The following is a 129,672-nucleotide window of genomic DNA, read 5'->3' as shown; positions in this document are numbered from 1 at the left end:
TGCACTCCAAATGGGAATCAACTTGGTAGATTCTTGGGCTTCTAACAACTCTCTACCTTTGGCCCACTCTAAGACAGCCCTTCTTCGTTTTGGATCTTGCAACTCATCTCACCCGTACACTATTGGAGGTTCCCTCATTGTTTCCGTCGATTCTGTCAGGGATTTAGGTTTATTAATAGAACCTAATCTCAAGTTCACTAGACACATTAATCGGGTTGTTGCTCTTACTTCGTTCTAAGCAACTACTGAAATCTTTCAAATCCAACTCTCCCCAATTTTATATCTTCCTGTTTAAAACTTACGTTCTCCCTCTAGTGGAATACTGCTCTGTTGTATATTCTCCTCCCCCATCTTCGAAACTAGCCCTCAAACTTTAAACTCCTCTCAGATTCTTTTCGCGGAAAATTCTTCAACGCTGTAACACACCTTATCGCTCCTACTCTGATCGCCTCTCCCAGCTCGATCTATTTTCTATACGCCACCGTAGACTCAAAGCGCAACTTCTTCTCCTATATAACTTCATAATCGGCGCCTCATATTTCCCTAATCTTGAAACCCATGTCAGGTTAAGCTCCTCCTCTCGTCGCCCAATGTGTCTCATCTGTGTAAATCTTAATTGTACTAATTTCTTCTCAATTATTATACCTATATGGAATTCCATAACTTTACATGTCCCTCATTTCCTTTGCCCTTCAGAATTCAAGTCCCTTCTTGTGAATAACATTGCACGATTCTGATAATTTTTCTTTTATTCTCCTTCCACCTTGCCCAACTCCTATTTTATGATTCTCCTTCTTCACCCGGTTTCTTTTTCTCAGGTTTCGTCTCGTGAGGAACTTTACCTGACCTCCAGTGACTTTTACTGTAGAATTAAATAGTTAAATAAATATCAATATATGTCTGAAAAATTTTTTTTTCGTTTTTTTATTCTTCGCCATGTTCGATTCTGTCGGGAAATAAATTTTCAAGTTTCGAATCTCTCAAAAAGTCCAAATAATTGATAATCAGATTTGAATTATTAACTTTCGCGCCAAAACCGTTTAAAGGGACGTGCCTTTTCCTCCGAACGAAGGTCTCGACTGGATTGAGTATGAGAGGGGGAAGGGGGCTTGCATATGACAGAGGGCCTATTGTCTCTTGATTCCTTCCTTCTCCTAAAATTATTAATTTAGCTTCTTTTTTTTCCAGTTTTGTGGATGGTTTCCAGTTTTCTATAATTTTTTAGAATATTGAAATTATTAGTGTCTAATACTGGCTCATTTTTGAATAGATAATAAACGTAGTATTGGGTTTCTGAGAAATAGGTTTTATGATATTTTCTGTTTATAATGGAAAACGTGATAATTTACAGTACTAATCCGTGTCATTTTTATTTTTGACCTCTTTACAAGCAATGAGTTTATAGTTCCATAAATGTGTTGTTCTTAATTCTCGAGTGCTCACCACGAAGAGCTGTCATCAAGTCCGGTGCTTTGTCCGTAATGATTATTCCTTGGTGCATTCCACTTTTGTTTTAATTTGAATTCTGACTTGTTTTTGAAGACTCTTTTTAGGCTTCCAAAATAATACATTTCCCTTTGTTTCAGGGTATTTTGAAATGTCAGAAAACGGAAAAGATCCATTTCTGAAGCAAAGACTGGCTTTCGTAAAACTTCTTGTGGATTCCGATCCAGAAGAAACATGGCGTCTTTTTTGTCAGGCGCTTCCGGAAATCACCAATGAACAGCTAGATGCTTGGAGTCAATCGTCTCAGAAGTATAATATCAAGGAAACAATAAACAATGAACCACAAGACGTTCTAGCCACTGTCAGGTAAGTTGTTTTGTTTCGTACCGGCTGCTTATTAATTTTGATTATCGGATCATTCAAAAAAACAGTGTGAGCAAGCGCAGTTCAGCAAAAATACTTTCAGAGACAAGAAACTTTCTGTACATTTCGTACAAAAATAGTTAACAATTTTTCAGTGACACTGGCAGTGACTCCAATCAAAACTCTCACACGTTGACAACAATTGGTAGCGATATGCTAAAAAAAATTGCCGAACTAGTCGACATTAAGACTAAGTGAGTGAATACTAAGTTTCAAAACCTAGCATGTTTATTTCAGGAGAGCGCTGCAGTTTAAGTGTAAAAAATTGTTGAATTTTATTGATGAAAATTGGAAACCGAACAAAGTGCACATCCACTTGGATCATCATAAAGTTATATTTCCAACCCCTGAAAATAAGGATCTTGAATTTTACGAAAGAAAAAGAAAACTCCAAGAAGACGACCAGGAATCGAATTCATCGCACAAATGTTTTCTCCAGGAAACAGCCGACAAGTTCGAGCAGATTATCCAAGACCCGAAGACACAATTGAGAAAGCTGTTTATCACACGCAATAGTCAACGTGACCTGGCAGAAAAACAAGAAAAACTTCTGCATCTTATTTTCGAAAAAATTAAAAAACCGATCTACGTTGAATCTCTCAAGATCGAACTACCAAGCACGAATGCTCTGGAATCTATCTTGAAAAAAGTGAAAGTGGGAAGTCTGACCGAATTGGATTTGTTATATTTCTCAACAAACGGATCTGACGACTCTGCCTTGACGAATATTATTGAAAATCCACATTGGGTGCACTTTGTCGTGGAATTAATAGGTCTTAATTCACGACCTTGAGTATTAAGCCTGGTCCATTGCCAGATTTACACAATTTACTCAAAATATAATAAATAATAAAATGAACACTAACAACTGCGTGAAACGTGAACCGTGATCAACTATACTGAAACCAATACTATTCTGGACGTGCTCTCCTAAACTCAACCTGGTGACCTTACGATAACGATCTGCTCTACATTTTGTGCATATAAGGAAGAGGAAGCCGTCAGAAGTCGTCGTCTCTCGATCATTCACTCTCCGACGTTCTACCATGTCTGCCGAAAGACCCTTGGAAACTGGCTGTGTGGATCTCTACATGGAGTGCCGGCGGATGAAGCTCACAAGCTTGGATCAGGGAGGAGTCCAACACCTTCACCGCCAACTACGGCAGCTCTGGAGATGCCTAACTTCAAGGGCAAGAGAACTCTTTCTGGTATTCATGTTGATAAAGTTGTTAGTTTTCTCCTCTTTCTGTTACTCTCATATACTAAGTTTGACACGGGCCCACCGTCCCTCAAAGGTGTCATTTCATGGTGCATCGAGTGTAATTGAATAAAGTTGTTTATTATTTCTCTCTCTCTCTTACTGTTGACGCCAAACTCATCTGACTTGGGGTCCGCGCCCTATAAGTCAGAACATGGTGCATCGAACCGTGGTACACAACCCAGCGGTGGCGAAAACAGTGCTAAGAGTTTGAGTCTTAATATGCAAATACACGGCATCAGTAACAACTATCGGCACTTCCGATAAAGCAAGAGTCACCACAGGCTATTACATTCTCCACCACTGGGGGCACAAAATGGAATAGTACACAATCCACACAAAAAAGATACTATTGCTCTGGTCTTTTCGAGTAGAAGACGTGGCACTGAGCAATAACAAGTATCACAACTCTCACATCGGCATCAAATACTACCACTGAACCGAACCACATACAACACGTACTTACAGGTACCACTTATACTTCGCTATTCCTTCATACACCGAATAGCTTCAACTTCACATGCTCGTACCACACTACGGAACAAGTACGAGCTTGTAACTAGTGCTCATAATGCACACGACTAGTGCTCATAATGCACACGACTAGTGCCAATAAGGTACACGACTAGTGCTGAAAATGCACACGACTAGTGCTGAAAATGCACACGACTAGTGCTGAAAATGCACACGACTAGTGCTGAAAATGCACACGACTAGTGCTGAAAATGCACACGACTAGTGCTGAAAATGCACACGACTAGTGCTGATGAAGCACACGATAAGCGTTGTTTTTGTTTTGTTACTAACAACAAGTCCCTACACAAGTTCCGTAAACATATCGTATCGAGTAATCACAACTTCTCTCGATCACCACCAATACCACTATACCAAAAGTTCACATAAGAACCGCGAGACCAATTTGATCAACACAAGCATCCACGATACCCTCAAAACTAACGGTCTATCATTTCAGACTCGTCTAGGAATTCTTCGTGCTCCAGCCGTCGTGCACGCCGTAGCAACTCTTCGAAGAATGCCGGTGGAACTCGCAATAGATCAACTCGCTCCACCTCATCCACTGAATCTGTTACCAAACACCAAGTTCCTTGGACCAATCTTGGCCCTGCCAAAACAATATTCACTAAAAGAGCTAGCAAAACGGCTCAAATTATCAAGGATATACAACTCATCCTCACAGATCCTCAACAACCGGAGATAATATCTGTACTCCGAACAAGCTACAACAAGCTTAACGAGCAACTCATAAAGCTCAAAAAATCAGACAGCGAAGCAATATCGCTTGTTATGAAACACCCAGCGTTGTGCTCCAGTGCGGAAATACGTACCAGCAATGTTCTCGAACTTTGTGATCACATCAACGAACTCAACTATCCCACCTTGATCACAAGATGTAAAGCAATTCAGCAGTACATCGAAGTGATGTTGAAACAACTAGTTGGCAACCAACCGAGCCCGACTGAGAAACACTATCAACGCTCCACTACGAACAATACGGGACACCACTCATTCCCGTCATCTTACGAACCGAATGGTCCAATTTTGACTAAACCAAAGTCGTCAGAACCACACCACAGAATTTATATGAGTGATTCAACTCCACCCACTCTCCCAAACAACAACTACAACGCTAATCCTGCGATAACACTTGACGATATGGAAGCAATGTTACACCGATTCGGTGAAACCATACAAGCCGAGCTCACACAGACACTTAACACCGCTGTTAAAAGAATGGACAAAAAAGTTGACAAATACGCAGAAGCACAAAGTTTCCTCATCCAAACGGTTCAGGCAATGAGAAAAAATCTCGAAATTGTCCAGGACCAACTGGAACAACAACAACAGCAACTACGTGAGGAACACTCCCTAAAAACCATGGACCCCCAGTCCACACGCGAAACCCACCAATTATGTCCGACTAGCTCACATAACGGAAACAAATCTAAAGATGATGCCACATTATCCAACAAAGCACCGTCACCAGAATCTCCCAGTCCGTTAATTCAAAGTCCAAGTCCAACTCACTGTTCACCAATCAGCACCCAAGCAAGCTACCACACGGACTTAACCACAATTTTTAACACCCTCAAGCCATTCTCCGGCGACACAGATCACTATTCTCTGTTCATCACCAGATTCAATTCATTGGTCCACTCAAATCCGTCAATCAATACCATCTTGAAACAAAATATCCTAATATCCCTACTTGAAGGCGATTCAAAGGATCTTATAACGTCGGATGAGTTGTCGGAAAGCGCCTATGAGGATCTCCGCGCAAACTTAGAGCGGGTTTACAACAGAAAAACCGATCGACGCAAACAACTCATCGAGAACTACCGCAATCTTCCGTTCCACCAAACGGACTACATTCAAATGGACAAAGACGTGATGAAACACGTATGTCTTACCAACTCACTTCAAAAGTGTCAAGTCGCAGTAAACGACCCGTTCCTTATAGATACCTTTGTTGATAAGTTACCAGCCAGGATCATGAGATCCTTTATCAAAATGACTCGTCACTCCACTCCATCCTTCTTGGAGGCAGCCAACCTAGTACAAACTCTAATATCCGAGAATCGAGCAGTCGATGAGGCGGAGCAAAGAAAGAAAAACCGGACACAGGTTAACGAAATCTGCATGGCAGATATTAACAAACTCACAAAAGGCCAACCACATCGGCATTACGGTAACCAGAATAATCAGTTCGACAGTAACCGAAACAATGCACAAACGGAAGGAACTCCGAAACTATCAAAATGGAAGTCCGCGCCGTGTACGTTCTGTCACCAAGACCATCCGACAAACACTTGCACAATGAAGATAAAAGATAAAAGAGAGGCGATTATCAAACAAAATCGCTGCCTGAATTGTTTCCGACGAGACCACACCGTCACTAAATGTCCATCGAGCTACACGTGCACTACGTGCAGAAACAAACACCACTCTTCAATTTGTCCAGAAAGGGAAAAAGTTGACACATCAGTTAACTGCCTCACCACCAATGACAATACCAAGCAATTTTTTCGGTCAAATGGAATCGACATTTGAGCACGAACACTCCGAACCACTTCACGATCCGCACCACCAATCCACACAACAATCGTATATAAACGGACACCATAACCGTGCAATACCAAACAACATCACACCAGTTACTACTATTCTGTCTACACCAGATATCCCTCCGACAACCGAGGAAACGGCACACAATCCCGTACAGCATGATTCACAAACTAGAATCGACACAATCACAATCAATTTATCATCGGTTGCAAACACCGACACCACCCCAGAGACACCACATGTGGCTTTGGACTTACCCACCAGTGCTCAGAGCACCTCTTGCCGCCCCCCAGTGTCGCGGAATTAATAGGTCTTAATTCACGACCTAGCTAAATCACCAAAGCCACACAGGCTCTTACAAATAACAATCGTCTCCACTAGACTACAACTTTACACGAACAATTCATTAACCAATTCTACGTAACCTTCCAACTTCTCCTCCGGTCAACTCCAACTACAATCAGTCTACCGAATGAACGTGACCTTGGCCTACGACAATCTGACCTTTCGATAACCATCTGCCCCACATCTTTCTGCATATAAGGAAATGGAATCAACGGGAAACTTCACTCTTGCTTAAAAGAAGCCTCCTCAGCTCCCTTGCAAAGCCGTCGTCACAACTACTGCACCGTCGAAGACTTCTGTGGATTCGAAGAAGGAACACCGATGGATCTCAAGATTCCCTCCTTTGGTTAGTGTAATTGAATAAAGTTGTTTATTATTTCTCTCTCTCTCTTACTGTTGACGCCAAACTCATCTGACTTGGGGTCCGCGCCCTATAAGTCAGAACATGCATCGGTGGTTCAGTGGTAGAATGCTCGCCTGCCACGCGGGCGGCCCGGGTTCGATTCCCGGTCGATGCACCATGTTCTGACTTATAGGGCGCGGACCCCAAGTCAGATGAGTTTGGCGTCAACAGTAAGAGAGAGAGAGAAATAATAAACAACTTTATTCAATTACACTAACCAAAGGAGGGAATCTTGAGATCCATCGGTGTTCCTTCTTCGAATCCACAGAAGTCTTCGACGGTGCAGTAGTTGTGACGACGGCTTTGCAAGGGAGCTGAGGAGGCTTCTTTTAAGCAAGAGTGAAGTTTCCCGTTGATTCCATTTCCTTATATGCAGAAAGATGTGGGGCAGATGGTTATCGAAAGGTCAGATTGTCGTAGGCCAAGGTCACGTTCATTCGGTAGACTGATTGTAGTTGGAGTTGACCGGAGGAGAAGTTGGAAGGTTACGTAGAATTGGTTAATGAATTGTTCGTGTAAAGTTGTAGTCTAGTGGAGACGATTGTTATTTGTAAGAGCCTGTGTGGCTTTGGTGATTTAGCTAGGTCGTGAATTAAGACCTATTAATTCCGCGACATCCACATTGGGTGCACTTCAAAACATTTGATGTACTCGGTTGTGCTTCCAATACACGAATGCTGGCTTACAAAAATGTCCCGAGAATTGTTGTTCAAATCAAAGATGTCACACTGGATGATATACAGGAATACAAAAATGTTTGTTCAATCATCAAATATTATAAAACAGTTTGACACTTGTTTTTCAGGCGCTGTTAATGGGAACAGGTTATCTATGGCACCAGTTTCACGGACGGTTCGACGTGGAAGAAAAAGCCAAAGCACTGAAGCCTTATGAGAAACTGGGAGAAATCAACAGAACAAAAGGAATGTTTCTGCGTGAGGATGGAAAAAAACTCGAATTTGAACTAACAAAAATGTATCTATCATTTTCCTGTTCACGTTTCTAACAACGTTGCAGAACCAGATGCTAATTTTATTTTCTGCAAAGTTACCTTTTTCTTCCTGTTTCGCATCACGCTTTTAAAAATTCTGTCTCTGTCTATTTTGATCATTAAACTTCTTTTCACCATTAAAGTTATTTTTTCAATAGTTCTCATTAAGCTTCAAATTGCAACTTTGCATTTTTTATGCTAAGAAAATGTGTCACATGTCTGATGTAGAGTTGCTTCTATTGTCCCATAATAATTTGGATATATTTGTGGCCCTGCGCTTTTATCCCAATTGTTATTTTGTATCTGAATGAAGAATGCATTTTTTAATACGCTGTTTCAAATAATGCCATTAGGTGAGAATGAATCTTAATTCGAATGGTGGGTAGTCGTTGTGTTGTTAATATTAGTTGGCCAGAAATGAATTTAGAGTTTTTGGAGCCAAGTTTTAAAAATTGTAAAGTTGAAATTGTTTTCATTGAGTGCCGCTAAATGTATCATTGTGTCAGAGTTTGGATTATGAACAAGTTAGAACCACCACGCAATTTGAGAAATTCTTTGTATTACATTATAGTTTGTTAATCTGGTATAGGTTGGTCATAATTATAAAATATTTCCATTATTCATTTCAAAGTGCTGTTTTTAATGGTCAAATGCGTACAAGGAACATTGATGACTTTTCAATCAATGAATTAAAAAAAAGATTTATTGAAAGTAACCGGAAGTTTGTGAGACAAGAACACCACTTTACACGTGGCGGTTGAAAAATTTGATTATGAATAATAGAAGCAGTCGACTAATTTTTAGTGACAATCCAAGTTCCGCCGCCATACGGTAGAAGTGAAGCTGATACCTGTAAAAATGGAAAACAGTGGTAAAAAGTTGTATTCTCATTAAAAATCATGAAAATTGTTGTAATTCAGTGTTTTTATTTCTTTTTTGCTTTTTACCCTAGGGTCCTGTTTGATGCGAATGTTCATATTTCGAATAACTCTGTCATCATTAGTCATATAATCAATTGAAGACATCACACCGCCGCCGTTTAGAGCCTGCAAAATATTTTGTTAATAAAAAAAAGGAAAAATAGTGTGTTAATTACCTGATTGATAACTAATAACCCTCCGCTGCGGATTAATCGGATTGCGTGTTCGTAGTCATCGAGATAGTTTTCTCTTTTGAAGTCATCAAGGAATACAAAGTCAAATGTGTTAGGTTCATTGGTCGCAAGTCTTGGAAGTGATTTTTCTATACTCTCAGATGTTCTCATTTGGATTCTGGACATCTGAGTAGCTGTCAGTTTCCTTGCATGTTTCTGTCCAATTTTATCCCAAAACACCGCATATGCAGGATGCTCAAGAGCAACAACTATTCCACGAGAATCGACTCTTTCTGCAACTCCAAGTAATCCCAGGCCAGTGAACACTCCTAAAGTTGCCATAGTAAATGTTTTAGACTGATAATTAACAAACCAATCACAAGACATCGACTAGGCCTATAAAGTGACATTAGAGTTTGCACTAACTGAACAACTTCTGGAGTCACTGAACTGTGCCAAGAAATGTGTTGAGGTAGGGATGTCGCTGTTTGAGTGTCCTGAAATTCTCAATCATTAATGAATAAGCGCCGTAGAATGGGTTACTCTGAGAAGATCTTGAATTGAGTTGTCTATCATTGTAGAGTGACTGTAACAATACTGGAACAGTGGGTCAGAAGTTTCAAAGCTTTTCAGTTTGATGGAGCACCTCTGATCGGGTACTGAAAATTCATTGTGTAAGAATAATTTGTTTTGAGTAGTTTGATTACCACACGTATCATACTTGTGAACTTGCGGAGTGGAAGTCACTGCGATTTTCTCCATAATTGGTGGTCGTGTGAACTTTTTTGCCTGAAATTGGATCATGGATGTTGTTTTCATTTGAAAAACGCACTTTGATTATAAATGGGATTCCGGCCGTTGAGCTGAATACTAGTTGGGATTCACTAGGCGGTGTTGGATTTGTCATGGTAGTTGTGAATGGTTCTTCCGGAATCGGAAGGTCAGTGGGTACTGGCATTGGTGTGGTCCAAAATACTGATGTTGTGTATTCGGGAGTCACAGATGGTGTCACTTTTTTCCAAATGTTGTTTCGAATAATAGATGATGGCCGGATAAAATGTTCGGTTGAGCTAAAAAAAAATGTCATCAATAGGTATAACTAATGGAAGTGTCAAAACCTTATCAATGTCTCTGGTGTTTGCACGAATGGACGAGTTGTGGTAGGCCAAATTTGATACTGAGGTTTTGTGAATAACTTTGGCGGCTCGGTTACCGGGTGAGTTGTTGTGAATTGTGTTGTTGTAGTTGTGGGCATAGTTGTAGTAGTCGTAGATGGTGTAGTGGTACTGGTCGTCGTAGTAGTTGTGGTAGTTGGTGTTCTAGTGGTGGTCGGAGCAGTTGTGGTGGTATAGACGATAGTAGTTGTAGTCTTTGGGATGTTCGGAGAAAATGTGGCAAATCGCACTCTTTCAGTTGTTGTGAATCTGATGATATCTAAAATGAATAACATTGATTAATCACTAAATCTCCGGTATTTTACCGTCTTCAGTAGTCGAATCCTCTTCTGTAGTCGTGATTGGAGCTTTTGTTGTTTTTACAAACTTGATTATTGTTGGTTCAGTAGTAGTTGTGTAACGAAATCGAGGTCGGGGATCATAAGTCGTTGTTATTTCTGGAGGTGGAGTACTTGTTGTGAAATGTGGTGTTGTGTAAGGAAACGTGAAGACAGTTGGAAGCGGTCGTGGTGTGGGAAGTGTTGTTGATTCCGGCTTGTCGACTGGGATAATTTTTGGTCGAAATCTTTTTGGAGTCTTTGGGGCCTCTGAAAAAAAAACTGATGTTAAAATCAGTAGCAGTAAAGTTTTGTAACCAGTAGTTGTAGTTAAGTTGAACAGCTCTCTCAAATTAGACGCAATTTTCATTTTATCGTCATTTCCGATTGCAGATGTTAGATATTGTCCAATGTTATTGAACAAATCTTTTCCTGAACCTGATAGATTAAACAAAAAGTTACAATGTTATGGTAGAAGTACCAAATTCTAGAAACGAGTACTGGCTGTCTGGTTCGTTGAAATCCATTTTCTCATGAAACGCGGTCTGTTTTAGGGTCTCAAACATTGATCCAAGGTTTGCCTGGAACTTGTTTGAGCTGAACGTTGTTAAGTATTAGACAACTTACAAATGGTAGCCATATAAACCCATGTACATGTTTTGTAGATATAATAGTTAAAATAATTGGAATAAAAAGCCGCATTGTAGGGGCCGACTGATGAGTATGAGCCTGTTCTAGCCAACTGTGTGCAGTGTCTACCAAGATAGAAAAGAGCTTGTCAAAAAATGCTTCTCTATCCACCTATCGCGTCTCATCGTGTCTTCCACCCGCTTTGACAGCTCGTCGTTCTCCGTGACATGCGAAGAAAAACGGAAATGTGTTCGGTACGAGTGACCCGTGTCCACACGCGCAATGAAAAGCAAACGGTTCTCGGATTGGATCGCAAAACCAAAAAGTGAGGTTGTATGAAGTGAGATGAAGATTTAGGGATCAGGTTACAGCTTCTTGCACTTTTCCTGTGTACATAAGTGTTTTTGCATGTAGATCTTCATCTTGTCATACACAAAAATCTACACATCCGTAACCGGTCTTTTGGTTCCCGACAATAGAAAAATAATTAATCAGTGTGAAACCTGTTCAGAAGAAGAAGTTGATAAGATTTACTTCCGTTCAACATGACAATTATCACAGCTTTTTTGATGAATTCTTACACTTGTCATGATTTTGTGTGTGTGTGTGAGATATGATGAAAACATTTATTTACAAATTTGAAGAAAAGACCACTGGTGGATTTCAAAAACTGTGAAATAAGAAGCATTATATTTTTGACTCGATGAGTTTCTGAAAATATCATTTTTTGAGGTCCGCAGGTATCATTGACACTTGTTCATTTGAATTTGAAATCGGAATGAAAGACAAGTTATTTTCAGACGTATTAAGTTTCAAGTAGTTAATCTTTGATGGTTTCCGCCGCTCTATCAACTAGTTAATGACAATTACTTGTCACTGATAGGTGTTAACCAACAATCCATTTCGTTTCACATTTCTTCCGCTGATTCTCAATTTGCTTCGTCTACTAATATCCAGTGAAGGACAGAAAATTAGAGAAAACACACGGTGTGGTAGCCCATCAAGAAACAATTTTTGGCGGTGGTTCTCGCTGAGAAAAACCGGGGAAGCGCCACGCCCGTCCCCTCCCCGACGCCGTCTTCTTCTTCTCAGTTTTTGTCGTGAATCAGCCCAAACTCCCACCCCATTTTTTCGGTATAGACGTTTTGCGTTTTTGGGCGGCACGCAGACACTGCGCATTTCTCACTATATCCCCCCGAACGACCGACTTATTCTGTGGGAAAAAAGGCGATATATCCATCACTGTTTTCCGCTTCCAAAAACAAATTGGTTCATCAACGCTACTCTCCGACGATGAATTACGATCGTCGCTTCTCGCCCGGCGAGAATCCTGATTACTCGAATCGAACCATGAATTACCGTGATTCTCGATCACAGCAACTCACTCCACGTGGTGGTATCGATGCCAGAGCCAATGCGTATGGACGTGAATATCCACCACTTCGGTCGAGATCTCAAACTAACGTAGATCAAGATTACGGTGATCGCTTTTCTCAACCGGCTCCATTTTATGATAACAGAGGGCTTGATACTAAATCCAGGTATGTTTTTCTTGCTCACCTCTCAGAATTAGTGCTCGTTTTTCTGAATCTATAAATGTTGATTTTGCAGAAGCAAATCATTGGACAATCGTGAATTCCGTGGTTATGACGATGGATTATATAGAAATGAGTACCCAAATGACGGTGGAATTGTGATTCCTATCCGTCGTGACAATGGCCGTGATCAACCGTACGATTATCATTCTTCTCCACCAATGCGTCAAAGAGAAGTTGAGCCATACGGTTTCGATGATCGTCGTCTACCAGTGAGCCAAGAAGTTCACATTCCATACAATCGAGATGTCAGGGAGCCAATAAGAGAACCAATTCGAGAACCAATAAGAGAGCCTTTACCAAGAGACTTCCCACCAAGAAGATCATTCGATGGAAGAATGGGTGATAGTCCGAAATCATTCTCCTCTCGTTTCAAAGATCACTCTACCAGAGATCGTCGAGTTTTGGATTACGGTCGAAATGGGTTTGTAGATGATTTCGATAGAGAAGATTATGGAGCCGTTCAACCATACCGAGGACCACCTGGAGGAGCAGTTAGTGGAGCTGCTACAGGTGGTGGAGGATATCGATCAAGCAGTTATCACCGATCGCATCATGAATCCCATGGAGGAGGTGGTCACGAGTCTTCATTCGGAGGTGGAGCTACACGTGCAATCACTCACCAACCACAAGTATTCCATCCGGATATGAGACCAGCTAGACCAATTCAACATCATCGAGTACAATGTTGCTGTTTCAACTTTGTCTGGCCGCCATGGAGCTATGAGCAATCACCACCACCACAACAAATCTATAGAAATATCTAAACAATTTTTTCGAACCTTGACAATTATTGATGCCTTTATTAGTCGTCTAGGTTTCAATTGTGTTCTTTTTCTTTCTGTGATTTTGATGATTTATACTGACTGACTATAATTTTCCTCATTTCCTTCTAATTCTCATGTTCACCAATGCTGCCAATTGTTTTCAAATGTCTAAACTATCCAAGATAAAAAATGTTACCACAATGTTGCCCTAATTAATCAGACTGGGGTCATGATACTGTTTGATAAGAGGGAATTGTTGACGACGCGACAAATCTGCGTCTTCTAATTCCAATGGCCTTGTTTGTCCGCTTGCACGAAATCGATTCAGGGTTATCCCATTGATGTCTCTCAAATCAAGTTGTTAGAAGTTTACCCGTACAAACAAAATTAGAAGGAAGAAGAAATGAAAAGGAGAAAGAAGAAACATTTGAAGAAAATACATGATCATTTATCTTCATTCAAAAATATACATTAGAGCAAAATGTAAAACGTCTACCTTGTCAATATCCTATAATTGAGCATTTTGTTTTCACAGTTAAGTTTTCAAATAGTTATGGAAAGAATTTCATGCAAATTATGACAATAAAAAATTAATTTCATAGATGATAAGTAGCTTCGCGAGTTTTTTGTTGGGGATTTTGGTCGGCTTCGTAATCATAAAGGTAGTCAAACTGGCTTAGGGCGTTGCGGACATCTTCTCCTGCAAAAACTATATTTGAGATCTAGTTTATAGAAATGAACTAAATGGTAAATATCAATTGTACCGTTAATGCTTGGACTCCGGAGTTTCGCCCTGCTATTGCTTCTGGAGTCATTGGGTGTATAGTCGTATCTAAAATAATTTCTATTAATAATACACTCCGTAAGTTCAGTATCTCTTACTTAGAATTCTTGCTCATCCTTCTCGGACCAGCACCCATACCACCTTCAATGTTGATAGGGACATACACGACTTGACCATTTTCATTACTGTAGGCAACCGGCATATCGAAATCTTGTTGAGTTCCCGACATGGAGTTCTGGATTTCCAGCGGAGACAAAGGTCTGCTTGTTCCTTCATGATTTCCAGCTGTCGCATAGAGCGGAGCAGATACCGGGCGGTTGAGAGTAGAAGACTGTAAAAGTTGGTGGTTGCTTTGAGGATATTTTGAAAATGAGCTTACAGATGGATCCCTTGGTTCTGGCGAAGTGATTTTCTTGTTGTAAACCGAGCTGACAACAGGTTGTTGTGGGAACAAGTACGAGAATCCAGCATGTGGATGTTGTGCTTCTACTATTGGTGGATCTGCAAACCTCGCCCTTGGTGACAATGCACTCGATAACCTCCTCGATGGAATTTCAGAATCTTGTTTGATTATTGGAGACACTGGTGTCGGAGAAACCGCTCGATATGGTGTCCTAGATGCAGATGACGGTGGTCTTGCGGAAACCGGACGGAGTAAAGTTCCTGGGTCATCATCTCGAATTGCCAAGTCATGCACACTTCTGGATAAAGTCTTGACTTGCTGGATCGGGTGGTAGTGAACTTGTTCTTTCTGACTGTTATTTCCAAATCTCTTCAGTCCTCTTGGCGCCATCTCTGGAGAATCATTTTCAAACTCTTCTCTGCTGAAAATGAACGTCATTCTAATTTTCAAAATGTACTTTCACATACTTTTCTCTGAAAACCATTGCACTCTCACTCTTTGCTCTTCGCATAGCACCAAACGGTTCTCTCCGTTCAGTCGCATATCCGATTCTCGATGGTGGAAGTGGAGAGGATGGTTCTTAAGAAAAGTTTCGGTAAGTCGCATTACATTACTTCTTTTTCTCACCAGCATATGAACCATGTGATAGTGTTTGCGATCTTCTGTCATAAGTCAAGCGTGGACCAGCACCTCCTTCAAAGTAATAGTTACTTCCCGCCGCTCGTCCACCAGAACCGGCACCTTGCTTCCGGAATCTTTGTCGTTCAACATTCTTGGCCACAGATGTGATAGGCTGTAAAAATTATATCGCTTATTTAAAAAATTAATATTTTTGTCAACCAAAACTAATATTTATTATGGCAATTTTCTTTAAATCAAATAGAACTCTTACCACCATCTTAGAACTTGGGGTATGCCTTCGACTCCTTTCAGATATACTACTTCCATCAACTTCCGACGTTCCATAAATATGGTTGTGTTCAACACTCCCAGATCCCCCAACGTATTGGTTCAATGACTTCCATGCGTTCAATTCATCTATCAATGTGTCCATTCCGCCATAAGAGGAATTCGGGTAGCCAATGAGCTGGAACAAAATGTGTTTAAAAGAGGAGAACACATAACAGTAGTTAGCCTACTTTCTCCACAAAGTCGGGATTATACTGAGCTAATGAAACTTCCGATTTGACCAACGCTCTGTGAACAGGCGTTGGAGCACTTGCGATCAACTTGTTGAAAAGTCGGGCAACAAGAATCTGAAATCGTAGGTCATCACTCAAATGTATTCGTCTGTCGCAATGTTTACCTGTATGTGTAACTTTTTTGTATGCAGTCCATGTTTCAATTGTGCTACAAAAATGGAAAACCTTAGATAATCCCGATTTCTTGCTGCTAAAACAGTCAATGCCCTTAGAAGAATCACGAATCCCTGTGGTTGTTCAAGTAGGAGAAGGAGAATCTAAAGAAAACTATATTTTCATTTGTCAAACAACAAATAGGCAACCTCCAATGAGTAACATTTGGAGTCCAGCTGTGGCGAATGAATAGAATACATTATGGCATCCAATCCAGTTGAAGTTTCGAGAAATGACTTCCATGATGATTCCTATGCAAAGTGAAAACGTTAGTTGAACGCCATGGTCACCACCCTTCTCTACTTACAGATTTCTCCAATAAAAGTTTGATACTTTCAATACAGTCCGCTTCGGCAACTGCTGCTTTTCTCTTGCGATTAGCATTTGTGGAATTTCTATTCAACAGATATGATATTTTTGATCCGGAACCTTCAACACTGTTAACAATTCCTTGAAGTACAATAACCACTTTGCCAAGAAGTTCGATTCCATTTATTGGTTTTGATACAAACTCATGAGAGAAGTGTTGAGCCCTGGAAACAAAAAGATTCCAATGTCATGTCGGAAGCACACGTCAGACAGGAGCAAATATTGTGGCTCAGTCAGCTATCAGTGTGGTAGGCAAAACGGGAGGGCAACGTTTCTAGAACCGGTCATTGTTGTATTTACTTCTCAGTCGGAGTTAAATAATGGCCAAGAGGGTGCACAAAGTTATGCGGGAAGTTACAGAGGAATTGAATGAATTCTTCTTTTGAAACAAAAAAAAGATGGGTAATGTGTGTCATTAAAACTGGCTCTGAGTTTTTGAAAGAAAACTATAGTTATCAGTGCGTTTCAGGTTCATTAAAATATTTCGGAAAGAGCTTGATTTTTCAGACGATATGTTTAAAAATGTCCGTTTGTTGAACATCCATTATAATTATTGTACAAATTCAAAAAACAGGCACGTAGAAAAATGACTAATTATTCAGAAAACTATAAAAAATTAAAGAATTTCTCTGATTTTCAAAGAGACTTTCAAACAGATAAACAAAACTGAAAATTCTAGAAATCGGAATATGTTCCTCAATTTTTCCAATGGTTTTGAAAATTCTTCAGAACGCTTTTGTTTTTAAAATAAAATAGTTAATCGACTTACTTTATTGAGTCTGCAAGTATTTGGTCTTTTAGAGATAATAATACAAAACCTGCATCAGATAAAGAAATTCCGCTCCCTGAAACGTACTCTATAAAGAATTGAGGATTATTAATTGCATGCCAATCGTGTTTTCAATATTTACCTGATGGAGTCGAATCAGGATTCTGAATAAACCTCCGTAGTTGGTCGGCCAGTAAACGTGGCGAGTTGACATTACGATCCATTATTACTCAATCTTTTTACCGATGAACATGAGGGGGAGCCAAATGTGTCGAGTCAAGTTTGAGTGAGGAAGGGGGAAGGCTAAGTGGTGGTTAGCAATCAGGCGAGGTTTGTAGTGAATGCTGCTGCGGGGCGCGATGTGTGTGTGTGGTGGTGTGCCAGTTGAAAGCAAACAGTACGTCCGATGAAGGCTTGAAGACTCGCTGGGCTGCCGCTGCTGTTTCTGCGAGATTTCCTTCTTCTGCAAGCGTCTTCCCCTACCGGTGAGCGGAAAGAAGTCGAGAGTTTGCCAAGAAACACTGCGACACATCGTGAACGCAAACGAGAGGGTAAACACAATGGCGAGCGGAGGTTAAGCAACTTACTGACACACAGATCGGTACTAACAACCGGTAATGAGATGTTGAAAAATTCTTCATTTTTTTGTGATAAAAATGCTAGAGATGCGCATTGAAATTGAAACCTACTACCTTCGATATAAGGGCCGTAAAAAAGATATGCATCCTGCAAACTTGGATTTTAAAAACTTAAAAACTTTATCAAAAACACTTTTAGTGCTCTGTTGGTAAGGTGATCAGAGTGAAAGTTCAGTAAACCTACTTTGTTTTGTGTATGTTTTATTCCTCATTGTCAAATCACAACAATTCAGTATATAAACATTTATTGAAGTAAATGAATTATTATTAAGCTTTTTGTTGATATGAACTGTTATTCACAACATTCAAAATATGACAAAACAAAATGAATTAGGTGAACTGAGGTGTGTGCATAAACGAGTATCGATGATATCTTAAACTTTGTTTCAATTCATTTGTTGCTGGCAAACTGAACAAAAAGGAAGATGGCGTTGTGAAAAAAGAACAAGTGGGAATGAGAGCACCATTGGGGGTATCTTCCACTCATACTCGTGATTTTCAAACTAGAAAGTTTTACTGACGGCAGTAGAGAAGGTGATGGTGGGCAGAAGACAAAAGAAGAATGAGAGCAATATGAAATGCCAGCGGAACAAAAAGAATCTGGAAGGGAATAAGACACTATGATGTTTGAGAGGAGCGATTTAAGTAATGATGGGGGGAACTGTGTGACAACTGTGAGAAAACACGGCAACAATTTTAGGTTGGCAAGGGAAAATAGAGAATAGGAAATTAACTTGAAATTTTCAAAGAAATAAGTAATGAGAAGTGAAATGCAAATTCTTGTGTTGATTATATTTCTGTGGACCTCGTCGTTTCTTGAGTACAATTTAAAAGTTTTGGAACTTAAAGAGCTTCTTTGCATAGTGAAGAACACTCTTTAGCGTCCATATGTCATATATCCGTAGTAGCCAGCGGTATTGTACTGATTGTAATATGGGTAGTTTCCGTAACCAGCATATGTGTTGTAGTTGTATGGTACAATGGCTCCAGCTCCCTTGTCGTAGTAGTTTGGCATCATGTAGGCGCCGTGTTTAGCTGTCAAAGCATTCTCTTCCTCTTTCTGAAATTATCGTGTAGGTTATTATTCATTTTCTTTGAAACCACCCCATAACAATTTTCTCAATCTTCAAAGGCCTATTCCGATGAGGATGACCCAATTTTGCAACGAATTAACAAATATCTAGTGCCTGGCGGAGGTACATTTACTATTTTGTCGATTCTAATTGATGATACAACCGCAGATTGAAATACCAACAAACAAAGATGTTGTTTGATAATTAAGAATTGTTTCTTTTTTCTCCCTTTCCCAAATAGGATAATCTTCTTGACAGTTTTGCTACTTGCGACAAATAAATCTATATCGTCACAAAAATCTTCACAACAATTCTGAACTATGTTTCCGCACTATAGATTGTCAAAAGATTTCATAGTCATGCATGATGCCCCCTGATGCTTACGACAAAGCGTCTGTTTTCGGAAATTCGTAATAATTCGCCACAAACAGTTATAAATAAGCAAAAACGGATTGTAGTCGTCACTACCTCCGCGAGAAATTCAAGGACAACAGTTTTATACAGAAGGGTATTCCGAACATTCCATAGAAACCGAAAGATGCATCCGAGATAGATAAGGCATTCTTTGTTGCCGAATATTTGCCACCGGTATATTATTACCTTTACTGCCAAATATGCGAAGAAAAAGAAGATACTGGCAAGAACGATGCTGCCAATTCCGATCCATGAGACAATGTATGACCATCCGTAGTTGTGGCGAGATGTCAATTTGAGAACCTGAAAATTTAGATGATGATTATAGTCGAAGAAAATAAAATCCTTAAGTTTAAATATCAGAATGTGCACTTTCATATGATGAGAGCTATCGTCAGTTCAGTATTTCAACAGAAAAACGTGTTCCAACACTGTGTGGAATTCAACATAAAAATAAGTTTTATACTTATTATTTGCTAATTTCTTTTCAGAATTTGATGTGAAAAATTAAAGCCTGCCAAGCTTCTTGCTCGCAGTTAACTAGTCATTGGTTCAGCTGAATGGCATCAAGTAGTGAAACACTTGTGATTCAGAAGGTCTAGAATTTTCTCTATTACTCGAAATTATGATTTCAATGCAGCGCCTTCCTCATATCATGTCTCAAAATTCCTAGACCATTTCATATCTCTCAACTTTCTCGCTGTTCCCTTTCAAAAATTGAAATTCGAAAAAGTAGCCAGATGATTGTGTCCGGACTTTCACTCATCTTTCCAACACTTGATAGAAGTGTCGACATGATGCGAAAAAGAGAGTCCATCCTGCATTGTAAACATCCACATACTCAAGTGATTCTACGCTCATCGTGTCCTGGATGGCATGCCTACGTAATTTTCCCCCGTTTTTTTCATATTTCGCAAGAAAAGTGAATCAAACAAGACAATTCGAAAATTATTGCGTGATGCGACCAGAAAGTTTCAAGTGTTTTGGATTTGAACCACACTTATGTTTTCAATAAGAACAACATTTGGTCGTGCTATTTTTCAGAGTATGAAAAACTACTTACTGGCTCCCAAGATTGGTAGTATGGTTCAACATTAAGAGTGTATCTCTCACTGTAAGCAACGTAATGCCAGAGAAGCATAGCGATCGACATGGAAAGTGCTGAAACAAAGTTCCATTATTCAGATCAAAAGATCAATTGAGGGTTTCAATACCTGCCAAGATCATAAGAATTCCTGTGCCCATGATGAACTTTTTCGATCTGTTCCAGCATCCAATGAGTCCCATAATGAAGCTCAACACGACGAAAACAATACCTGAACAAATCAAAATGTGTATTAATGTCAATATTTGGTCAACTCGGATCGTGACACCTCGTTGTACTCTATTGTACAGGTTATTCTGATATTTACAACAAAAAGCTAATAAGAGGATATAATCGATGACTAATGCGTTGCCCAAATGTGTTTCTTGATAGGATAATACTAGAAGATTTGCACTAGATGCCCAACTATTCTAATATATGTATTGAAAAGAAATTACCAATGAGGTAACCGACGATGGTGGCCTTAGCGGCATAATGACGGTAGATTTCGTTATTCGAGAAATGTTCCTTTTTGGATTCAGGAACCATGAAATCATTATTCCATATGCAGATTGATCCAGCCTTGATGAAGCTTCCGATATCTGTAAAAAAAAGATTTTTGATCTCTCAATTCACTACTTCTATTCTAATTCTTGCCAATTCGTGACACCTTCGCCTTCGACAATCAATTTTATTGGTTTTGACCTTGGTTGTTTTCTAGCAACAAGTAACTGGTAACAAAATTGAGTCAACCCACACACACACACAAAGGCACTTCATTCACTTGTTTTGGTACGACATGACTGGTAAGGTCGCCAAAGACGATTAGCACTTTTTTGAGAAACTTCTTTTGTCGTATACATAGGATTATCCAAGGCTAACGACTAACAGCAATGGCAAAAGCAAACCTTGTGGAACGGTATCAGGGAAGCAGAGATTGAAAAGACCAAAGTTGCGGGAGAAGTAGATAATGTTGTGTCCCAATGCATTCTGTAGACGCAATCCCAATTCAGGCTCTCGTTTGAACGAATTGAGGATTTCTCTCCGATTCACCTGTAATAACGATTAGATCGTAAAACAGAAATGTTCTAAATGATGTTCTTCCAATCATGTTACATCCGTCGCATGAATCATGTTCCGTTCCCTAATACTTAATTTCTAATACGGACACAAACGATTTGATGTAGTTCGGTTCAACCATTCTAAAGTCCTCAAAGTCCTCAAAGTCACACAGTCGGCAGGAGACAAAAAACGTCTTCCTGTTGTATATCCTGGCGGTAGCAGCCATTTTATTGTTACTTGCCCTATTCTTTTGCGATGTGCGTTTCTGACCTTGTCCTTCTTCAAAATGCCTTTGCCCTCGCCTTCCCTCAACCTTCCTTAATGGGAGGTAAGGAGGAAGATGACCAATCAAGGAAATAAGAAGAGAGCAAAGAGACCAAAAAGGGTTACTGCCTTGGATGGCAATACAATCCGTCTCCTCTCAGAACCATCACTATTTCGTGTGCAAGGACCCCGCCAAGCCGGTTTCCCTTTTGAAGCTCTCGAGCATCGCACCGGTGTTGTGTTGTCAACAAATAAAAGTATTGAGGATGGGATAGATAGTGGGGCGGCAGATGCGAACAGGACAAAATCGGGAAGAGAAGTGAAGAGGAGCAAAAATGAGAAGAGCTTAGCTTCTTTTTTTTGTTTTTGTTTCTGAAGTGTGAATTGAAGTTTTTGTGATGTAACCGCGGTTTCGAGATGCGCGAAAAAGGGAAAGTGTTGTCTGTTTGTCAAAAAGCGAATTGAAAACAGACAATCCGAAAAGGAAAGAAAAAAGACGTTGAATTGTTGAATTCCAATTTAACGGACAAAAAAATGACGAAATGATTGAAAGTTACAGAACAGGAATTTGAGGAAGAAGAAAATGGAAACTGAAAAAAATATAGACAACTGTCAATCACAGTAACTGTATGAGAATGGAAAATGAAATTTATCCCAACTGTTTCAAAGAACCAAATTAGCGAACAATGGAAGATATTCAAAAAAAATAGATCAAAAAATGAATTTTAATCAAATTTGTAAAACTACTTCATTCTGAGTATTTTATTCTACTGTTGTTAATGCCTATGAATGAATCGAAAAAATATGATTTTTGAAAGACCTAATTAAAAACGTCTATTGAAGAAACTGCCTCCTGAATTCATCGATTTCGAAATTGACGGAATATTATCCGAGAGATGGCTACAAGACTGAATTCATAGATAAACCAGTTTAATCGAAAAATCTACTAGATTGAAACTGAGCAGGCATTTATTTCATAAATGCCAAAAATCAAAACAATGATTAAAACAGATTAGCAAACAGTATTAACTCTGCTTATCATGAACATTTTGTTATTTGGCCACATAAAAATGTAATTTCAAATAGTTCCACATTATCCAATTTGATAAATATCTACCTGAACTTCAATCCAGTTGTCAGTGACTACGGCAAAGACCACAAATGATAGCCCCACTATCGAAAAGACGGCGGCTGTCGAGAGGTATAACGGTGATGAAATTAGCATCGTGGGTCCTGAAAAAAAGTGAGGAATGACTGATAAGTTCTTGGCACAAATGAAAAACAGGGCATCAGGTATAGGAGGTCTACTCAAACGAACAACACCCATACGCACAGTCCGCAACGCGCGGAAGGACTGGGGCGGGGTCAGCGGCGCTCTCTATCTATTCTACCGCTCATACCATACCTCTCTACCTCTCTCGCACACTCGCAATATCGGACCGTACGCGGCCGGTAGCAAGATCGCATTCTTCTTCATCTTCTTCGTCTCACCGATGGCTGGACAGTACGCACGGATGCCTAAAACATACAAGGTCATCAGATATGACCCCTCGCTTTCTTCTATCCGTCCCCCTCTATTCTTCATCCACCTCTTCAGGCGGAGTAGGCTTGATGACCTAGGTTACTGCAATTTATCTCGACTATATCTCCGATGGTCCCCGCCTCCGTGATCTACTGATGATATGACCTTCTACAAAGTGATGGATTGCTCGGATAAAGGATGAAACCGCAAATTGTTGCAATATATTGGTTTTACTGAGAAGACACTAACTGATATGGAAGGGATCAAGGGTGTGGTTCACGGAAAAATAGAAAAATGCGGGACGTAAGAATCGGGAACAGGAAAATGCAAATTGCGTCAGGAAATCAGTCAGGAATGTTAACAATGGCAATAGAAGTACTTGTTTTAAGTGAAATGGACCATTTCGAAATACAAAATTGTTGTCATTGCCTGAAGACGTTAACTTAGAACATCAAACAGAACACAACTTCGAGAAATTTCTTGGGATACCATTTAAAAAGATGCCATTGCCCTAATAAAGGAAGAAAACAATTGACATCATGGTGGTACTAGCTTACTGAACAACACATTTTTCCCGACCTTCTTTTTGAGAACTGGTTTGGTATGAAATAAAAACTTAAAGGGAACACACAACCGAAAGAATAGATCCATAAAAGTGTAACGATTTTTTTGAGGAAAAGAATTAAAAGGACATTGTGAGGTCAGACAAGCCGTAAAATGAATGGCAGGTGTTAGCTGGGGCCGCCGGGGGTCACCACAGCTTTCTGAGATCGTGATTCATAGAAGCACTATTAAGCCTTTCCAATTCTTCATTTTTTATATTTCATATCTTTATACGTACTAGCTCTAAATCTAAATCTTGATCGATGAATAGAACGAGGTCATGTTTTTCTTCCGTAGAAAAATGACTGTATTTTTTTCAAACACTGTTTTCAACCACCTTTTCAATCGGCGCTTTGGAGATTTTATCTCAAATTATACAATTCTTCTGTTTTCTTCTGAATTGGTCGTAACTTTAAACTTTATCTTTATCACAATTTTCTCCGGCAGTAATTATCATTAGACCTCCGATAAAATAGGACGGTCCCTGGGACCAACCTAAATAACTGTGTTCACTAAAAATAAAACACGCATGACATTAATTTGAATGCCGCATGCACTACCTTATGCAACTGTAGACGGTATTTGTGTGCAACAAAGGTCGTGAGAACAATAAGTTTCCGTTTTTTCATTCACATGGGCTACCGTACTTTTTTAGTAAATGAATGACCTGTTCATGGCCTCCAACTTGCTCAATATTCACCTCCATGCTCCGATTAGTTTGGCCCACCGAATGTTTTATTTAAATTATTTGCCTCCCGCTTCACGTAATCAATTCTCACGGTGTCGGTGTCATTTAGTTTGGCATTTCGATGAAATCGAATACTGAAATGCAATTTTTTTTGATGTTTGAAATGTTTGTTGTGAAAGTCATAAACTTCGGTTTATAAATTCTAGCTCCGCTTACCAGCCAATTGTAATACCGATATCTGTATTTCAATAACTCCGAACTATTTTAAGCTTAAAAATTAGAAAATATCCCATTTTTCTAATTGCAATTAACTTTATGGTTCATTCTAAAAACAATTCAATCCCACACTGGTGTTACTGTAGAAAGTATGTTACGTGTGACCCCCAAATAATTAGACAACAAATATTGATTATGGACCATCTGATCCTACCTGCCTATGGCGAGACTGTTGCAACCTCGCTCTATGGAGACTACCGTTCCACCATTTTCCCACCACAACCGATATTTGGCGAAGTATTTTTGTGTGTGGTTTGCGCTTACCTCCACCTCTCACCATTTGCACCCACTCATCTTCGTCATTGTGCCGTCTTATTTCCACTTATCCCTCTTGGTTTCTTAACGGATTAATGCTAATTTTATTGTTTTTCTGGGTTCTCTTTCTCCGCCGACTTTCTTTCTTTACGTTAACACATTTGAATTTATTATCTGTTTTTCCGACTTTTTATGTTTTTACATTTTGCCATTTGACCACTTTTTAAGTTGGGCAATATATCCAATCGGTGTTTCTATATACACCAGAATGGACGTCATTCATTTCTTTTCTCTTGGTACATACCCAGATACGCTCTTTGAAATCAGCAATGAGTGTCGTGGTGTAATTGACGACCATTGGGAAAAGCCGACCCAGCTCTAGGAGTCCGGTCCGTTTTTCGAAAAATGTCCCGCATCTGGTGTGGTCTAACCGATGGAAGACAACGGAAGGCTACACACGCTCGCTCACCATCCTCCCATTCACCCCTCCTCTGACCACGCCACTCATACGCACACAGGCCGAATGGGCAACGTCTGGGGCAAGCAGTCAAAGAAGACGAAGAGGACGATGCATAATGTGTTAGAGGTTATTTTCTTTTCGGGTCCCCCCGTCTTCTCAGTCTCCCTCTGTCCGCTCGTTTGTCATTGATCGTGGATGGATCGTTTACTTGTGGTTAGGGTGTGTGCTTCGGGTAGTGGAACGAAAATGTTATGACGGCGTGTGCGCAACCCGACTCATAGAAGCTCGTTTTATATCTCAATTCGTTCATACATTTGGTCCCTTGAATATCTTAGTCCACTTCCTTTCCGTTTCATGTTAACTATGTCCTTATATTTCGTAATTCGTATTTTATTCCAAGAGACTTATTTTAATATTTTATAAATATTCAGGTGCAACATGTCCTACCTCGATCAAAGGAAACTACCGAAGGACACGAGGAGTTGTGTTGGAGGATTTCGATATGAAGGGCATAAAAAGCAGCTAAGACCGAGATATGCACAATCAGAAATTGGTGAACCCTTCATTCCAAAATTTTCTGCAATCGCCAGTGAGGTGAGAATATTTAGTTTTGTAGGCTTCAAAATGAAGACAACTATAACAAAGCACTATTGTCGTTGTTCACATCTGGGAATGTTTCCCATAACTTTGAAATTGATGAGTCAAAGTGAAAAATTTTGTAAAAAATTGAAACGAAAACCAGCACTGCTTCATTTTTGCTTAATATTAGTTACGGCTAGTGGTCATTCTCCAGTGTGGGAATGTGGTACAAAAGTTTTGAATGATTTTTTGTATCTATTGCATTTACACAAAGAACTACTCTAACTCTTATTATCTTGGTATGAGCAAGTAGGGTGAACTGCTGTCTTATCGGTTTTTCAAACGTTATGTTTGAACTCTTTATTAAGGACCATACTATCTTATCGAATAATACTCAAATCCTAAATAAACCTCTTATTGTCAATTTCAGGGTCAGAAAATTGCACCACCAAATGAAGATTGGGCAGACAACACTACAGTACTCACTGGTATGACAACTGATTCTTACACGATGGAAGAAAAAATGATTTACCAGGCACCAATGGGACGAGTGATGGGTCGAAGGTAATTTCTAATTTCTGTGACTTTTATATATCTTGAAATTTGAATTTCAGGTGCACTCGATTTGTTTGGCTGCTGGCTTCGTCACTTCTATGCATTATATCGGTGGTCAGCGCTCCGATAATGTCCTCGCTGCCAATTATCGCACCACAGTTTGGCTTCAGCATGCCGGCAATTCAATGTGACGTGAGTAGTTGGGAAACCAATTGAAGCGAATTAAAAAATGATGGATTGCAGGTCGATTGTGAAGGTCTCCTGTTCCTGATGGCAATCAAAACAATATTTTTGGTAATTGCAATTGGCGTTCTTTATTGGAGAAAAGCAATGGCTGACATGCCAAGGTTATACTTTGTACGTGCAGCACTAACCTTCTTGGTAATGTTCATCCTGTTTGCATTCTGGCTTTTCTACATTGTCAGAATAATGTTGGAAAGATACGACAACTACAAGTACATTGTAAGTTTTTCATTTTTCATTTTTGTTGTCTTCATTCTGCAAAACGCAACAAAATTTACTCATTGCGGTTTCAGGTTTCGTATTCCACCTCACTCTTGGATGCTCTTCTTTGGACACATTACCTCTCGGTTGTACTTTTGGAACTCCGACGTCTTCGATCTCAATTCATCGTTACAATAGTCCGTGATCCAGATGGTGAAATGCACACACTGAACATTGGAGCAGGATCCATTCAAGAAGCAGCAACAGAGATTCTTCGATTCTACACAACTAGATTCTCATCGTTCAACATTCATCTCGACAATGCTAGACAGACGGCAGTAGCCAAACAATCTGGAATGCAAGGTGGCACTGCTGGTTTCAAAATGTATAACATCGAGCAGTTTGGAGGACAAGAGACTGTCAGTGAAGTCAACACTCGTGCTTTGATGGAAGCAGCAGCTAGAAGACGGATTGGCGGATATAATGAAGTTATGCAAGAAGAAGTTGACTTTGAGAAGCGTGTGAAAAAGAGAAAGTGAGTTTTTAAAATGGTTACTTGAAACACCCTAGTTTACATTCTGAAAACTTTATCATAATTAATATTTATTCTAGGTACCGTCTGATGGCTGCTGCTGAAGATGCGTTCTCCCATGTCCAAAACACAGCTGAATCTACCGGAGTTCAGAAGACTGGGATCAACAACCAAATGGATTCCCTCACCGCTGCTCAGAACGTCTTCACCTGGATTGTCAGACCTCTCACAAAGTATTTGAAGACTACACGTCTTCAGTCGAGACATCCATCTGCAGAAGTCACCAGACATATCGAAAGATGTCTGACATTGAAGCTATCCCATCGGACGTTCCTCCAACGATTCTTCAGTGACAGACTACCTCACCGAGAGAATGTTGGGGAGTCAAAGTGGTCCGTGATTTGTGATGAATCCGTGAGCTCCGGTGTTCAACATGGAACGTACTTAGTGCTGAAATCGCATAATTCGGTGAGTAATTTCGCTGTTTGAAATCATGAGTTCTCATTTTGCAATTATGCTTATATTGAGTAAAGTTAACTACCCTTCACAAACTGTTTCTAGAATTTCCTAGAAACTTGGGTTATCAGTTTAATTTTGAAATAGGTTACAGTATCATCCAGAATAAGTAATTCACATTTAAATCTGATGAAATAGAAACAACGTCTTAATAACAATTCTTTTCTTTTTCAGGACGTCGATTATGGAGTACAACTCGTCTGCACCGTTTCTAGCATTCCGTTCTTCAATTTGACAGAGCAAGCCAAATCGGGCTCGGACAAATTTTCTCTCAAAATTAGCAACGAGTCGGTCGTCTAACCCACCCGTGAACTTTTTTACACACCGTTGATCGGTTTTTTTAAATATCAAGCGAAATGATACCTGTCTGTCCTTATTGTCATTTACTTCTATTCAGTGTTTTTTCTTTCTTTTCATGGTCTTTTCTCTTTAATTTTTGTCCCATACACCCTAATGTTACTGTATACGGGTTCCATCTGGCCGAGATGATCATGTTTGACATTTGACATCTCTATCACACTGCGTCACTTTCTTCGAGTATTTTTCCTTTCTAATGTCTTAAGTTTGACTTATGGTCTGTCGTTATTTTGCTGTAATCGTCAAATTTTTTATATTTATTTAGGTTGTTCTGATTTTTATATGGTAATGAATGTGATTATTTATTATGAGGAAAATACATCATGGAATTCAAATCATTGGGAGAGAAAGCATTTTGAGATCGAATAGAATATATTGTTTGTGAGGGAGAGTGACTTAGCATGTTGGTAGATGTACATTAGGATTTACCCGTAACACATCACTAGAGAACATGTCAAATCGAGAGTACACTATGAAAATGAGAAAATCAAAAAGATAAAATTGTGATGATAAAAAATGAAAATGAGAAATCAGACGAAAAGTTTTGGGAAGATGAGACTTCTCTTCTTTCTTCCAAATCTGCTGTTTGTTATTCTCTGACTATTGAAAAATGTGGAAATTCTGTCGTTGATGGTTGGGTCCATATCATAGACGATACCGTTTTCATCCATAAACTGGTTTGGAGAGAAGTTGTCGTTGATTTGTTTTTGCTGAAATTCAAAAAATTAACAAACTGAATTTGAGAACTATGGACTAACCCAATCATCTTCTCCGCGTAAATGAAGGATTGGACGGAAATCGGTATTTTGCATTCCTATCCGACGGCGTGTTAGCTTTTCGGATCTGTAGGCGTCAAGAAGACTCATTGATGAGACAACTGCGACAATCAGGTTGAAGAAGATAATCTGACGGAGAATCTGTGCCAACATTGTGATGATCGTTAACTTTTGAAGGTTGGGGGGACACTTCAAGAACTGGACGGCTGGCCGGGCCCAAATACGGAAGTGTAGAATTGAGGAGGAGGTGGAGATAATAGTTTACAACTGACATATGCGCCGGTTTAAATAGAAGATATGATATCAGAGAATTGAGAGAAAAAAACAAAAGACGAAATATAATTGGAGAGGGGCACACGACGACTTCTTCTTTCATACACTATCAGAAAGGGTGGTATCATACTGTCACACGAGGGGTATAGACGAGAAGACAGAGAAAAGAAGATGTTTAAACTTTGGGCTTTGTCATCAATCTCCCTCTACGAAACCCTATTACGATACAATACAGACCATTTGATCCGACAATGATGCAAATTGTATTCAAGCCTCGATTTTCAGCTTTCTTTTCAGTTTATTTCAGAGAATGGGAAGAAGATGGCAAGGAGTAAACAACGAGAACCTGTATTTTCTGTCTTTGGTCGAGGATTTTTCAGTGTCAAAATAATGGGACTTGTTATTTTAAAAAATTGATCAGTGACTTTGTCTATGAACTTTTAAAGTTCGAGACAAAAAACATTGAATAGTCGAACATGGAATAAACGTGATTTTCATAATATCACGTTTTAGTTGTGAACGCTATTTTTAGTTTCAAAATATATCAGTATTAAAAGAAGTATTTATTGCAGAAAAAAAATCTGAAAGTGTAATTGCCTAGATACCAGTTAATAGTTTGGTCAGAGATTAATATATCGGTTATCATTTTGTTTTCTTTGTAGAATTTTTCAGCAGCACCAATGCTAAAACTCCAAATGACACCACTGCAACTATCGTGATGCTGACAAGCCATAACGTACAGTAGAAGTCACATTCCGGCGGTCCCCACGTTTGTTTATTGATGGACCCATTGGTGTCTCCCAGAAATCGAAACTGCTCGGCGTCTATCGCCACTTGATGTAACACCATCCATGTGCAATCTTCAATCATGCCTGATGATGTATCACATTTCCAGCATTCGGGTGTCAACGCGCATTTTTCCACCCTGAAACGTACACATTGGGGAGACGTCACGATCGACCGTGTTTTCGTCGTCGCATCAAAAGATTGTCGTTCAAAAAATCATTCGATCGTTGACGACTTTTGAAGAAGAAGAAGAAAATGTAAGATGCGAATGTTCAATGAAACCAGAATTTGTACTTTCACACATTACAGTCCTTACTATCATATTCAAGACACAAACTTTGATAAGGATTTTTAAATGAGGGGGAATCCTAATCGTTCTTTGAGTTTTCTTACCATCTGATCAGATTTCTAGCTTCATTCTTCAGCAAAATGGCCATCGGGAAGTGAGGCATCAATGAACTGGTGGGGAAGTACGGACGATAGCCTGTAATCTTTTGTGTCAATTTAGTGATCGCCCAAAGAACGATCGGTTTCTACCAGAAGACGTGACTTTTCGACGCTTATCATGTGAAATGTATGTGACATCAAATTTGGACGACCTTCTGAACGGGCCGGCTTGCATCAGCTTTGTATTGAGAATTTCCACGTCATGGGTTAACCACAGAACATTTGAATAATGAGCGAGGATTTCCTGAAATCATAATAACGAAAATCAAGAACTTGGTTGCAGTCCACACGTGTGAACAATGTTTTTGGTCTCCAGTACACTTGTGACGTATTCCCGTTCTGATTAGCACTGTAGATCACTGTGCTAGTGACGTCTACGTTTGTAAAAAAGTGGTTTTGAACCCATTTGATCTTAAGGATGGCTGGTTCAAAAAGTTTTGTCATCATTGAATCATGCCTTATCGGGTATGATTCATTCCAATAAAAATGTATTCGATTCTCAGTTTTAGCTTGAGTGATATCATGTTTACTACTGTAGGTCAAAATATTTTTAATGAACAACTAATCATGAAATCATGAAGTGTTTGTCAAAACAATCACCTATAATTAGACACTATTCTAAATACAATCAACTTCTGAAAATTGTATAACAACTAACAATAATATTGCAAAAGTGTTATACTGTCAGGAAACATGTGATTTTGTTGATTAATGCTCGATTTCTTGAAAACCTGCGTTTAACTTATCATCTGTACTTCTAAATACATTTATGCTAAGAATTCTTTTTTGTTAGTATCAAATGTATATTTTCATTCATTCAGTGTATTTTGTAGATGTTCTAACATTGTTTCCTGAATATTTTCAGAAAATTACCTGCAGATAAAATGGAGTGTTGGCAGCTTTTCCATCCACACGGTTCTTGAAGTTCACCACTTCCACATTTCGGATACTGATCAATTGACTTTCTAGCGCTGTCTGAAAAAGCAATAACTTATGTTTCTTGATCTGCTAACTATACTTTGTACTTGTTCACAACACGTTCTTCCCAATGTTTTCAAACTTTTCACTGTCAAAACCCAACAAGGGTTTCAATTGCAGCGACGTATTAATCGTGGTATCATATGAAGTTTTCCCATTTCTCTCTATCCTTCACCACTCATCAACACACAACACGAAGAAAATTAACTGGGTTTGACGGTTTTCCCTGACAAAGAATGACCTCGACGTGATAAAAGTCGGGTGGAATAACAGATACTGAACGAACCCCATTGGCATGATCAAAGATAATCAACTTTGTCGTTGGGAAATTCCGATGGATGGAAGCAATTAGCACCAGAAGTCGATTCACGTCATTCATTGAAGCAGAAAGTCCAAACACGAGTTCATCGGACCTAAAAAATTTTTTTAATTTTTGATTGTCCAATAAAATGATGAATTGTTGTTATTGTCTACTACACTCACTTTCGTAGGAAGCGTTGTGACTATCAAATTATAATTCTAAAGATCACTCATATCAAAATCTGTGATCTCTGTCATTACCAAACATACGATATGCGTGCTTCCTCAATTGGGACGTGCAAGATCGTTTCCATTCTGTTGATATATTTAACGTTCACAGATTGATGTGACACTAGAGATACAAGAACTTCCCAAAAATAATTTTTCTCATGTGACCGGAAAAGTTGATAGATCAGAAGTTTAAATATTTGCAGGCGGTGTAGGCGACAAAAATTTGATACATTCTTAGATTGTGAAAAACTAAAGGAGACTATTTGGACGAATCAAAGTCGAAAGTTGAATTGGGAAATGAAACGTGAGAAAGGGATTTCTACAGTAAAAGATAACTAAAAACACACTCGAGAAGAAAGATTTTTTTAATTATTAATGGATCGATTGAATGAAATGCTTCTTTAAAAATATTACAATGCACAGTCTCCCAGACTCCGAGTAAGAACTGCAAAGAAATTTTTGATCTACCCTCATGTAACGAAAATTTTGAGAAATTAGCAGGTCTAAAACGTTATTACTTTAATTTTTAGCGTAAAGCTCAAGCTCGGAAGTAAGAAAATTTCAGTTTTAGAATTACTCTGAGAGCATTATCCAACCATTCAATCCAAAAAATTCTGGTTTCAGATACTTTTTCAAGTCGAAAAGGCAATTTTTCATTTTGATTTCGGAAAAATCTACGGGATTTTTTCATTTTTCAATATTATCCAACGAATGATAGCTCAAAACGTTCGCCTTAGATCTGTACACATTTCTGTAGGACGGTTTTTCAATTTGCTCATTAGTTTTCGAGAAATCTTTCAAATTCCGAATTTCTTTCAAATTTTTGTTATTTTCTCGAAAACTAATGAGCAAATTGAAAAACCGTCCTACAGAAATGTGTACAAATCTAAGGCGAACGTTTTGAGCTATCATTCGTTGGATAATATTGAAAAATGAAAAAATTCCGTAGATTTTTCCGAAATCAAAATGAAAAATTGACTTTTCGACTCGAAAAAGTATCTGAAACCAGAATTTTTTGGATTGAATGGTTGGATAATGCTCTCAGAGTAATTCTAAAACTGAAATTTTCTTACTTCCGAGCTTGAGCTTTACGCTAAAAATTAAAGTAATAACGTTTTAGACCTGCTAATTTCTCAAAATTTTCGTTACATGAGGGTAGATCAAAAATTTCTTTGCAGTTCTTACTCGGAGTCTGGGAGACTGTGCAATGTAGAAAAATTTGAAAAAAAGTAAAAGTTTAAAGAATTTCACGTCAAGATCTATCGAATGGAAAATTCCTAAGCTACGGATTAGAATCAACTATGCTTCAGCCGCTATTCAAAAAATGTTTGGACTCCCTAACAGAACAGTTGTATTTTTTTAGAAATAATTTATGACATGTATTCACTTTGGACTGTCAATAACGAAAATCAAGTACTTAAAAAATAATTATTATACTTTGAATTTGTTTGTAACATGAATGAATTCTTACTTTTCTCAGTTAGTAGTTCGATAAACCATGTTTTTTGTCGTAGTTAGCTGTCCCAGCCAAAACTCCTGGTAGCACCTCTCACTTTTATATTCTATGTTTTTTAGTTGGAGAAACTTAGAAACTTGCAGAAACCTTCACCATAACGACTTTTTTGTTTTTCGAGGTACGCGAGGTCAGTTGGCGTCCGTTGTCCAACAAGAAAAAAGATAGAGCAGGTGGCGACATCCCGTTGCCTCATCAATTTTTCAAAAGAAATTAAGGGTCTGCAAGGTCAGTTTGACTTTTCTGGGTTTCACTATTACTTTTTAAGATAGAGTTTTCATGACTAGTCGATTGATCTGTTTGAAATGTTATGCTCCTGTTATTCTCTTTTTGTTTTTTTGTAGTCTAAAAAATTCAAACCTTTTGCCGATATTTTCTGGAAATTCTGTTTTCACTTCTGGGCATGTTGCGAAACATTTTCCACATAGTCCTGAGTCATCGGGATGTGGATAACAATTCCTTGTTTTTCCTCCATCACAAATGCATTCTTCCAATTGCGAAACATTCAACCAGTACGGGTTCCCATAGGCTTGAAACTTCACAAACTCCAAAACTTCTTCGTAGTAAACCTAAAATTTGTTTTCGAGTTTCACACTCGGAGTTTGTATTTCAGTATTCGACTTTTAAATAATAAAATAAAAGATTCACTCACTGTTAAGCATGTAATGAGACAACCAATGCATACTATTTTGATAAATAGGGACTCCATAGCTCCATGGACAGCAACTTTTTCTCGTTTACTCGGCCAGCGTGAAATAAGAAGTGAAGAAGTAGCCACGGAGGATCCGTTCGTGCAAAAATCAATGCGCAACGACTACGATGAGCATATTCTCCGGAGAAAGAAAGGAGGAGGAAACGATGGGAGACGCAGAGAGCGTGTTCCTTCACTCTTGGGGCCATTCAAATAAGAAAAGAAGATCTTGTTCCCGTCCCTCGTTATCCGGTTATTTCGCATGAATTTCTTCTGTCGTTTGAGTGCATTGGACTCCTCATTCATCATTCTGGAGGTGCAGTTTTAACTTTTCGTTAGTTTCCCGATAGTCTTGTTGTATTTGCTGAAGTCATTGAGGTTCTCTGCATGTTTTTAAAAATTTATGTTGGAAATAGCTTGCGAGGGTTTTATTTATAAGTTTCACTCTTTATTCTGGGATTTGTTTTTTTTTTGATGAGTCACTTTCCAATATTTTGATGTTGATCTCGGAAACAAATGAATTTCAAATGTTATATTGTAGCTTTCAGCTTTTCACACTCTTCATCTTACTGCTAGCTTCCACAGTAAACAATTAACGGATCTTCCAGTTTTTATCCTACTCGAACATGTGTGAAGCTTCGCAGTTCTCCTGAAACTTCTCGAAAGTCGAAAGTTTTCTGTTTTTCATGGTCTTCTCTCTCCGACTTCTCTTTTTCCGCTTCTCTTGTTCCATTCCTTTTTCTGAGCAATTTATCACTCTTTTTAGTACTCATGGTGGTCAGTCCCTTTCGTTTTTTTTTTCTTCCCAGCTTTTCCGACCGCCACCATAGAAAACTTTCCCTATTCTAACGCTTTTGTTTTTTCTTTTCCTTTTTAGTTGGTTTTTTTCTTTTGAGAATCATGATTTGATTTCTCTCGCATCGGCTTTTTTTGGCTCCTTTCTGAATCATTGCGAAACATACAACATGAAACATCATCACGATTCTCCTTTTGCCGATTCTGGGCAACAAATGTTTTTATAATGATTCACTCAGACCAAAAATCAAGCAAAAATCAAAGAGGAATCGAGGAAAAACGTTTTGTATAAGTAAGCTCTTGAAAAGTGAAATAAATAAATAAAACGGTTTATTGGAAATTCTGAATGTGAGTAAAACTTCTGATGAGTAAAAATTTGTATGAATTAATGGAATCTCTAGTTAGTTGTCAAAAAGTTTCATTCAATCAGTTAGACTTTCTTAACCCATCTAAGAGAGTACGTTATTTTATTGAAGACCTATCTACTAATCAGTTAGCAAAGACACATTTCTTGGTAATGAGGACGAAAAAAACAGGAATGAAAATAGTACAACAAACATAAACTCAAAGTTACTCAACTTCATAAATTGGGTATCCTTTTCAAATTTAATTTGGAATCGCGTTAAGCAATGACTTTCCATAATAAGGCAGGTGTTGATCCAACTGTCTCCGTTTATAATTAATGAGATGACGTGACGCAACCAACATCAAATCTTCTCAGTAATCCTCACAGCCCATCACTAGTAACAGGTGGCGGACACCCGGAGAGATTTCAATGAAGGTTGCGACGAGAAGTCAATATTCGTGTTTCTCTCACAGTCCTGTTTATGGTCTCCCTTATCGCTCCATATATTCCATCAAATTGTACGGCTAGTGCGCGATCGGCTGGCCGGTCACCCGTTGCGGGTTGCTGCACACACCTATTTGAACAAGCACACACACATACACAAAACCTTCCTCTTCTCCATAGCCGAGCACAGCAATTTCTCTGCGCACTATTCGGGGCCTCGTTCTGTTTTTGCGGTCACAGCAGATCGTCTACAAACGACTGGCCCTCCCGAACAGTCGCATACTCTCCCGTCTGTTACCTTCTGCGTCTCGGATGAATCCGTTGTCTATAGACCACCCACAGCCAAACAAGGAAACCCTCTAGTTTCCCGGGCCACCAGCCCAGGTTGGCTCGCCCTTCACAGTCGATTATTTTCATGTTTGCCTATATTTTAACGTTCCCCTCCTTTTTTCACTTTCTTCGTTTCATTTTTTGTTCACTCAAATGTTGAATCGTGTAATAGAGACACTTTTGACACTATTGTTCGTTGTTTTCTCACGCTTTTCCACATCTTTTGTTGAAGAATACTTTCCACGTATCATTCTACTTTTGAACAGTCAACAATTCAGTTTTGATGTTATGTTTACAGTCAGTTGCCGCCTAAACCATTTATAAAATTTAACAAGACAAATCGCATTATGTTAATCAGACTAAATCACAGTGATATTGTTCTGCCCAATACCAATCGATATTTGATGTGGCTTTGAATGTGAAAAACAGAAATAATCTGTTTTTTGTTTTATTTTGTAGTTTGTTTGAAACAATAGTTGAAATCACTAACATTTGATAAAAAAAATTTGGAGCGTTACTTTTTGAGTCAAAAATCATTTTCTATTGATGACTCAAGTCAAAAAATAATTTATTTTTTAAAATTATTCAACTACTAAGAATATTTTCTAAGATTCACTCTGAACACTATAAGTTTGTCTCCCCATGATCTCTAGTCAATTTTGAAACGTTTCAAATTCATACCTTGTACCTCTTCCTCTCAAAAACTCGATCAAATCTCTTGACCTATATATTCGAGAATCTTACGGAATGCGAATCATTTTATCTGAAAATTTATATCGCCCTCTTGTCTCACTTCACCTCTATATACCTCCACGGTCATGTTCCCTCAACACCGTGTTGTTAGAAGATATGTAGATTGTATCGTTCCCGAGAAAAGGGGTCTTCACTGTTGTTCTCGCAACCCGTGGTATCTTCTGTAGATCTGTCTTGCATAGTTGAACCGCCTATATGCATACTTTTATCAGGCCACACTACCTTTATTCACTGGATAATTGAAGGTGTGTAAATCGACTATTCTGATGAGAGAGGCGTTTCAGAATACCTTATTCAACTCTTTCTCTTTTTTCAAACTAGTCGAATATTTTGCAAATCTGTAAATCACTTCATTTATATTTTCATGCAAAATTTTTTGTGTCATTCCTAATTATTTGTTAGTTTACAATTTGTTCTTCACACCTCCCCCGCTAGTAATTATCAATATGTGCTCAATGTGGAATTGGTCATTTGTTATCAGTTTTTTGAAACGCAAACAAACAGAGACACAACCTATGAGAACGGACAAGGAGTCGCAGCTCTCCAAACTTATTGTTTTAGTGTTATTTTCAAAGAGTGTCCTTCTCCAGAGCATCCTCTCGATCTTTTCTTCGGTTTTTTTTTTGGGTTTTTCGTTTGTATGTTTGTTTCAATTTTTGACCACTGCAGAAACATATCTTTTATCCTTCGTTCCCTATATCCTTCTATCTCTTTCTACACACCACTCGTTTGATGGCGATGTGTTCGTTTCATCAAGAAATGTCCGTCGTTTCTCAAAACTAATGCTTCATGATGTGTATGTGAGGATGACTTAGAACGGGAACCGAATTGTGATGAATGAAAGAGAGTTAGAGAGGAATAATCAAGTTCTACCCCTCATTTTATTTATAAATGAGTGACATGACCATGGTATGATTCATTACTGAAAATGGGCTGGGTTTAATATTTTCTCCCGAATTGTTCTTGATTTATACCTAGTTTTAAGTGGTAGAAGCAGTTGGTGTTGTATTTACAGATAGTTGTTTGAGCTGACCATTAGATCTGCCAGTTTACCTCCAAACAATTGCATTTTTTTGTGTATGCAAGGTCATTTTCCGGATGTGCCACCACAATCGCCATTGTGTCGGCGAACAACAAACCCTGGAGGTCTAGACTTTGCGCGTGGCAGCAATTTCTTTTTCGATTTCTTATTTCTTTTCCCCCATTTCCTTACATTTACCTTTCGGCCCTGTCTATTCATTCAAACTCTCTTGTTCCTTTGATGTCGTTCGTGTAGACGCTCATCCACACTCATTTTTTGTCGCTTCTTTTGGGTGTCGAGTTGTGAATTGAATCTTTCGCTTTTTCAATCTAAAACCCTCTCACTCAGCCGTTCTCCCGTTCGATACGTCGGTTGTCACCTGTTTGTTTTCGATGACCAAAACATTTCATTCGATACTATTCAAAGTGTTGATTCAGTCATCGTTTCAGTGTTGAAATCTAAAAATGTTTTTCGCTAAAATCTTCTAAATGTTTTCTGTTCATGAATATGCATGTCTAATAGTTCGTCTTGAAAGAAAAAGGGTAAATGTTTGTAGATGTGAGATATTTGCATGCAACGAGCCTCCACGTGTATCATTCACTCTTTCTGTCGTCAGTTCGGAGAAGACGCCTAATGTTCGGTGTCGCCGCTGATCATCCTGTTCAGACATGATTGTTCGGCAATGCTTATGTGGGAGGAAAGAAGGTCTCCCGTCATAGTCGGATAGTAGGCTGCTGGGCTTGAAAAGAGAATTATAACATAAATCGTTAGGGTAAACATCATCATGGAGAGAAGAAGCCGCTCCGCTAGACCTCACCAATTCGCTCTGTCTTTTCCCGAGTATTGTCGTTCAATTGATCGCTTTTTTCTGTGTTGTCCTTTCCTATTTTTTTGTCCTCAACCCATTTCCTCTCCCAGTACAGAGGCGTCAGTTGTCAACTTCTAACTTCCCCTCTGAGTCATAAAATATGCCAATATTTCGGGCCGATAAGCAGGGCGGGCGGAGTCCCAACATCGATTAGCACTACTGATAGTGTAACTGGGCATCGCTTTTTTATTCAATGATTCATAGAAGTTTACACTGTTCCATTACCCTTCAGAATCACATTCATTTGAAATTTTCTGCTCATCCGACTTTTTCTCTAAAAACTTTATTCAACTGAGACTTTTGTTCTCAAGAATCAGATGATTATGTTTTTTCATTTTCTTCCAGAATGCTGCTCCATTCATATTTTCATTTTCACGCAAGTCACAACACTCAGCCATATTTTTTTCCTTAAAAAATGCAGTCCAAATCTATTTATGAAGATTTTTTCCTGACCGATTCGACAGAAAATTTAGAATTCAAGATCAGAGCATCGAAAAAACTTATCATTAGTGACTTTTCCCGTCCGTTCCCACTAGTTCATTCGTTTATCACCACTTGACACCTAATTTATATATCTGATTGCCGAATTCATTTGAGAAAACGTTGCTTTCGACACTCTCAATATACCCTTTCACCCATTTTCACCGACCCATCAGACGGAGGCGATCGCAATCTCCGTTACAGCGTTATGTTCTGCATATCCATATCCGAAAAGTACACGCATCATACGGGTCATCTATACGCAACAACGAGGAAAAGGATAGGTGACAAATAGTTTCTTCGTTTTGTGTGTATGTGGCCAGTGTGTGTGTGTTTCTCTATGTATTTCTGTGTGAAAGGTGAAAAAGTCAGATGTGCTTAGAGTGAGAGAGAAAGAGAAGCGAGCGAATGAACGAGGAGGGTTGGGTTGGCGCGCGAATCAAGGACATCAATTCTTCATACCAATCCTTACACACACTCCGGGCCTCGAATCCTGCCGGTCGGGCGGCAACCTCTACCGCTGAGTGATTCTGACTACCTGACTGTCGCAGACGACGTTAGAAGGCGACGCGGACGGATGGGCCCCTCCATCATGTTCTTCTCCATGTTCGATGTTCACTTTCACCGTCGGATTCCTCGGACTGCCTGAACGTTTGCGCGATTTAACTCGACACCCTCTCTATGTCTCTGTATCCGTCCTCGATACGTCTAGTACCACATAACAGCCGCTTAGGAGGGAAGATTCTTTTCTTGTTGAGAACAACTGGACACCTTGTCCGTACTTTCCACTCTCTCACCAAAACCGCCTTCTCTTTGTTCATCTCCTTTTTTCCTCTACTCTCCACAGCACTTTTATTTAAAATCCAGTAATTTGTCGTCACTGAATCCAAATCCGTTACATTCCTTGACCTCGATTTTGTTCCGTTCCACATTGTTTCCTCTCCATTTTTGTCATTTCTCAGTTTTCTTTGTTTCAACCAACTTTAGAAGTTGGCAAAAAATGCGGAAACAAGCGATATGTCATGCCCAAAGTTTCATAAAATCCGTGACAAAAAGAAAAGTTGACACTTTGCTAGCATGTAGGACCAAATTATGATTTCGCAAACTTTGCGAGCGTTGACATATGTAAACAAAGTCTAGATTTTCTTGTTTGCGAGCATCTATTCCTGTGTATGGTAAATCTTCTTTTCCGAGTCGGCTCACAACAAGAAACGTTTCGATTGAAGGTGCAGGGTGTTCACACAAGTTTGTAACCATGCCCCTTTTTGGTTTTCTACAGTATACGTGATTTATGAGAAATTCAAAAAAAATGTTTATTAAATTTGAATTGTTCAAGTCGTATAGATGATTCATTGCTTTACATCTATTGTTTTTTGATTCTCCCCGCCTCCTCTTCCGTTCAAGACCGCCCCTTTCCAGAATTCTCTCTCGATTCTCATCATTGTTTTGGTTTACAGAAACATTTCCGATTTCAGTCGTTCTCTCTTTCCCGCTCGATCGGCGGTTTTTTCTCGCATCTGAAAAGCCTTCGATTTTTTTGTTCGGCGAAAAATCATTGTTTCTCAAATATATTCATATATTCATGAGAACGCAGAAGCCTTTTCCTTTTATTTCTCATAGTTTCTTGGTTTGTACGAAAACCGTACATTTTTTTGTATAGGAGAAGCCACAAAATGTTTATTAAATTTGATTTGTTTCTATCGTATATATGACTCATTTCTATTGTTTTATTTTCTTTTTTCCTCCCTTCCATCCGCATTCTCTTTTCTTTCTCCGCCTACTTTTCTTCCATGCTTTTATTTCAGTTCCTGCTCTTCCTATCTCTTTTTTCCATCATTTCATCAGTTACCATTCACACAAATCATTCTTTATTCCGTCCGTTTTTCTCTCTGAAATATGTTTTTCAAGTTTTCCTTTTCCAGATAATACGAAGTTAATCAATGGGTGACCTGCAGTATCTGCAGGTACAGCGGGCCGCCGTAGCCGATCCTGCGACGTTGGCGGCATGGGCCCAGAAAAAGTTATGTTGGGTACCAGACCAAAACGAAGGGTTCCTCTTTGGATCGATTAAGTGAGTCATCATTGTTTTGAACACGTGATCAACAAAATAAATTTTAAGAAAGGAATCTAACGATGAGTTCCTCGTGGAGCTCTGCGACACAGGCCGACAAGTAACGATTAGCAGAGATGATGTGCAGAAAGCGAATCCTCCAAAATTCGATAAGATTGAAGACATGTCAGAGCTTACATATTTGAATGAAGCCTCCGTGCTCAACAATTTAAAAGATCGTTACTACAGCAGTCTTATCTATGTGAGTCTCCTTTTCAGCAAGAATTTGACATGAACCACTGGATTTACAGACGTACTCCGGACTCTTCTGCGTCGTCATTAATCCATATAAGAAACTTCCTATTTACTCAGAAGACTTGATTGAGGAATTCAAGGGAAAGAAACGACATGAAATGCCACCACACATCTTTGCCATTGCCGATACAGCATACAGAAGCATGCTCCAAGGTAATCAAGCTTGATTTGATGTTTCGAAACTTAAACTAGTGGATTTCAGAGCGTGAAGACCAGTCTATTCTGTGTACAGGAGAATCAGGAGCCGGAAAGACAGAGAACACAAAGAAAGTTATCCAATATTTGGCTCACGTCGCTGGAGCAACCAGAAACAAGGGAATGAGTGCTGCAGTGGCTCAAACTATTGTCCAGAAAGTGAGTCAGGAGTTTTGAAAAAGTAATCTTTCGGCAGGGAAATTTCTCAACGGATATTCAAATGAACCAAGTGTTCTTTAAAAATAGGAATCATCAAAAAACGTTTTATTTTTAGCAGGATACTCGGAACCTGATCGTAAGTTTAATCATGTTATTGTTGTGACTTGTTGTCGTGACACTGTTGTGATTTTACTTTCATAACGCTCTGTTTCTTGACGTTCTCGTCTTTTTATTATTTCTGATGTATCAAATTCACCACACAAATCATGTCTTTCTCATTACCGTTCCAAAGCTAATATGTCAAAAAAAACTGTAACTAATCGTCTCAAACGTGCTCATTCATTTTATTAAACTCAAAATTATCACCCCTGTCGCTAAAGAAAATGGCTTCAATGACTGATTGATATCCCGAGCAAAACCATGCTTTCATCTAAAATGCTGTAGTCCTTATTTCTTGTTGTCTATTACAACCAAACCACTTGACAAAATGTGATGTGCTATTCACGAAATCCATATTTCCTTTCATAACCTTCAATATTTTAGGGAGAATTAGAAAATCAGCTCCTTCAAGCCAATCCAATCCTCGAAGCATTCGGTAACTCGAAGACAGTGAAAAATGACAACTCTTCTCGATTCGTAAGTTTTCCTCAAAATATTGTACAAGCCAAAACATTTTTATTTTGTAGGGAAAGTTCATCCGCATTAACTTCGACATGAGCGGATACATCAGTGGAGCCAACATTGAGTTCTACTTGCTCGAAAAGTCCAGAGTGCTTCGTCAATCACCAGATGAACGCAGTTTCCACATCTTCTATCAGATTCTCAGAGGATGCAGTGCCCAAGAGAAAAGTGGGTTGAGTCATAAAATCGAACATCAACAAGTTGTTCATTCGCGCGGGATAGTCAAACGGAATAGGATATAACAAACGTTTTATGTTTAATAGCGTCTTTGTGAATCATTTCTGATTCATCCTTCGTTTTTTGCTTTTCTTCGCAGCGATAGCTTCCGTAAAAGGGTTTGAATGGAAAAAACATTTTATAGGGAATTGTGAACAAATTTTGATTTCAGATGATTACCTCTTGGAGACAGTGGACAGCTACAGATTCTTGGTTAACCATGGAATTACTCTCCCGAATGTTGATGATGTCCAAGAATTCCACAGTACACTCAACTCCATGAAGATTATGGGATTCGCTGATGAAGAAGTTTCTTGTAAGCTTTATTTTTGATCCTGATCAAAACATTTTATCTTTCAGCAATTCTCCGTGTGGTCTCCGCAATTCTTCTTCTTGGAAATTTGGAGTTTACTCAAGAAAAGAAGAGTGATCAAGCGATGCTTCAAGACGACAGAGTCATTCAGAAAGTGTGTCATCTCCTCGGACTTCCAGTCATTGAGCTCCAGAAAGCTTTCTTGCGTCCACGTATCAAGGTTGGAAGAGAATTCGTCAACAAGGCTCAAAACCAAGAGCAAGCTGAGTTTGCCGTGGAAGCAATTGCTAAGGCTTGTTACGAGAGACTCTTCAAATGGCTTGTCAACAGAATCAACAAGTCTTTGGATAGAACTCACCGTCAAGGAGCTTCTTTCATTGGAATTCTTGATATTGCTGGTTTTGAAATCTTCACAACAAACTCCTTCGAACAATTCTGCATCAACTACACAAATGAGAAACTTCAACAGCTTTTCAACAACACTATGTTCATTTTGGAACAAGAGGAATATCAAAGAGAAGGAATCGAATGGGATTTCATCGACTTTGGACTTGACCTTCAGCCAACCATTGACCTTATTGAGAAACCAATGGGAGTTCTTGCTCTTCTCGATGAAGAATGTCTTTTCCCAAAAGCCAATGACAAAACTTTTGTTGAGAAACTGCAGAAGACTCATATCAAGCATCCAAAATTCATTCCAGCAGAGCTCCGTAACCGAACTGGTGACTTCGCTGTTGTCCATTACGCTGGCCGTGTCGACTACTCTGCTGATCAGTGGCTCATGAAAAATATGGATCCTCTCAATGAAAATGTTGTTGGATTAATGCAAAACTCTACTGATTCATTTGTTGCCGGAATCTGGAAGGATGCTGAATTTGCTGGAATCTGTGCTGCTGAAATGAATGAAACTGCTTTTGGAATGAGATCTCGCAAGGGAATGTTCCGTACTGTCTCTCAATTGCACAAGGAGCAGCTCACCAAGTTGATGACAACCCTTCGTAATACTTCACCTCATTTCGTCCGTTGTATTATTCCAAATCACGAGAAGAAGTCTGGAAAGATCAACTCAAATCTTGTCCTCGACCAATTGAGATGTAATGGAGTCCTCGAAGGAATCAGAATCTGTAGACAAGGTTTCCCTAACAGAGTCCCATTCCAAGAGTTCCGTCATCGTTATGAAATTCTGACACCGGACGTCATTCCAAAGAATTTCATTGATGGAAAGGAATCAGTTCGCAAGATGATCACTGCTTTGGACATTGACTCCAACCTGTACAGAATTGGACAGTCCAAAGTGTTTTTCCGAACCGGAGTACTTGCTCATCTCGAAGAGGAAAGAGATCTCAAGTTGACGGCTCTCATCCAAAATTTCCAAGCTCAGTGCAGAGGATTCCTTTCAAGACGTCTCTACACCAGAAGACAACAACAGTCAAGTGCAATCCGTATCATCCAAAGAAATGGTTTGGCTTATCTGAAACTCCGTAACTGGCAATGGTGGCGTTTATTCACTAAAGTCAAGCCACTTCTTCAAGTAACCCGTACTGATGATGAGATCCGTGCCAAAGACGACGAATTGCGTGCAACTAAAGAACGATTGCTCAAGATGGAACATGAGTTCCGCGAGAATGAGAAGAAATTGGATCAGGTTAGTATTTGATCACGAGATTCATCTCAAACAAATCATAAATATGTTCTCACGGTTTATGTTCAGGTGATTGTCGAGCGAGCTGTGATTCAAGAGCAACTCCAACAAGAGGCTGACAATAGTGCTGAGCTAGAAGATATCCGCGGTCGTCTTCAAACTCGCAACCAAGAACTTGAGTACATTGTCAACGATATGCGAGAGCGTCTGTCTGAGGAAGAACAGCAGAATGAGAAGAACAACGATGAAAGAAGAAAACAGATGGTAAGAATAAAAGAAAATTAGGACAGAATACTTGATAAAATGTTAAATTTCAGGAAACTGTCCGTGATTTGGAAGAGCAACTTGAACAAGAAGAGCAAGCAAGACAGAAACTCTTATTGGACAAAACCAGTGTTGACCAAAGACTCCGTACACTCGAAGAAAAATTCGTCGAGCTCCAAGATGCATATGACAAACTTCTCAAAGAGAAGAAACTTCTTGAAGAGAAAGTTGAATCTCTCACCAATCAACTTCTCGACCACGAAGAGAGAGCCAAACATGGAATCAAAGCCAAGGGACGTCTTGAGAACCAACTCCATGAGCTGGAACAAGACCTCAACCGTGAACGCCAATTCAAGTCAGAACTCGAACAACATAAGAGGAAACTGTTGGCTGAATTGGAAGACAGCAAGGATCATCTCGTGGAGAAGATGGGCAAAGTCGAGGAACTCAATAATCAGTTGATGAAACGTGATGAAGAACTTCAACATCAATTGACCCGTTATGATGAGGAATCTGCGAATGTTGCTTTGATGCAAAAGCAGATGAGAGACATGCAGACGACTATTGACGAACTCCGTGAAGATATTGAGACTGAAAGAAATGCTCGGAATAAGGCAGAGATGACAAGACGGTGAGTGAGATATTTACATATGGCGGGGTGATAAGTATACAAGAGAATATTTGCATTATTTTCTCACCTGACACTTAGGTAGAGATATTAGTTAAATGAAATCAATATGCCGGCTTATCTCATTATTCCAAAGTTTCTATTCAGAGAGGTTGTCGCTCAACTGGAAAAAGTCAAAGGAGATGTACTTGACAAAGTGGATGAAGCGACTATGCTCCAGGATTTAATGGCCAGAAAAGATGAGGAAGTCAACACAACAAAGGTAGAGTTAAGTGTTTTCTTTCATTTCTTATTATTTATTTTTTCAGAGAGCTATCGAGCAAATCCAACACACGATGGAGGGTAAAATTGAAGAGCAGAAGGCTAAATTCACTCGTCAAGTAGAAGAACTTCATGACCAAATTGAGCAGCACAAGAAACAACGTAATCAACTTGAGAAGCAACAAAACGTGGCTGATCAGGAACGTGCGGAGATGGCTCAGGAGATCGCGCTGCTCCAAGCTAGCAGAGCTGACATCGATAAGAAGAGAAAGATTCATGAGGCTCATTTGATGGAAATTCAAGCCAACTTGGCAGAAAGTGATGACCATAAGAGAACCCTCATTGATCAGTTGGAGAGAGTAAGCATTATTTCAATAGCAACTGTTATTCAATTTTATGTATTTTCAGAGCCGTGATGAACTCGATCATCTGAATCGTGTACGTGAAGAAGAGGAACATGCTTTTGCCAATATGCAACGTCGCCTGGCAACTGCTGAAGCTGCTGTTCTCGAGTTGAACGAACAAATTCAAGAAGAAACCCGATTGAAGATTGCCAATATCAACAGAGCTCGTCAACTTGAAGATGAGAAGAATGCGCTACTCGACGAGAAAGAGGAAGCTGAAGGACTTCGTGCACATCTCGAGAAAGAAATTCATGCGGCTCGTCAAGGTGCAGGAGATGCTCGTAGAAAGGCAGAAGAGGCAGTCAATTTACAACTCGAAGAGCTTAGAAAGAAGAATCTGAGAGATGTTGAACATCTTCAACAACAATTGGAGGAGAGTGAAGCTGTTAAAGAGAGAATTCTTCAGAGCAAAAAGAAGATCCAACAAGAATTTGAAGATGTTGCCATGGAACTCGATAATGTTCGTGCTTCTCACAGAGATGCGGAGAAGAGACAGAAGAAATTCGAAACTCAAATGGCTGAGGAGCGAGCTGCAGTTCAGAAGGCACTCCTTGACCGTGATTCCATGAGTCAGGAGTTGAGAGATAGAGAGACCAGAGTGTTGTCACTCCTCAATGAGGTTGATCTTATGAAGGAGCAGTTAGAAGAATCTGACAGAGTCCGACGATCACTTCAACAAGAACTTCAAGACTCGGTGAGCTTGAAAGCGTGAAAACAAACATTAATAAAAGCTAATTTAGATCTCCAACAAGGACGATTTCGGAAAAAATGTTCACGAACTGGAGAAGGCGAAACGATCGTTGGAAGCTGAGTTGGTTGACATGCGAGCTCAGATGGAGGAACTGGAGGATAATCTTCAAATGGCTGAGGATGCTCGCCTCCGTCTCGAAGTCACCAACCAAGCTCTCAAGTCTGAAAGTGACAGAGCCATCAGCAACAAGGATGTTGAAGCAGAAGAGAAACGACGTGGTCTTCTCAAGCAGATCCGAGATTTGGAGAACGAACTTGAAAACGAGAAGAGAGGAAAGTCTGGTGCAGTCAGTCATCGTAAGAAGATTGAGAACCAGATTGGAGAACTCGAGCAACAATTGGAAGTAGCTAACAGGTTGAAAGAGGAATACAACAAACAGCTCAAGAAGAACCAACAAATCATCAAGGAGTACCAAATTGAATGCGAAGAAGCTCGCCAAGCCAAGGAAGATATTGCTGCTCAATTGAGAGAGGCTGACAGAAAATACAGAGCAGTTGAAGCTGAACGAGAGCAACTCCGCGAGGCTAATGAAGGACTCATGCAAGCTCGGAAACTTCTTGAGCTCGAAAACGACGAACTCGAAGAGCTCAGATCGAAGGGAGGAGGCATCAGTTCTGAAGAGAAGCGACGTCTTGAAGCCAAGATTGCTCAGCTCGAAGAAGAACTTGAGGAGGAGCAGAGTAACTGTGAACTTGCCATCGACAAACAACGCAAGGCTCAAGTACAATTGGAACAATTCACAACTGAACTGTCTATCGAGCGAACGGTCAACCAAAAGACTGAAGCTGAAAAGCAAGCTTTGGAGCGAACATGTAGAGACTACAAGGCAAAGATCACAGAACTCGAGTCCGGTGCTCAATCCAGAGCTCGTGCTCAGATGGCTGCTCTTGAGGCAAAAATTCAGTATTTGGAGGATCAATTGAGCGCTGAAGGACAAGAGAAAACAACTTCGAACAGAGCTGCCAGACGATTGGAGAAGAAGCTGAATGATATGACTCAACAATTCGAAGACGAGAAGAGAGCCAATGAACAAGCTAAAGAATTGGTGAGTTTCTATATAAAGTGATAGATGAAATCATTTTAATTCTGATTTTTCAGCTAGAGAAGTCCAACCTAAAGAACAGAAACCTCCGCCGCCAACTCGATGAAACGGAAGATGAAATCTCACGTGAACGAACGAAACATCGTAATGTTCAACGTGAAGCTGATGATCTTCTTGATGCCAATGAACAACTTACCCGTGAACTTATGAACCTCAGGTAACAAACCTCCCATGAATGTAGGTCATAACAAAGTTTATAATATTTCAGAGGAAACAACAGAAGGCGTGCTGATATGCGCCTTCGTCGAGGCTTCGATGTGCCCGGATCAAGTGATAATCTTGCACGCGAAGACGAAAATGAATCCAATGGTAGATCTATTATATATGAATGAAACTTGCATCTATAATAATCATTTCTCTTTTCAGTGTCCGGATCTGAACACGGAATGTCGGTGAACTAATTCTGCTCATGTCATTATTACCAGATAATCAAAATGTCACAATGCCAACTTTTTTCTAATCAAGTCCACGCTTTGCGTAATAATTCTTTCCCAATGGTTTTTTCTCACATTTTTTCTTCTCATCACTCCCAAAAAGTTTTGCTCCCTCCCTTTTGATGATAATTGCATATCCACCACAAATGCTTGTTTTTTGTACGAGACACATTTTTTAATTTATTCATTTGCTCCATGCGCCCTCCCTTAAAATTTAATTTATGAGAACATAAGCCTCACGTGATGTGTATTTTTATGTGTAAGTTATCTAGCTTATCAATTTTTACGAAAAGGATTCGATATTAATATATTTCTATACCTGTATGGGATTCACTTTTCAAAAAAATTTTAATTTTTCCTGTCATTTCTAAATCTTGCTTCACACCCCCGTTCAGAAGCTGATTACTCACGGTTGTGAAAATCTGTTGATTTAATTATATGAGTGATACGTTTCTGAATGAAGATTCTAAAAATCCAGTTTCCTTGTTTCCAGCTAGCATTTAAATAACTGGGATATTCCAACTATCAAACTTTGATGGCGACGATGATGATAAAGTTTCCCCTAAAACTCATAAAAACAAAACGAATAAATTTCAATAGAACATTTATTTAACATCGAAATGAAATGAAACAAAAAAGTGTTATGCAATTGGAAAACCCGTTAATTAAACACCAAAACAAAATAATATCTAACAGGAACACAGGACAGGCAAGTTGAGACTCGGTGACTAGCTACAAAAGAAGAAAAAACAATCAAAAATATGAAGGAATTCTACCAATCAAACCAATGATTTATCATTTGATAGAACTTTTTGTTTTCAGGGTTATAGAATTCTTTCAGCGCTCTCATTACTGAAGGTTCCACATCTGGATGGTGTCTTCCTTTTGTTTTTCCCAAACAATGAAGCCTTCCATCATCATTTTTCAGACACGGAAATTTCTTGATAGGGTCCACTCCGAAGTTTTCTGGTTTTGCAACTGAAAAGAAGAATATGATTATTTGATTACATAGAATGAATGAGTTCTCACCTGGTTGTAATCCCAAAAACTTCTCAGTAGCACTGATTTCATCGGCTGGATTTGAAATAAGTTTCTCTCCATCAACAATGTGGATATTTTCTATTGGAAAATGATCCAACCATCGTTTCATATGCTTGTGATATACTCCAATACGGATAGCTCCCCATCCTGCATTCACTCCCCGGGTTTTTGTTGTACAGTTAGCCCGTAACCAGTTTGCACAGTCTCCCACAGCCATTGTTTCAAAACTTGGCATCAGACCAACTCGTTTTTTCTTGCTTGAAGATTGAGTGTAGTCTGTAAACTTGAAATTGAGATACCGTAGTCTGAGAAAATATGTAATACCAGAAATAGCTCTTGTCACTGGATCTCTCACGACAATAATGATCTTCGTGTTTGGATTCAACGACTTTATCCTCTCCGGTGCCATTTTGCTATGAAAATATGCAGGACTTTTCTCAATCGTCACTTCTCCAATTCTGGTTTCCGGCATTTGTTCCCTATAAATCATATTATTAGATAGTTTTGGTCGTTCCACGTCTCCATCTTTTTTATTTGCATCTAATCTAAATCGGAACTGCCCTTCGCCCACTTTTCTTTCTTCTTTCCCGCTATCTCGAATACCTGGTTGCGTAACTTCACTCCGGTCTCATTTTCAAAGTACGGTGTGACTGACAGTCAAAAGAGTTACGTGTGCAGGAAATTAGAGACTAATATTCTAAATTCTAGGTTGTGAGATTTCGATAGAAAAGTATCTGATGCAGATCAAAAACATATAAGATCTACTTCTCCCATACAATAAAAGTACACCTTTTCCCATCTCATCATGTTTTTATAGATTGGCTCTGTCGGAACAAGAGTTTTATGAGCTGCTCCACAACCAATAAACCCAAGTGGCTCTTTATCGGTGAAGATCAAAACGGGTGACAAGCCAATTTACGCGCAGTCGTAAAATCATTTCGAGTCGATATCCACCACCTGTCTCACTAGGAAAAAGTCATCGTCCCTGACTAGGTGTCAGTTTTCCCCAATTACGGATCAAGATCATATCTGGTCTCGGAAGACCACCCGGTGGGGTGCCTATCCTAGATTTATAGGTGTGTTGCGCCAGTTCATTTATCTTTATTGACTTCTCAATTCTCCTCTTTCTTCCGAATGTGCGACCGAGATTGATGCACCCTTTCTTCCTTATCTTGCCTTATAATTATGAAAATGAAAACGGAACGGCGAGTAGATGGAAGCGTCAACAAGATGATGAGAGGAGATGATGAGTAGGAGATGCTCTCGTCAAGAGCCTAACGTTCCTATCTCATCATGTCTAATTATAATCCCGTTTCGTGTCAGCTCCAATCTGTCTTTCTTCTCTTCCTCCGCCACGTGTTCCTTATGCCATCTTTGGATAGTGGCCCAGAATGCTCCAAGAATCAGATATCGAATCTACATCGTCTAATTATCGAGTAATTGGCAGTGGCAGGCGGTGGCAAACCAGTCAGTTACCGACTTCCGACTTGTTACGCCATCGTATCAAATTTACAACAGGTCGAGCAGTGAATTTCTCGCACAAAGGGATGCGCTCACGTCTGGCCCGCCGAAACATCAAAAGAAATGACTGAAGAAGGGTCCGGTCACAAGTTGGATATGTAACTCTGCCGAGAAGACATCAACCAGCAAAAACTTGATCGCTTTGACAGCATCAGCCGTCTGTCAGAATTTGGACATCTCACTCGCTAAGTCCCTCCAAGTCTTAGTCTGTCAATTTACAAAATGAAACTAAGGAAGGAGAAGCGAATCCATCATCACTCACTATATTTTCTATCAGTCAGTCAATGAATTGAGTGGGAGTGACACTTCTTCGCGCACTGTACAACGTTCCTCCAGTAGCAGAAGGCCATCCTCCCATTACAATTCATCACCCCCACAGCGTGATGTACCTTTTGTCTAAAACTGACACATTCAACTTGATTGATAAATTTCTAGGAAGAGGAAGCTTTTTTGTGTGTTTCAAATGAGCGACGTGGACCGTGCATAATATATACACAACCTTACTAACAAACATACTTCCGTTACGTAATTGGAAGCTGGGTTGTACAAGATGTTCTCCGGACTGTCAAAAAGAAGAACCCGCTAATCCGGCAGCTGAGAGGAGGTGCATAATCTGGTTGGCGGGTTCTGTCGTTTTTTTTTTCTTTATGAAGGAAAAGGTTCATTAGTAAAGAAAGAACATGAAAGAAACATGGAGCCTTCTTAATTAATTCTAACATAAGTGTCGGAAGATGTTTTAAGTGAATAATATTATTAGAACATATCTTCTCCTCTTTCTGCTTTCTACCAAAACCTAATTATGTTTCTCGTAATTTGGTTGAGGTCCGTAAAAGTCCGCGATAGCTAATTTTCTGTGTTTCCGACAAACTTTCGAAATAGGAAATGGATTCCATCTGAGAAATTCCTGAGTCAAGGGCAACAGTGAATTTATAATTGTTGAGAAACGGAATAGACAGAAAAAAACGTTTGATGGAACGGAGGCGGCAATTTTCTTTGTAACCAGAAAAACTAATTTATATAAACCTTCAGAGTCTAGAGCTCATCTGTTTTTCTCCATACTTCCGTTACCAAGTAGCGTTCACATTGGAACCTCAAAACAACAGGCGCCTCCATCCAATTTGTCGCGTATGCACAAGATAAATGAGTGTGAGGAAGGTAGGACTATTCCTCTATCGCACATCACCACCACCCGCCGGGGGAAGGGTGCCAACCTCTTAGAATTCCTGATTAATTTATCCAGTGGGACGACGCGGCGATGAGAACACATCTCTGGTTACCATTCATTCATTTTGCCATCTCTCCTAGTTTACATAAGAATACATGTCCTCGCCCATTAGAAATTGATGAACAACACCGCTGAGATATGTTTGTGCAGCGTCCTCACCATCACCTGCTCCTAATATAGGCTGACTCTCGCTAAGAACAGCTTCGGAGAAGCACCTGTGACAGTTTTGTTTGTCTGTGTGTGTGCGTGATTGAGAAATGGGAATCGGAGCTCCATGAGCTTGTTTATGAACTGACAGACTATGATGAATGACACAGTAAATACAGTATGACTCAGAATAAATCTTCAAGGTTTATACCTCAAAACTTATATTGGAAGACGCCGAAAACAGAATAGGAATACTAATTAGGATCTCCTCGCCTATTCTCACATTAAAAACTGTCAGTTGTCATTCACACTCGTCTATGGCGCCATAAGGTCTCTGTTTTCATTTCGAACCCCTATTTCTCATTCCTCAATGACTGTTTTTTGCATATGTATGCTTTATAGGCTGCAGGTGGTTCGAATTTGATGGTTAAAACTGAATTATCCCCTAGTACTTAACAAGATAAATTCACAAACTGAACAAGACGAAGGCGTGACAGAACAAAGGAGCTTGAGCTAGCAAGATATTCACTAAGCGGATTTACTATTTTCTCTATTTTCTCGCATGAGAATAGAACCAAACCCTTAATTCAGTTTCGCATTTTCTATACCCCCAGTTTCCCAAACATAAATCGACAGCTGCGACGAGATTCTTCAAGACATATTTGTCTATGCATGTTACCTAACACGGAAGGTAGTGCACCGAATGGCGCAATCAGCTTAAATATGAAGAGGGTATCAAGGAGTGCCACTTGAAAGGTGTACGTAATTAATCCCAATCAAAACAGTCAACATAATAATACGAAAAACAACTAACCTGTACCAGTCTAATCCTTTATTGAAGTTTTTGTCAAAAAAATGGACTTCTGGACCAGGAGCCTTGATGAGTGGATTTATTCGAAGGAACTCCAGTAAAGCCCTAGTTCCAGATTTCTTCACTCCCACTATTATAGCATCCGGAAAACGTTTTTTGGCAGTATTCGGAATGACACCACTTGATATGATGTCTATCAAATGAAATATGAGGAGAAGTCGGTACTTCATCCTGAAATTTTTTTTTTTAAATTAGAATTGTTGTATCACAAGAACCATGGGAAAAAGTATATTTCAAGAAAGAAAACAAAAAACAAAGAAAAAAAACAGGAATGTGAAGTTGAGAATTAGAATTATTTTGAGAATGAATGACATGCAAGATTTCCGCTTGAGCAACAAAAAACTGAGACTATCTGTATGTTGCATTGGAATTTTTTACAACATGTCTGGGGCTAGTCAAATATCTTTTCCGTATTGAAAATTTTTGTTTCATCTTATCTCATTTTTTCATTTCATCTTCATTTCATTACACTTGATACATAAAAGAGATGAAAATTATAAAAGTGGGCAAATAGAAAAATTTATGAAAAAACTAAATGAAAACTTCAAGTTTAAAATTGATGTCAGCCAAGAAACTGTTCCCACGAGAAGAAATAAAGCAATCAGTGTTATACAAACCTCTGCCGGTTCACAGTGACTCGCTAACCTGTGCCGACGGAAAGGGGCGGAGTCCGGCGGGCCGGGTGGTAGGATAGACGTCGTCTTCGGTTGTGTTCCGTCTTCCCGCCACCCGCCCATGGGACATCAAATGGTGTTGAAACATTTTGAGAAATAGCTTGTGCTTCTCAAGTAGGAGTAAAGAATTACTGCTCCATGTCCCATGGGGAATTAAGAGAAATGTATACTGAAAAAGGAAGAAAAGAATGAGAGGAAAGGGGGAGGGGACACCAACGAAGAAGAAGTGAATGAGAACGAGCTGGACAAGACGAGGCAAATTGAATGTCTTACTAAAAGGGTTAAGGTGTATGGGAGCATGTGAATCCAGTTTGAAGCGGAAGACTGAGTTTCCAATTAGCATTTTAACAGGAAGAGATACTCTAAAATGCGAACGTTGGAGATGATTCAAAGGAGTGCGAAAGGGTTCGGTTTCAGAGTAAACATCTTCGATAATTGCATCCGGTGCGGCATCTTCAAAAGTCTTTGATTTTATATTCAAGGTATGGAAAATATATTTGGAAATATAAATGTCGAAAAGAAAAACGGGTGTCCTAAAAATGACAATCTTCTTTTCGGAGCTTGCTTTCCCTTGCATTAATCGGAGCAAGTTTTGTCCGGAGCCATAAAAACTTAATGGGAAAAATCTCCAAGATGTATTACGTTGCAATGTATTACGTTGTTCTTTTTTCGTCGTTTCTGAGACATCGTCAACTGAGATTATCAAAAAACATGCATAGAAAAAGGTTCCAGCAGAGATGGAAGATGATGTGCTTTGAAAGTCAAAGCTGTCTGAATTCCCAATTCCCAGTTCTCAGTTTTCACGGATCTTCAATTATTCTTCAAATTTGTTGGTGCGGTGCGCTTTTGATGAGATGAGTCGCTTTGCCTTACTCTCGACGCAATATGCTAATTCAACGGCAGATAATCGTGGCTTCGAAGTTAGTTTGAGAGCTTACTCATCCGGAACAGAGAAGAGTTTTTGGGTGAATCCCCAAATCGGCGAAGAAACGACAAACTTTGTTTTGAGGTAAAGATTGGTCGTCTTTCTTTCTTAAAATTGAATTTGGTGAAAGACTGCAAGACAAATCTGCGATTGAGCCAAAGAGAAGAAATGAAAGAAGAAAACGAAATGGAAACGCAAGCTGAGGCATTTATGAGCGCAGTAAACGAGTCTGTTAACCAAGACTAATATAGGAAAGTGGTAGAAGACGGATATGAAAAAATAAAGTGAAAAAGGAGACATGAAAAGGAGAATGAAGAGAAGGGGATGAGTTGAGAACATGTCGTCGTATCGCCCAACTTTTTGGTATTTTTGGTAACAGCTGTTGACGTGTTGTTATTCGAGCTGTGTATAGTCAAATTGTATTGATGGAGAAAGGAGCAGCTTCACCAATTAGACAAACTGACACATATGTTGCGACAATGTACAATACGCTGTCCGGAATAAATTACAAGAAAACAATGTGATGCGCGACGATGGTTTTCGCCTTCTTGACACCATTTCTAACTTCACATAGAATACAAGAAGCTAGAAGAAATAAGAAAACCAAATAAACGTTTAGGTGGCAGGTGGTGTTGACGAGGTTAAGAAACTCGTGTACTAGAAAAAACGATAAAGGTGCAATGAAGCATATGATTTGATTGACTGGTAAAATACAAACCAGGCATGGCCAATGAGCTTTCACTTAAGCCTTTAAATGCTCAGGATTATTCTTCTTATTCAAGAGGAGAAGGGTAATTATGGTGAGAATGATGAGAGAAAAAACGATAAGCAGTAATACATATTTAAGAGACGATTTTCAATCGTTCTATAATATTAAAAAAAGGATATGTATTTAATTGTACCCAAGTAGAAGACATATCTCGATTGACTCATACCAATCCCTTGTATATTCCGCCATATGTCACACGTGGGTAATCTCATCGTACCATCTTGAGAACCTAGAACTAGACATTAACGTTCATATATCCTCTTTAATTAACTCATCATTTTTTGACGATTACCTCATTCCATATGCGGATGTACAGATGGGCAATGTATACGGACTGCTGGGTGGTATAGAAGATAAAAATATTCCAATGTTGCTTTTGTACGCGTAATACTAGTTCATAAGTATTCATGCAAAACATGAAAACATTGCCAATTGTTGAGAAGTAAAGTGCGGCCGTTTGGCCACTTGACAAGTTACATGAAACTTCAAATTGACAAAATAATTGACCGCATTCTTCAGCTCGTCATGTTGTCAATTGCACGTGTTTACTGGTGGGAAAAGAGCTCCCGACCGCTCCGTGTCAGTGCTCAGAGTACGCATATATGTAATTGTTTCTGTGTTTTGCAAAAGTTTCAATCATGTATGTTACTTGAAATGAAAATGAGAATGAGTCGAACAAAAGATAGAAAAGTACTAGTTTTATGGGCACCTTGGGGAGAAAGAATAGTGCCCAATAGAGAAATGATTGAGAAAACACACTCCGAATAAGGAACGATCACTAGTGTGCGCGAAACCATAAACCTACAGTAGTCCACTCATTAGGTTTGTAAGGGAAAGAGGGCGCCTCACAGGTTCATGACAGACGATGATAGCGTGGTTGAGGTTTCGATTCTAATCCTACCGTAATTTTCTGAATTACAATTCATTTTACGATCGACTCGCGTGCGCGCACGCAAAGCCACAACCTGGTCACCAACATCACCGAACTGCGCGAAAATCGTCGAAAAAGTGGGCGAGAAGATAACGGGAAACAATGGCGGCCATCAATTCAGACGGACCCCCTTCGTCATTTAATTTTATGTTCTCTTCTCTGTCACCTCCATCATTTTGTAACTATGTCATCACACCTCTCGGCTGCCTGATCGCGAGACCATCAAAATTTACGAGCAGTTACATTGCGACAAATTGGAAGAATATGGGGACGGAGGCGATTAAGATCAGATTTTATCTGATAACTCACGGGAGGGCTAGACGTGACAAATTGATTTATAGAGAACAGTAGAACTTGGGGGTAGAAAACAAAAAAGTATGAGAACGTGAAAATTAACATTTGAAAATTGGTGGAAGTTGCAAATATAATAAAAAATAGTTACTGTACCAAGAAAAGGGCAAACTGTATAAATTTCGATGTGATTTTTTTTTTCAGAAAACAGCAAACGATACCTGAAATGTAATTTGTGGAAAAAAAACCTATTTGAGCTAATACATACAAGCCTATTTACACTAACCTTTTTAACCTACCTAACCACCGCGAATGTAGCCAGGTGTGTGAATACATTATGTTAGAGTTAATATATATGCATAACATGTTTGAAGAAACATCACCGAAAGCGAGATGTTTATTCGGCTACTCTTCTGGTTATACCACCTTGGGCACCTCTCACCACACAACATCTCAGCAAGCGGGCTCATCAAAAAAGAATCCCGGCGGGGGCCGCTCGGTGTATCTTAATCCGCTTCCGACCACCAAGAGACGGTCAAGTGTCGTTGCGTAATTAGTCCCGACTCTTTTGAAGAATCTTTTCGTTATTTTATTATTCCACGTTCTATTCCATGTTTTGTTCTAAATGCATTGAATGGGAAAACTAAATATGGAGTTAAATATGGGGTTATGCGGGAGACAGGGAGAGCTGCCCCAAAAACAATTCACACCTGGCAATAAAGGTGCACAATAAATGAAGCTGTTGGACTTGACAGATGTCTTTAAAAACATATAATTAAAACAGTCGTATTGTGTTTTGGGAACAAATGCACATGCCTATCCTTTACTCGGAAAGGGAAGGTGAGGTGTGAAATTTTGGTTTAGGAATCTGAAGGTTCAAGTGACGAAAAGTACAAAAAGTGAGTTTTCTCAGATTGAAAAAGAGACGAACGTGATGATCCAAAGAAGCTAACTGCAAACAAAAAACGAAATCGGGTGAATGACAATGTTTGTTCCACTTCCACTTATGACTGACTTTTTTCTTTTGTACACTCAAATGGGCCACTACAAGCAGACAAAAAGGAAAGCGTGAAGTTATGTTGGTCGATGGAACTGATAGTTGTTTTTGGAGAAAAACCTTTGAAAAACTATAAAAAAAATGGCTAATCATGTCGTTGAATTCTGGTTATAATCACATACAGGAACCAATATTTCTGAAAACACGGGCTCTGGTTCCCTTAACAGAATATAAGACATCATACAGATTTACATCCATATGAAATGCTTCCTGATCTGTGTTCTATCTAATTTCCAACAACCTTCACTCAACAAGATGTCAATGAATACCATACTACGAAAATCTCGAACTTTTGAAAATGACGTTTTTAATGAAGTGCTTGTTGTACATGTCCAGAAGTAGTCAATCAAATAGCCTTGTTTCCGAAACGCTACCCGCTCAAATTCTTGATTTTGTAACTTTTATTCATCCATTTGCCTAAAAAGAAACTGCAAAAAACACTTTCAGATTCGTTTCTATTATCACTTTTCTCCAAGTGTGTTAGACCTCTTTTTTCTTTTTTCATGGCGTGAAAAATAACGCCTTTTTATGTTTTCTGTGTGCTTAATAACCGACAAAAGAATGGCGTGATCATTCATTGATAGTTACAGCATGGCATTTATCAGTGCGTGGACATTGTCCCCATTGGTATATGTACGTAGGTCGCAAGTGCATCATACCTCCTTTTTCTTTTTCTTCTCTTTTATTTCAAGAGCAAGACCATAATATACTAGATTTTTTGGTTTAGTGTTGTTTCAGCACTTTGAAGTTTTCTAAGGTCAAAGTCTCGTTTCATTTGTTTTATATTGTTTCTTGAAGTATTATAACTTTCGAACATAGTGATGTAACCATATTCAGAAATTATTCTTTGATATCACGCATGTAGAAGCACTGATAATTAGTTAGATAAAAAGTGCACGTTTTATGATTTCCTGAAAAAAATCACTTCTCCACTGATGATTTGGTTGTGCACTGATTCTATATGCCCTCATCAGTTATACCCAAATTGATAAGAACGTTCCACCATCTATTTTCTTATGTCACTGATAATCAACAAAAATACAAATGGACAAATGCATACACTTTCAATGTATACTACTTGATGACTAAGTTTCACATTAAAAGTTTCAGTAGAAAATCGTTACTGATCTGTATTTCAGTGTGGGGTGATATCAGGTCATATATCATAGAAATAAGTCTTTGTGAATACCACAGAATGACACCGATATCAATGTTTCTACTGACTTGTAGATACACCTGCACAACTGCCTATCATTCTTTTCCTGTATTAGGCTCTTATTCACCATTTCTTGGTTGATATCGATAAACTGATAATCAAGTGAAACCTCCTCTCTCAACTCGTCTTGCTCCGCCACAATCATCCCCCACTCACAGTTTTTCCTATCATACCCCATGTCTCAATTTGTTTGAAAAATGTTGCAATTTTTTAGGTAACAACGAATGGCTTTCCAAGTGAAAGACGTATATGCGGGTAGCTCCGTGTTGCTCACCGGAGGAACCGGATTTTTGGGAAAAGTAATTGTGGAGAAACTGTTATGGACCATTGATGAGATCGAAAATATCTATTTGATGATTCGAACAAGAAAGGGAAAGAATCCAAATGAGAGATTGGCTGGACTTCTCCATGTGAGTTTTTAAATCGCAAATGATAAAAATATTACTTTTTAAATATCAGGATCCTCTTTTCAATCGAATCCGTCAAATTAAACCAGATGCATTCAACAAACTTGTTGCAGTTGGCGGAGATATGATGGTCGAAAACCTTGGAATGGACCCAGAAGATATGAAACTCATCAGAGATAATGTAAGCGTTATTTTCGTTTGATTGATGTTTTAAAAAAGTTTTCAGGTCAATGTGGTTATCCATAGTGCTGCCACTGTCAAATTTGACGAGCATCTCCGAGCAGCTGTAACCATGAATGTCATCGGAACCAAAAGAATTATTGATCTTTGCCACCAAATCAAGGATCTCAAAGTAAATTTAGTTTGAAGAAGTTTCATGATTGACATTTATTTTTGAGGTATTAGTGCATGTTTCAACTGCATACGCCAATTGCGACCGATTTGAAACTGTTGAAAGAGTTAGTGCAGACGTAGGCAGTTCAGAAAACAAATTTTAATTACAGATTTACAAGTCCCCAATTCCACCACAGAAACTGGTCGATGCTATCTCGTGGATGGACGATGAGACACTCACGAAGGTTTGAAAAAACTGATAGTCTGTTATCTTATCTTAAAAAATGTCTAGATTACTCCAAAAGTTCTTGGTCTTCGTCCAAACACCTACACTTTGACTAAGGCTCTCGCAGAGGTATGGAAGATATGAGAGTTACTTTATCTATTTCAACGAGTTTCAGTCAACAATCGAGTCAGAAGCCAAAGACATTCCTGTTATCATTATCAGACCATCAATCGTTGGAGCAATGTGGCAAGGACCACTGCCAGGATGGACTGATAACATTAATGGTCCCACGGGAATCTTCACAGCTGTCGGAAGAGGAGTTTTGACTAACATGTGTGGAAGCAGTGAATCGAAAGCAGACATTATTCCAGTTGATGTTGTTGCTAACATGATTATTGCTGCAGCATCTCACAGAGTATCTATTAAGTAAAGCGACTGGATATGTCTTCCGTAACCAAAATCTTATTTTCAGCCCAACTGAAATTCCGGTCATCCACTGCTCATCGGGCGAGATCAATCCATTGTACTGGGGATATATTGTTGTTTTCTTGGAGCAGTTTTACAAGAAGGTTGTTATTTCTAACTGTGGCTCTAACTTAGATCATATAATATTTTCAGTACCCAATGGAGCAATGCTTTTCTGTGCCATCAACATACTTCCACAAATCTCGTACTCTCTTTCTCTTGAGCTATTACATTAAGCACCATATTCCTGCTGCAATCTCAGACATTTCCGCTCGTTTTGTCGGGAAAAGGAAAAAGTAAGTCATAAACGATTGAGAACAAGACCTAAACAGAATGTTCTTCTTATCAGCAATGTTAAGCTGTATGGAAAGGTGTGGAAAATGATCGAGACATTGCACTTTTTCACTACTCGAGGATGGAGCTTTAATGCTAACGGGATGCCGGCACTTTATGAGAGAATGACACCGGAGGATCAGAAGGAATATAATTTCGATGTTCGTCAAGTAGACTGGGATTCGTATCTGTTTGACTATGTTATGGGAATCAAGAAGTATCTTCTCAAGGAAAATTTGGAAAATTTAGAAAGATCAAGAGCACATCTCTGCAGGTTAGCAGATTCATATAAATGTCATCCATTCAAAATCTATTTTTCAGGCTTCGACTAAAGCGTCAGATTATCGCAGCACTTGTGTATGCAGGAGCTATCAGTACTTTTGGAAGAAAATGGAAGAAGGCCACCCAATACATGACATGGATCGGAGCAATGCTTGCAACATACACATACACAGAAGTCAGTTTCAGAAGGCGTATCCCTCTGAAATCTTTGAAAGACTACGCGCAAACAGCTGATTATTCTCGATATCTTCATAGAAACTGATCCATTTTAGTAATCAATTTATCATGATGTCATTCTTAACAATACTTCTGGTTTTTATTCATCACAAACATTGAAAATAGATTATATCAGTGTCAAAAATCAGACACACATTTGTTGCTTGTTTCAATTAATCAAGGTCAGAAGTGTTGTGTTGATTACGATTTGATCATTTTGAGTAAACCACACTTTCTCCCTACTCGCACTTTGCTTTTTCCTTCTTGTATCGACTTTTTGTTTTTTTTTCCAATTTTATTTCAATTTGTTTCCCTTAATTGTTGAAAAGTTGTCAATGAAGTTATACTCAAGCTTTTTCATTAGTTTGTATATAATATGTTTAACCTCATGCCAAGTAGTTTCTGAAAAAATATTCCAAGAGATGTTTCTTTCATGAAAAAAAACAAACAAAAACACTGGACAGCTCAGTTTCTTGCCTCTCCCTCGTCTCTTACTCTATTGAAAATGAGAAGACGGATGAGAGAAGAACTTCTTGCCGACTTGAAGCGACTACGTGATGTTTTATAACTTGTTTTTGGTTATGAGACACAGATTTCACAATTTTAGAAACTTCACAAATAGAAATTGGATATTTAAAAAAACCCCACATTGATAATTAAGCTGCCAATATCTTTCCGATATAACACTTTTCAAATATTACGTGAATTTTCCACTGTGTCGAAAACTTCAAAGGAACTCCGTTTGTTTTTCTCTCTCCAATTATTTGAAACGATTGAAAAAATTATTGATCAACAAACACACACATACCGTTTCGCACTGCTGGTTTTGAATCCAAAAGAACCGAGGCAGTTGTTTGCTATTCAACTGACTGTTTACCCGCATTAACAACAGTCGTTGTTCTATCCAACTTCCGTAGAAAACCTTTTCCTTCCTTCTGTTTTTCTTCTGCCATTTCTATCCTTCCCTTTTATTTTTTCATCACGTTTTTAGAAATTGATAAGTGTTTTCTTGATTGAATCACCACACAAATTACACGACGGATAAGAAACTCTGTCATGGGCCAAATCTTTGTGCTTCTCAGAGCTCTCACGTTTTCCTCCTCTATCCGAAATGCGTTTTGGCACGTCGAAAACATTGAGCAGTTGAGAAAAAGGGGCACAGCAGAAGGGCCGCGCTTTAGTTTTTTTTTCGTTGTCGTCTCTCTCGATCCCTCTCTGCGTTACGCATATTCTCTCGCACTTTGTTTCGACTTCTTCTTTTTTTTCTTTTTATTTCGCAGTGGCTGAAACGAAAAAAAATAGAAGAAAAATGCATTAGATGCAGTCGATTTGATAGGAAAATGTAATTCATGTTTTTGTTTGGATTCCTCTTGTCTTCGGGTCCTCAGACCAATAGTTCATGTCTTCCCTCTTTTTCTCTAGAGACCCAGCCATCTATGTCGTGTGAATTGCATCATACCAAAATGGCAAGGCCAAATTCAAAATATTTCAAAACCTAAACCATAGACGAAAAACCGAGACACGCTTCTTTTTCCACATGCGTTCGCTCGTCTCATTATTTACACTTTCTCTCTGACCTCTCTTTTCCAATCACTCTCTATCATCTCTACTCGGTTTTTTGTGTAAAAATTCAACACAACATGTATTTGGTCCATTGATGAGAGTATCATAATTTGACCTCCTGTGTAAGAAAGAGACCGCGCGCAGTTGTTTGTTTCTATGGACATCTTCATATGTCTGCGTTTTGTTCTCTCTCGCGTAGTGTCTTCTGGACCACACTACACCGTATTCGCCGCGTTGGAGAGGCAAATGGTCCATTGATCGATCGTACGGGTCATTTGTTTTTTTTATCGTAGTCTGCATTTTCTCTCTCTCTCTCTTTTTTTATTGGTAAACAGCGTGGCAATCTAATTTCATTTGCATTTTTCTTGAATTGAATTCTTTGATGTCCATTGTTATCTTACTTGAATTCTCAAAATTTTCTAATTTCAGATAACTGCATAATTAAAAATGGCCGAGGACACGTCAATGATTTCTCCGGAAGAGCTCGACTTCATCCGTCAACGTGCTCTCCGTCGTTTCGACTCGATTGTGCCAACCGCCGGAAGAGAAGGAAACGAGATCGCTTCGGACATCTTCAAGGGAAGAACTCTTGCCATTTACACTTCTGGAGGAGATTCCCAAGGTATCCTAAATACAGAATATAGAAACTATAAGAAAACCCACACAAACTTTCCAGGTATGAACAGTGCCGTCCGCAGTATCACTCGTATGGCTATCTACTGTGGATGCAAAGTCTACTTGATCTACGAGGGATACGAAGGAATGATTGAAGGTGGTGATTTCATCAAAGAGGCCACGTGGAACACTGTCTCCGACATCATCCAACAGGGAGGAACTATCATTGGATCGGCCAGATCATCTGAATTCAGAACTCGTGAAGGACGTCTCAAGGTATGTTCCCGAAGACCTGACGATTTTAGAGAAATCTAACAATCTCTTGTATTCCAGGCTGCAACCAACTTGATCAATCGCGGAATCGGACGTCTTGTCTGTATTGGAGGAGATGGTTCCCTCACCGGAGCCAACACTTTCCGTCTCGAGTGGACTGATCTTGTGCAAGAACTTGTCAGAACTGACCGTGTCACCGCTGCTATGGCCAAGAAGATTCCATACATCCAAATCGTTGGACTTGTCGGATCCATTGACAACGATTTTTGCGGAACTGACATGACAATCGGAACTGACTCAGCCCTTCAGAGAATCATCAGCTCCATCGACGCCGTAGTCGCCACCGCTCAATCTCACCAGAGAGCTTTCGTCATTGAGGTAACTTTTATTTATATAAATTCATGAATAACACAAATCACTTTCAGGTCATGGGTCGTCACTGTGGATATCTCGCACTAGTTGCTGCGTTGGCTTCCGAAGCAGATTTCTGTTTCATCCCTGAATGGCCAGCACCAGAAAACTGGCGTGACGTTCTATGTGACAAGTTGTCTCAAATGAGATCAGAGGGACAACGTCTTAACATCATCATTGTCGCCGAGGGAGCTATTGATCGTGATGGAAAACCAATCACTGCTGAAGATGTCAAGACTGCCGTCAAAAACAAGTTGAAGTACGACACACGTGTCACTATTCTTGGACATGTCCAACGTGGAGGTGCTCCATCTGCTTTCGATCGTCTTCTCGGTTGCAGAATGGGTGCTGAAGCCGTCTTCGCTCTTATGGAAATGACTGAGGTAAGTATATTGTGGTGAATCATTATAATACATATGTATATTTATTTTAGGACTCAGAGCCATGTGTCATTTCTATTGACGGAAACGTCATGGTCCGTGTGCCATTGCTCAAATGTGTTGAGAGAACTCAAATGGTTCAAAAAGCTATGGCCGACAAGGATTGGACTACCGCCGTCATGCTCCGTGGTCGTAGTTTCCAGAGAAATCTCGAAACTTACAAGTTGCTCACCAAAATGAGAACCGTTGAGAAGGACAATCTCTCGGAGGGACACAAGTTCAACGTGGCTGTGATCAATGTTGGAGCACCAGCCGGAGGAATGAATGCCGCTGTTCGTTCATACGTCAGAATGGCTCTTTACCATCAGTGCACAGTTTACGGAATTGAAGACAGTTTTGAGGGTCTTGCCAACGGACTGTTCAAAAAGTTCAAGTGGTCTGACGTGACTAACTGGGCAATGTACGGAGGATCATTCCTTGGTACCCAGAAGAGTCTTCCAACTCCTGAAACAATGCCACAGATTGCCGAGCAGCTCAAGAAGCATAATATCCAAGCTTTGTTGCTTGTCGGAGGTTTCGAAGCCTACCACAGCACAATTCTTTTAGCCGAAATGCGTGAGAAATATCCAGAGTTCTGTATCCCAATGTGTGTCATTCCATGCACAATCTCCAACAATGTTCCAGGTATACAAACTTTTTGTTTAATTCATTTTTTGACAATGATTATTTCCAGGAACAATGGTTTCTCTTGGATCCGATACTGCCATCAATGAGATTTGCCAGATGATTGACAAAATCAAACAGTCGGCTACTGGAACCAAAAGACGAGTGTTTATTGTGGAGACAATGGGTGGATACTGTGGATATCTTGCTACTGTATCAGCCTTGAGTTCCGGAGCTGATAACGCCTACATCTTCGAGGAACCATTCACTGTTCAAGATCTCTCTGATGACGTTGATGTCATTCTCTCAAAGATGGAAGTTGGAGCCAAACGTTATTTGGTTGTCAGAAACGAATGGGCTGACAAGAACCTGACCACTGACTTTGTACAGAGCCTGTTCAATTCGGAAGGAAAGAAGCAGTTCACCACCCGTGTCAATGTTCTGGGACACGTTCAACAAGGAGGATCTCCAACTCCATTCGACAGAAATATGGGAACCAAATTGGCAGCTCGTGCTTTGGAGTTCTTGCTTATTCAACTCAAGGAGAATCTCACCGCTGACAACAAAGTGGTCGCAAAGACTCCACATACGGCGACTCTTCTTGGTCTGAAGGGTAGAAAGGTTGTGTTCACTCCAGTTCAAGATCTCAAGAAGGACACTGACTTTGAGCATCGTCTTCCAAACGATCAATGGTAAGTTGTTAATTTTGTTTATGCAGTTTTTCGATTTATAATTTAAACATACGAACCATTTTATTTTCAGGTGGCTCGGACTTCGCCCACTTCTTCGTGTCCTCGCTCGTCATCGTTGCAACGTCGAAAGCTCAGCCGTCTTGGAGTCCGTTGAGGAGGAGAGTGCTGACACCCATATGTTCTAAACGCTCGCTTGTCATAATCTATTGTATTGTAATTAAACGATTTTCAAACAAGTAGATTTATATTAAATCTCTGTCATTCTCCTCTTAATGCCTCTCCGTAACATTTTTCTCCGCTACTTCCTTCCCTGTTCTCTATAGTTTAATTCGCCATACTTTGTACAAGTAGTATTACTTCTTCCCGTTGCAATTTTTGCTAGAATTTACAATGATGATGCAAATAAAAATAGTGTTGTGAAATATGCTCTTTGAGGTTTTGAACATTTTGTGTCGATGGGTATTTGAGAAACTTCGATTTCGCAATTCACCAGGCGAGATCACTGATTTTTTATACTTTTGGCAAATTCTTTGATATAAGTCAGAAATTTGAATGAAATGACACAAATAACAACCAATACTGAATTCAAAATTTATTGGGAGAATATATACAATGAGATTCAAATAGTGTTATGAGAAAAAGCTATCGTTCACTTCCTTGTGGCAGTTCCGGTTGCAGACGTTTCCGTTACTTTATCGTTAGTGGTATGGGTTAGTTTCGCATCAGCAGCCAAGGCTGGATCATCAAATCCAGTGCTGGCAGATCCTCCTCCAAAAAGTCCTGAGTCTCCGGCTCCTGGGGCAGCAACTGGAGCAGTTTGTCCAACGGTAGAGTAGTCTGGTCCGACGTTCGATGTACCTTGTCCAGGAACTGGGACGGATGGTCCAGGTTGTGGAACTGGTGGAGATGCTTGGAATCCGGTTTGTCCTCCTTGGAATCCAGATTGGTCACCTTGGAATCCTCCATTCTGTCCTTGGAATCCACCATTTTGACCTTGGAACCCGCCTTGTTGAAATCCTCCCTGTGGATAGTTTCCTCCTTGCTGATAACCACCGTTTCCATATTGTTGAGGTCTACCGTATCCACCACCACCGTTTCCGTATCCACTTGGTCTACCGTATCCGCCACCACCATTCTGCCCGTAACCTGGACCGTATTGGCTTTCTGGAGGAGAGTAATTGCTTGGTGGACCGTATGATCCGCGTTTTGACCTAAAAGTGGGAACGATTAAGACATATTGAAAACGTTTTAAAATTACCTGGTCAAAATTCCAGCACTGGTGAGGGAAATAAGAAGAATGAAGGTAACTGATTTGAGAAGAGAAGACATTTTTGAGAAAGCGAATGTTGAATTTTGAAAACTATCCCCATCGTTTTATATCAAATCGGTTGAAAGGCGGAATCACTCGTAGTCGTCGAACACTCTTTATCATCTTTGTCATATCGTATCACTATCTTTGTTTTTCTCATCTTCTCAATGCGTGGGCAATCGTTGGTCATTTCTTCTTTCTCTCATCTCATTTCCGAATTTTCTTAGAGTTCAACACCAATGGTCAGTTCCCCAAACTCTCCTCAGAAGAGTCGAATGAATCACACCGGAATAGAGGACAAGAGGATGAATGATATAAATCCGAGATGGTAAGCGGATGACTTGGCGACACTTAATCTGTAACATAACCTTGACACAAGCGTTGTATTTTCGTATTTTCTCTCCGAAATTGCTTTGCCTTCGACGTCTTTCCAATTTTATTCAGACACTACCCTTGTAGGTACAGAATAGTTCACAAAAGAAGAAATGTCTAAGTTTCTTGTACTCCTCTCTGTACTTTTTGCAGTTTCAGAATCTTCAGCTATCCCAACCAGGTAATTACAGTAATCCGATCTTTCAACTGATAGTGACAACTATGACATGTATTGCATTTGTGAACTTCAGACTATCTGTAATGACTAAAAGTTATAAAATCAAAAATAAACTAGTTTTCTTATCAAAAACCGAAGATTTTGTTGAATTCAGTTCCTATCAAGTGTAATTTGACAAATTTTCAGATTTCGACGGCAATATGGGTGGGGAGGACAACCTTACTACGGCGCCGCGCAGTATTACGAAACACAACCTCAACAGTGGTCATCTCAATCTCAGTATCAGGTTAATAGATAGATGAAACGGTTTTTGATGATTAGTTTCTTTTTGCAGAATAACCAAAACTACTACTCCCCATACTTCTACGGGTATCAACGCCAACAAAACTGGCAAACTTCAAATCAAAACTCCTATCAATCTCAATATAACCGACCATCATGGATCTCAGATAACAATAATGGATATGCAACAGCACCACCAACTTATAACCAAGCAAATGTTGGAGGCTACACCAGACCGAAATATCTTGCAACAATGCAGCCAAAACCAACCTTATCCCCAGTAATTCTCGAACGATCGACACTGTTTGTGACTGCAGAACCAATAAAACCAACTGAGGATGGAAACCACCCAACTTTCTTGGAACGTCTCGGAGTAGCTACACTTCCAGTTGTCCCATCTCTCACAAGTTCCGAAGAAGAATCATTGAAGAGTGCTGAGGAAGCAGTACATGAAACTCTTGGAAACGGAGCACTTCTACCAGAAAGATCATCTGTGGAAGAAACAACTGTGAATTCAGAAGAAGAGGAAGGAGATCGTGAGGAAACTACAACTGTTCCAGAAACCACAGATACTATTGGGAGCTCGACATCAGAAACATCTGTCCTCGAAAAAGATGAGATTGCCTCATCGGAGTTTTTTGCATCATCCACAGAAACTAGTACAGAAGTTGCAACCACCGAAGAAGTCACAACGACATCAGAAGAAGCGTTCACGACACCTACTATAGATGAAACAACGGAATTGTTTTCTACGACCACGGAAATCATTGTGGCTACTGAAACTAGCACTATAACTGCAGAGACATCAACAGTTACGGATACGAGTACAGAAGCAAGTACGACTACTTCTACAGAAGTCACCACAACTATTCCAACCACGACTACTCTTTCATCAAAACCATCTTCCACTAAAGCTCCTGTAAAAGAAGTGAAACCAGTAACACTGCTTGCGTTCCAAGAAGTCACTAATGAAGTAACATCAAATATTATGAATGTCACTCAACCGACCGTAGATCAAAGCACAAGTGTTGGCGATTTGAATGAAATTGGAGAAGGGTCTGGTACTACGGACTCGGCCGCAACAACTGAGGAAAACACAAATCGATCAACATTTGTGACTGGAATTGTTGGACTACGTGCTCCCCCAGTTCCAAAAACTACTGATCCGGAGAAGGAGGGACTTGCAGTTGTTGAATGGACGGATTCGGATAATGAAGTTAGGAAGGTTCTGCTCACTCAATGATTTTCCTTAAATCTCTTTTCTGAAATATCCTCATGTTCCAATGAAACGTGTGCAATTATATTCTATCCAAAGATGACAAAAGTTTTTTTTTTCAAATAAAATGGTTTTTGATAAATTTTCAACACAATTTTTGTTAATCTGACGGCAGTGTATTGTGTTTTTTTGACGAATGTATGAAAACATAGGTTCTGCTGGAAATCTGACCTGCAGAGAAAAAATATCCCTCGAAGTGTACTTTGAAATGTGTCATTCAAAAATTTGAAGACACAACCCCGCCGAGTTTGAAACACATCTGATCTTTTGTTTAGCTGCGGGGTGTGGCTCACATCAATCTAATAATCAAAACACATCAACGTGAGGCGGTGGTGAAAAAGAAAAAAGGGGAGGTAGACTGATTTTTACAAATCCCGATTTCTTCTCTCTTCGAACCATCCACTCACCTGCCTCGACTACGGATCTTACCCAAGTCTCTTCATTCACCACTATCTTTCTCGTGTTCCATTATTTTTGCTGTTACTCTGGCTCTCATTTCCTTCTTTCTCGCCAGGGTATTATCATCAGAGGATGCCTCCTTTCCCTCCACTACACATCCAACAGACTCTGAACTCTCACTCATTTCCGACTCCGCGATGACTCCCTTTTATTTTGACATGTTTAACCAACAACACACGTTTATACACACCACCAACCATTTTACATCAGCCCTTTTGACAAGACAACTCTCTAATCTTTTTTCTCTTTCAATCCACTTTTGTTTTTAGATCTTTCCAGCCTTTTCTTCTTTTTTGTTCCTAGTTTTTCAACTTCATTTCCTATCTATCATCCTCTCCTATTTTTCATTTTCTCCATATCCCTCTACATCCACATTCAGTCAGACGTTCCATCTTCCACGTATACAAAAAAGTGAGGAGAAGAGCTGCCAAATGGATTTAGTGATGTAACCTAATTCTGCTTTGTTTTCATCTAGTTTGGTCCACAATTCCACTTGTTTTGCATGTGACATTGTGTTAGATGACTTTTGAAAGCTAATGTAGCATAAGCAAAAACGCAAAAAGCTATTGGACATCATAACTTAGAGTATAGAGGAAATAGACATAAACAAGTTGCAACAATTCATTCATTCTTCTCTAGAATAACTTTTCCCATCCGAACTTCGATCTCTACTCAATCGAACCATCTGATAACAAAACCACGGAAGAAAAACAAAAACTGATTCTGAAGTTTGATAAGGGCTTGGAATGAAGTAAGCGATCATCCAAAAAATAATAATACCCAGGAAACAGCCGATGATGTCAATACGTCAGCTGCTCTGAATTTTCTATCACATCGTTTTCGATTGAGTTTGAATTGTTTTATTGACGTGCCAAGAAATGCCTGAGTTTGAAATATTGCTTCGGGTTTTATGGTGCTGATGTAGTCTGACAAATTATAGGGAAGTTGAGACGTTGGAATGAACAAAAACTGTGACAATATTAAGTAGTATGTTTTGAATTAATTAATTTTTCTAATATTCAATTTACATTTATTCGAATGCTCTATTGTCAATTCTGACTTGCGAATCCAAAAAAAACTTGATTCCTGTCAATTTTTTTCCTTTTTTGACAACAGGATAAAATAAGAAAAAACCGGCGGAGTAGATGGTGTTTTCCCACTTCATTCGCGCGTATGTGAATCGCGTCGAAACGATGTGAACTAGGCGCGCGCCCCGAGGGCAATGCTCTTCCAATTCGCGCAGTTTTTCTTTGCGGGGCCATTCTTCTTTTTTCTTCATAGTTACACTCACACACTCCTTCATTCACCCCCTTTTTTCTTTCCCATCACTTCTTCAATTTTTATGCAAGAGATGCACAAAACTGCTCCAATTTTTGTGCTCCGCCCGTTTTCCTCCTTTTTTCAACTTCGACTAAAGAAAGTAGGGGTTCTATTGCCTCTACGTAAACGAAGATTCTCGGGACTAGGGGTTTTCAGCTTGTAAGGTTACTTTTGTTGCGCCCACCCATCTTCACTCGATTAGGCGGCACATCTTTTTCTTTCTTGAGCACGCTATGTGTCTGGGGTTCATACAAACCACTGATCATATTCTCCGGACCACTCCATTTTTATACCGACTTTCTATCTTCTCTTATTGGAATTGAAATTTTATCCGATCAGAATATATTTTCGACGACTTGTTTATCGACCCAACTTTTTGAATTTTTTGTTACACATGTTCTATCTTCAGCTGTTTTTTCTTTTTTCATGAGATAATTTTCAAAACGTTTTCACCTTTTAATTTTTTTCTAATTTTCCCTTTGAATTTTTCACCTGTATAGAAAAGAAAGAACTCCAAAGTATATTAATAAACACGTGAAAAAGTTGTCCTTTATAACGAATATCTTCCGTACTTTTTTGAATACATGTAAGGCGAGTCTAGACCTTTTCACAATTTGTAGAGAATTACTTTTGAAATTTAATCAAGTCGAGAGATCTCATTCTCAATCAATCTCTTGTTGTCGTTGTCCCAATGTTTTTCCTTTTCTACTTCCAGAAACTAAATCATTTTATTTATGCATCGTAGAGTCGACTTTCGGCAGCACTCTATTCGATCGCCCACCCCGATTTCCATTTTTTGCGCATCTCATCACCATGTAGGACACTGAAAAAAAAAGAAAAAAGAAAAGAAAAACGAAAAAACAAGAACGCCTTCTCATCAAACGTTTGAAGAAAATAGAGCAGTTCCGGTTGTCATTAATAAACAATGGCTTGATTTGAAAATTTGAGAAAGACCCGCCGGCGAGTACACTTCTTTTCCATTTCTTGGCTCTTGTTCGCAATTTTTCCATCTAATTCATCATAACTACATCATTGTCCTGACAGCATCTCATTTTTCAAAAAATCTCGAAACAGCGCGGTCTAGCTCACATTTAGCTTTCCGGGAAATGCAGTGTTTTTGAATGATTTCATTTTGAGACTAGTCACCATAAACCTTGGTCCACAAGGTAGAAATGACACTCCTGAGAGAAGAAAAAATGGGAAGAAACCTCAAAAAAAAGAAGTAGCCGGAGATGAAAAACTTTGAAAACTTTCACCCATTTTGAATAATTTATAGTCCAAACCCAGTCCACCAAAAGACCTTCTCATACATATTCGGTCACATGGAATTAATTGGCGACCAGATATTTGGGCGCCTCAAAGTTTATGCTTCTCTCTGTGAAGCTCTCAGTGAAAAGAGACGTCTTCTTGACTTCCGCTCCCCTTCACATAAACAATTGCCGCATTTTTCTCTTCACTTCTTACAACTATGCAAGACTTTCTTTTTTAATTTAATCACAAGACTTGGGCGAGTTATTTTGAGTATAGTGAGAGAAAAAGAAGAGCAAGAGTCATTTCATTTACAAATACTTTTTTCCAATTCAGTGATGACGGATAGAAATCCTCAAAATTCAATTTGAAAGAAGAAACTGTGCAGTGAGCAATCTTTGAGAGAAACTCAAGCCCCCGGAGTAAAATTTCATTACCAGTTCAATTTTGATTGCGAACTTTTTTTCAATCCGTCCTCTGCTTTGCACTAGAAAAATTCCAGTTTTTGCGTGATGCACTATTGAACTTCACTCCCTCCCCTTGAAAGAAGTCGCAGCAATTGAAGAAGTGTGGAGCAGCTAGAAAGAATTGCTCTCACAAATGGGTTTTCTGGCTTCAACTCCTCCAGCTCTCCCTCCCTGAGCGTCTTCAGAACTTCCTTCCCTCTCGAAATCATTTTTTCACACACCCATCCGCTTCCCCCGAGGCAGTGTTGCAATCCGCTTCTTTTCTTCGTCACTTTTTGTTTAATTTCAATGAACTACCTCTTTGGGACCTCTCAAGACCAAAGTGTAAACTGTGAGGTTTAAGTAGAGCGTAGTTGTTTCTCGTTTTCTGAAGGAAGACAACTTCATTTCAATTGACGATCGGTAAAGTTGAGATTTGGGTGACCAAAGACGGAAACCAAAATAGTAAGCAATGAGTTAGCCTCTAGAATCACAATCAAACTCATTTCTAATTTCTTGATTTTATTTGAGTAATCAAATCCTCATAGTATCGATTTATAGTAACATAAATTAATAGTTTATCTTGTCTTATACTATCTGCATAAATGCAACCATCCTTTCATATCTCCTTACAGGGAGTAGTGTCTGGAAGCTAGCAATTTGTCATCCCAACCGATTTATCAAACAAATCCTGAAATCTCGATATCGCCATCAAAAATCTTTTTGATATTTCCAACAATCCCTTGAGCTCGACCGGTCACCAATGTCGCAATAAATCTTCTTCTTCTTCTTTTCCTTACACACATGCGCATTTGATGTAACTTTTAGAATGTGGGGGCAGCGCGACTGGTTGCCGAATCAAGGTTTTGCCATCTTAGGCACAGTCCCCAGGGAACCAGAATTGTGTCGCACTGGCGTAGGCGATGTTATACATGCGTTTTGCCCAGTCTTCTCAATAACAACGTTTGCTCATTTTATCTGCTCCAACCGCGTACAAGAAGATCCTCGAGACATAACGTGTTTTTCTTATTTTATGCATACTCCTATCCTTTCTTCCAAATATAAGTCCCTTTTAGAACACCGCTTTTTAAAAGTTTCGTTTAACAATATTTCTTCAGTTTCAGATATGAAATAGATGTTCGTTAGATCATCTTGGTTATTACTATGGGGCAGTATTGCGTGGGCTTCCGCCGAGCCGGTCACCCTTCACATCGGTGGAACGTTCCCGATGGAATCTGGTTCCGGAGGTTGGGCAGGCGGAGAAGCATGCCTTCCGGCGGTACAAATGGCATTGGAGGATGTTAACAATAGATTAGATATACTACCCGGATATGTTCTCAATATGACGAACCATAACTCTCAAGTAAATTTTTAATAAGTGCTTAAACAAATGACAGTTTGATTTTTCAGTGCCAACCAGGTCTCGCTATGCAACAATTATATGACTTCCTATATAACCTCCAACAAAACTAATGCTACTCACAGGATGTAGTCCGGTTACTACTGTAATTGCGGAAGCTGCTCCCGTATGGAAACTTGTTGTGGTCTGTTACAATGGTTACTGTAGACTCTCAATTATATGTATGTTTTTCAGTTATCATATGGCGGTAGCTCTCCTGCATTGTCTAACAGAAATCGGTTTCCCACATTATTCCGAACACATCCATCAGCCAACATGCAGAACCCTACCAGGTACTTGTCAGTTAGAAGTCTTGATTACAGTTCAAATTTAAGAATTCATATTATGGAGAAATTCAAATGGAAAAGGTTTACAATTCTGATGTCAGTAGAAGAAGTTTTCGTCACTACCGCCAAAGACCTAGAGGTAAACATCAATTTAATTAGACCTTTTTTAATCTGTACTTTAGGCTCTTGCAAGGAAAAAAGGAATTAGAGTGGATCGTCAAAGTTTCTATGGTGACCCAACCGACGCCATGAAAACTCTACAACGCCAAGATGCTAGAATAATAGTTGGATTGTTTTACGTTACAGAAGCAAGAAAAGTTTTGTGTCAGGTAAATCTTGAATTTCAGTTATTCGTACAATATAAAATGTTACAGGCATACCATAACGGATTGTATGGGCGTCGGTATGTTTGGTTTTTCATTGGTTGGTATGCGGACACATGGTATTACCCACCACCAGAAGAGCATCTGAACTGTACTGCAGAACAGGTTTCCTATTTGTTCATTATTTCAATGTTACTATGATAAGATTCCAGATGGCAGCTGCTGCGGAATACCATTTCACAACTGAAAGTGTTATGTTATCAAGAGACAAAGTACCAGCGATTTCTGACATGACTGGTATGCAATTCCAAGAACGTCTCACTCAACATTTTCAAAAAGACACCGCAAATGTGGGAGGTTTCCCAGAAGCTCCACTTGCCTACGATGCTGTTTGGTAAGTTAATTCAAGTCCAACTTAAAAATTAATGAAAGTTCATCAGGGCACTCGCGTTGGCATTTAATTGCACTCGAAACAACTTACCACCGCATATTCGATTGGAAAACTTTTCATATGATAACAAAGTGATAGCTGACACTTTGTTTCAATGTGTAAAAAACACTTCATTCCGTGGAGTTTCTGGAAAAGTTATGTTTTCTGATTCCGGAGATCGTATTGCAAGAACACAAATTGAGCAGATGCAAGGAGGGAAATACAAAATAATGGGATACTATGACACAACAACTGGAGACTTGGAGTGGTATAACAAAGAGCAGTGGATGAATGGAAGAGGTCCACCGCCAGATTCAACAGTAATCAAGAAACACGCAATGACAGTTTCCAACGAGGTACTGATAGAAGAGATGAGACTTATATAGAATATGTAATTTTCAGTTCTATTATCCAACAATACTGTTCTCGGTTCTCGGAATATTGGCTTGTATCCTTATATACGTATTCACTCAAAAACATCACGAACGATTGTAAGTCACTCCTACTTGAAAAAAAATTAAATAAAACTTTCAGAGTAATTTTCCAATCTCAACCAGAATGCAATAACATTCTCCTTGTCGGGTGCTCTCTTTGTCTTTTTTCTCTTTTCCTCATCGGACTACCGTCTGATGACATCTCAGTTCCAGAATCTCTATTTCCATTCCTTTGTCATGTGAGTTACCGTGCTAAAACCAATTGTGGAATTCGAATGTTGCAGGCTCGTGTATCTATTCTTCTATTTGGGTTTACATTTGCTTATGGGTCTATGTTTGCAAAAGTTTGGATTGTCCATCGGATGGGTGCAACTGAGAATCAACAGTTGGCTAGTAGACAGAAAGACGAGGTAAGTGATATAAAATATGTCTATCCCTTGAAAATTCCCACTTCATCATTATATTAATTTACTTCATCTCGTACTCTCATCATAATTCCAGTTAAAACCATTATTGAGTAACTTCTCCGAGAAGGTAAGTTAAGAATGAGAATGAAACGATTCCATTCAAACAAATCAACTTATCTAGCGTTTGAATCGGAGAAAACAAGCTTTTTTTATAGATTTTATTTCTATCACTGTCCTGTGAAGAAAAGTGCCCAATATATTGCATCTCTATGATTTTTCAACCCCTTCTTGTTTTTTTTCTCTCTTAACCTAATTGCAAGATAACCAACCCTTTATTGTTTGTGTACTGGAGATATGGGTGGTTTTGCAAGGGATAATTATCCAATTGAACTCAGATTTCAGTTGATTATAGAGATGTCATGTACAATAACCCAGTCAATGCCCATATGTTGCCTAGCTGTAGAATGTTACGGCTGAAAACATGGCTGCATGTCGGCTCAGAAATCTTGTATCGTATACAACACTTCTCTTTTCTCATGATTAATAACATAGTACTCCTCATCTATTCTTTAATTATCAATTATGATTTTACAAACATACAATATCAATTTCTCAATACTTTATAAAAAACGTAACAGGAAGAAAACACACCGTGGGAAGGTATTCGAACCTTGATATCCACGATGGTCGGTCGACAAGCTCTAATGCGCAAATCGTCGGGACAAGCGTACGGCGCACTGCTCGAGAAACGGAACACGGTTCTTAATCAGGTGCTGACAAGAGATTCTCTTGCCCGATTCTTTTTTGGCTGTGAACCACTACTTCTACATGTTTTGAATGTAGTACTCATATTTTTTTCTTTTTCACAGTTACTACCACACACTTTTTTCCACTCACAGCACCAACTAACAGTTTCAACTCGATTCACCCCGGTTTGTGATTTCTACTAACACCAACTATGCTGCGCCTAGATAGATTTGTACCTATCGTAATGAACAGAAAACATATTTTTCAATCAAAGTTTGAATTATTTTAGTGTTTTTTTGATTAATACATTGGAAATTTCGAAAGTTGCTACCACTTTCGCGTCAATTGTCACAACTATTCTACATTCAGAAGCTTTATCTTTCTCACTCTTTCCACTTTTCATTTTTTAAAGAATCTTTTCTTCGCATGATGTATGCCTGTGCTACTAATTGTTACCTTCCATCTCTTTCTCTTTAACTCACCGCCTGTTTTTCTTTCACTCACTTCTAAAACTTTCGAGTTTTCCGTTTTCTTTTCAACGCATGGGATAATGAGCAACGAATGCTATTCATGCTGATTCATTCATAGCTAGATACCCAATTACCTCATTCTTCAATCAACATAAAACATTTCAGCCAATTTCCCCAACGAAGTTCTACGTAATAGTCGCAGCTCTAACAGCTGTTGACGTATTCGTATGCTTTGTATGGATTCTCATTGACCCATTACATCTGACAGAGCAGAAATTTCCTCTTTTTGTGAGTCGAAGAACATACAAAGTTGGCATCAAACCTAAAATATTTGTAGACGCCCGCTGATAGTGAAGAAGATGAAATGATAATGCCAGTCTTGCAACAATGTCAGAGTAATCAACAAGAAGTTTGGATAGGTAGTCTTATCGATAAAGAATGTTTGTCAACAGAAATTCTTGTACAGGCATCATAATGGGTTTCAAATGTCTTCTTTTGGTCTTTGGAACTTTTTTGTCTTATGAAACAAGGAATCTGAAGCTGCGTTTTATCAATGACTCAAGATTTGTTGGACTAGCAATTTACAATGTGGCCGTTATGACATTAGTAACAGCACCAGTTGTGACACTTCTGATTCATGGAAAAGTTGACGCTAACTTTGCATTCATATCTCTAACTGGTTAGTTAGTCAATCTGATTTCATGGAGAATCAGATATTTTTCAGTGCTAATATGTACCTACATTTCGGTGGGACTAATATACGGCCCTAAGATCCGTCATATTATAAAAGTTCCACCAAGTGCAGATGAAGTACAGCAGAACGGAAACGTTGGTCCTGCGATTATGTCAAAAATAGATCAGAAAAGATACGACATGCTGAAAAAAGAGAATGAGACACTGCAGAAACAAATTGAAGAGGTATCGCCAGTACCCAGGGGAACACGAAACCAAAATTTTATTTGTTCAGAAAGAACGAAAAATTCACGAGTGTCGAGAACGTTTGGAAGCATTGACAACTAGTTCAGAAACGGACGATATGAATGCTCAATTGCTCAATGGGAATAACAAACCGCTGGCAGGTAAGATATCCACCTGATTCAATTCTCACTCAGCCAGTAATTCTTAATTTTTTTCTAGACGAGAACATGACATACTCCACGGCAACAACGCTAACGACAACAATTCCATTAATAGATTTACAACTGAATGGAAATCCGGGTATATTTGAATTTTATAATACATCATTAGCAATTGTTCTATTTTTCCAGGTCAAATATATGAGACTGAAAACGACGATGATCGCTCGTCGACGTCATCTGATGAAATCCTTTTATGAACTTGTTCCAATGTATATTTCTTTTGTGTGTATAATTGTGATTCGGTAAAGATTGTGTCATTTTTGCCATCCAGCATTCTTTCACCTTTACCCCCTTACTCTTTTTCTAGAGGATCTCACTTCTTCTTGTCGATTTTCTTTTTCATCCACTGCTATGAATGATTCAGACATTTACTGGGAATTCTTATACTGTTGTTTTATGATTTCTGATCACCAATCAAATCAAATCATTACACATTGGGGACAGAAAAAGGTGTGGCTGTAGTAATCGTTTTTAGAGCGGAATCTTTTATCGAAGACCCCATTTTTCTACTTCGCGGTACAGATTTTTGTCTGCAGTACTCGAAAATAAATGAGGCCAAATGGTTGTTATTGAAAAAGTACAACATTCCCAAAAATCGTTTTATAACGATGGCGCCGTCGTTTTGACTTGATGGTGACCTCGGTTCTCCTGGCAATTGAATCGTTCTTTTTGACTAAAATGGCAGGTTTGAAAAATGTTGTTGACAACATTGAATCAGTAGTTCAACGGAAATGACAGAATCGGAGATTTTATGTGGGGGGAAGTCTTGATAAAGCTATCGAACTTCTAACACTTTGAATGCCTCCTACAGTAAAAAGGATAAAGAAGTCGTTTTTGAGAATCAAAATAAGATACTGCTTGTCTTTCAAAGAAACGTCCGTATCGAAACTTCTATAATTGAAAAATAGGTTGAAAGTCTGAAAACCACCACTCGATGTATCTCATATATCAGGCCTGTAGACACATTTTGGAAACTAAATTTTGAGGTATTTATGGCAGATATGTATAATTTTTGGATTCAACTTCAAACCGTTGTTTCCTTCAGATTTTTTCAGTTCTTTAAGAGGCAAAAATACAGAAACCGTCGTTGCAATTCCTCAGATTTCTTAGCAGCTCCTTCGTTTTCGCCACCCTGATTACAACTCTGAAATTTTACCTTGTTTGTCGCATTCATCTGATCTCTTCTATCCGACAATACTCTCCATGAAGACTTATGTGACATTATACTTCTCAGGTTTCCTCCCAACAACAATCTCACATAAGCCGTATTCATAATTATGCTCTTTCAGATTCTTGTTTACACATTCGAAAACTTTCCAGTCAGTCTTCTCAATATTTTCTCACCTGTGTTGTCTCTTTTCCTTCCAACACATAAACAACTTTGAGCCCGTGATAATACGAAAAATTATGACAAATTTCACTTTCTGGCACAAATGACTCAATTGAATGAAATGTGATCAATACTCCTTTTCTCCTGGAAAAAAACCAACTAACAATCTGAGAAATAAAGTACCAGAGCAAACATTTAATTGTTCATTTCCCTCCGTTCAAAACGATGCTCCAACGAAAAGGTTCGATCCGTCGAGAATGAAAAAGAACGACAAACAAGTTGCATTCCTTTTTTTCTTTTGCCATTCTCTTTCTCTACCTGAACCTACTACAGGTTCTCTTTTCTTTTCTTTTCCGACGCTCAAGGTTTTTGATCTAAAAGATACTCTCGACAGAAATTCACTCACCAGTGTTCAAAGATGGACTACATGTTCGGGGTGGCAGTGAAGGTAGCCGTTGTCAATTCAATATGCAACCAGCTAACCACACTGCCTCTCGAGCACCGTCCGTTTATAATAAAGATAGGAGTAGTTGGAACAGTAGTAAGAATAATCAAGAAGACTCCGAAAAGGGGAAGCATTGATAGCGAAGTAGCAAGAATGGGAAAAGAAAAGGTGTGTAGTGGAAGAGGAAATCGGGGCGTGTCGCATAGAGACGAGCTGAGAGAGAGGAGAATGTTTGTTGGCAACGACGGCTTCGCGCTCCCTCTCTCTTTCTGAAAAATAATTATCAGTAGGAAAAACAAAACTGATTTCTTCATAAATACAGTGCGTCCAATAATGATAGGACCCCCCTAGATTTTGGGGTTCCAGACAGAACCAGAACAGATACAAAAAATCTGTGATGACCATTCGATTCAGGGTACAAAGAAACCCCAGGGGCCATTTTTTCATGATTGTACCACTTTTCTGAGAAGCGTACCACCAAAAAGTCATTTTTTCAGCCGTCCAATAATGATAGGACCCCCTCGAAAATCGAATTTTCAGTTGATTTTCAAGAAATTTTTTTTCTCGGAAAACTTTTAAAATCGATTGAAATATTTGTTTTCTGTTGTTTTCAATTGGTTTCATTATAGTTGTGGCGTTTTCAACCCCAAAATCAAATGTTAGCCATCTTCGAGTTTTCACCCATCTGAAAAATTCACTGTTTCAGAACTTCGAGACCTGTATCCCAGCGCTCCGATCACGTATCATTCTGAAACTTTTTGGTAAAGTTAATCGAGCCATTTATGATGAAAATAAGCAATAGATTTGTAAAAATATACATTTTCTGAAAAGTTATACTCAGGATTCTCAAACCCATTTCGACCAAATTCCACTATTTTCATAAATTGTGTCAAAAATATGAATTCTTGGATCTGAATGAAGAAACATTTCAAAATATGCCAAAATAGTGCCAAAATGATGGAAAAAAAAAGTTTAGACACTTTTCCATATCTTGGACACAATTTATGAAAATAGTGGAATTTGGTCGAAATGGGTTTGAGAATCCTGAGTATAACTTTTCAGAAAATGAATATTTTTACAAATCTATTGCTTATTTTCATCATAAATGGCTCGATTAACTTTACCAAAAAGTTTCAGAATGATACGTGATCGGAGCGCTGGGATACAGGTCTCGAAGTTCTGAAACAGTGAATTTTTCAGATGGGTGAAAATTCGAAGATGGCTAACATTTGATTTTGGGGTTGAAAACGCCACAACTATAATGAAACCAATTGAAAACAACAGAAAACGAATATTTCAATCGATTTTAAAAGTTTTCCGAGAAAAAAAATTTCTTGAAAATCAACTGAAAATTCGATTTTCGAGGGGGTCCTATCATTATTGGACGGCTGAAAAAATGACTTTTTGGTGGTACGCTTATAAGAAAAGTGGTACAATCATGAAAAAATGGCCCCTGGGGTTTCTTTGTACCCTGAATCGAATGGTCATCACAGATTTTTTGTATCTGTTCTGGTTCTGTCTGGAACCCCAAAATCTAGGGGGGTCCTATCATTATTGGACGCACTGTATGCATACTGTACCACTAACAATCGGGACGCTACAAGATACATATCTATCTAGCTTGTTACAGCCTAGACCCCACCTGCCGGTGGCAAAGGAATAACATTCAGATATGTACTGCTTAAATACTAGAAAACGGCGGGGAATCTAAAGAAGTCAAAACTGAAAACAAAGACCACGGGTGGAGACTAGAAACTAGTAGACATTACAAAAATTGGGAAAATCCTTCACTCTCCTCCGGTCTAACTTTCATTAATGTGGAATGAAGGGAGAGTGTACATACTTACATATTTGATATAACATGTGGTATATGTAATTCTAGATTTTTCGATGGATGATTCTTCGACTGAAAGACAAAAAGTGGTAGGAGAATGAAGAGAAACGAAATAACATGCAATGTTTTTGTTTTGTTGTTTCGTTTTCATATTTTTGGGTTCTGATCCGTCTTCATTCTTTTCTATCCCCCTATAACTCATCAACACCGGATCGAAAACCCGTGACAACCCCAACTCACTCGTTATGAGGGGTAACACAATTCGCCGATTGAAGAGGGAAAAGAAGTGAAGAAAAAAGATTTGTGATGACAACACGACAATTTTTCGACCGACTGACTCCCATGGCGCGAGGCGGGGTAGGAGTTCGCCACCAGTTGACCACGCGATCGAGAGTTGGGCGCATGCAAAAGTACAGGTCTTGTGATTGACCTCAAGACGGATGATGTACGACGAGTGATTTTTCTATCGGATGGGGATTACATGACAAACTAGTATCAGATCTGATAAAAATAACTTTGGAGTGATTAGAATTTTAATCTAGGTTACAAGTTTTTTCGGTCATGCGATAATCATATGGAACGGTTGGTATAATTCCGACACCGAAATACAATTATTCTTCAAAAACCGTTTTGTTCGATAACCAAGGTTGTTTCCCGCACAACTAACCTGATTGGTGATTGGTCAACTTGTTGAACACTCCGAAATTGAAAAACGGGGGAAAGTTGAAAATGGAGGATGAGAGGGATGAAAAACAAGGAAACATTTTTTGAGGCGGGGTTCTCACCGTGTTCCTGTCCTCCTACTCGCACACTTTCTCTCCTATTTTCCTATCTTGTCGTCTTTCTATCCAACTGAAATTTTCTCTTTGCATTACATAAACACAAAAAATGGACGACAAGCGCCCTGCCCCGAGGGTCTTCAGATAGTGGCAAAACAACGAGAACGGACTACAAGAGAGAAGGAATGACTGAAAAGATGAAACAAACCTTCTGGTGGCATCTCTTGCTGTTTCGTTTTTTCTTACTCTCTATCTCTGCTGCCACTTTCAGAAAAATGAGGGCGGTGGCGGTGACTTGTGTATGTTGCATACAAACTTAGACACGTCACAAAATGAAACGAAGTGGAGAGAACACTACCACACCACAGAAACAAACACAAAACGAAAAGTCGAAAAAAAGTGAACATATAAAATGGAGAAGTAGGATAGCCAATTTAGGTGACGCTCACTGACAGGGAGATGGCAGAAGAGTTGCCGCACTGTTCAAACACTAGAAATCGAGGCAGAGAGGGGGGGCCTAAAGTGTGCGGGCGGCAGGGGCGCTGCGTCGCTTTTTCCTCCTTCTCTTCTAGTTGTTGCCGTCTCCGCGCCACCGCTAAATGCCGTCGTCTATTTTTCTTCGTTTCTAGAAAAACCGCTCTGAGTTCTTGCGTGTGTTCCTAACCTCACGCCCCATCGACAGTGTGCGAGTGTGCCCACCCTCACTAACTCACGTGCCTGGAAAAAGCTTGGTCAGCTCATGGCCGCTCACGCTCGCACATCGCGCCAATCAATGCAAAACTCATGACGAACGACAAGATAGACAACAAGGCAGGATGGACGGCAGTGAAAACGAAAAATATTTCTATCGGAGTCGGGTGATGTTCGCTTTTTTGAGTCATCAATGGAGAGGCCGAGAAGTTTGTTGTCACGGGAATTTTCTGGAATGTTGACCATGAAACAGAAACTTACACTTCCCTGGCAGGCTAGAGATCTGCTGTAGCTATTGGATGGTAGAAACATTTCAAAAACCAATAAAAATTTTTGAATGTGAAACTTTTGAGAAGATTTCGACATCGAAATATGATGTTTTTTTTTTGGTTTTTTTTACCTACTCCAGATCTCAATTACTGATCTAAAAACACCTGGAATTGTTATTTGATACTTACCTCATACATGGATCTTTCTTAACTTGCTCTCCTCAATGATTAAGCTCTCGGACGATGAAAAATATTCCAATTCCCAGAAAAGACGAATGGCGAAGTGGGCGGTGAAAAAACTAACAATTCCTGAAAAAGAAACACAGTGTCATGGGACATTTGACCTCGTGATCATATTTCACATAAACATTCGTTTCCATGAACACATAAGACACATTTTGTTGTCTTCGCTGAGTAATAGAAAAGTTGGAGTGGAGTTTCAATTTCAATTGGAAGACAACGATGAAGAGAAGGGAGAGAGGAGCTGGAAATAAAGCGTTGATCAGAGGTGAAAAACTGAATGAATGAATGAAATGAAATGAAAAGACAACAAAACGCCTCTTTCTCTGCCCAATTAGGCTCCACCTCTTTTTGAAGACCAATCGAATATACTGTTTGGGTGTGGTCGACAATGATTAATCAGTGGACTGCTTCTTATAAGGGGAAAAGACAGAGAAGAATTATTCATGTTCCATCCATTCCGCTTTATTTTCCAAGGTCATTAGGGCAGTGTTTCATCGTGTTCGCAGTCTGGTTTTTGATACTTGACAAAGGGATATAGACATCATTGAAATCTGGAATCACAACTTTCTTACATGCTGACTCAAAAAGAATACGTCACGAGGAAAATGTGTTATTCCCTTGGTATATTCATCCACTGAGAGGAAGACGAACAAAATATAATAAATAACAACATTCAGAAAAGAAGAGGTAATCCTGACTATGATATCAATATCGCACAATCCGACAATCTTGTCAAATAGAGAAATCCTCACAAATTCATGATTTTTATGTCAGGATGCGCACATGTATTGCCAAACAAATATACAACAAATATCAGAATTCTGAGAAAATGAAAAAGGTTTATTATTTCTTTTCTTCAATTTGATCAAAAATCGAAATCCGCGAAAAAAAGAGCAAATAGGAGCAAGAGAAAAAAGAAGAAGCAAAAAGGTTTCAATATTAGTTTCATCAATGTGTCTAGCCTCATAAAGTTTTCCGCAACTTCCGGCTCATCACAGCTTTCTGCAGTTTTCATCTAATTCAGCCACTTCAGCAATTAGTGACAAGCATCACATATCCGTTTCAAGTCTTATCCAAAATAATTGAATTCATTCAATCCTATTAATCTCTTTCCGAGTAATACACAAATGTTGCCAAACCGAGATCATAAAAATTATGTGGCTACTCTTCTGCCAATTTTGTTGTAGTGGTTTGCAACCTACGATACATTTGAGTAGGTAGGAGTCCAAAGTAAATAAAACTTGCGTGCCCTCAAAATTTTACGTTTTTTGTTCTGTCTATCTCTCTGGCAAAGTGAGAAGAAATTGACTTTCTCTATCAATTTCCGTCGTCCGAACAATTTCTTTTCCTCCTTCTGGTTGCAAGAAATGTGCTCATGTGAATTCTTTCTCATGATTGTTATGATGACGACAGAAATTTTGGTCTTTTCTCAAGACGTATGCTATATTGTTCATTTTTCATAAATCTCTGTTTGCAATATATTTTAGTCTCAGATATTTTGAACGGACTTTCTTTACCATCACAGCATTCTTACTTTCTTTACTATCCTATTACATTTTACGTATTTTGCAGTCAAACTATACACTGAGATCAATTCATTAGATAAGAAAACTTGGAAATAATTTTCCCATACATATCTTCAATTCACATCTCGTCACTCGACTTCAATACACAATTTTTTTCGAGTCTTCAATCTTGCACTTGGGTTTAGTGTACCCACTGGACCCATGTGTTTCGTGAAAGTGCTTCTGCATGGAATGAGGAACTATTACCTCATCTTCTTTTTCAACTCGCTCATAAATCATTGTCACATACATAAAATTGGAAGAAGAGGCAAAACTTCGGAGCAAACGAGAGCTCTTTTCTCTCGGGTTCTCCTGACTTTTTGTGTAAGACGATTGGTGTCTATGAGAAGCAGGTGCTACTAAATTCCCAGATCTCTTTGCCTCCCTCACTGAAATTTGCTCTTTCTGAATGTAAGCCCAGAAACTCGAAACACAAAACGGATGACTCGGTTTATAAAACGTTTTTCCTTTCGAATGTTTTTTCTTCCTCTCACTTTTCCACTTTTTGTATCCTTGAGCCCCGTCCTCTTGTACGTTATGTACAACATATTCATAATATTCTTTTTGCAAAAAAGACTCTGCCAGATTTCTTTCGTTTTCTTCCCAGCTTTTGTGCACTTGCTTTCTCCTTTTCTTTTTCTTTTTTTGCTGCTCACTGCTTCGAGCACTCTGAGTTTCCGCCTACTTGGATGAGAAGAAAATTTCAATAGAAAGGGGGAAAGTTCATTTCAAATTCCTTGAACCGTATGCAAACATAATGTATGTTTCTATATACGTGCGTTTTAATTTGTTGTTTTCCTGGTCCGAATACAAAATTTGTGCGGTGAAAAGGAGATGAATGAAAAAAAAGAAGAAGAAACGTCGTTACTTCATCTCCCATGCGTGGTTTCAAATCTCATAAAATCCTCCTTTTCAGCTGCACAAACCGATTAATTGCAGTCAACGACGCCCCGGCGCCGCGCGTGTAAGGGTTTCAATGTCCTCGTCCCACATTCTCATTTTCGTTTCTATCCGCTTTTCCCCCATTTTTTGGTTAGAGCTTTCCTCTTCTCCTTCAGTCTCTTTTCAGTTTCTTAACCCCACACAACGATAAAAAGAAAAAAGTGCACTTCTTTAAGCTCAACATGTTTTTTGCCTTTTGACTCTACTTTTTTTATTACAGGATAATCAATGCGTGTGTATCAATGAATAACTCAACGGGCAGACTTAGGCGCAATAAGGCCACAACGTTTGAATCTCCAAGCATTCCAAAAGGTGGCAATTGAAAATAACTGCAAAATATTTAGCGCTTAAGTTTGAGCAGCTGTTTTTGTGGAATGTGTTCTTTGTTTTAGCAGACTTGTGTACAAATCAGAATCCAAAAACATAAATATCAAAAGAATAACTAGTGGATTGTAATTTAAGAATTCCACACAAAAAGGGAAGATTGAGATTCTTTTCCGTGAAATCTATTCAGCATATCTGTCATTTATTAGTCTTCGCAACATAAAACATAAATTTCTCATTTCCTGCAACCGGAGGAAAATATCTGCAGAACTTCATTACTTATCTTCTCATATTTCTCCTTCCTTCAGCATTCTTCGATCTCCAACATCATTTCATATTCAGCAAGAAAAAAGCGCCAGTCGATGGCATTGAAGCTATTCAGCGAGATGGCGCTTCAATAAGGTCTGTTCAATAACTTTTCGAAGAAAATATGTTTTTTTTCTGTTTCTTTCAGCGAGCACGCTATAGTCAAATATGCGAATGACGACAGACCTGATGAAAAAGAGAGACAAGATCTCGAAAACATGTTCAAAACTGTATTGAGGATAGGCGTTCGTAAGTAGATGCATTGTATTCGGGTTAGGGAAATGTGACTAATTGTTCCAGAAAACTCGGATATTGTCTATACACACCTTTTACAATTATCACAATGCTACGAGGCTATGGCAAGGAACAACAAACTAATCGTTTTCACCAATGACATATCTGTACGAAAAGCGTTCAACGGATTGATTTATAATTGTGAGGTTCAATTTTAATTTTCTAAATGTAACATTGAAATATTTCACAGGCATGCGTACTGGTCTAGTCGCTGATTCAAAAACATTGGAGATTACCGGAGTATTATCGGTTACCGACTTTATAATGGTAATTCCGTTTGAAAAATGTTGCGTGACTTAAAGAATTCATTCACAGGTCCTTATGATGTTGTGGAAGTACCGTGAGAATCTTGACGAGCTCAAAGGCACTCCGCTAAGCCATGAGGATTTCCGACAGATGGATATTGCGTACATGCCAATTTCAAGATGGAAAGGTAGATTAATTTTGTTTTAGGAAATTCAATTTAACTTCTAATTTTGTTTCGCATTTAGGGTGTCTGGAAATGAAAGGTCAATTGAAACCTTTTATTCACATTGGTTTGAAAGAAAGTATATTCCGTGCTGTCGAATTGCTTACCAAATATAGAATTCATCGCCTTCCCGTCATGGACGAAAACACTGGGGATTGTGCATACATTCTGACGCATCGTAGGATATTACACTATCTTTGGAAACACGTCAGTATCTTTGTTTTTTGTATATTTGAGTATTAATCGTTTGACTTCAGTGCGCGCTCCTTCCGAGACCAGAATGTTTGAGTTCTCGAGTAGTGGACTTGGAAATTGGAACATGGCAAAACTTGCTATATGTTAGTCGTTGATTTTTTTGACCAAAATGAAAAACAACAACAAATTTCAGGCCAACGAACAAACACCGTTGATTGACTGTTTGGACATGTTGATTGACAACCATATCAGTGGAATTCCAGTTGTGGAGAAGACAACTTTAAAGGTAGGTCAGGTTGAGATCTGAACAAAAAACTGGATTTTTTTGTAATTCATGGAAGATTAATTAGTTTCCTATCAATATTCTTTGTTTCAGGTTGTCGAAGTATACACCAGATTTGATGCAGCGTCAGCGGCCTTTTCTGATAACATCGATCTCAGTGTCACCGTCACAAGAGCTATCCAGGATCGGGATTATCAATGTGTTCGTCAGATATATTGAATTCTGAAAAAGATTTTCAATCTTTTCAGGGGATTCGTCGTGACGCAGTTGTTACTGCACATTACACCACTACTTTGTGGTCACTCATTGAGATTTTTATAGACAAAAATGTTCATAGAATATTTATGGTTGATGACAAGACCATCTTAAAGGTATGCTAGAAACTTTTTCCAATTAAAATAGATTGTCTTTTCAGGGAATAATATCTTTATCTGACGTCATCGAGTATTTAGTGCTCCGTCCAACACGGAAAACTGTAAATGGGAATTCCAAGTGATAGAAGAAAGCGACTCTGTGACATTGAAAATTTCATCTCAATATTAATGCTTTAATTTGTGATTCTATATTGTTTTTACTTATTCTGTATATTCCTTCAAATGCTTTACCTGTTCATGACATAATATATTTCTATAAAATCAGTCAGATCATTATGAAACTGATGTCTACGAACCATTTGGGTACAGAGAATCTCTAACTATGCAAGCTGCGAGCCCACCAAAACGTGATCTCGACTGACATGAGTACACAATTGGTATGTACTACAAACCGCGGATATTTACTTTTGTGAAAGAAAGAACTACACGGAAAACGAAGGATGATACGCTTTTTGACACCCGGGGCGGAGAAAAGTGACAGCTTATACACCCAACAATCTTCCGTATCGGGAGAACCATTCCGAAAACCAACTTCACTCTTGAACATGTTCGCTTTAATTCCGTTAGCTTTGTTGCACACAGTCAATGGTACAGTACCCCGTTGGTTCTTTATTCCAAACTTTCCAATTCTATTTCCAGCAATTGGATATACCCCTCTCGAAACGAACAGTCTAATGAGAAATGTGGTTGGCTATGGTTCTACGTGTGATGCTCAAGCAGAAAATAAAATTGCTCAGTGCTCGGAGGAGCTAACAAATATGGGAGTTTTCAGTGCACTTAGCGGAAAGCAAACTACCCTATCAGATATGAAAACTCATTCTCAGCTTCATTTTGTGCAGATGTGTGGGTAAGTCAAAAACTATATGGCTAATGATCACAACTTCTAAAAATATTGTATTCAGAGCGTATCAAAGGTACAATAGTTGTCTTGGCGGAAGTTATATCAAGCAGGCCTGTTACCCTCATGAACCTTTGAAATCTCGTTTTTCGGTGGTAGATTCTGTTCTCGAGTATGTATGTGGAGAAGGGTACCAATGTGAGTGCAAAAACTGGGAAATGTTTTCAAAATGAACTAGTTTCCAGCTATGCTGAACAATTGGAACTGTTATTTATCGGTGGCTGATAGCAGAGAAATCGCAATGTGTGAAGCAAGTTTCACTCAATTGGCAAAGAATACCGAACAAATGTACAATGACTACTCATCTGGAGCAGGAGCATGCTTGTGAGTTCTCTAACAACATTTTTTTAAAGTGAACCGTTATTTTCAGCGCACTTCAATCGTACACCGACTGCATCCGCCCTGCAATTGAAACTACATGTGGACTTGGTTCATTCCTTACTGTGATTCAAGCAGTCGAGCGACCCATTCAAATTTATCTTCCATTTTGTACACTATCCTCGTCGATGATCTCTTTTGTTCCTTCGCTCATTATGTCATTCGTATTTTTCATTCTATATTTCTAAATTTCAAATTATCTCCGTTTTATCCAAATGTGTTTCAAACCCCCTCAGCTTTATACATGTATAAACTATTGAATCTCTCCTCGCTTCTTGTTATGTCTACATCCTCTCTATATTGCTCTCATCACTATGGAAACGCGGAGTAGGGGCACATTGAGCGTGGGGTGTTTTCCGTTGGGAGTCTAGGCAACGAGAATACGCATTCTCACATTGCATTTGCTCCTTCACCACTTCATTCAATAGAAATGCATCAAAACTCGTTCAGAGAAGACGATGATGATTTTTATGGTGGTTTTGATTCGTACGATAAAGCTTATGATATTCAGGTAACGTTTAGTAATTTATTACAACGCGAAAAAATTGTATTTGTTCAGAATATAACTCAAAATCCGCAATTTCAACAAGCAGTTGCTCGTTCTAGCCATGGACGTCGTCCGGTAAGTGATCTATTCATTTTTGCCTACATTCTTGCCTAAGGAGTGTCTAGTTTGTAACAAATTTTTATTTTCTTTCAGACCGCTTCTCAAATGGGGTTCCGAGATAACTCTTCTTCTTATGGAAAACCTCCACCCACCATGATTAGTAATGAATTGATAAATTAAGATTTTAAATCAATCCAAACATTTTTCAGACCAAAGTCGAATGGGCGGTCGAACAGCAATGGCCAACAACAACGAACCGGCTCGTCCGATGACCGCTGTCCGTGGAGCCGGATACACATCGTTTGCAAATAAAGGTGAGACAGATATCCACACCTCGCAAATTCGTCAAGTTCGTTTGCTCACATTAACACGCACCTCTTTTTTTCAGTTCAAGCTACGGAGACATCTTTAAATTCTGAGAATTTGGGGGAGAAGTAAGTTCAATAGGGTCAATGGGAAAATATTTGAGCAAAACATCGCTATTTTAGTGGCGAGGAGAGGTGTAAGCAGATGGAAAACAAGGTAATGGATATGTTACGTGAGAGTATGATGGCATTTGAAAAGAAGAAGTATAAAGAGGTGAGAATATTGAAAAGCAGGGAGGTTCAAAGTTGAGAATTCAGGCATTGGACAAGGGGAAAGAAGCCGGAAGACGAGAAAGAGCTGTTGTAAAGCATCGAGAACAACAGGGCCTGGTAGAAAGTATGAATTTGGATCTGACTTTCACAGTTCTCTTCAATTTGGCTCAACAGTACGAGGCTAATGATATGACGAACGAAGCCCTGAACACATATGAGATTATAGTCCGTAATAAGATGTTTCCTAATTCGGGAAGATTGAGAGTGAGTTTACTAAAGATGTACAAAGAAACCACCTACGTTTAGGTAAACATTGGTAACATCTATTTCAAACGGCGAGAGTTCACTAAAGCTTTGAAGTACTATCGCATGGCTTTGGATCAGGTACCAAGTATTCAAAAAGACAGCAGAATTAAAATACTGAACAATATCGGCGTGACATTTGTGAGAATGGGCAGTTATGATGATGCGATAAGCACTTTTGAACATTGTGTTGAAGAACAGCCTAATTTCTCAACTGCATTGAATTTGAGTGCGTTTTTTTCTTCTTCTATCAATAGCTCTCATACTTGTGTTTTTCAGTTCTTGTTGCATTCTGCACACAAGACGCGGAGAAAATGAGAGAATCTTTTGTGAAACTTGTCGACATTCCTGGCTTTCCTGATGATGAGTTTTTGAAAGAAAAGGACGACGACGACGTTCTTCTAAACCAAACTTTAAATTCGGATATGTTAAGAAATTGGGAGAAACGAATGAGAACTGAAGCTGAGAAGGCAATTATCACATCGGTGAAAATTATCAGTCCGGTGATTGCTCCTGAGTTAGTACATATTTGTGAATCATTTATTATTATTATTTTGTTCAGCTATGCAATTGGGTACGAGTGGTGCTTGGAAACCTTGAAGCAATCGGTTCATTCTGGACTTGCTATTGAACTAGAAATGAGCAAAGCTGGCGAAATGATGAAAAATGGTGACATCGAAGGAGCAATTGAAGTTCTGAAAGTTTTCAATGCTCAAGACTCAAAAACTGCAAGTGCAGCTGCAAACAATCTTTGCATGTTGAGATTTTTGGTATGTGATGAGATTATAAAAACACTTAATTTAAGTAATTTTCAGCAAGGAGGTAGACGTCTCGTCGACGCTCAGCAATATGTGGACCAGGCTCTCGCTATTGACCGTTATAGTGCTCATGCTCTTGTCAATCAAGGAAATATTTATTATATGAATGGTGACTTGGATAAAGCAATGGGTAATTATCGAGAAGCCCTGAGCAACGACGCTAGTTGCGTTCAAGCTCTATTTAATATTGGGTTGACCGCAAAAGCTCAAGGTAGTTTGGAGCAGGCACTTGAATATTTCTACAAGCTACATGGAATACTTTTGAATAATGTACAAGTATTGGTTCAATTGGCTGCGATGTAAGATTTGTGTTACTATTGAAAATTTACTAATTAGTTAACAACAATCCCAGATATGAGTCATTGGAAGACTCCGCACAAGCAATAGAACTATACAGTCAAGCAAATAGTCTGGTGCCCAATGATCCTGCGATTCTTTCAAAATTAGCTGATTTGTACGACCAAGAAGGAGATAAATCTCAAGCCTTCCAATGTCACTATGACGTGAGTGTTGTTTTATTACTGATTTATCAGCATTCATTTTCAGAGCTATCGTTATTTTCCGTCTAATCTTGAAACAGTCGAATGGCTTGCTTCGTACTATCTGGAAACTCAATTCTCTGAAAAATCTATTAACTATTTTGAAAGAGCCGCCTTAATGCAGTGAGTAACTAAGGGATTGAATCCCTTTCTGAATCTTTTATTTCAGACCAAACGTTTCAAAGTGGCAGATGATGATTGCGACCTGTTTGCGTAGAACTGGAAATTACCAGAGAGCATTCGAGCTCTATCGGCAAATTCATCGTAAATTTCCACAGGATCTGGATTGTCTCAAGTTTTTGGTTAGAATTGCTGGGGATTTGGGAATGGCGGAATACAAGGAATACAAAGAGAAATTGGAAAAAGCAGAGAAGTGAAATGAACAGTGTATAAATTCGATTCCTTACTGTTTTTTGCAGAATCAACCAACTTCGTCTCCAACGAGAGAGCGATTCGAGTCAAGGAAAACGTCACTCGGCTAACTCAACTCATTCTCTCCCTCCGTCAGGATTAACTGGTCTTGGATCAGGGTCTGGCGCGTCGAGTGTGGCTAGACAGTACAGTGCACATGTACCGCTTCTTGATAGTAGCACACCATTCACTGTTACTCAACGAGATATGAGTATGTTCCTTTTTTTGGTAATAATTGAAAAGTCATCTTGAGACTTTTTCAGAAGCCGAAGACTTTGCGTATGAAGATCCTGTTGTAATGTCATCTCGTCCTAAAACGGGAACAAGAAAAACTGTCACAGATACTAGCGACGATTTTGGAGAGTTTGATGAAAGTCTCCTTCCGGATTGATTTTGATGTTACGACATCATCAAACAATAAATTCAATTCAATTCATTTCTCGCTTTCTGAGCTTTTCAACATTTTTAAAAAATAAAGGCATAAACTTTTTAGATACATGAAAATTCCATACACAATAGTTTTTATTAAAAACGAAAAGTTATAATTACGATATCATACCATATAATAGCACAATACGTGAGAAGTTCAGAATATCAGAAACCCATCTTGAAGCCGTTGAGATAGTTAAGGGCCGCCCTGATAATATCGTCCATGAGTTCGGCGGAGACAAACTGAAATGGGATTTGACTTTTCACTAAAACAAACATTGAGAAAACTCACTCTGTCTTCAGTAGCTTGTCTCTCTTGATTCTCATCGTTTTTAATTTCGTTTAGCGTGTGCGTCTATCAACTTTGGATTTTTAACTGTGTCGAACTCAATAACCACGGGCTTCATAACTTCCCTGAATTCTTTTAAGCGGATGACTGATCCTGTTTTGGTTTGAGAACTATCATCAGACGGGATTAATGTTGCGTAGGACCTTGCGCCTGAATAAATTAAGCACAATGCATACATCATTCCATAGTGATCTATCCTCTGAATCTTCTGAAATAGTAAATTTTCATTCCTGAGTAATCTAGGAAGAGACTAACAAGTTGTTCTTCTTCTTTTTTTCGATTGAATTTTGGATATGTGTTTTCAATGATTGGGACATTTCCAGAGGCATCCATGAAGAGAGATCACCAATACGTTCAAGACATATCCTGCGATCGTGTTCATCACTCCTGAAATACTATTTCATATGATCGGAATAAAACTGTACTGAAACTTACCAAATGTATCTGTTGTTCACGTGCTTTTTCAACCGTTCATCTGGTACTTTTCTGAAAATTTTAATGGAGGACTGAAGTCATATTTTTTATTTCAGATTCTGATACTTCAGAAAATTCTGAACAACTTTCATCGTTGGAGCATGTACTAAAAATCGCTCTAAACGCCCTAAATTCACTTTTCCCGGCTCAAAAGGAGCCTAGGTGGAAGAGTTTTCCCACGCGAATTTATGCCTCCGTGTAGTCCTTTCGTACAAAATTATTTTTCAGCCGGGAAAACGTAAATTTAAGATGTTCAGAGCAATTTTTAGCATATCCTCCAATGATGAAAGTTGCTCAGAATTGTCTGAAGTATCAGAATCTGAAATAAAAAATATGACTTCAGTCCTCCTTTAAATACTTTGGAGGCAATAATCATTTTTATTGAAGCATTTTTGGTTTTCCGAATATTATACGGAAAAACTTTCTCGAGAAAAAGCTACAAGGGAAAATCAGAGAAAACAGATTCCGAAACCTTTGCAATTTCGAAAGTGAATTCGTAAAAACTTGCTAATTTTTGCTCAAAATACACTCAGATATTGATAAAAAACGACCATTCCATATTCCAAAAGACCGTTTCTGAGGAAAGAACCATGTTTTCAAATGCAGCCGTTGTTGTTTCAAGATAGCCCGTATAGCTTTTTGTTGATAAGTATGCTGCAATGATCACAGATCAAGTTCATTGGAAAAAATAATCGAAAATTCATTCAATTGATAAAAAGTCAAACTATAATCTTTCCTGTATGGTTTGACCTGTTTGAGAAATGCTATCAAAGCAATCTGTACTCAGTTGGTCAATAATAGGAGAAGAAGTTACATATGTATTATTTCCATTCGGAAGTTGAATAGTATAGAGATTTAAATGAATTACACCCGATGGAGTCATTATGTTCTGTAGTCCTGGATAGAGTTGTTGTGGTCGTTGAGGAATTTGTTGTTGTTGTTGTGATTGCTGTTGTAGATGTATTTGTGGTTGTTGATGTTGTGACTCCGGAAGTTGTTGAAACAGTTGTGGTGGTAGAACAAACTGTTGAGGTACTTGTGAAGGAGGTGAAGGCCCTGAGTTGATATTGAAAATTGGTTGCACTGCTGCACTCGGCCTGTTATCACTGAATGAATGAAAAATCATTTTTTATGATGTTTGAAATGTCATTTTTGTTGCTTACTCGTCTATGTACACAGATGATGATTTTCGGGTGACTTTGATGTTTCGCCATGTGTTCCGGAATACTGGCATCAGTAGAACACTTGCGAAGAAAAATATCACAAAGAGACATCCCCAAATGAGAGAAACAAGTTGGACGCCTGTCAAGGAGTTATGCAAATTTTTTTGAACAGGATATTGTACAAAGATCTGTAGCTTGCATTTCTAGTTTCATAATATCTCGAACCTTTGAAATGCACGCTTACTACAAATATTATTGGGAAAGGTTTTTAAGTCAAGTGTTGCTTTTATTTAGAAGGAACATACTACCAGTTTGCAATAAAAATACGAAATTCGATAAACGTGTTTGTTAACACCACATCAAGTTATAATACTTGAAATTCAGTCTGAATAGTCATTATAGTAGTTGAAAACTTCTAAAACAAGTTTCAAAAGTTTATTTGAAGTTATTTAAAGGGTCCGTAATAAAAGTGTAATTAAATTGTTTTTGAACATAAATTTGTTAAACGGCTCAAAATTTTTTTTTGTATTTTTTCTATATTTATTCACATCTGTAACTTTGACTAGTGCCGGAGTATGCTGAACCTATATTCCTATACATTGAGTTCTTGGATATTCAATTTAAAATCAAACTTGAAAACAAAACTAAAAATTAATTTTTTCTAGATTCACTGAGTAACCCGATTTTACTCACCGCCATAGCAACTTGTGTATTGCAACTTGTCTAAGCAAAATTCGTAAACAAAAGATACTTTCGGATCAAGTACCCATGATAAAATCCATACTGAAAATCCAAGTATGGTAAACGCGAATGCGATCTGAACAAAATGGAGGTATTTGGAAATTACATATTTTACAGGCATTACTTCAATGCCGCTATAAATCGTCATACTCATTGGTGAGCTGAACTGGTGCAATGTGAACATAAAGAATAAATGACTGCCAATAGTTATAGCCATTGGAATAAGACCCCATAATTGACCATAAATAATGAAAAATATTGAAAACGTCAGTTGAAATACCAGTGTTACACAGCTTGCTATTATGGCAAAATACTGAAAAAAAATTGGAAAAAATGAGGATAAGAAAAGTACCTACCTGGACACTGATACATCCACAATATGTTTCTTTGACTCGAATGTATTTTGTCATTTTTTCAAAAGTCAGAAGATAATTGCGCCGGCACGCATAACTAAACAATGCGCATCCATTTTTATCACTTTCTTATCAAAGGTTTTGTGGGTGGAAAGGAAAAAAATTCAATGATAAAATTTTGAACTACATTGGTGATGTCAAAAAGAGTAGTTTTGAATGGATGATCACGCGAAAGGTGAGAAAATCGGATTATTAATGTAAAGGTTAGACTAAAATGTTCTCGAAGTAATCAAGTTCAAACCACGGTAAAAATTGTGCTGAACTGGAATAAAAATCGATCATTGTAAAGTTGACAAAGTAATGGATCAAGAACTGGAAATAAAGGCTGAATTAAACAAATTATGCTTTTTTTAAAGAAATTGTTATAATTTTCAGTACCTGGGAGGAAATTTTTTTAAACGTTCTTGCAATCACTCTAAAAAATATATACACACTGGACACGTTCAGCCCGAACCACCTATTGCTTACATTTTTATCATATTCATTCTCTTGAAACACTATCTTGGCTCATTACACTATGTTCTCTATAGCCTGACTGCTGTCCACCACCCGGTTGCACCTGACCGTTGCTTGGCGCACATTAAATTATGAGAAGCTCGCTCGAGATAACTAATCGCAGCCAGTCATACTCATCATCATCAATGTCAAAAGTGTCACAAGTCCTCTGCTCGTTTAATATTCAATCCTGTTACTCTCCACACCCTCTATCTCTTCCAATTTTCTTAGCTTCAGCTTTCATTTTCACCTGTCAACTTTTTTCAAAACTAATACTAATAAAGTTTCTCCTGAAAATTTCATTTTTCTGTATAGAAGTGGTGAGAGCAAAAACAAATTTAGTTTTTCGTAAGCTTTGGCGTCAAAACTCGCATGCATTCTTAACTTTCATCAAGTTGTTGAATGAATTGGCAAGAAGTCTTCGACTGGTCCCTTCTACGATTTGTTTACGGTGAAGTGCCAAAAGCATTTTGCATCGGCTTATTAGTAGATTTCTTTTTGTTGGGAAAATGAAATGTTGAGCAAAACGAGTTTTCAGATTATTAGTTCCTACCTCTTCTATGTATTTCGAAATATGGAAAAAAAAAGGATTTCATCAATTCATTGAATTGTCTGAAGAAGTATAAAGGCCTCATAATGCAGTGTTAGCTATGAATTATCTTAAAACTGAATTTTTTTTGTGGAGTTTGAAATTACTTTTAGAAGTGGATAGGAATTTGAAAACTGAAAATGGGCGCAGTTGAAACATTTATGATTGAGAAATTAGAAATATATAAATGTGTTTTCTGATTGTATTTCTGAGTAATTTCACAACAAATGTAATGTTTTATTTCTAAGATCTACTCTTTTCTGATATGTTGCAAAAAGTATAAGATTTCCACATATCGAGTTTCTCAACGACAAATTCAATTTGATTCAATTTCATTTCTTCTGAGAGTTAGAAGTCAGCAACTACACCCTTCTCTCTAACACTTCAACCGTATACCAAAACATTCTTGCTGCATTTATTTTTGTTATGTTTTCTTCCCTTCTTTCTAACTACTAGTTATCTCCCCATCTGTTGCTTCTATATTGTTCCCCTCGACACCGCTTCACATATGGTGCTCTTCTTCACCTGACTCAGCAATTAGTGCATTATTCATAACGGACCGGACGACCGACACCGCCGCGGGAGCTCTTCCGTTTTCTTTCGGCACAACCCTTTTAGCACCTTATGTATATTTCCTGTTTTTCACCCAACACTCTATTCTTTTTACTTCAAACTCGTCGACTCTCATTTGCACACTTCTCTCTTCACAAAACTCGTAACAATTGCTATAAGCTCACTCATTTACACAAAAACTACCACTACTTTTGTTCTATTGTTTTACGAGGTCTACCCAAAACAATACCTCTGAATGCAATGTGATTCCACTTTTTCGCTGTCCGATGGTATCTAGTATCACTTGAAACCGGCGTTGAAGTACATAGAAGGGGTAGGTTCTTGAGGTGTGTTCTCCAGGTTGTATCACTAGATGGATGAGTGAGCACTTGTGTTATTCGAGCAGCGAAGAGCAAACCTCTTCGACACTCTGTTTACGGTTGTGGTATAAGACAACAAGCTTTTAACAGCTACCTGTCATGCGGGATAATATGCATTGTGGACATTAGCCGAGTTCAACTTCGATATGACCTCTTAATTTCTGAAGTAGCGTATTTACGGAAACTAGAGAGGATGTTATGATAATATGTGTGTTTATTGTGCAATTTGCAACACCAGACAAATGAAAACACGCAAAAATAAAAAGGAGAAGAGCCATCAATAATGTTACAACCTCAAGCTGTCATTTGTGAATGATTGAGCACATTGAGTTTTTGAATGATCACACTGAATTTCCGGATTATCTTGACACTTTCATCGCTTCTATATCTTCTTTTTCCGTTTTTCCCTCTAAACACCCTGTATTTCTATGAATCTCCCATCCTCTTATAAACAACTGTATTTACATCTCTATATCCTTATTGGTATTGTCTTGGTATCTTGCTTGCTCACTTTCTTACTCCCTCTACACGACGGTGGCTGTATTTACACGTCGGCTTAAGTTGTCTATTTGGATTACAGTTTTGTTAACATGTGTCTTCAGACTGACCTCCTCAACATTATTAGCTAGTTGACTAGAAATACACTAGTTATTGATTATTATTTAGATTTTCCGGATCTTAAGGTGGAAAGAACTTCACATTAATACTATCTATTGAAACTTGTCAAAAACTACTTCATTTGATTCCAAAATGACACCGCTTGATTAAAAGAATAATATTACTCTGATTCTTTATTACAATAAAAAGATTTTACAAAAACCGGTGACACCCATCAGAGAAGACTAAATGTAGATTTACTCATCAACCCTCATTAGCTTTATCCATGTGGCTTATGGTAACACCTCATTGTCTACGATTAGAGTCAATTTACTGAAGGGACCACCTGTTTCTACTGTTCTCGTGGGACATCCTAATCCGGAAAACCTACAACGTCTGTCACTCACAAGATTCCAATCTTTCCTGTGTTCTACTCGTCTTCCCGTACACGGCAAGAAACTCACCGTGTATCTCCTTCCCGTTGACTACCGAGAGCCTGGCCATCTTCATTAACTGCCAGTGCGGGCTGTCCAGTGTCTGCGCCTCTCTTCTTCTAACACTATCTCGACCATCGCCCTAACCACACCACTAGGCCCCACCCACTCTCCTCCGCAGATGTACGCACATCGTAAATCAAAATTTCGCCAAGTCGTCTAGGCTATAAATCATTTTGCGTGTTTTGCGGCGTGTTCCTTTTTGAATTAACCGTAAAATTCCGGAAGTGGTTTAAATGAACGCTAATTATATCTGCTGATAGCTCCTGATAACTGAAAACATGATTGGTGAGTATTTTCATGCTAGAACTGCAAAATTTAAGTCTATATTTGTTTTTTCTCCATTAAGACCTCAATATTTTCAACTTTTTCTTATCGTATTTATCATCTTCTCGACGGGGAAAATGCAAGATAAAGCGATTAACAAGGTGTTAAAGTAAACTAAAACTGAAATTAAAACTCAAAACCAAAACTAGCTAGCATCATTAGTTTCTCAATTTCTCAATTTTCATTTTTTCTTTGAACTTCTAATGTTTTTATAGAAAGATTTACGCTAACCCAGTTTCTTTCTGAATTTTATTTTGTTGCAGATATTTCCAAAATGGGTGCAGTATTCCTGTTGATCATCACAATGGTCAACTCAGCAATCATTCGACCGCATGTTGTGGAGGCCGCCCGTGGAAGTAAGTAAACTGCACGAAAATCGTTGAATTCAATTAGTGTGGAGTGATGTTGAAAACGTAGATTACGCGCGCGCATTCTTGACCCTCTGGCATGTCAAGAGCTAATTTGCCATATGCACAGTTTTTCGCTTGTTTTTCGATGAGCCCTAATTCCTGAGAAGATGGTCCGTATGTCGTTGGAACTGGTGTTTCGAAAGTCACAACCAAAACGGGCAAAACGAAAAAGAAAGTCAAGTCAAGCATTTTTGATTGACACTTTGAATCCCAAAGAAGGATAGAGTCCGTCTTCTCTGCTCAGTTGGTTTGGAGGGTGTAAAAGTGAATTTAAATGAGACATGTTCTTGTCATTGCATAATTTATAATTCATATTCCATATTTCCGATTGGTTGACAAGATTAGAATTTCCGTTCTTTCTTCCTATCTCGCCTCCCGGTTTCCGCTGTCTCCCCATTCTTTTGTTTCCCAAGTAGACACCATTTGATACGCATTTCTGATAAAGAATGTGGAGAGATACGATATGTCGTTCACCTTGCCGTTATTATCTAACTGTAGAACACATCTCATGGATAGAAAATAATAATTGGTAGGAAAGGAAATCCCCCCATTCCAATAATGATATACGATCTGCTAGTCATACTCAATAGTCCATACTCAAGAGATGTATTTGAGGAGTGGAATAAGAGAAGGCATAGGTAATTGGAGTGTAATACAAAAGCATACTATACAACCAACGAGCCATAGTTACGTAACCCTAGTGACTGCAATTGCGCCACTTTTCTCACTTGGAATAGCACTCTTTAGCAGCTGCCAAACATACATGCTCACCTATTGTTCTTGTTGCACATAATGGAAACAGAAGGGAACATTTGTAAAAAGGGAAAAAGGAAGAGCAAGATTCGTTTCCCTCCGTCTGTCGTTTTATTCTTTCGACGACACTTAATTACAAATTTGAATCAAGTAGGAACACGAGCACACGGTTAATTCGCTAAGTGCGTGTGCCGCGTTTTGTATATAGGTTTGGGTGTGTGAATGGCAGACGCGACAGAATATTATTAAAAGATTTGCGCGGCTTCTTCTAATTGGCAATTCGTTTCGTGAAGAAAAGCATCACAAATGGCATGAATGGGAGTGAGGGGTTCGCATTTTGAATGTAGGAAGTTTTAAAATTTTTGTTCAAGTTCTTTTGAAATCTCAATCGTTCCTATAGTTCCTTTTCTGCGTATAACAAGATTTGAAATTCATCCGATTAGTATCAACCGATCCATCTCAATCTTCCACCAGTCCTTGATTTAGTCTTAAGAAAAGAGAGGGGTTTAGTGTTTCCGGTCGATTTTCGGGATCTTCATTAGCATTCCATTTCAACATCTTACTAATTGCAGTCTCAATTTTCAAATCTAGAATAAATTTATGCTGAAGGAAGAGGGAGCCTTTTCTAAGGAGTTACATCTCAAATTACGTGAGCTTTCCTGGCAATTAGCTGCCTTTTCATTACTTTAGGATTCTCCCGCGTGCGCGAGCAGCTGCATTGTGTCCCTTTTGAATGTTTACCATTCACGTGTCCATTGCACATTTCAAGTGAGCTCAACACCATCTCGCTTCTCTATATCCCCTTTTTCTCTAAAATACAATCCAAACAAATAAGTGAGATAAACATAGATATATCGGAAAGAGAATGCGTTTCCTCCTACCACATGTAGGTTTAGTACTCTCCAGTGTTAATATCCACCCATGCATATACATTTATTTTTGAATTGAAATGCCCTCAAGCATACAATTTCAGTTGGTACACTCTTTTGAAACTTTCGATGTACATTCAATAGTTGTGAAATTTTATTTTTGGGTGTATACGACTATAGGCAAAATACATAACATGAAATTGGTGGACGGGAAGGAAGACAACGCAACACTGTAGATAATACAGTACACGTCAATCATGAACATCACCTGCCGTCCGTTTTTAGACAGGACAAAGAAACGATATAGGATACTCTCGTAGGCAAGTCGGCAAAGTCAAACGGTTGTAATAATGTAATTCAACACTGCGACTTGGTCTCAGCTCGTAAGACACCTGTGCACTTCTCGCTTATTAATTATGAACTCTCTCTCGAGACATTGTGAAGAAAGAAGAAACAATAGAGGGGTAAGAGTGCTAATGGAGGGTGAGAGAATAGAACGATAGGAATTGAAGGGGCCATCTGAGATGAGGAAAAAGGCACACTGAGAGACAGCAGGTAGCAATATGACACAATGGAATTGAAAATACACCTCAATTTTCACTGCGGGGGATTTATTTGTTACTATCATACCATCATCATCATCAACAGTCTCTATTTTCAGTGCCCCCACGTATGCGCAATGTGGAGACCAAATTTCGGATCCCGCTGGGTCAGAAACAATTCAAACTGGTATGCCCAATCATTGCCACAGAGAAAGATAACACTATGATCCAATGGTCCAAGAATGGAGAACAGGTACGCACATCAAATAACAATTTATCTCTCACTGATCTTCGCCTACCAAATATACACCTCCGCCAGTCCTCCGCCACCATTTTCATCCTGTTAGGTAGTACTTCTACCTCACTCATTTTAGATATATGTTAGTATGTGGCAAGGTCATCCATCATTGTCGTTTGTAATGCCGAGTGTGATGGAGTGCGGCAGTGGGTGCCACACTTGGGCAGCGATTGAATCAGCCCGAGAGGGGAAAATGAAAGAGTTTCAAAAACGGATGTACTACTAACATACACTAGATTATGGACTTCAGTGTGTCACAGTCTCTAGGGAACCTACCAAAACATAATCAATCATTCAATACGTTTTTCAAAAGCGACTGCCAGAATTATAATGAAGTCCATTTATTTTACAGCTCGACTGGGACAGTCAGTACAAGTTGTCAAAAGATGGGAAAGAGTTGAAGATGAAGTCCGTCAAGTTTGAGGATAGTGGAAGGTACCAATGTCAGGCAACCAACGGATTTGGACACAAAACCATGGAATTCATTGTACATGTTCATGATCAGAACGACAAAGGAACTTCCGTCAAAGATTATTTAGTTCTTTCCAATACAAGTGAGGAATTATTTTGTGATTTGCTTTAATTTAAATTCAACAGAATAGTTTTTCTGTTATAAACTTTCCATTTTCTTGCAAAACCAGTTAACTTTTTGCAGCGGCCAGTCCAAGTTGGTTGATTGACATGAACTCCGAATGGCGATCTCCTATCAAGATCAACACGGGAGGAAAACTTGAGTTGCGTTGTCCGGCCCAAGGAAACCCATTGCCTGAGATTCGATGGTATCAGAATGAGATGGAAATAAGTGAGAGTGAGTAACTTGTGACGGAAGTTGTGAAATTCTAAAATTCGACAATTTTTCAGAAACACATAAACACGTCTCATCAATTGGTGTTGAGCCAGTAGACAGTTCTCACAGTGGAGTATACCGATGTGTTGTGGAAAACTCATTGGGATCATTGTCATTCGCTTTTGACGTCACTGTTGGAGACTTCTTTGACCCACCAACTACAGATGCTACTGAGTATCAAGAAACTGCGATGGAACCAGTAATTGACCAGCCATACAACATAAGTGTCTATGCTGGACACACTGCTCAATTCCAATGCAAAGTAAAATCAAGTGAAAATACAATGATCAAATGGCTGAAAGAAATTTCGGATCCTATTTCCATCCGCCGGAAGGATCCAAATGCAACTGTGATTCATGCCAATGGAATGGATCTGTTGGTTTTAGATCACATTCAAACTGAATCTACGGTACCACTGGAAGATATGGATAATGTATACACCAACCGTCTGACAATTCACAAAGTTGATTATCATCACGCTGGAAAATACATTTGTGTTGTAACAAGTGCTCAGGGACAAATCGTGTATAAATCTGCGGAACTCAAAGTTTTATCTTCATATGATTTTACCTTCCCATTCAAATCTGATAGCTTCCTGGTTCTTCTGGTTGTGGTTGTCAGTCTATTCATTTTTGTCGTAGTTTTGGCTATCATCTGGCTGAAAAAGAACCAAGAATCAACATCAAGTCAAATTTTGAAACCACCACCACCACCAAGAATGCCCCCTCCAGCTGCTCCTCAGGAAAATGATTGGTCTAGTGACAGAACGATGCACTCATCAAAACCGCTTCTTCTTCAAAATTCAATGTTCAAACAGCCTATCCCAACGAAGTTCCATGCAGCTACAATGGACAGAAACAATTTGATTCGAGCAGAGAGACGTGAGTTATCAATCTGTTTCACGTGAAATGTTTTTAAATATTCTGAATTTCAGGGTTCGACGAAATGTCAAATGTATATGACAATAGTACAGTACACCCGTATTGGACACAACAAAGGAATAACAACTCAATATATAATGGTGGCTACCGAACGTTGGAAGTTCAAAATCATCGAAATTATCCAACTTCTGATGACTACACCGATCAGGATACGTTCTACTACAAGTAGTTAATTTGTTTCATTTTTGATATTTTTGCTCCAATTTCTTTTCGGGTACTTCCTATTTTTGCCACAACTTCATTTTTCTGAGCTCTATTAATTTATAATTGTTCTACGGGTCTTTCACTCCCATTTCTTATATTTATTCATTTTTCATTGTTTGTCTTCCCCAGAGATCTTGAAATGTTGTTTTCAATTCACCGAGCTTAATTACTTTTACTGCATTGTCAGACCGGTTTCACCCAAACATCTCAAAGCTCGTGTTCCTTATTTTCTGTGTCAGAATTATTGTCTAAAGAGCTTATGTCCTTCTTATTTCGTTTTCGCTAATAAATTGATTTTCTTATGACTGAATGTGAATTACGCTTTCAACAGTGCACCTGAATACAAGTTGCCACAAGAAAAAATATAGAGTAACTAGACTTTCCACGTTTTGCCTATTAATGCTTATTGAATGACGTGAAAGTCAACACAAGTAAGAAACAGAGTCCCTTTGGCGGCAGGTGTGCCTACCAGCTATTTGCATTTTTTGACGGCCAGTTAGCCGTCTCGATTATCAAGCTTAGCGGCCGAGACTGGGCCAAAAAACCATATTATTTCGCTGTTCACACAGAGACACAAGCAATCCCTGGCGCTTTGCATACATTCGGGCGCCCGAGAGACCGGTGTATGACGACACAAACGAAAAAGGCGCAGGCTCCAGCCGCGAAAGCATGAGCTCCATTCCGGTGGCTCGGATTGATTGCGCCAGTTCTATTGATTGCGCCAGTCGCGGGCGTCTAGCTTTTTCCGTACACGCCCCAACGTCTGTCTGGCAATTCTGAATTTGTGAGAAGAGTTATTGTCATACACACGTCGATGCACCATAGGCAATGAGTACTATTGGCCTGCGCAACCGTTGGGATTCTCCCGATACTGGTAAGTTGTTTTGTTGGAAAGTACTACATTGTTATTAGATTTTTCCATGTTTCATAAAAACACTTTTTCACTGTAGGTTTATAGATTCCTAATCAGAAAACATTCGCCGAAAGATACCATAACTTTCATATTTCTATTTTACTGTTCAATGTCAATTTAAATAATTTAGTTTCTGGCTAAAAAATTTTAATGCAGTTTTTAAGTAGGCATTCCACTTTTAAAAGAAACCAACAATTTGATTGTGGAAATCATATAATTACTCTGTCACCTTACAATAAACGTCAATTCTGACTCTTTTTCACTATTTATTGTACTTCCTCTTTTGGAAATCATAAACTGTTTATGATACAGAATCCTGATTTCTCTCACTTCTCTGCTTTCAGAATAGCAAGAAAATAATCTCAAACAAACAAAGCATTAGTCTCAATTCCGGAATTCTTATCTTTTTACAGAGCCAAAAAACATAACCTCTCTTCGAATCATCGAGAAACTTCTTTCGGATGCCATTGAAGCACCTCGACTTGTCTTTTTTGAGAAGAGAGTAAACCGTAAGTTCTGGCATGGGATTCAAAAAAAAGTTCATTTTAGCCATCGACCCTTCATTCTATGATTGTGTGTACTCAATCGTCGATTCTTCGAATACTGTGACCGAACGATGCTACAGAGATATTGGTTGTTGTGCCAGCGGATGTTGTACCAATACTGAATGGTAAGTTAATTTCTCGTGAGCAACTACAAAAAATTTATTTTCAGGCAAGAAAAATATGGATGGGCTGTCGCACTCATTTGCATATTTTCTCTAGTTGTCATTATGACTGTAATTTGTTGGATGGGAATATGGTTGTGTAACCGCCGGAAAGACAAGAACCAACGAAAAGAATTGTTGAAATTCGGAAGCTCTTCTTCAGTTTCGAATGTTTGTTTATTTTCGCTTTTTCTCACGTCATTTAGTTTAATTTTGCAGATGTCGTTTGCATATCCAATGGCAAATGGACATTATCATTACGGTACCGGACCATTCCAATCACCGCCTCTAAATTATCCGACCAAATATTAAAATGGTTCTTTTCTCATGTTATTTTGCTTGCTAGTCTAGTTCTAACCTGATTCCAGAGTTAAAATAACAAAAAAGCTCCACTAATGTTTCTATGTATATTTGGAACGTTTCTTTTTTTTTCGAAATTCATTTTTACGATGAATAAACCTTCTGACCATATCACCCTGGAAACAACAAGTGTCTTATTTCATCCAGAATACGGAGAGTGTTTTTCGTTTCATTTTTTCCGCCGTTTCCCATTGCAACTGGGCCAAGAGCACTTTCACTAAAAGCAGAAAAAAGAGCATCTTCCATTTTACGGCTTCAATCTCTTTTTTCGTCTGGTTTGTTTCGTTTTCCCTTTCTTTTAAATCTTTTTTTCTGAATTTGTCCTTAGGCACTGCTCGTTGACCATTACTCTAATCGATCGCACAAAAATGTGGCAAAGAACGTAGACGCTCTCCCTTTCTCTTTCACAAATCCCCCGACGTGTGCAAACTGTAGATACCTGAGTCTCCTCGAATTATACAGTCCATCGGTCAAGTTTTTTGACTGTTTGGTTTGGCCAAACCATTGGGCACCAGCAATCTGTTTGCCACTATCCGCCTCATATTGTATTGCAATCTAGTGTTCCTCTTATTTCTACGTCTCACGGATATTCGTTGTTTTTTCTTCTTAATTTTTTATATTTAGAGTCGGCATGCTGGACATTCGAAGGTTTGAACAAACATCACAAGTGTATTCACAATTTTTGAAAAAAACACTAATTTTTAGGTTTGATATTTATCGGAAGATACCGAAAGATCTCACCCAGCCAACAACGGCTGGAGCTGTCATTTCAATGCTATGCGTAGCATTTATCGCATTTATGATATTCAATGATGTTTTAGCATATATTTTCATAGATTTGTGAGTCTTTCATATCTTTATTTTCCATTTCCGATAAGTATTTAGAAGGAGCGAGTTCTTCATCGATGACCCAGGAAGAGAAGGAAAAATTGATGTTCAAGTTAATGTGTCATTTCCTCATATGGCTTGTGAATGTATGATTTCCAGAAAAGTATAAACTAAGAAAATTCCGTTTTTTTTCAGATCTCGGTGTAGATATTCAAGACGAAAACGGCCGACACGAAGTGGGATTCATCGACCACACTAACAAGGTGCCTATTGGCGACGGAGGTTGCCGATTCGAAAGCCGATTCGAGATTAACAAAGTCCCCGGAAATTTTCACCTCTCAACACATTCTGCTGCCACGCAACCCGACAACTACGACATGAGACATACTATTCACTCCATCAAGTTTGGAGACGATGTTTCGGTTAGTACGAAAAATAGTGTTTTGAACAAAATATACTGCAATTTTTGGTTCATTAACGTCAAACGAACTGAGTTCTCCTCTAATTCATTAGATTTTATGTCTACTCAAGCATAAGTTTACTTTTGAACACATGCAAAACCAATTCTAGATGTCATGGTCACTAATGCACTTTTGTTGTTTTGTTACATCATCGTAGTTTTAAAACGAGTTTTGAGATTCAACACGAGAACATTGGACATAACGCACAGCATAGGGCAATCTAATGTTTTTTCAGCACAAAAATCTAAAAGGAAGTTTTGATCCCCTGGCTAACCGAGATACTTCTCAAGAAAACGGACTGAACACCCATGAGTACATTCTGAAAATCGTTCCATCTGTCCATGAAGATTACTCTGGAAACATACTTAATAGCTACCAATACACGTTTGGACACAAATCATACATCACCTATCACCATTCCGGAAAGATAATACCTGCCGTCTGGTTTAAATACGAATTGCAACCGATCACTCTCAAACAAACGGAACAAAGACAATCCTTCTATGCATTCCTCACTTCCGTATGTTTTTTTCATTTCCAAACAGTCTGTGTATTTTTGACTTTTTATAGATCTGTGCTGTTGTTGGTGGAACTTTCACTGTTGCCGGAATCATTGACTCAACTTTCTTCACGATATCAGAGCTTGTCAAGAAACAACAAATGGGAAAACTGACCTGAGCACTTTCTTGCGATTATGATAAATATTCCGATCTTTTTTAGCCATGGGTGATATATATGATAAATGTATACTAAAATTTTAATGTTGAAAATTGAAAATATTATTATTTGCCTTGTGATGTCTTTTAACGCAGCAGTTCTATATCAACATACCCAATCAAAATGTCGAGATCATAATAATCGCCCAAAATATAATATATCGGGTCAAACAGACTACACGACTTCATACATAGAACGTGTCTTTCCTAACAAATCTTCTCGTCCTCCAACAATATCCGTGAAAACGATATTCGTGCTTCCACAACACTATCAATCAGATCACATCTTATCCTTATCGTTCGAATGGACTTGCTGTTACAATCGAAAGTTGTCCTCCGCCTTTCCGTGACCTCTATTTCTGGGATATCACATAAAAGGCAGTGAAACAACTAGTGGATTGGATAACTTCAATATGAACTCCCTTCAACTTCTTCTTCTTGCCGCTTTTGTCAGCTTTGCAGCAACACAATGGAATCTTGATTGTAAAATTCAAGTCAAATTCCGTAATGATGGACACAAAAAGGTGAGTTTCTAAAAACCAACAACTCGGTGAACATCTTCAAAAAGTTTTATTCAGGTTCGTGTTGACCTCCTTGTTCCATCTCTCTCGATCATGTCTGACCCAGTTATTTTGAACGATTACAAGCAAGAAAAGAGCGTGAATGTAAGTTATCATTTAATCACTTCTGACTCAAACTTGTATTTTAGATCAAAGGAAAGAACTGCGAAAAGAAGCCATGGGTATTCATGATCTACGGATGGCAAAACGACAAGTGGGTTCTCAAGAAGAAGACTCAATCCAAGTTCACTGGAAATGGATGGTTCCTCACTTCGGTCGATGACGAGTACACCCTCAACGTATTGGACCGCCAGGGAATTGCGTGCTCTGAAGGAAACTGCGGAAAGTAAACAAACATTGACTGTAATAATGATAATAACATTGTCTCGTTTATTGATCAATATCAATTATAAAGAGTCATTATAGAAATCGTTTCTCGTTTCCTCGACTGGAGATGATTTTGGGGTGAAGAACTGGCGAGCAGTTTCAGAAATGGCACGGTAGTTGTAATTGTAGCTTGCATCATTGGAGTAGAGGTCTTGCTGAAAAAATACTTTCTCTCTTCGAAAATTGCAAAACAAGAATGAGCAATGAACTAAACCAAAGTCACAAGTTTCAAATTAGCTAATTCGTTTAAAATTGAAATTACAAAATTGCGAAACTGTTTGTTTTCCAACAAACCGCAGTATAATTTCCGTTATCAGCAGTAAGTAACTTACATCGTACAGCTGTGGCATTTGGTGAGTATCGATAATGTTTGCAAAGTCAGTCTTATCCAATGATGATAAGATACCGTCCACCATATTGTGGATATAGGAAATGACACGTGGCTGTAGGGTAGTGGGCTGCAAAGATTCTGTTAAGATATTCGATGAGAAATAGATAAAGGGATACCTGAGGATCACAAATAAAGGATTGGTTATCAAGGGAGGTCACATCAGGGTCTTCTTCAGGAACAGTCGAGAGGAACGAATCTGAACTGTTCTGAAAAATTTGTGAATGGTGGATGAAGTAAGAGGATAAAAAGGACGGGGCTGAGGTGGAAGACTTGGAAATGCCGTGGAATCTGTTTAAGTGCACACAGTAGCTAAAATAAACTGTTTACTTACCAATGAATTAAGTTCGGAGTCGTCGTCTTCGGGATCATACATAGTTTCGGCATACTTTCGCCGATTCTGATTTTCATCAATTTTCATATTTCTCTGTAATTCGAACAATTAGTGAAACATTCAGAATACTATCTGCGAAACATACCAAACGGTCGAGAAATGTACGCACCTCTGAGCTGTCGGCGGCGCTTTGTGTAGACGTCTACAAAAGACAATAAAAGGAGCGTTTACGACATGATACCCACCTGGTCGTCAGCGTCGCGTCCTTCAACTGTTTCGTCAATCTCATTCGGCGCATTTGTGAGATTTTCCGCACTTTTTGCAAGCTGTAAAATGATTTTAGTTGAGAACGAATACCTAATTCAGTTCAAAAATGTGTATAGGAAGAACTAGAATTAAACTACGTATTTGAAAATAACTCACGTTTTGACTCGATTGGCGCCCTACGAGAGCGCCCTTCAAGTTTTTTGAATCGCGTGAGTCTTGGATTCTTTGCTCGAGATTGCGGATAAACTTCTCTACGTCTTCGTCTTCATCGGGATGTGCAGCCCTCATCACGGCTTCCAATGCAAGCCTTTCAGCATCCAGCCTTGCGGATTCTTCGACTCTTTTTCGAGCCTCCAGTTTTGCAGCTTCTTCAATCCGTTTTCTCTCTTCAAATCTTGCTTGCTCTTCAGCTCTTTTGGCTTCCAGCTTTGCTTTGATTTCTTTTTCCCTTATTTGAGATCGAAATTGTTCTTGAGCCCTCTCAATGTCTTGACGTTGACTTTCAGAGTATCCTATTGTCAAGTTTCTACTCTGTGGCGATGGCAAGCGAGTATTCTGCATCTGAGTATTCAACGACTGGGGTTTCGGAGCTGAATAGTACGTTCGTGCCGTAGTTTGAACAGGCAATCTTGTAGAGCTGCTTGTCGGATTGTATTCTTGAGCTGACAGAAATGTGGCTTGAGAAGGAAAAACGGCCGTGGTTTGACGACGAGTACGATCAATAACCGGCTGAGTTCTTCTCGCAGGTGATGGAGATCTTCTGATAGGAACTGGCTCAAGAGCTGTAGAACGTTGAGGGATCGAAGGTGGAGGCGGAGCTGGTATTCGAGGTGAAGTATCCGCTGGAATTACTCTTTTTGTAGGGTCGTAGGCGGAGTATGCAGTGTATGAAGAGTTCCCATAGTTCCTCGTATATTGACTTGTTGGAGCCGAGAGAGGTGGAGTTTCAATGAGATTTCGTGTTGGGGAGTGCAGAGAAGAAGAGGAGGGAAGTAGAGTGGATGAAGTTGTCAAGGTGATATCTTCTGAGAGATGCGACTTTGGAGCAGAGGACGCTTCTCCGTATAAATATGGCACTTCACGAGTGATGTGTGAGGTGTTAGTGCGCGGCTCATAGACTGCCGGGCTCTCAGTGTTCTCTCGAGGCGCAGAGTCGCCATAAACATACGTGGACCTTCTGGAAGTCTCTGGAGAAAGAAAAGTTGAAGAAGGAGTGACGTTTGTTAGATGAGAGTAATCGAAAGTTGATTGTCTCGGTAAACGGGAAGAACGTGTTGCTGATGAATCAGAAACTTTCGGATTGGACGGATCTTGACGAGAGCTACTACTAGTTTTTGTTTCATTTCCACTGTAGCTGAAGTGTAGTCTTGCACCAACAACTGAAAATAAAAAGGAAAAATTTAAAATTGTTAGTTTGAATATTCAAACTTTGGTAATTAAAAACTCACATGACGTGGTTCTTTGAACATTTGGGTTTCGTGTCGGGGAATTGGGATTTAAATAATCTCTATCTCTATCGACCATTATGACTTTTTCTGGAAATTAAAATTATTGTTGACGTAATTAAAATTAGCAAAAACTTCCGCAAAAGCAACAGGTTGTGGGAAAGAAACAAGTCGTGGGAGAAAATTACTAAGCAAAAATAGAATATCTCTGAACTATGAAACAAAAAAGTAAACTCAAGTTGGTTAGAAAAGACCATAATAATAAGACTCACATACACGCGAGCACACACATACACTCTCACAGAGAAAGACAAAAACTGATAACGGTTGGTGCGGCAGAAAATGTGAGCGATCGCCTTAAAACGTTTGCTGTAATAAAATAGAGGGAGACGCAGAAGGAAACAATACTGATAAGTTGGAAAACTTGGAAAGAGTGCTTCACACTCGCTAATACAGCCTACAGATGTGGGTGGTAAAATGATAATGAAATGGGTGATTCACATGCACACAACCTGGGAAGTAGCCCATGAACTGATGTTATTTTGAGAATGAGAAGTTAGATAGATTTATTTGGGACGTAAAATTAACATTTTTAAAAATTGGAGTAATTATTTTCCACTGCCCTTGTTGCTAGATTCCAGTTCATTCGAAATGTATTTTGAAGCATCCTCAATGATGTCACTATTGAAAAGAGAAGTAGAGCTGAAAAAAGTGAATGTAGAAACGGAAATTGGAAAATTTGTTTTTCAGATTTATAGTTGTACACTTCGAAAATGTAAAACTACAATGATTTATACCTTTCTGACGGGGACATGTAAGCTAGTGCGGCTACACAAGCCGTTGCAAAGAAATGAGAGACTTCTTCCAGAACCTGGAAAATAGGGATTATTTGTGTTTAATATATTTCTTAAAGGTATTTACCGAAGAAGTTGAAGGCTGTTCCAAAGATTTCAAACTAGATTCGGTTGAAGAACTCTCGGTAAAAAGTTTCAGAGAAGAGTTTGTCGGAACAGTGTCACACATATCTGTGCACAGGCTACAGTCGCTGGCCTCAGCAGCCGCATCGAAGTTAAAACGGTTGATGGAATAAGATGATGGTGAATCTCGGCTGACTTCAACTATCATTTGATGTTGCAAGGGCATCCTTCCTTCTGATATTCGAAACTACATTACATTCCGTTTTTCTTTCTGGAAAAAACAAACCCGACGTTGATTGTTGACAAGTATCTAAAGGATTCAGATCTTTGGTTTTGCTTCCGGCAGTGTCGTCATGTTTTGTTTCTTCCAAAATCTCATTCATCAAAGTTCTGAAAACAACGATCATATGAAACTTTGCAAATTATAGACGAAGGTTAATTACCGAGAGCTCGTGCAAATGTCATTCGGTGTATTCGCGTAAACATTGCATACCTTTTCGTTGACGTTTATCTTAAGATAGTCTAGTATAGTTGTGTTGTGAGAGACTTTGGAGAGCTCAGATAGCAGCGTATGGGAAATTGAAGGGATGGATTCACAAACGGAAGATGAGTTTTGATCTTTGTCTTCGAAAATATCGCATTTTGATAAACTGGATTCGAAGTTTTGATTATCATCCACCTCAAGAAGTTTGTCGACTTCTAGACGTTGAACAATATCAGTATCTCCATTTAACAGTACCTCAGCTGTTGCACCTCTGGAAACTTATTATTAGAGCGTTAAATGATTAAAATTGAATTACCTTTCAGTATCAAGAGTATTCTCTGAAGGAAAAACTAAGACAGGAGTACAGATTCCAGAAGTTGGTTGCATGAGTAAGTCCTCTTCTATCAGATCTTCTGCTTCCCCGTTTGAAAAACTCAATGGAACGCATAAGCAGGTTACAGTTGGTAGTTGTGAGATTACATTGTCCAAAGTTTCAGAAATTTCCTCTGAGTTTGTGAAAAGAGGGGTATCAGACAACTCGGTTGCTTTATGTTTGTCTTTCTCCAGTACACAATAACCACCAAGCTCATAGTTCTCCAAAGATGGTTCTTCTCCAGTCGTCAGTTTTTCGTAGATCAGAGAAACACTATCAGGTAGATCAAGGTACACATCTAACTGTTCAGAAGTCTTTCGTGTGTCAGTGACCAAATGAGAAAGGCGGAAAGTTGCAGCATCTGTCATAGCAAATGATACCTGGTCGTGAACAAGGCATTCGACGTATTCACCAATCACAGACAAAATGTTGAAATTCAGACAACTCTCAGTGTTCATATCAAGATATTGTTCAGGTTTTTTTTCTTCCCGTTTGATTTCCAACGAGCTCTCATGCCATACATTACTAGAAGCCTGTTCAATTTTTGCAAAGTGTTCGGCCGCATCCGTCGCGGTGATCGGTCTCTTGTCCAATACTACGACCGAATTATCTTCTGCATTCAACGGGATCAAAATCGTCGAACTTTTCATGTTTTCCAAATTGCGGACGGATTCATTTGTTGAATCTTCGAAATCAAATGAGTCCTTTCCTACATCCACTTCTTCTCTCATTGCTGTTTTTAGCGACTCGTCGATCTTGGAACATGTTTTCTCTCCGTTTTCAAAATCTCCTCCCATTGCCTCTTTTGTTGGAGTTACATGATTTTCTGATCTTTGGTTATCCTCTCCTCCACTCATCCTTTCTTCTTTAATCAATTTGAAACACTCGTCGACAGCATTGTGGAACTGATTTGAGCTTTCCTGATGTTCCGTACTTGCTGGCATGTCTTCGAAGTTCTGATATTTGTCGTTACGTTTTTTGCGTTCTAGATTGTTGGCCTGATCCACATCATCTAGGAGTTGTTCAATAATCTCAGAAATGCAGCTCTCATCATCAGCATCATCATTAGTCCCCACCATCCGGCTATCGTTCTCCACTGAGTTCATAATTTCATTTAGCACACATCTTACAGTATCCATGTTTTCTTGACCCAACTGATTCGCCAAAGCAGAATCTTCAAAATCACTGACTATATCGAGCAAGCTTTCAATTACTTCACTGATTTCTGAATTCATTGCAGTGAAGTCAATGTTATCTTGCAACTTTACAGAAGTGTTTGGCTTATTAAAATGAGATACTGTTTGATGGTCACTAGAGATTGAACTTGTAATTGGATTGGATGAATCAATGACAATTTGTATAATATCTTGTTCTTTGTCAAGATCACTGCTCACTCCATTGTCATTCAATTGCTCAAACGACTTCTCGTCGGAGTACTCTTTCTGCTGACTGTAGATTGCATCATTTGAATCATTATCATCTTGTCCAATCGTTGAATTAAACGCACTCAATAAAGTGTTTACTACCTCCAAAATGTGCCGGTCTATTTCTTTATCATTCTCGCTCGTCGAATCAATTGAAGACGTAGAAAACTCTGTGGAGGCAATCAAAGCAACCACGTCCGCCGTTTCTGTGTCATTTTGAAACCCGTTTTGGAAAGAAGGAGCAGCGGAGTTATTGTCAGATTCTGTGGCTGAGACGGTATCCACGTCAATGTCGGAAATTGGTATTTCATTTGCCAAAATTTCATCTTCACAACTCTCATATTGTTTCAAAAAATCAATCACTTGATCCATTAACATCTCAACAACTTCCTTGACATGTGACTCAAGTTCATTCTTGTTTTCGTTCGCCGTTTGTTCAGTTTCAGATGCACATACATCATCCATGCGCTCATTAAGGTCCGAAGAGTGGGAATCTGGAGTCGTCTCGTTGATATCATCACTATTGTCAGAATGAACAATTTTTTCTAACAAGCTGAGAACAATTTCAGTCACCTCCGTGTCGCCTTCGTTTGAATCTGTGAGAGTTTGATCGTTTTGTGAGACGTCAGTAATATCATCCAAATTTTCGTTGACACTATTCACAAGGAGTAGAGTATCAGCCACATGATTGTGATGTGGTTCGTCGAGAATCGATTCAAGCAAATCATCAACTACATTGACAACATCATCTTCTGATAGAAGTTCCTGATCTCCTTCAAAACTTCCGTTTTCATCAGTGATCTCTTCTTCTTTCAAAAGTTCAAATGGACGTTCTTCAATTAATTCTTCACTTGGTTCAATTGAAACATCAACGACTTCAGGATCAAAGTGATTTTCATCTTGTTCTTCAACCACAACAAAGTTGCAGACAACATCCAATAAGCCCTCAATAATTGTATCCACCTCTTCCCTCACTGTCTCGATTCCAAATTTGTTTTCATGATCAGAACTCGTTTTTCTCACGTTTTCTTGCATATTCAAATTGTCAGCTAGTCTCGTCAATTCATCCACAAGATCGAAAATTTGCAGTGTATCTTCTGCATTGGAGTCAGCAAATTGGATGATAGAAGAAATGTAGTTCGTCTCAAGAGAATCCACGATTTGAGAACAGGGGAAACTATTCTCAGCAGAAAGTGAAGAAGCAGAATCGAAAGTGTCACAAAATACATCTTGAATCGAATTGTTGACATAGAGATTAGAAAACTTTTCAGTATCTTCAAACCAGTAGTCCAAAGAATGAGTGCTTTCTTGAATGACAAACGAGCTCACAGTTTCCAACAAATCATCGACAACTTCTTTAACTTCCTCTGCAACTGTTCCAATAGTGTCATGTGAAATAGCGTTGGCACAACTTGTTCTGGTTTCTGATGATTTGAGTGACAGTGAGCCAACAAGAGCTGTTGTTATCCGATCAGAGTCTGATTCACTGACAGTGTCGACCATTTGTTCAATGAGTGCTACAATTTCGTAATCTTGACCAAGTGATGCAGTATTTTCTACGTTAACGGTGTTGGAAATGAGATCAATTATCCCTGCATCTTCACAACTTTCTGTGTCTGCCAATCTTTTGTCTTCCAACCTTGTTACATCAGATTTTGAACACGTTTCTTCAAACTTATTGACTTCTATAGCAACTTCTTCTAGGATATCAAATTGAATAGACGTTTCTATAGTTTTTGCATCAATCTGGTTTCCGCTGTTTGTAGTTTCTTCCTTATTGAAGTCAAAAACTTCGTTCTCCGAAGTTTCACGTTGTGGTTCAGGATCATTTTCAGCAAGTGTTAAAAGCACTACCTCAGCTTCAGAAGTCTCAAAGTTGTTCGTTCCATTTTCAGTGTGATCTTTCACTTCCTGCACAATATTCGTTTCAATTTCCCGATTTCGGCTGTCATCCTCAACTCTTTCGTTGCCTTTCCATTCATCAACCTTGGTGATTGAATCCTCCGGTATTCCAAGTTTTGTATTTTCAGCATCATCAAGTAAAACACATTCAGAAACATACGAGATAATGGTAGACGTTGCTGGTTCTGGTGACAGTTCAACAGTGAATTCCGACAAGTTATGACTAACAGTGGTAACCAGTAAGTCAATGACTTCAACGACTTCTTGATCGGAGTGTGTAGATGCTTCTATCAGGATCGCAAGTCCCCCAGAACAATCCACTTTTGTCTCAGTTTTTGAAGAAGTTTTACTTGAGATTGCGTCTTCAAAAATACTTGACGAGTTTGCATCTTTTGTTGGTGAGCAAGTATCGTAACCTTCGTGAGTGGTTTCTTCCGGGCACATGCTATTCTGACATCCTTCTGACTCGGAAACGTTCTTCTTACTAGAGGTAATCCTATTACCAATCGTATCAATCGAACTTTTCAGAGAGCCCCGATAAGGAAAATTAGAACCGCATGATATGTTTTCTGATGTAAGACACTCAGGTTCAATAGTGACATTTCCAGGCTCCTGATTCATTCTGACCTTTTCTTTATCATTCACTTCCTTGCTATTGCAATCAGCCACAACAATTTCGTTTCCATCGGAAAACGGAAGGGTTTTCGCTAGTTGTTCTTCGACGTTTTCTTCCGCAATGTTTGGATGAGTGTCAATCAGGCCTGCATTATTTTCTGAAATTTATATCAGCGTAATTTAAATGCCAATTAAAATTGTTTACTTTCACTATCAGAGGAAACAGTCTTGAGAGAGCTCAAAAGCAGAGGTTGCTTAGTTTTCCAATGATGGGAATCATCAAGTTTAGTAAGATGTAAGTCTATCGACGCTAGAGAACCTGTAAAATAAGGTAAAGCGGCTTTTTAAAGGGGGACACCGGAATTCCAAAAATTGAGATTTTTTAATACGGATCGACTCGGAATTTTGTAGAAAAGAGCAAAGTCTCTTGGAGCCTGGTCTTAAAATTAGTCTAAAACGAGTTATGAGGGCTGAGGTGTCAAAGAATAGCCTCTCGCCGTGAAGTTTTGACACTTTTTCACATGCACGGGGAGAGAATTTTACCTTGAAATATAAGGCAAAACTTCACGACGAGAGTCTCCTTTTTGACACTTTGAGTCCTCATAACTTGTTTTAGACTAACTTTCGGACCTGGGTCTAAGAGACTTTTTTTCTTTTCTACAAAATTCTGAGTTGATCCAAAATAGAAATCTCAATTTTTTGGAACACCGGTGTCCCCTTTAAAACTGTATTTCTGTACTCACTCTTTTTTGGCTGTGACGAAGGATCATATGTTGGATTACTCAGCATATTAGAATTGTCAAATCCCTTGTCATTCACTTTTTTGCTCGGTATTTCTTGATCGTATGTTTCTGAAACAATGAAAATTAGTGATATATTGCAATATCAAAAACCCAACCAGGCAGGTTATTAGAACTATTTTCAAATGGTGAATAGCTTGATGTTGGAAGCGAATTGCATAGCTCCTCTGAAAACAGTAGTAAAGATGAACATTCAGTGTCCAAAATTGGACCAGATGTTGATTCTTCTTTGTTTTGCTGTTGGACATCGGTTTCTGTACAATCCATTTGGTCGGGATTTGAGTGCTCGTTTCCAAATGTTCGGCACTCTTTGTCCTCGTTTCCTATGAACCCCGTCATCCTACAGATTGAATCCGAATCCGACTTATAATCTTCATGTTTTTCCGGTTTGCTACTCAATGAACTGTCCATATTTCCCAACATCTCTGCTTTCAAAGTAGCACTCTCCCATTTTTCAACTGATGATTTGCGAGGAGCAATCGGAAGAAACACAACATCTTCTAGCGGTTGATCTTCACAGTTTTCTAGAAAATTAGTTGAAAACGTCTAAACTTCCTAATAAATTACCAAGTTTTGTGAGCTCCTGTGGCTTTGAAGGTTTATCTGATGTCTCTGACACATTGTCATCTACTGAATTGTTTTTTAAAGAAGTCTCTTCTGAAATTGCGACATTCTGGTTCACTCCTGAAGTATAACTATTGTCAATTCTAAGTTTGATTATTGCCCCCTATTGAATTGGAAACGCTAGTATTCCATTACATTACTCACCATCAAATCTATTCCTCTTCATTATTTCAAGCCCTTCGTTTTCAATTTCCGTTTTGTCAGATCTCTGTTGCCATGTTTCAATCTTTGTCCCTTTCTCTTTCAACAACTTCATTTCACCAACATTCAATACACACATATTGGAAGAAGACGACGACGTATTTGTGGACACATTATCTGGCAAAAAAAGAAATGAAACACAAAAACTAGACTTTTTAATACCTTGAGAGGTTTCATTTCTGCTGCACTGATTCAATTGTTTTGACGCATCCATCACCATCTTCACATAATCTTCAATCATATTCACCAAAACGCTATTTCCAGAGTTTCCTGATTCGAGGTTGGTAGAAGTGTTCTCAGAAGTGGCGTCTGCTTTATCGGGTTCTTTGGAATCCAAAAAAGGCTGGCTCGAATTCTGAGCAAAAATGTGTTTATTTTCCGAGAAATTGGTAAGATCGACGGAAGTTCTTGGTTGAAAGTCGTTATCAAGGCCAGTAGAAGATGACGAGGTGAATGAACGGTTGTTGAAAATGCATGGCAGTTGGAAAACATTGGACTCGAAATCCTCACAGTTAATTGTGGAACTTGTTCCCTCCGGCTGAAGATGTTCGGAAAAATGAATGGTTGGAGTTGGAGCTCTGCTCGCACTGAACGTTTCAACTGGTGTAGCTGAGAAAGTTACATCCGAGTCGGGAAATTGCTCCACGTCGTTCCCAGTATCAGCTGCTGTATATTCACCGTGGCGTTTCACAATTTCCACAATGCGTCTAACTTTGTCATCTGATATCGTATAAGTATCATCAAAACTCTCATTAACTAGTTCCTCAAAAACTGAATCAGTCTCTTCCAAAACATTAGCAAACTCTTCAAACACTGCAAACGAATCGTCAATCCCCTCACTCAAATTTTCAACGTCTTTGAAATCGTGATAATCGAGAGATTCGTGATGATAGTAATCCAGTTGCCCTTTTTGAAATTGAGAATGTGCAATGGGTTGAGAAACATAATCTGAGAAGAACATTGATTGAAATACTTGTGAGTTAACAATTCACCAGTGCTAACTAGTTTTGCACTATTCAGAAGTTCTTTGGAATCCGTAAAGTAGCTACTGATAGCTTCTGAAGAAGAGTGCAAGCAATTTTGCATACGTTCTGAAACAGCATTTGTATAATTATCACTTATCTGCAGTTACCTTCTATGGTAGCATGACACAAACTGGGAGGGATGATTTTGGAAACTTCTCTCTGATTGAGTACGTGTTTTTCTGCACAAAACGTTTCTGTGACCAGAGTTTCAGTTTCTGACGGAACTGGTGAGAGAGTGATGCCGTAGTCTGATGTGTCTCCGATCTGATAGACTAAAGTTTTACCGTTTTGAGTGTGATATTGGATGGAGTCAGGGTTTGAAGCAAACGCAGTACCTGAAAATAATTGTGTGTGTTTCTTTTTTCATTGAAAAAATACCAGAAGACATGGTTCTGCGGTAGTTATGACCAAAGATGATTCTTCTCAATTCTTCCAAATAATCCAAATATTCGTCGCACTGGCGAGATGTATACACATAGTTTAGCTTTGTACAAGATTCTGAATGATGATATCTACTGCTACTCTAAAAAAAATCATAGAATGACTTCTGCCAAGTTTTAGGATTATCAAACCTTAATTTTATCGTCACAGTCAGAATTCATGTGCAAAACAATCAAGTTATCATCTGAAAATCTCAATTTATTTAGGAATTCATGAAATGCTTGAAAATGTATACACGGAACGCAACAACGGAAATAACTTTCTGAAGGGTTGTTAAAAATGATGACAGAGGGCGCGGCCCAACCTCATAACCGAACTGATAAACTGGAAGAGCACACATATTTACAGCAAATCAAACAAAAATGAAAAAGCTAACGTTGATGTTGAAGATACTGAATCAATAGTTTTTCATTCTGAAAGACCAACAAATAAGTTCTTAACTTCTTGAGCCGCAACTGAAATATTTAAGAAACCAAAAACGAGAAAAATGCAACAAAAATGATAACCGATTGTTAAGAAGTATTTGCATTATCAGCAATTCCAACTCCTGCTCGTTAACTTTTTTGCACATGTTTTATAGTCTCAATGACAGCAACCAGAAACTGCAGATGTCATCAGTTTCAAGAAAAAATGTTGATAAATGTATTATTTCATAGTGTTTATTTTAAGTAATCAATAAATAATAAGAAATAGCTCAAAGGATTGGATATGACACATAGCGAAACTAAAGTCTGAAAAATACTGAATATGAATTATTATATTTCCAATATCATTCTAGGTATCGACTAATAAAACCATACTAAAACATCTGGGAATATCTGAAAAGCGAGATTCATTTGATATTTAAACATGACGTGAAAATTATAAATATAATCATGGTGGTTACAATAAAAAATTACACAAAACGGCAGTACAAGATCATGGACGATTTAGACCCAAGTTTAGGTAATTGTGAAATGAACACCGTCCTGGAAAGATTACAAGATTCAGATACAAGGTCTTTTTTCGAATGTTGAGTTATGAAATCTTATACGTAAACGTATTCCATAACAGTGTTCATAGCTGCAAAAGCACATATTGAAAGATGGACCAGTGTTCAAAAATTATCACGAAAAAAGGAAATGAAAGATAGTATAATGATAGGAAAGGGTGAGATGTCACAGCAAACGCGAGAGAAAGTATTCGTTTTATTGTTGAGTGATCAACCGTAATCTCTCACAGTGTGCACCAGCAATTTCTGCCAGTACAACTGCAAGGATTTCACGTTCATATTCGGAAATACTCGATGAAATACTTCTTTCAGTGAATTCGTGCAACGTGCAGTTTTCGTCATTGTCAATATCGGTCATGTCGAGCCGCGGTATACTGAAACGACTCAAGTCGTTGATAAATAAGATAACTAGGATAGATTGTTCACTTTAATGGTGGTTGACCTTCGTATTCAGGTTGAATATTAAGATTTCCAACTCTGGACTCCAATTCTCTTAAGTTCTCTTGTAACTTTTCATTGTGCATTCTGAAATAAGGGTTAGAACCAAAAACTAAAGCTATGGAGCTCACTTCAATGCATCTATTTCACCATACGCTTCTATCAACTCTTGTGATAGATCCTCTATTTTCTCCTCGTTTTTTCGTCTTATCTCCGATAAATCCTCTCTTTCTTTTTGAAGATTTCCCAGCACAGTACTGATTTCAACCGTTTTTTCCACAACTGGAAAATGATAAAAATGAGTGAGACAGATGAAATAGTAGTGCACGCACCTGCTTTGGAGTTTTCACTCTGCTTGACAAATTCTTCTCCTTTTTTCTTGTTCTTTTCCACCATTGAAACATAATTTGTTCTCACTTCTTTTAACTTCTGCTTAAGCAAGGCGTTTTGTTCGGCGTACTTCTTAGCCAGTCTGAAATCAAAATATTCGTACAACAACGTCTGCAGGTGGGTTTCCCTACGCATTTTTATCTTTGCTCCCTGATTTCTCTTTTGATTTCCCTTCCTTTTTTGTGTTTGTCTCTTCGAAAACGTCTTCGAATTCGTCATCTGAAACATAGATAATTAGAGAAAAGTTTCCATTACGTAGTTCGTGCCTCTCAAAGATAACCCATTAGCATCCAGTTGGTCGGGTTCTAAATCAAACATTTTCCGCTTCAAATAACTTGTAGTTAGTCAAACGTACCTTCCGGGTAGTCAGAGTCACCGTCATCATCATTATCTGCTTCGGTTTCGGGTACTTCCGGTATTTGCATTGTCTGTGTTGAATGTTTCTGTTCCACTGATGTTGGTGCATCTTTCAGAAGAACACGAAGACGGCTGAAAATTGAGAAAAGAGATGTTGGACATCTATTTCGACATTATATAATGATTGTGGCTGACATTTTAGGATTTACATTCACGCCTACGCAAATTGTTAGAAATGACTATTTTCAGCCAATAATTAAAATATTTTCAAAGCAAAATAAGACAAGAAGTGATCGTGAAAACAACTATTCCCGTGAATTGAAAAACTGAACAGGAGGACCCCCCCCCCCTCACGCTATACTATACGAATAAATATCTCCAGGGGATTGTCTGTCTCAAAAAACACATGATTTCAGTGAAGTGGCTAATTCAAAAATCATAAAAAGTAAAGTTATCAAACTGTCTCTTTTTCTTTTCAGAGTCATTCGATGACTCACTCCAACTCTTTGGCTTGTATGTCTATCAAGTTCTCCTTTGCCATTTCCTTCCGTTTGATTGATGTCAGTGTCCTCGCCAAATTTGTATCATTCAACTCCGTTGGGTGATACTAAAATGCACTTTTTAGGGAAGAATGTTGCCTTTCATCTCACCTGCGCTGTCACTATTCTCTCCAGAAAAGTCTCTCGTTTCTCTGCGTCTCTTTTTAAACGTTGCATCTCGGTGCTCAACTTTTTCAAATCGGTTTCGTAGCCGGCTACTTTCTGGAAAAAGGAGTATAAGGAATGAAGTTTGGGAGAGAAAAACCTTTTTCGCTTGGAACAATTCATCTCTCAAGTCAGTCAACTTCTCACGACTCGGCGAGCGTCCATACTCAATTTTCGGGAGAGGTCTCGTTTCCGAATTCGATCGCTTTATGGCCATTTTAATGTGTTTTGATGTAGTTGGTAAACGACCATTGCCGAAAGAGGGAAGAGCGAAGTCTGAATGAATATCAGAAATCTAAGAGTTCCATCTTTTTTTTGAACTCACTAGATGTGGGCGGCCTCGAGTTTCGATGTGCAGTTTTCGGTCTATCAAGAGCCTGAAAAAGAGTTTTATGAAAAGAGTAATACTTCAAGCCATTTACAAAACGAGTTGCGAAATTGAGGGCAAAAAGTACCTTTTTCATAGCTTCCGCTCGTTCTCGCGTTTCTTGCGAAACCACAGGTGGTAGTTTTCCTGAAAAAACATTGCATGACTCTTAGTCTCCCGGAAAACTAATTTCATAATATGTGCATATCGTGTCAAACACCAGTAACATGTTCATGTCTCAAAAAAGATAATTCTCAAACGGCTAAAAAGTACTTTAAATATGAAATAAAACATATGGATAGCAAGAAAAAGAAATATTTTGAACATTAAAAGTACGAAAGAAAAGAAGTAAATGAAAATCAAAACCTCAGAAACCTAAAACCTTTTAATAATTCCTAGTTTATTCCTCTATAATTAAATTCTGCGGAAAGTCCAGAATTTACATACAACCAAATAACACATATAGAGAGCAAACCTGTTGCTGCAGAAGTTGATTTCGATCGTCCCGGCTTTGCACTGGCATTTCTACCGTTTTGTAGTGGCATCAATTAGAATCAAATATGTCCAAACATAAACCTAACTAACAGAAATTCCAATTGAGTTACGACAAAATGAGTGGAGTGCAACAACGTAATGCGGGCTTCCCACCCTCGTTCTCTCTTTCTCCATGTAATGAGCAGGTGGAGAGTGGTTGCCGAGGCAACTCGCAGCCGAGCATTTCACTCCGCCTCTCGCCACCCTCATTTCTTATAAAGCGTGCCGCCCGTAGAGTTTAATCAAGTCGCACGCATGTGTAAACAAATTTGTTCTTATTTCGAAAAGGTACGAAATGAGTTCTTGGTGGAACACAAAATCAAAATGTTCGAAGGGAGAATGAAAATTTGTCAGAAAGGCTATAAAAGCTACAAAAAGTCAAGGAGTCAAGGCAATTCAATAAATCAAAAACCAAGGAGCCATATTTCCAGCGTTTTTCAGCGGAGAATCGAAACCTGAAAGTGTAGAAAAATTGAACAAGTTTTAATTTTGTTTTATTAATTTTCAATTATAAAATCATAAGTATATTACAATTTAGTAAATCAATATAAATTCAACAATTATTTGGAAAATAAAAAAATCTAGGAATAGCAAACAGGTGTACTCAATACAAAAATTGTTTTCCTATTCACAAACGTACAAAATGTTAATTTTTCAGTAAACTTCTTAAGCTAGGCAATATGACTATTGTTGATGCACTCTTTTCAAAACTTTACTTTTACTGAAAGAGTACTACAGCTCCGAAGTGGTTTTCGTTTGCGCGGTGATGTTATGGCAATTGCGTAAAAACGTGCAAATATAAAAATTAAACAATTTTATTTTTTCAGTAATATGGGTACGAAGCACAACAAAAAACAAAACCAGTTAAAAACAACAAATGACATGTTTAAAATTATCTTGATTTGTTGCATCCATGTGAAAACCAAGTTTGAACCAAATTTTTAGCGACCATTACTAAACTCCACGACTATTAAAAAAAGCCGTGGGGCAGTTTTATATTGGAGTTCCCAGGCAAGAAAAAGTTTCGCTTCTTCAGGCATCTTTGTAGAAATCCAGATCGTGAGCAGACATTCTTGCAAAGTTCTAAAATATGTCGGACTGTACCAATGGCCGCACTGTCTGGTGCGACCATAAAGGTGTTCAGGTATTACTCTGAAAACATTCACATCATCTTTTGCCTTTTTCATCTGTCGAAAAACGTTGTCAACTACCAAAATGGAGCTCTACTTTCAATTTGTTTGATCTATAATTCAAAACTTGTCTGGCAAAAAATAAGACCGATACCATTTTTGAAGTTGACCATTCGCAAAAGAAAAAAGAAAAAAACGGTAATATCATCTCAGCAGGTACTGTACAAGACTTCATATTTTCCTAATATATGACTCTTCTACGGCCGAACTGTCCAACCGGCCTTGACTGTAATTCAGTGTTTTAAAAACTTGTCTTCATTATCATTCGACATCTTGTGGGGAATTGGTGTTTTCAAAAATGCGGATGCGCTTTCTAGTGCCGTTCTTCTCAGCTGCAATGTTTAATGCATCCGTAGCAGGAGTTCAGGTTATGAACAACAGAGAGGTATGGGGGGGTACTTGTAACACACACGCAACGGAGGGGAGTCGCGGCTGCCAGTGTAGGAGGAGAGGAGCATGGAGATGCAGTGTAGGGGGTCCTCAACTGTGGAATGAATGGTGTGTAGCGGTTGTTCACTGCTTTTCAATGGGTTACCAATTATGGATAAACGAAAATTTGCTGTAGAAACCAAAGTCTACGTAGGTGTGTCTTAAAAATACATGATTCTCTAATTATCGTTATCACCGATGTAAACTTTGTGAGTACATACCGCCAGTTTGTTGTTTCAAGCAGATCACTTAACATATCGCAAGGTTTCAAGTTATGGGATGTGGGAATATTTTTGCGTCTCTGAAAATTCTGCAACGGCGCACGACTATGTTCTTACGATTATGCTCTTGCGAAGTCATGTATCTTATGCTCATGCGAAGTCATGGGAATTTCATTCCATATTCATTACGTAATTGTTCCGAGACATTTTCTCAACCTTCGTTCGACTCCAATTGATTCAGGTTAGTGACTATCACCCTGTATACATCTACAAAAATTGGACGACGATCATTGTAATCAACTCACAAATTGTGGCCAACGAAACAATTTACACAGGTGTATGCAAAATTGACTCCACAATTCTACAGTTCCAGAACTTCAAGAAGTAGTTATGAGGATGCTACATCAACAATGCAACACAAGACAAACAGTCCCACTTTTTCATTTCTCATAATTTTGGAAAACACAAACCAACACCTTTGTTTCAAAGATGATGTAAGCAAAGTACACAAGAAGCATTGATATAGGACAAGAACAAAAATTATCAGATTCACAGATTACCGTAAATACTGTATTATAACGGCACCTGTAATAGAACGGCACCTGTATTATAACGGCACCCCATCAATACTCAGAATTCATGAATATGAATATCCCGGTGTTTTTTATTGTTTCTGATTAGAAGCAGCGTGATTGATAACGTCTTGATCAACGAAAAGAATGCCCAAAAAAGGTTTTTTGTTTAAATTTAATGAGTTTTTAAAACCTCAAAATTTCTCTGGGAGGCAGTTGAAAAATATAACGGCATGCCGTTATAATACAGTATTTACGGTAAATTCCTTCTTGAGTGATGGGCAATCGTGCTGGAAAAACTTCATGTTTTTCTGGGCAATGAGATGAGAACGACACACGGTGCATAGAGCGAGAGCTGAAATTTGGAAATTGAAACTTTTGAAATTTTGATACAAGTAAACTCACGAATCTGGATCATCCCATCTTCAATCTTGGCAGTTTCGCGGGTTGAGTTGAACTTCTTGCATGGAGTACACATGTGAACAATAAGTGGATCCAAACCTTTGAAAAGACGTTCTGGCATAACATTGGCTTGGTAATCAGTAGGAATAATGGACTCAGCAGCCTTCTCATACAACCACTATAAACAGATTCATTTTGAGTTTTCTACAAATTAAGGTCAACTCACAAGCTTAGCACCAGGGTTTTCACCTTCAGGGACAACGAGCTTCTTTTTCGGAATCTTCTTCTTCTTCATCGGTACATGGTTAGCCTCTTTGCCGTCTTCAGAACATGGACCTTTCTCACGTTGACCGTTCATCTTGGGCTTAGTAGGAGTACCATAATCGAGGTGAACACCAGACATTCTCTAAAAATAATAAGAAAATTGGGGCGAATAATTTATTGAGGAGAGGAAGCATAACAGGGGATGCGAATAAAAGTCGGAAAAGTGAGGGTGCAAATGAGAAAGTAATGAGTACATTACTTAAATAGGTGTCTGAAAAACATGAGTCATCCACAAATAGGGACAGGTCAACTCGAAAAATTCAATACCCCGAGGTTCAGGTGAGGCATGAATAATCACCAGCAGGAGAAATTTTTGCACGAAGTGGACGACTGAAGGACAATGAGCAAGCAAACTAAGGTTTTGGTTGAATGTGGATGGTAGGCATGGAACTCTTAGCAAAGTTGAAAACGTAGGCTTCAGGCTTCTTTTCAGGTTTTTGAGTTGATGAGGATGTATAAAAGTACTGATCCAGACCGTTTGAAGAAACTGAACAATTTGGGGATTTTTCAACTGTCAAGTGTTTGTAATCCTCACCACTCCAACTGGATCTTGGGAACTAGGTTGATATGCATATTCTGAGCTTATTTCATCACTAACGGCAGGCTTTTGAATGCCAGTTTTCGGAATGAGTAGCTACGATAACCACGAGATCACCACACTTGGCAGAGAGATGATCGATGAGGCCGTGGAGCAAGAGGAGTTGAGAAGTAATGAAAGCCAGAAGTGGTCACACAGTTTTTCAATGTAGTCCAAGGAACTAAGTCACGAAGGAGAGTGTACGACAGTTCTCAAAAATGGATCACCAGTGCTT

General features: G+C 38.8%; 26 protein-coding genes across 26 annotated transcripts; 14 read left to right on the top strand and 12 right to left on the bottom strand.

Moving 5' to 3' along the window:
• Nucleotides 1-8,743: 8,743 nt before the first annotated feature.
• Nucleotides 8,744-11,101, bottom strand: GCK72_023854 (uncharacterized protein; the record flags this gene model as incomplete). Its single annotated transcript, XM_053735591.1, has 11 exons — nucleotides 8,744-8,800; nucleotides 8,898-8,996; nucleotides 9,047-9,372; nucleotides 9,417-9,540; nucleotides 9,587-9,702; nucleotides 9,751-9,832; nucleotides 9,876-10,113; nucleotides 10,162-10,477; nucleotides 10,524-10,805; nucleotides 10,854-10,967; nucleotides 11,017-11,101. 11 exons carry the CDS (start codon nucleotides 11,099-11,101, stop codon nucleotides 8,744-8,746), a joined length of 1,839 nt encoding a protein of 612 aa, XP_053579157.1.
• A 1,357-nt stretch (nucleotides 11,102-12,458) lies between these two features.
• Nucleotides 12,459-13,527, top strand: GCK72_023853 (uncharacterized protein; the record flags this gene model as incomplete). Its single annotated transcript, XM_003109669.2, has 2 exons — nucleotides 12,459-12,706; nucleotides 12,777-13,527. The coding sequence occupies 2 exons, from the start codon at nucleotides 12,459-12,461 to the stop codon at nucleotides 13,525-13,527; spliced, it is 999 nt and encodes a 332-aa protein (XP_003109717.2).
• Nucleotides 13,528-14,123: 596 nt separating this feature from the next.
• Nucleotides 14,124-17,431, bottom strand: GCK72_023852 (uncharacterized protein; the record flags this gene model as incomplete). Its single annotated transcript, XM_053735590.1, has 12 exons — nucleotides 14,124-14,227; nucleotides 14,292-14,359; nucleotides 14,410-14,642; nucleotides 14,691-15,135; nucleotides 15,182-15,293; nucleotides 15,342-15,507; nucleotides 15,607-15,801; nucleotides 15,854-15,970; nucleotides 16,021-16,173; nucleotides 16,219-16,320; nucleotides 16,377-16,602; nucleotides 17,382-17,431. The coding sequence occupies 12 exons, from the start codon at nucleotides 17,429-17,431 to the stop codon at nucleotides 14,124-14,126; spliced, it is 1,971 nt and encodes a 656-aa protein (XP_053579156.1).
• A 1,291-nt stretch (nucleotides 17,432-18,722) lies between these two features.
• Nucleotides 18,723-22,967, bottom strand: GCK72_023851 (uncharacterized protein; the record flags this gene model as incomplete). Its single annotated transcript, XM_003109664.2, has 7 exons — nucleotides 18,723-18,905; nucleotides 19,519-19,635; nucleotides 20,396-20,493; nucleotides 20,547-20,648; nucleotides 20,875-21,018; nucleotides 21,325-21,469; nucleotides 22,860-22,967. 7 exons carry the CDS (start codon nucleotides 22,965-22,967, stop codon nucleotides 18,723-18,725), a joined length of 897 nt encoding a protein of 298 aa, XP_003109712.2.
• Nucleotides 22,968-25,984: 3,017 nt separating this feature from the next.
• On the top strand, nucleotides 25,985-28,472 carry GCK72_023850 (uncharacterized protein; the record flags this gene model as incomplete). Its single annotated transcript, XM_053735589.1, has 7 exons — nucleotides 25,985-26,140; nucleotides 26,556-26,689; nucleotides 26,740-26,872; nucleotides 26,924-27,142; nucleotides 27,217-27,659; nucleotides 27,737-28,124; nucleotides 28,347-28,472. The coding sequence occupies 7 exons, from the start codon at nucleotides 25,985-25,987 to the stop codon at nucleotides 28,470-28,472; spliced, it is 1,599 nt and encodes a 532-aa protein (XP_053579155.1).
• A 587-nt stretch (nucleotides 28,473-29,059) lies between these two features.
• On the bottom strand, nucleotides 29,060-29,458 carry GCK72_023849 (uncharacterized protein; the record flags this gene model as incomplete). The annotated part of the gene is made up of 2 exons (XM_003109721.2): nucleotides 29,060-29,239; nucleotides 29,288-29,458. 2 exons carry the CDS (start codon nucleotides 29,456-29,458, stop codon nucleotides 29,060-29,062), a joined length of 351 nt encoding a protein of 116 aa, XP_003109769.2.
• A 762-nt stretch (nucleotides 29,459-30,220) lies between these two features.
• GCK72_023848 (uncharacterized protein) lies at nucleotides 30,221-34,542 on the bottom strand (the record flags this gene model as incomplete). The annotated part of the gene is made up of 7 exons (XM_053735588.1): nucleotides 30,221-30,503; nucleotides 30,758-30,848; nucleotides 30,902-31,055; nucleotides 31,685-31,786; nucleotides 32,076-32,202; nucleotides 34,194-34,402; nucleotides 34,486-34,542. The coding sequence occupies 7 exons, from the start codon at nucleotides 34,540-34,542 to the stop codon at nucleotides 30,221-30,223; spliced, it is 1,023 nt and encodes a 340-aa protein (XP_053579154.1).
• Nucleotides 34,543-41,501: 6,959 nt separating this feature from the next.
• Nucleotides 41,502-48,943, top strand: GCK72_023847 (uncharacterized protein; the record flags this gene model as incomplete). Its single annotated transcript, XM_053735587.1, has 18 exons — nucleotides 41,502-41,632; nucleotides 41,681-41,873; nucleotides 41,923-42,079; nucleotides 42,129-42,280; nucleotides 42,396-42,416; nucleotides 42,824-42,916; nucleotides 42,967-43,129; nucleotides 43,350-43,493; nucleotides 43,538-45,135; nucleotides 45,202-45,396; nucleotides 45,450-46,027; nucleotides 46,172-46,286; nucleotides 46,333-46,644; nucleotides 46,694-47,383; nucleotides 47,430-48,485; nucleotides 48,539-48,699; nucleotides 48,751-48,851; nucleotides 48,909-48,943. The coding sequence occupies 18 exons, from the start codon at nucleotides 41,502-41,504 to the stop codon at nucleotides 48,941-48,943; spliced, it is 5,895 nt and encodes a 1,964-aa protein (XP_053579153.1).
• Nucleotides 48,944-49,748: 805 nt separating this feature from the next.
• On the bottom strand, nucleotides 49,749-53,951 carry GCK72_023846 (uncharacterized protein; the record flags this gene model as incomplete). Its single annotated transcript, XM_003109552.1, has 4 exons — nucleotides 49,749-49,954; nucleotides 50,006-50,293; nucleotides 50,342-50,496; nucleotides 53,725-53,951. The coding sequence occupies 4 exons, from the start codon at nucleotides 53,949-53,951 to the stop codon at nucleotides 49,749-49,751; spliced, it is 876 nt and encodes a 291-aa protein (XP_003109600.1).
• Nucleotides 53,952-59,868: 5,917 nt separating this feature from the next.
• Nucleotides 59,869-61,952, top strand: GCK72_023845 (uncharacterized protein; the record flags this gene model as incomplete). Its single annotated transcript, XM_003109739.2, has 11 exons — nucleotides 59,869-60,054; nucleotides 60,104-60,232; nucleotides 60,278-60,403; nucleotides 60,450-60,509; nucleotides 60,555-60,629; nucleotides 60,677-60,739; nucleotides 60,786-61,036; nucleotides 61,083-61,179; nucleotides 61,229-61,371; nucleotides 61,425-61,682; nucleotides 61,730-61,952. 11 exons carry the CDS (start codon nucleotides 59,869-59,871, stop codon nucleotides 61,950-61,952), a joined length of 1,611 nt encoding a protein of 536 aa, XP_003109787.1.
• A 1,964-nt stretch (nucleotides 61,953-63,916) lies between these two features.
• On the top strand, nucleotides 63,917-66,688 carry GCK72_023844 (uncharacterized protein; the record flags this gene model as incomplete). The annotated part of the gene is made up of 7 exons (XM_053735586.1): nucleotides 63,917-64,091; nucleotides 64,146-64,360; nucleotides 64,418-64,735; nucleotides 64,783-65,151; nucleotides 65,202-65,832; nucleotides 65,882-66,503; nucleotides 66,574-66,688. 7 exons carry the CDS (start codon nucleotides 63,917-63,919, stop codon nucleotides 66,686-66,688), a joined length of 2,445 nt encoding a protein of 814 aa, XP_053579152.1.
• Nucleotides 66,689-67,152: 464 nt separating this feature from the next.
• Nucleotides 67,153-67,832, bottom strand: GCK72_023843 (uncharacterized protein; the record flags this gene model as incomplete). The annotated part of the gene is made up of 2 exons (XM_003109673.2): nucleotides 67,153-67,714; nucleotides 67,762-67,832. 2 exons carry the CDS (start codon nucleotides 67,830-67,832, stop codon nucleotides 67,153-67,155), a joined length of 633 nt encoding a protein of 210 aa, XP_003109721.2.
• Nucleotides 67,833-68,297: 465 nt separating this feature from the next.
• GCK72_023842 (uncharacterized protein) lies at nucleotides 68,298-69,887 on the top strand (the record flags this gene model as incomplete). The annotated part of the gene is made up of 3 exons (XM_003109414.2): nucleotides 68,298-68,365; nucleotides 68,549-68,648; nucleotides 68,697-69,887. 3 exons carry the CDS (start codon nucleotides 68,298-68,300, stop codon nucleotides 69,885-69,887), a joined length of 1,359 nt encoding a protein of 452 aa, XP_003109462.2.
• A 4,641-nt stretch (nucleotides 69,888-74,528) lies between these two features.
• On the top strand, nucleotides 74,529-79,226 carry GCK72_023841 (uncharacterized protein; the record flags this gene model as incomplete). Its single annotated transcript, XM_053735585.1, has 20 exons — nucleotides 74,529-74,756; nucleotides 74,804-74,813; nucleotides 74,879-74,937; nucleotides 74,988-75,085; nucleotides 75,128-75,218; nucleotides 75,262-75,408; nucleotides 75,454-75,567; nucleotides 75,615-75,796; nucleotides 75,843-76,188; nucleotides 76,235-76,323; nucleotides 76,367-76,505; nucleotides 76,551-76,676; nucleotides 77,312-77,443; nucleotides 78,056-78,178; nucleotides 78,228-78,309; nucleotides 78,357-78,569; nucleotides 78,615-78,808; nucleotides 78,858-78,969; nucleotides 79,028-79,108; nucleotides 79,159-79,226. The coding sequence occupies 20 exons, from the start codon at nucleotides 74,529-74,531 to the stop codon at nucleotides 79,224-79,226; spliced, it is 2,634 nt and encodes an 877-aa protein (XP_053579151.1).
• Nucleotides 79,227-85,774: 6,548 nt separating this feature from the next.
• GCK72_023840 (uncharacterized protein) lies at nucleotides 85,775-89,493 on the top strand (the record flags this gene model as incomplete). Its single annotated transcript, XM_053735584.1, has 12 exons — nucleotides 85,775-85,832; nucleotides 87,759-87,852; nucleotides 87,905-88,005; nucleotides 88,057-88,191; nucleotides 88,241-88,317; nucleotides 88,366-88,483; nucleotides 88,542-88,726; nucleotides 88,777-88,857; nucleotides 88,908-89,000; nucleotides 89,091-89,198; nucleotides 89,246-89,368; nucleotides 89,413-89,493. The coding sequence occupies 12 exons, from the start codon at nucleotides 85,775-85,777 to the stop codon at nucleotides 89,491-89,493; spliced, it is 1,254 nt and encodes a 417-aa protein (XP_053579150.1).
• A 423-nt stretch (nucleotides 89,494-89,916) lies between these two features.
• GCK72_023839 (uncharacterized protein) lies at nucleotides 89,917-90,835 on the top strand (the record flags this gene model as incomplete). Its single annotated transcript, XM_053735583.1, has 5 exons — nucleotides 89,917-89,959; nucleotides 90,011-90,218; nucleotides 90,274-90,407; nucleotides 90,455-90,593; nucleotides 90,640-90,835. 5 exons carry the CDS (start codon nucleotides 89,917-89,919, stop codon nucleotides 90,833-90,835), a joined length of 720 nt encoding a protein of 239 aa, XP_053579149.1.
• Nucleotides 90,836-91,077: 242 nt separating this feature from the next.
• Nucleotides 91,078-94,294, top strand: GCK72_023838 (uncharacterized protein; the record flags this gene model as incomplete). Its single annotated transcript, XM_053735582.1, has 16 exons — nucleotides 91,078-91,158; nucleotides 91,207-91,269; nucleotides 91,348-91,414; nucleotides 91,464-91,568; nucleotides 91,643-91,688; nucleotides 91,743-91,833; nucleotides 91,878-92,096; nucleotides 92,139-92,364; nucleotides 92,415-92,652; nucleotides 92,698-92,905; nucleotides 92,951-93,252; nucleotides 93,306-93,456; nucleotides 93,500-93,615; nucleotides 93,662-93,865; nucleotides 93,912-94,114; nucleotides 94,167-94,294. The coding sequence occupies 16 exons, from the start codon at nucleotides 91,078-91,080 to the stop codon at nucleotides 94,292-94,294; spliced, it is 2,448 nt and encodes an 815-aa protein (XP_053579148.1).
• A 626-nt stretch (nucleotides 94,295-94,920) lies between these two features.
• Nucleotides 94,921-96,389, bottom strand: GCK72_023837 (uncharacterized protein; the record flags this gene model as incomplete). Its single annotated transcript, XM_053735581.1, has 4 exons — nucleotides 94,921-95,068; nucleotides 95,117-95,187; nucleotides 95,970-96,261; nucleotides 96,319-96,389. The coding sequence occupies 4 exons, from the start codon at nucleotides 96,387-96,389 to the stop codon at nucleotides 94,921-94,923; spliced, it is 582 nt and encodes a 193-aa protein (XP_053579147.1).
• A 4,791-nt stretch (nucleotides 96,390-101,180) lies between these two features.
• Nucleotides 101,181-105,735, top strand: GCK72_023836 (uncharacterized protein; the record flags this gene model as incomplete). The annotated part of the gene is made up of 6 exons (XM_003109433.2): nucleotides 101,181-101,262; nucleotides 103,600-103,733; nucleotides 104,131-104,332; nucleotides 104,434-104,586; nucleotides 104,640-105,506; nucleotides 105,560-105,735. 6 exons carry the CDS (start codon nucleotides 101,181-101,183, stop codon nucleotides 105,733-105,735), a joined length of 1,614 nt encoding a protein of 537 aa, XP_003109481.1.
• An 863-nt stretch (nucleotides 105,736-106,598) lies between these two features.
• GCK72_023835 (uncharacterized protein) lies at nucleotides 106,599-107,701 on the top strand (the record flags this gene model as incomplete). The annotated part of the gene is made up of 4 exons (XM_053735580.1): nucleotides 106,599-106,644; nucleotides 107,233-107,353; nucleotides 107,398-107,560; nucleotides 107,609-107,701. 4 exons carry the CDS (start codon nucleotides 106,599-106,601, stop codon nucleotides 107,699-107,701), a joined length of 423 nt encoding a protein of 140 aa, XP_053579146.1.
• Nucleotides 107,702-108,380: 679 nt separating this feature from the next.
• On the top strand, nucleotides 108,381-109,716 carry GCK72_023834 (uncharacterized protein; the record flags this gene model as incomplete). Its single annotated transcript, XM_003109577.2, has 6 exons — nucleotides 108,381-108,397; nucleotides 108,455-108,589; nucleotides 108,635-108,723; nucleotides 108,773-108,999; nucleotides 109,274-109,558; nucleotides 109,609-109,716. The coding sequence occupies 6 exons, from the start codon at nucleotides 108,381-108,383 to the stop codon at nucleotides 109,714-109,716; spliced, it is 861 nt and encodes a 286-aa protein (XP_003109625.2).
• Nucleotides 109,717-110,167: 451 nt separating this feature from the next.
• Nucleotides 110,168-110,664, top strand: GCK72_023833 (uncharacterized protein; the record flags this gene model as incomplete). Its single annotated transcript, XM_003109574.1, has 3 exons — nucleotides 110,168-110,278; nucleotides 110,333-110,419; nucleotides 110,464-110,664. The coding sequence occupies 3 exons, from the start codon at nucleotides 110,168-110,170 to the stop codon at nucleotides 110,662-110,664; spliced, it is 399 nt and encodes a 132-aa protein (XP_003109622.1).
• A 57-nt stretch (nucleotides 110,665-110,721) lies between these two features.
• GCK72_023832 (uncharacterized protein) lies at nucleotides 110,722-113,214 on the bottom strand (the record flags this gene model as incomplete). The annotated part of the gene is made up of 8 exons (XM_053735579.1): nucleotides 110,722-110,856; nucleotides 111,034-111,159; nucleotides 111,209-111,298; nucleotides 111,424-111,516; nucleotides 111,569-111,625; nucleotides 111,669-111,749; nucleotides 111,847-113,069; nucleotides 113,139-113,214. 8 exons carry the CDS (start codon nucleotides 113,212-113,214, stop codon nucleotides 110,722-110,724), a joined length of 1,881 nt encoding a protein of 626 aa, XP_053579145.1.
• A 529-nt stretch (nucleotides 113,215-113,743) lies between these two features.
• GCK72_023831 (uncharacterized protein) lies at nucleotides 113,744-122,102 on the bottom strand (the record flags this gene model as incomplete). Its single annotated transcript, XM_053735578.1, has 16 exons — nucleotides 113,744-113,837; nucleotides 113,933-114,006; nucleotides 114,057-114,286; nucleotides 114,339-114,442; nucleotides 114,496-114,807; nucleotides 114,853-119,008; nucleotides 119,056-119,169; nucleotides 119,594-119,701; nucleotides 119,749-120,174; nucleotides 120,218-120,334; nucleotides 120,419-120,592; nucleotides 120,638-121,423; nucleotides 121,468-121,533; nucleotides 121,608-121,835; nucleotides 121,879-122,023; nucleotides 122,073-122,102. The coding sequence occupies 16 exons, from the start codon at nucleotides 122,100-122,102 to the stop codon at nucleotides 113,744-113,746; spliced, it is 7,164 nt and encodes a 2,387-aa protein (XP_053579144.1).
• Nucleotides 122,103-123,128: 1,026 nt separating this feature from the next.
• On the bottom strand, nucleotides 123,129-125,733 carry GCK72_023830 (uncharacterized protein; the record flags this gene model as incomplete). The annotated part of the gene is made up of 12 exons (XM_053735577.1): nucleotides 123,129-123,306; nucleotides 123,359-123,457; nucleotides 123,502-123,652; nucleotides 123,703-123,842; nucleotides 123,892-123,979; nucleotides 124,116-124,249; nucleotides 124,615-124,724; nucleotides 124,768-124,878; nucleotides 124,922-125,097; nucleotides 125,147-125,198; nucleotides 125,277-125,335; nucleotides 125,664-125,733. 12 exons carry the CDS (start codon nucleotides 125,731-125,733, stop codon nucleotides 123,129-123,131), a joined length of 1,368 nt encoding a protein of 455 aa, XP_053579143.1.
• A 2,640-nt stretch (nucleotides 125,734-128,373) lies between these two features.
• Nucleotides 128,374-128,939, bottom strand: GCK72_023829 (uncharacterized protein; the record flags this gene model as incomplete). The annotated part of the gene is made up of 3 exons (XM_053735576.1): nucleotides 128,374-128,489; nucleotides 128,540-128,714; nucleotides 128,763-128,939. 3 exons carry the CDS (start codon nucleotides 128,937-128,939, stop codon nucleotides 128,374-128,376), a joined length of 468 nt encoding a protein of 155 aa, XP_053579142.1.
• Nucleotides 128,940-129,672: the final 733 nt, after the last annotated feature.

Source organism: Caenorhabditis remanei, chromosome X (assembly GCF_010183535.1).
Source record: "Caenorhabditis remanei strain PX506 chromosome X, whole genome shotgun sequence".
Classification (NCBI taxonomy): Eukaryota; Metazoa; Nematoda; class Chromadorea; order Rhabditida; family Rhabditidae; genus Caenorhabditis; species Caenorhabditis remanei.
This window is presented reverse-complemented; position numbering and strand designations above follow the sequence as displayed.